Source organism: Neopsephotus bourkii, unplaced genomic scaffold, assembly GCF_033783945.1.
Source record: "Neopsephotus bourkii isolate Nb327-2 ecotype Australia unplaced genomic scaffold, CSIRO-AGI_Nbou_v1 NB_940, whole genome shotgun sequence".
Classification (NCBI taxonomy): Eukaryota; Metazoa; Chordata; class Aves; order Psittaciformes; family Psittacidae; genus Neopsephotus; species Neopsephotus bourkii.
In genome coordinates, this window is record NW_026901434.1 from 2911899 (window position 1) to 3054455 (window position 142557).

The 142557-nt window shown below is 43.1% G+C and overlaps 6 protein-coding genes and 1 long non-coding RNA gene across 11 annotated transcripts in view; 3 read left to right on the top strand and 4 right to left on the bottom strand.

Annotated features, from left to right (window-relative positions):
- The window catches only part of TMEM114 (transmembrane protein 114), a 15451-nt gene extending 10921 nt beyond the window's left edge, over positions 1 to 4530 (bottom strand). For all 4 annotated transcript variants that reach the window (XM_061358293.1, XM_061358295.1, XM_061358292.1 and 1 more), the window contains exons 1-2: positions 4280 to 4530; positions 3268 to 3348 (exon numbers count right to left, since the gene is read on the bottom strand). In XM_061358293.1, coding sequence (XP_061214277.1) covers positions 3268 to 3348; positions 4280 to 4463 — 265 coding nt within the window. In that variant the 5' untranslated portion in view covers positions 4464 to 4530. The remainder of the gene's footprint in view (positions 1 to 3267; positions 3349 to 4279) is intronic.
- An 11303-nt stretch (positions 4531 to 15833) lies between these two features.
- Positions 15834 to 29383, top strand: METTL22 (methyltransferase 22, Kin17 lysine). The gene is made up of 10 exons (XM_061358284.1): positions 15834 to 17259; positions 19772 to 20122; positions 20506 to 20546; positions 20632 to 20776; positions 21247 to 21318; positions 21854 to 21907; positions 23074 to 23154; positions 24690 to 24792; positions 25586 to 25754; positions 27273 to 29383. Exons 1-10 carry the CDS (start codon positions 17133 to 17135, stop codon positions 27306 to 27308), a joined length of 1179 nt encoding a protein of 392 aa, XP_061214268.1. The 5' UTR covers positions 15834 to 17132; the 3' UTR covers positions 27309 to 29383.
- Positions 29384 to 35130: 5747 nt separating this feature from the next.
- Positions 35131 to 89689, top strand: ABAT (4-aminobutyrate aminotransferase). Its single transcript, XM_061358289.1, has 16 exons — positions 35131 to 35238; positions 59345 to 59468; positions 66568 to 66665; positions 67385 to 67414; positions 67945 to 68062; positions 75758 to 75807; positions 79496 to 79576; positions 79790 to 79882; positions 80268 to 80330; positions 81495 to 81558; positions 82239 to 82387; positions 83247 to 83384; positions 84656 to 84823; positions 85550 to 85696; positions 86212 to 86323; positions 87520 to 89689. The coding sequence occupies exons 2-16, from the start codon at positions 59399 to 59401 to the stop codon at positions 87639 to 87641; spliced, it is 1503 nt and encodes a 500-aa protein (XP_061214273.1). The 5' UTR covers positions 35131 to 35238; positions 59345 to 59398; the 3' UTR covers positions 87642 to 89689.
- A 1545-nt stretch (positions 89690 to 91234) lies between these two features.
- TMEM186 (transmembrane protein 186) lies at positions 91235 to 92950 on the bottom strand. Of its 2 annotated transcripts, none has more exons than XM_061358291.1 (2): positions 92524 to 92597; positions 91235 to 92123 (listed from the first exon to the last, which is right to left on the bottom strand). In XM_061358291.1, exon 2 carries the CDS (start codon positions 92100 to 92102, stop codon positions 91386 to 91388), a length of 717 nt encoding a protein of 238 aa, XP_061214275.1. In that variant the 5' UTR covers positions 92103 to 92123; positions 92524 to 92597; the 3' UTR covers positions 91235 to 91385. The 2 variants fall into 2 exon arrangements, with proteins under 2 accessions (XP_061214275.1, XP_061214274.1); XM_061358290.1 differs by lacking the exon at positions 92524 to 92597 and adding an exon at positions 92909 to 92950 and having other exon boundaries at positions 91245 to 92123.
- Positions 92951 to 93001: 51 nt separating this feature from the next.
- PMM2 (phosphomannomutase 2) lies at positions 93002 to 100140 on the top strand. Its single transcript, XM_061358297.1, has 8 exons — positions 93002 to 93085; positions 93363 to 93474; positions 94541 to 94617; positions 95451 to 95542; positions 95728 to 95827; positions 96821 to 96896; positions 98068 to 98183; positions 99981 to 100140. The coding sequence occupies exons 1-8, from the start codon at positions 93017 to 93019 to the stop codon at positions 100083 to 100085; spliced, it is 747 nt and encodes a 248-aa protein (XP_061214281.1). The 5' UTR covers positions 93002 to 93016; the 3' UTR covers positions 100086 to 100140.
- Positions 96789 to 98069, bottom strand: LOC133214891 (uncharacterized). The gene is made up of 2 exons (XR_009726258.1): positions 97679 to 98069; positions 96789 to 97361 (listed from the first exon to the last, which is right to left on the bottom strand). It is a non-coding gene; the product is annotated as an uncharacterized LOC133214891 (long non-coding RNA).
- A 3293-nt stretch (positions 100141 to 103433) lies between the features above and the next one.
- CARHSP1 (calcium regulated heat stable protein 1) lies at positions 103434 to 118255 on the bottom strand. Its single transcript, XM_061358296.1, has 3 exons — positions 118063 to 118255; positions 115144 to 115266; positions 103434 to 103752 (listed from the first exon to the last, which is right to left on the bottom strand). The coding sequence occupies exons 1-3, from the start codon at positions 118233 to 118235 to the stop codon at positions 103590 to 103592; spliced, it is 459 nt and encodes a 152-aa protein (XP_061214280.1). The 5' UTR covers positions 118236 to 118255; the 3' UTR covers positions 103434 to 103589.
- Between the last annotated feature and the right edge of the window lie 24302 nt (positions 118256 to 142557).

Sequence of the window (142557 nt, forward strand, 5' to 3'; positions counted from 1 at the left end):
TGCTTGTCTCTCGTGGCTGTCACAGGAGGATGAATAGCAAGACAAGATATGTGGGGTGTCTTTGACAACAGATTTCAGTTTTAAAGGTGATTTTCAGAGGACTATCTTTAATCCTAGTACTTTAATACTAGCTATTTAATCCCCAAGAGACCTTAGTAACTGTCTAAATGGTGAAAAGTGACACTTTTATTTGAATACTGTATGGGACAGAGTAAAATGTACATCTCTAGAGAAAAAAAGATTTTTTTTAATGTAGAATTTTGAGAAGAGCTGGTGGTAAGCAGCCAGGTAGTGTATTGTGATGATGTAAACAAATTTTAACCATGCCATCATGTGATCTTTAGTAGGAAAATACTTTTTATGCTCTGGGTTTGAGGGTACACACCATATGTTCAGATGGAGGGAGTGGTAAAGAAAGAAATACAAGCTTAAAGTACAGGAGAAGGCACGTGTTTAATCCATTAGGGAAACTGCTGAGTAGTACTCTTGTGATGTGAAAAATACATTGCACTCTCAGGCTTAACAAGACCTAGGTTGATTGCCTGAGTAATACTGCTGGCAGCACAAAACTTTCACTTGTACGCCTTTCTTTTCTTTAGCTTGCCAGTAGCTCTACTTGAAGTCCGCAATAAACCTAAAAGGAATCTGCTGGGGATGAATAGGAGAGAGATTGGAAATGTGGAGGGAGAGAATGTGAAGGCTTTTCATTCTCTAATGAAAGGTTTGTCTTCTGGCACTGACTACCACTTCTGTTTCCACTTAGACCCAGCTCTTTGCACTCAGATACAGACTTTCTCCCATCTTTTTGGCACTTTCGTCTAATTAAGACATGCCAGGAAGAGTATGGGAACTCTGAAGAATGGGGGACAGGATTCTCAATGTGTTACTTACGCACCTGTGTTAGGAGGCAACCCTTCTAAATCTTTTTAGGAATAATCAGCAAGAAGCATGATTAATGGTGCCAGAGCTCCTGAAATTCAGCCTGCCAATTTAACAGTGAGAAATATGTGTGTACAGGTAGACAGAATGAGATTCATTCCACATGAATATGCCTCATAGACACCTGCACAGGCACACACAGAGAAAAAAAGTAATTTTTTAAAGTAATCGATTAAAGCTGTGCAATTAGCCAGTTTGCCCCATACAGCAACACATGAACAAATTACTGTAAGTACACTGAAATCCACAATTCCAGAATTGTCCTCTAAAGTTCTAGTTAAAATGCGTTGTAGAGGAAGATGAAGGTTTGCCCTGATCTGCCTAAATACAATTCAGTGAGCACAGTCAGAAATTAGTTAAGAAAAAAGTGTAAGGCTGAAGTAGAAGCAATATCTCAGTACTTAACAAACTTAGATGTCACTTAGAAAGATCAGGATTCTCTAGAAGTACTGTCATGGCACTTGCTATTAATTAACAAACTTAGATGTCACTTAGAAAGATCAGGATTCTCTAGAAGTACTGTCATGGCACTTGCTATCTTCAGCTCCTATTGCTATGAGTCTGTAGCCTCACCACACTGAAACTGCATTGAGGCTGAGCATCCAAGTATCAAGAAGTTCACTCTGTAGGGCATTCAAATCAAATCTGTAAGTTCTTTCAGTGAAAGTATCTCTGATTTCTCATCATTTTTAGGCAGACTATGCCTACTTATAGTAAAATCTGGAAGTGTCTTTGCAGACCTGAAGTCTTTTGCCAGAAACCTAAAAATAGTACTTGATGTAAAAGCAAGAGATAAACAAATTCTCTGAGGCTCTGAAGAGTCTGTAAACATAGCTATGAATCCAATTTTTACTCACATTCACTATTTTCTTGCATTTCATGAGTACCAAAGAGCTGTCCTTTGTTTCCAACCCAACATAATTTTCGTAACCAGAAAAGCTCTGTACAGTCTTTGCTTTTGTTTTTGCAGAATTCAGCTTTCATTGAAGAGCCGTAATCTAAAATCTCCTCCCCTGAGGAAAATTACAGATATGAACAGAACTTTTTAAATGCTAATAATTTTATCCTGAATTTTAAGACTATCTCCAACAGAACAGCTGAGGTGCCCACACTTAAAACATGATCAGTCTTGCTGCTTCCAATTAACATTAAACCCTCAAAGACTTAAGTGATCCAGCAGACAATCATTTTCAGTGATCCTCACAGTTTTCAGCAACATGAAGCAGCTAAGGCCCTCTGTCTTAAGCAAGGAAGATTAAAGAAATGGCACCTTTCAATTTGAAAGCACGGAGAGACAATCTGCTCTTGAGCCTTGAACCTGTTGATGTGCTTGTACCCCTGTGAAGTAGCCCACTGGGATCTTACTCCTACTTTAACTTTCCAGTTACTGTTGCAGCACGGCTACATTAACATCAGTACCTCACTGGCTTACTTTGTTACACGTACTGTCCTTCTACCTCTATCTTCAGAAGCTATTCCAAGAGACTAAAGGCGCTCTAAGCCTCTCTGAAGGATTGCTCAGTGAAATGGCTGGCTTTGAGGGAAAGAGTACCATTTTAAGACACAGAACAAATGCATATATTCTGCTTGCAAGTGGAAAACAGGCAGAGTCAGCGAGGAGAGTGAAGTAAGCAAAAAGTAAAAAGAGTGCAAGTGCATATAGAAGCATGTATGAGCAAAGCATTGTGCAGAATATGAGGCAAAGAACGCAAATCATCTTTTTGGAGAAGCCTAGAAATATTTGTAAATCTTTAGTTTGGACTTTGTGAAAACATTCTGACATTGACAAATGAATCTAGACAAAAGGGAGTAAATACCAACCAATGCAGTTAGAAACTTAATGTTTTTGAACACAATGTTCTTCCAAGCCTTTGAACACTGCTTTTAGTCATCGATTTCTTTCCTTAAAATTCCCACATACCTTAAATTTTTTTCAGTGTAAGGAATCCCACTGAAAGGGTAGGTAAGTGACAGTCTGAAAGATTTGTTCAAATGTGTGCTTAAGCATTTTCAGTGATCAAACTCTTTTGGGGGGATTTTGAACATTTTTGCCTTTTAGTTATGGCAATTTTGCACCTTCCTGAGCCATTCCGACAGAAACATCTTGCTCCTGGGGAAGAATATAGGCTGAACTTGACACCAACTAAATGGTTATTTTAACAGTAACACCATTTAAATACCACATGCAGCGGCAGATATTGTACAGAAGCATAAGGAAAACACTACCTCAAAGAACTGCTTCTCTGAATCAGAAATGGGACCCTGTAATGGGCCAAGGAGGGAGGGAAGGGTGAATGGAAATGTAGAATTAATATAGAAGTTACTCACATAAAAGCTGTCTGTGTGAATCAGTGATGTTTGCATTCTCATGCCAGAAAGGGTTTATCAAAGGATAACATTCGTTCCTCACTAACAGAGAAGGGGAAAAAACAATGAGAAAAATTAATGCTATAATATCTCATTGCAATATTTCCTCTATCTTTTGTGTGTATATATTTGCTCCACAGTAATAGAGAAGGAAAAAAACAATGAGAAAAAAATTACACTTTATCTTCTTGCAATGTATGGAGTTTCTGCACATACATATACTTCATATAAAATTATCTGTTCTAAAAACAGTCATTCCTAGGTAGGGAAGGGAAGGAGAGGATTTTCAGCACTCAGCACTGGCCAACTTCTGCCCCCATGGGGCCTGACACTGAAGTCAAGATGGAAAATCTGCTCATTTCAGTGGGGCTAAGGGTACAGCAAAGGGAAGAAGTCCTTTAACCGGCACGTTCTCCTCTTCTCTGCTGCAAATAACATCCTTTCTTGCCCATGATGAACCTCACTTCTTGTTTTCAATGGAGGAATCAAACCCCAAAGAATATGCCTGGCATACAAATTAAACTAAATGGGGAAAATCCTGTCCTGTCCACATAGGGCTAATAGAGCTATCATTAAAGTCCAGAGCACTGAAACACCAAGCAAGACCAAATGCAGTACAATCACTTGGTGAACCTGGTAAATCTTCAGTCACTCACCTTTAGTTAGCACAGGATTAAGTTAATTTAATTACATGATTTGCAGACATACAACTAATATTATTTACTCTCATATAATTTATATTCGTAGTACTTATTTATATAAACTATATATTGTTTACTATTATTTAAATTAATATTCTCTATGTTGTTATTTACTTTTTTGATGGCTTTCACCCAGAGCTTTTGCCCCTTAACCCCCCCTCCCCCGAGCAAGACACAAAAGACCTCTCTTCCCTTCTAAATGGTTAACGCTTGTTAAGTAAGTTTGGATTAAAAGTTAATGCAACGCGGGGCGCCCCGCGCCGCTCACTCACCGCGGCAGGTCCGCCACAGGCCCGAGTGGGAGCTCAGGGCGTCCGTGCCGTTGCGGGAAGTCTCCAGCTTGGAGGCATCGATGATGTACCAGAAGTCGGTCGCGATGGCCACCACGAGGAAGACGAAGCTTGACGCTCCCACCAGGGCCACGAGGAGGGACAGGCGGCCCAAGCTCAGCTTCATGCTGCAGCCTCACCGGCACCGGCCGCCCGCGCCGCCACGGCGGGTCCCGCCGCCCGCCCAGCCCAGCCCCGCCCCGCCATCGCCCGTCGCTGCTCGCCTGTCGCCGGGCGGAGCGGTGACCCCGCAATGACCCGGCTTCAGCCCCGGCTCCGCATCGCGACCGAGTCGAGACCGTACCCTGCTCCCGACCCGTCCCGGCCCCGGCCGCCAGCCCCGGCCGCTGGCCCGGCTCTGTCCCCGCAGGTGTGCGAAGGAATGTGTGTGGGAACGGAGGGGGGGGGGGGGGGGGAGCACGGACAGGGCAGCCCTAGACGAGAAGGCTCCTAGAGATACCTGATAGGACACACGGGGAGGGCGCTATCCCAACAGCTCGTGCAGCTTTGGAACTCTTGGATGGTCTCACCTCAGAAGCTTCCTTATTCCAAACACAGCCGTCCCTGAGGAGAGCAGGGTGCAGAAGCCAAGGTCTGCGGAGCAGTAACGATGCTGCTGTTCTTGCAGCCTGTTGTCTGCATTTAGAAGAGATTTCCTCTGTTCTTTGCCTTCCAGATGCCGACCTCAAAGGACAGATCTAATCTGAAAGGTGGTGCGAGGCAGTCGTGGCAATTGCTGCCTGAAGCAGCGATGTCTGTACCCTGCCCGAGATCATTTTCCTGTCAGAGTCACCACTGATGGAGGGAAGGATACAAGCAGTGTTACCCTCTTCCAAAAACTTCAGAAGGAAGGAAGGTAGTTTCCAATGACACATGCATGGTCCCCTAAGCCACATTTCACCTAGACTCTTGTTTATCTTCAGCCCACTGAAATCTGTTGGATAACAAGGTAATTTGCAGAAGCACAACCTTGTCTTTAAATCTGCAGAGCATTTACTATGGAGTTTTACTGCGTCACTTTGCTGGCATGAAGATACAGTGCAGGTAGGGTCAATAGGGCGTCCTGTTTTCTTACTTGTAATTCACTTCAGCCCTTCCAGAGAATTGCTAACTCCTAGTCATTAAAAAAAAAAACAACCCATTCTCGTTTATTTTCTAGCATGGACACAGGGCAGGATGTGTGACATCATTACCCATCCATGGCAACAAGCTATTGTGAACCAGTAGGGTTTCAGCAGTAGGATCAGTTAAAAGGAAAATATTCTTTGAGAGTGCATTTACTTAAACACAGTAATCATCAGCACTACAGGCTACATTTTGTTCTGCAAAAGGTACTTTCACTGGGATTATAATAGTCTTTCAATTCAGGAATACATTGTTAAGCAGCTATAGCATTACTCTGAGCTTTTGCCATCTCTTGCCTACATCTCCAAGCTGTATTTGTGATATATGAACGTGCCTATGTACTTCTCCAAAATAAGCAGCTGTTAGCTTGTTGTAATTGCACAGGTTGGGTAATAGAAGCTGTATGAGGTTTATGAAGCAAGGTGAAATGTTTTGTCACACTAACTGATGCAGTAAGAAAAAATAAACAAGCTTTGAGGTACATGAGTCTTAACTGGGACGCCAAGCTTCTCTTTTTTCCAGCTGTATTTGCAGTTACCTGGAAGTTTTATGTAGCCCCACAAACACCATGTATTAGGCAGGTGATTTATCAGCTGTATTATAAATCTAAACTGGAGGCATTCTTATGTCTAAACCATCATGCCACTGCAATGATCAGCCATTGTCACCTCTGAGTTAGAATCAAAAGAAAGCAAAGGGTGTAAAATTGCAGGAACAGGGTCCAAGCTGTTATCAGGCATTGTACGAAATGCTTACCAGTGATCATCTGTGTCCTGGAGAGTTCTTGCTCTAATCTTGGGGCCTGCAAACTCTGCAAGCGTGTTTATTTTATTATTAAATACTATTAAATAGTTTGATTTAGCCATCAAGATGTAGAAAGGTCCTTATAGAATCTGTCTAGACTAGCTTTACAGTAAACAAACATTAGATCCTGATAACACCTGTTCCTTTTGTGACCAGGATGTGATGATAGAAAAGTTTATGTCAAGAATAAATCAATGCTACATGCAGGTTTAATTTCCACATGAGCATAATCTATTTAGGCACTCATGCTGAGGAAAAATAAATTTATACAAAGTCATAAAACTAAAAAAGTAGAGTTCATCAAAACATCTTTATGTATTCATTAGGGAAGGTTTGTAATGAAAGGGAAAAATCAGTACTACAGATCAGCTTTTCCAGCGATTTAATTTCAAGTTTACTGAGGTCTCTAAATAGAGCACAAGACTCTGATGGTTAAAATAGAATTTTCAGCATAAAAGATTCAAAGTTTTAATTTAGACTTAACTTTGTGGAGAAGGAGTAATTCACACTGTATGGACACCCTCGGTGTCGGTTAGATCTGCTAACATCAATCTGCTGCTCAGAATACCATAGGTAATTCAGAAAATGCTCCCAAAATTGCAGTGAATTATTAGTCTATAGAGTGTGATGCAGCAAAATTAGCAGTCTTACAGCTTGAACACAGTAGAACTTGGGTAAGTAACTTCTACACTATCCTTTCTCTTTGCAAGTTTGACATGGGTGCTGAAGGCTTCAGAGTGCATTGCACTATGGAAATCATGAGCATGGCTTCCTGGGACTCCTACTGGGTAGTACGGTTCCTTCTGAGTTGTCCTCAGCCTACACTGTACTGCAGCAGAGGCCACAACCCAGTTATGTACCAGTTATGTACATTAAGTACCAGATTAATCCAGTTGAGATCCTTGAGGTAAAGCTGCTGTGGAAGTACTACACTAATTGTGTTAATACTGGAAAGGAGTTAGTGAAAGCCAGAGAAAGTGATTTGGCACTTTGTGGTCAATCATTCTAAATGGTTTACTGAATGTCAGTGCTCAGAGTAGGAAACAGCATCTCATTAATCGATTAAGAACACACTTGCTACCAGCAAAATATCCACCTTCTCTCTCTTCTTCTGTCTGGATTTATAAGAGCAATTCCTCTCATAGGAATTTATCTTTTCAACCTACATAAACTGTCCATGTAAGTTGAGTAAGCACGTATCCTTTTTAAGACATTCATCAAAACCTTTCTTTTAAAAAAGACTCTTCTCACAAGATGAATTCCTCAGTATTCCCCAATGTTTATTTTATTTCATTTCCCCTGCTCTGTTTATATTTGTGAAAGAGGTGAGTGAGCTACTAAAACTAAATTGTATTTAAAATGAAGACAGGGGGCATTCCCACAATGTTTACCCATACAACCACAGGAAAGTAAAAGCCAGTCATCATAAATGTGCACCAATGGCTGCAATTAATTGCTGACACAGAAATAAGTACTATAAATCAACAAACCTGACATAATTCACAATCTTTCCCTGGAAATACCACAGTTTTTCTCTTGTTCTTTTTCTTCATTGACTGAAGAATTAAACAGAAATGCAGTTTGCCACTCAGCATTCCAGTAAAGCTCATTGGATTCTGAACTTCACTATTCTTTTAAACTATTAAAAGATTACCACAAGAGCTTCACCTGCGGTTCAAAAGAGAAAAGCTGAAATGCAATGTACAATATTATGATTTTTGAAATAACTACCTTTTGGCTGGTTGATCTGAGGTTTGACCATTACTTCTCAGATTAAATCTTTTCATCGTGCAGTTTTACATACTCATTTTTTTGAACACCCACAGCTAGAGAGAACTCAAAGGAGGACTGACTAGTCACAATTTATCTCTGACAAGAGAATACAGGGCGTATATCACCATGTCCTAAGTCTTATTCAGTATTACCTGATCTGCCAAAGAAACCAATGGAGTCTAGACATGCCATGTTGAATTAAGAGGGGAATTAGAGGAGGGACGTGCATGAAGACGCCGGCATAGATTATCACAGCCAACTTTTTTTTATATAAGACTTGCTGTAAATTGTTTTGGTGGAGATCTAGTTGTTGAGGTTATAGTAGGAGGGACATCCCCTTTTGAGCCAGTTGGCTACATTATATTCTGTGACCTTATGGCAACAAATTCTAGCAATTTTATTCTAGCAAATTACAGCAACAGAAAAATTTGTAGTAGCATCTATCATTTCACTTACCATTTACCAGGAAGCATATTCTGTATACACATGCACAGCACCACCCATTTATAAATGTACATAGAATAATAATACCTCTACAGTGATGCCTGCATGGATAATAAAGAATGCATGGTTAGTGTTTGGTTTTCATTTGGATTGTCTATAATGTTTTTCATTATATTAAGTGTAAATGTTTTAGTCCCAGGTTTAGTTCCACAGTGATATGACAGTGGTTTTTCTCCAAGGTCACTCATGAAGGACAATAGCAAGGACACCTAAGAAGGCTCGTTTTTATGAAGTCATTGCTTTATATATTGCTTTATATTTATAAAATATTGCTAGAATGTGCTGTGGGAAAATTAATATAATTATCTGTCTTTCTCATGCAGGAAAGGCAATGACCATTTGTGAAGTATTCAAAGCAGTATTTCTGAATGGCACAAATCAGGTATGTCCTTACCTTTGCAAAGCTGAGGCTCTAATGTTGAACCATGTACAGAGAGGGAAAGTGTTAGGAAGTTAAATGCTTTGTGATGTAGCTGCTTGTCCCATTAGAAATAGATCCCATTACCTGAGGATTTTCTGCAAGCTTTGTAACCATCAGCAAGTGCTGATACGTACAGGAGCACTAGTAAATACTTTGTGCAAGTATTCAACTGAAATACTTAAAACTAGAATGTAAGTTTGTCTTGTATGAATCTGCTGGAGCTGTAGCTCCTGTAATGCTCCGTTCATGGTCATGCCACTAAAAGAAGTTGCAGTTCTATTGAAAAATACTAATCTTTAGACAAAATCTGCTATAATACTGTCAGAAACAAGCTTCCTATGCAGTTGTATCAGACCTTCCTACAGGAGTCACAAAAGCAACACAAATGGCTATTGTAGGCCATCTGCAGTCACTGATCAAAAGCTGCCTCAGAGCACAGCTCAAAACCTTCTTCAAAATTATGCCATGTTAGTTTACATCACAGTGGTTTCCCAAATTAAAAATCCTCTTGATGTTACTATGACATATACATTGGATATAGCAAAGCTCTGGCTTTAGGGCTTTAGGTTTATCTGGAAAAACTATGGTGTGTAATAAGTTACTGTTGCTGCACACAATACACGATTGTGTTTTGGTGCAAAAAAAAAAAAAAAAGAAAAAAAAGAAAAAAAAAAAGAAAAATATGCCAGTAAGTCCTGTACACACCATACTGGATCAACTATGCGTGTTACTGATTTACGGTGTGCCCCTTAGGGTCTAAGCAGTTGCTTTGACTACATGTACCAAAACTTAGTATTTTATTGTCTTCAGAGGGTTTCTTAGGACTGGGGTGAACTGCAAGTCCCAAGTTTTACTGCTTTCACTATGTGAGAATACAGAGCGTGGGAAAGCTTTGATTATCCATGTTTGTACTTGGTCCTACTGTGAACAAAAACTAGACTGAAGAAGAATCTCAAGAGGCTGGTTCAGACAAGCCTTGTAGGCAAAATTTTCCAAATACATTTCTGCTTGAAAGGCAGTACAAAACACTCAATAAAGAGATTAGTCACATCTCAACCTTTTCAGAGTTCTTGTCGAAAGACAGAATAAAAAAACCCACTATTTTTTAATCTAGCTTTTCTTTGAATAGGGAGCCAGTAGCTGTGAAGTATGCAATACAGATAATCCAGTGCTCTTGAACATACAAAGCGTTAGCTCAAGTATATGAAAGAAAAGCTTCTGGATTAGGCACTCTACTTCTAATCCTACCTAATGGCATCTGAAAATGATCTCATCATTGTATTGAATATAAGGTTTCCCAACATTTTCTTCTGGGTTTGATCTCCATCACTTTACAACACCCAAAGATCAGTGCTGTTCTTAGGTGTCACTTTTCTCAGTAATAAGGCCTCCAAGTCACCCACATGGCAATCCCCAGTGATAATGATACAGTATTTTACCATGGGGCATCCCACCTCAATTACTGTATTTAAAAATACCCCAAAATGTTGCCTTAGCCTCACATCCCTCAGATACACAAGAAAGATGTCAGGCAAAAAAGAAATTTGCATTGAAATTGAAGAGCAACATCTGGTCTCGCTTCTCTTCTCTTGAAAGCAGCACACTCTGGAAATTGATTTACAGAGCCCTGTTTGAATTCTGACTTGGCTACATACATAGAAGTGCAAAAATCTCTGAGAAACATAATTTGATTTACTGGAAGTTGCTGTAGGAAACACAAAATAAAAAGGAAGTTTGTGTTACTTAATCTTCGTCAAGCAAGTATTTATGTTGTGTGTCAAGCAGAAAAGGATGTATAGTTAATAAGAATGTATTGAACAGGCAGAATAGATGCAGATGACCTCAAACACTGAATATAAGAGGCTGAAAGGAACAAATATTGATCAGGAACACTAGGGAAAAGAGGGCACAAGAGAAAGGCAGTGCAGAAAAAACAGGGAGGGACTAATCAATTTTTGACTTCTGAAGAAGTATCTGGAAAAAAAGAAGTTTGAGAGAAATTCCCCCTTAGTGTCTCAGCACCCTGCCTTGCAGGATGCATTAACTTTGGCCTCTAAAATCTATCACGAAAAAAAAAAGAAAGAAAAAAGGAGCAAACAGCTTTTAAAATAAATGAATACTGTTAAAATATGGTACTTTCATTATTATGTCTTTTTTATTTTCCATCTTGTCCTCTGAGACTTTCAGATGGTGGTTCTTTTCCTTTTGCCTCGCTGTGCAGTCTGGAAGTGGCCTCTTGCACAGCCTCTTCTAGGCCCCTATGTGAGCCTCCTGATCAGCTCTGACAGCCAGTCAGGCTCTGTTCTCCATCCATACCAAGGCAGGAAGTTCCCTACACGTGTTTTTTCAGTTGACATTGTCCAGCCTATGTGATTCCCAGCTGAGCGCATCCATTTGTTTTCCAAGAGGCTGCAGTTTCCTGCTTCTTCCACAGATCTAGTGGTGCATAATGTAGCAAGGAAAAAGACATGTAGCAATAATGAAACCTTCCTTCAGGGTCATTATTGAGACATTAATTATCCAGGCTTTTTTTTTTTTTAAGATAATAAGGCCCCAGGTGCTCAGTATATGGAAGAGAATTGTAGGAGTCATAGAGAATAGTCATAGAGATCAGAATCCCCAAAACGTGAACAAAGGTTATGTTAAAGCCTGCCTCTGAAACAGATCAGAGAAGAAATGAATGAGTTGATACAAAATTTTGTGATACAAAAACTTTTCATAGCACCAAGGTCAGTGTTGATGCTGAAGTGCTTAGTTTAATAAAAAGTGTCTCACTTCCATTGCACAGTTATGATTTGTTACAGCATAAGTGAAATACTGCTCACTTGAAGCAGATGATAAAGGTGACCTCGTTTGTATGACTTTGCTTCAAGGGAATTACAGGACACTTAACAGTCCTAATACCAGTAGACACGACAGTGGACTGTATTAAGCAACAGAAGAAGTAGCATTTTTGGCTAGCCCAGGTAGCTCAAAAGAGGTTGTCTGCCATGGTATGTACAAGAAAATATGGAGGAGATGCAATGAGAGGCAGGTGAAAAGTACAGGATGGCAGAGGAGCAGGTCTAGTGAGAAACTGTATTGAAATTAAATGACCCCTGATGATAATGTGAACTGCCCATAAGAAACTGCTGTACTATGCAATTATTACTCTGTTTTGAATAGGCCTTAGTTTATCTCTGGCACAGATTCCTTAAGACTCACTCGATGGATGAAACTGGCCCAATTAATCATTTAAAACAAATAGTTAAATCTCTGTAAAGATGTCTGGTATGCGAGGTAAATTAAAGTCTTTACCTTCCTCTTTTTCATATAGTACAGACCTAAGGCTGAGAAATGCCTGAGGCTGATTCACTGCCTCCTTAGGCTGACATGCTTGAGAAAGTAATAGAAATTACTGATGAGTAGAATGGATGGATGAAACTTTCTCTTATTTCTGAAGTATTGATTAACATTAAAGTCTTTGCTAACATTTTAATAGAGCATTTGGTATGGAGCACATAAATATTATAATACTTTTCTGCTGTTCCTCACTGTAATCTAGCATAGAGACACCTATTTAAAAAACTATTGATGATTGCTGCTGAAGAATCAGCATGGCTTTTGTATTTTGTGGATTTGATGTGCTTGGGAGTGAAGGAAGGCTTTTCATTTACCTGAATTTTGCTCCTTTTCACCTGATTAAAGAGAGATATTTTTGGTGCTTACAATCATAGTCACTGGGTTGACATTGCTCTGAGAATCACCTGAGACATTACATACATGTGTGTCTCAGAAAAATTCCTGTGCAAATCAACTTGTGTTGGACATGAGAAGTCATATGGAGTGATGTCAAAGGCATGCAAAGTATGGTTCTGAACAAGCCCATGGAGTAAAATGCTGTAGTAAAAAGTGTGAATGTATCTGATAAACAACCACAAAATAGTTAATGAAAAAGAAATCACTGTGGATTTTAGCTCTGTGCTGCTAATGTTAGTGTTTTGTAATTCAGCTTTCTTGCTGGTGAGGCAGTATGATTGCTAGCTTCCCCTGGGAAGGAGAAATGGATATTCAGGAAATGTGGAGGCAAAAAAGCTGACAGCTGCAGTTGCCCTTTTTAATTATTTTTCAGCTATTCTTCTCGTGTACTTTTCCACTTCAAGCAGTTATTTAGGAATTTTCAACCTGGTGACCAACACTGATGTGCCATACATGCTTCAAGAGCAAAGCAAAATTCTTCATCCATCACCATCCATCATTTAGACCAGCAGTTCTTTTATACAGTGTTGCCTGACATTTCTCCCTGTTGCTTGATGACTTAAGGAACTTGCCCCAAGTACTGTGCATGCCAGCATACCAGCAAACAAGATGAAGTGACAACTAGTTCAGCACATCTCCTTTCAACAGTCCCAGTACAGTAGGATTGGAATGATGACGGATGATACATTCTTTTTCTTCCTGACAGCCTTCAGTTTGTTTTGTTGTTTTATTTTGTTGGTTTTCCTGACCTAATGAAAGCACAGAATGTGATTCTGTCTGGTAGACATACAATGAAAGAAAAGACAAGCAAAGAGTACTGGAAAGATACCATGAGCTGTCAGGAATATGCTACTGCACAGTACAAGATCAAATACGTAGTGGTGTATTGATGCTATTCCTGTCTGCTTAGAATCAGCTCCATTCTCTTATCAATTCCTAAGGAAACAGATTTTCCCCGAGATACCTATTTTTCAGGGTTGTCTGTATAGTTTTCTTCTCTGAGCCTCCTGCAGCAGAGCTGGCATTTTAGAAGGCACTCTAAGGAATTATCCTAGCAATGTCCATTGGGCCATGACAGGATTGGGCAAAAATCACATGGGAAACAACCATTTCTTTAAGTCCTCTAATTCTTCGTGTGATGAGACTAAGGGATACTCTTGGCTACTTTCTGTAAGCCAATCCCTCACATGGCTGTGAGGAACATAGGAAATGTAACTGAGGTGCATCCTAAAGTCTTTCAAAAAGAGGTAGATCTCAAGAATTTTCTGCCGAAGCCCTCTTGCGTGCAGCACAGAAACTGCATCTCCTGGGCTAGGTTAAAGCTACAGCAACTCTTATTATCACCCACGTTATAATAATGTCTGCAGCCACAGTGGCTCCATGGAGACCTTCTGCAGCCACAAGATAGTTTTGCTTTGCCTTATGATTATATGTATGTGAAACAAGGTAGCTGCATTTTTTAGAAAAGAAATGGTAGCAACCCCATTTCTCATATAATGCACCTTTGCGATGAGAAGATTCTGTGCAGTGTCATGACACACCAGGCTTTCTAGCTACCCCTCTAGTAATACTTACCCTACATACCAGTAAGCATCTTGTTTTAAACTGGTAAGATTTTGTGACAAATAAAATCTGCTTTGTCTGCATACTGTTAGCACTTTATAGCAGTGGGGAATAAGCCAGCAGAGAGAATACAGTAATAATTTATGTGGCAGCATATCACCACGGGAAATAAAATAACATTCTGCTCTTGCACAGGAGCCAGATAAAAGGGAAACAAATCTCCAAAGCATTTTTATCAGATGTTCATCCAACAACATTCCCCACAGAAACTCCAATGAGAGATCTGAATGGCTCACCGTGTTTTTCATTTCATTACCACTCAGCATGCCAGACTGGAAAAATAGGGAAAGATTACTTCATTCTGTTCATAATTCTTAGCCTTTATAGAAGGATGCAGATGATGAGAAACAGGCATCTAGAAATACAGACAATGCATCACATTCCAAATGTGTGTTTTTTCCCCGAACGTTAATTCTTTAATTCTTCCTTCTCCACAAGCATTCACTCAAGAAAATAGAAGGATCATCTGTAGCAATTGACATCAGTACCGTATAACAAGTCATTAGCGTGTAAATGCCGCTTTTGAACCGGATCCTTTGGTGAAAGGTATTAACAACTTCGGTAACCCTTGCGGACTTGCAGAGCGTGAACTAGAATACAGGTGGAGTTTGGAGCACGTCCGTGTCTGTGATTTTGCACAGAACTGCGGAACTGAGCAGCCAAAATCCCAGTTTCCCAGATGAGTGAGCCGATATTGCTATTGCTTCATCTACTCTTAACGGTGGTAGTAAAGCTCTGGCGTTGTTTGAGCTAAGGGAAGAAGTGCCCGCTGGTCTGCATGAAGACACTTGGTTTTCCGATTTTAAGCTGTGTGGAGGTTTGGCATGGGATTGCACATAAACGGAGAGAGAGTAAGTAACGCTGAAACCAAGTAATACAAGAACGGCGGTAGGAAACGTGGGTTCAAGCTTTAGGTAACTGCTGTGAAGGCTTTAGCGGCAACACTAAACTTGGTTGCTGGTGTCCCCGTTTACCGACTCCCGAAGTGGCTTTTTCGTAGGGGTTAGTGCTGAGTGACTCGTACATGGAAGAGAGCCCTGGGGACGGCTGCTGAGGAACGGGCAGCGCAGGGCAGGTACCCGCCGCAGACGTGCGGCCCGGGCCCTGCGGTGGCTTCCGCGGGAGGAGCCCCGAGCCTGTCAACACAGGAGAGAGCCCGGCACCAGGCACTGAGCCCGCGGGCCGCGCCGGCCGCCCCTCCTTCCTCCGAGCTCCGCGTCAGCCGCGCGCCGGAAGGAGCCGTCGCCTCCGCAATGGCGGCGGGAGGCGGGCAGTGGCGGCAGGTGCGGCTGCGGGAGAGAGAGGCGGGGTCGCCCCTCGGGGCCGGTGGGAGGGAGCCGCTCGCTCGGCAGCCGGCCCCTTTCCTGCGGGGGCCGCTCCTCCGCCCCGCAGCACGGCCGGGAGGGGCCAGAGGTTGCGGCCTGCCTCCCCGGGGAGCAGGAGCCCGTGCCGTGGCGGCACGGCGTGTGGTGAGGAGGCTGCCTCCGTTGCTCTGCATCAGGCTCGGATGTGTCTTGTGCACAGGTTTCCGCTGGCAAAGGGCAGGTTTGGGGGCTGGGTTAGGTGTTACAAAAGTTAGTAGAACTTCCTACTAAAGTTACGGAGGCAGTCTGTGTAACTTGAAGCATTTTAAGCCAATTTAGGCCTGTTTAAGACTATATAATCTTGCTCAAGCGCAAGCAGATAATAGAAAATCAGCTGAGTCTTCCGAGATACTAATGCCAATACAGGACATGGCATCAATGATTTTTACATAAGGAGTATTAGGGGTGCTCATAGCTGGTTGAGACCTGAGTGACTTTAGCTAAATCATTCGTATAATGCTTGTGTGTGACCTAAGCTTGTCATCACAGTTTTGAAAGACAGATTATGTTTTCAGATCAATGCTTCATCAGCGTTTAAAGTACCCTTCACAAAATGCCAAGTTTTTTAGAGCATAAGGAAATAAATGTCCCCTTTATTCTTTGTTCATAAGAGGTAATTCGTTTGTTTGTGCCTGAGGAGAGGGAGACAATTCAGCCTTGAATATTGGGTAATGAGGATGATTCCTTTTTGTTGTTTTCTGGAAGAATAAAAAGCATCAAAGATGGGAGACATTAAGTGCCCAATTAGTGGAGACATATAAAGTGACCTGAATTTTCTGCCGGAAAAGACTCCTTTCACCATAGGTTAGTTCCTTGAGGGATCTATGATAAACCTGTGGTAGTGTGTTCAGTACTTTTGTCCATCTCTGGGAAAATGCGGAGACTTCTATGAAGGACAAGATCCCTTAGAATGGTGAAGTTGAGCACTCAGGTCTTATGTTCCTTTGAAGACCTTTGACTTAGCACTGTAAGTCTGTGCATTCATGGTAACATCTGGTTTCTTCAAGGGGGTTGTTTTTAAGATAAGCTAATAAGTAGTTCTTCCTAAAATAGGCACTCTCTGTCATGGAGTTATTAGCAATTAGGTGTCTGGTGATCCTTTGGACCATTGTAATAGCATTGGAGCTTTGCAGCTTTATTGGACAGTGTAATCTGATTTTTATCTTCTAAAATATTGCTGGAGCAGTGTTCAGTGTCAGGATGTTACTAAAAGCTGTGTTTGGTTTTAGGTTGAATATCCTGATGCCCAGCTTGCTGTGTTATTGGAGCATGGTGGAGCTTACATGATTACATCGTCCCTGAGGTCTTTTCAGAAACTCTCATGAGGTTATGTTGCTGAGCAAAACTTACTTGATGCCCGGTAACAGAAGAGTATCGAATCACTTTGTGTCACCACTTCATAGGGGACTTTGGGTACTGTAGATGTGCCTCTCACCAGCACATCATGCTGGATGTAACAGAGGAGATGGATAGCCCCACATTTAAAAGTGACACTGTACTTTCTGATGTTCACTTACACTGTCCAAATAAAAGACATCTCATGGTCCGATTGAATGCAGTGGGACAACCAGGTAATGTATGTTTAGACTTCTTATGGAGATTTATTTGAAGTCTGTTCATCTCTTTGTAATGTCTGAATTATCTTTTGAATGATTGGTATTAATAATTACATATTTTATTCCAGTTAGAAGCAGAATTACTTCCTACACAGTCTTTAAGGAGAGGTCTATCTGGGTTCTCACTAAAGTTAAAACTATTAATGTAGAATTTGTAGACAACCCATTTTAAGAAAAGTAATTTTAGGTTACTATCTGAGAAGAAGTATCCAAACTTGCTTGCAGGTTTAATTTTATTTATTTATTTGTTTATTTAGCCATAATCTCAATATAGCATTGTGGGATTTATGTTAAAAAGTTGGCATGTTTCTTGTGTACAAATAAAGTGAGAAGTCATGTTTTAAATAGCATAACTTATTCCTGATCATTTTTATTTTGAACTTAACTTATGAATTTTAATAAAATCTTTATGTAATGATTTACAAACTATTCCAGAGGAACCTAACAGATTTGTTTGGGCTTTGTTTGTTGGTTTTGTTTTTTTTTAAAAAGCAACAAGAAAGCTCAGAATAGCAATGGTTTTAACTGACAATAATGGGAAGAGTCAGGGCTATAGTGGAACTGAACTGGCAAATTCGTCTGACTGTTTGCCCACTTGTAGGTTTCTATAAAGTTGTCAAGAAAGCTGGCCTTGAAGCTGCTGGTAAAATGTTCTGTAGAAAAGCACTGCTCCTGCTGTGACAGAAGTGTTAATTATTTTTTCAAACTCAGTTGTGACATAAAAATAATAACTTTTGCAGCTGCCCTAGTATATGACAATGTAAAAAATGATAAAAGTAGGCTTGACAAGTGGATAATAATTCTGATCCTGATCAGGTCAAAACCAGGGAATGAATGCTGTGGCGTGGCTTCATGCTGTTCGACATTTGTTTGCTGTGATTTTGCTTGATGCAAAGAACCTTTCAATAGAATGAAATGGTCTGGGAAAATCCTTTATTTATTAAGACAAGGATTCAGTTGTAGTATGACAGCTTTTACTCTTAACACTTATGATGGCAATCTACTTCTGTCACTCTATTTGTTTTTAGGGAACCTCGTGGGGATTTGGGCACTGCTGCTTTGGGTCAGTTTTACTTAAACCTTTTGAAATACCATAGAAGATGCAGAGGGTCAGAACGGACTTGGAAAAGAAAAGCATTTCATTCATTGATGGCCTCCTCTAATTTGTTAAATAAAAGTCAGTTTAATCTTGTCATGCAAACAGTAGATGACTTAAAAAATTTCTTATGCTATGATAAGTAGTGAAGATTTTATTAGATCTAGCTGACAGTGGTCTCTAGAGAATAACAACTCTCAGTTTGTAGTAGGCCAGCTTTGTAAATAAACTGGAATAGAACTCCATAAATAGTGGAATTGTTGAAAGCAATTGTGGTAATCACTTTCCCTCTTCCCTTTTGATGTGAATGAGCATAATTCTATGATATTCTTCTTGGAATCCTGCTGGTATTGGCCTTTTTGAGTAGTCATATTCTTGGCTATCTTTTTCTCAAGTCTCAACACATTCTGTGTGATTTTGGAATAACAGTATCCAGCCTAAGATGCTTACAAACACTGCTTTTATACCACAGTTGAATCAAATTCCATGATTCTGTGTTCCATGACTGGCCCATTTAGTCAAGCACATTGTGTAAGCATGGTGTGTAAGCACTGCTGTAGAGCTGACATCCACTGGTGATGTTAGGAAAAATGTCTTCTTCATCTGTTGTATTCAAACAATACAGATTCCTATATTTAAAATTGCAATATCCATTGTAGATAACTTAGAAGTTTTAATAGATGTTCATGTCACTGGATAATGGTTGCAAAACGTTTGCAGTGAATTGGTTTATAGACAACAGTGGCCTCATTACTTTTATCTCAAAGATTAAGTTTCAAGACTCCCCCCCAAAAACACGTGTCTGGCTTTGGCAAGCTGTCTCCTGTGATCTTATTTCTGCCCCCTCATACTCATAATAAGCCAATTTCAAGGCTTGAAGTTACTTGAAATCCTAAATTTAGTAAAAAAAAAAAAAAATCTTTTTGCACTAGAACATGTGTGTTTCTGATAGGATAGGAATTACAACTGAACCAAAAGAAACAAATTCTAACTTATGTTAATTCTTCTTTCAACTTGGTTTGAACTTGTCTGAAAAGAAAACCTGTTGGAGGATGGAAGAAACTGTCCCTTCTGCCAACTGTTAAAATAAGTGTTATTAAATCAGATGAAAGTGTGCATTGTGACTATGTAGATGTTAAGTCAGCCAGTAGACTGTGAAAGTACTTCACTATTTCTACTGTCAGAACTAAATAACTGAAATATTTCTCTGTAGCAAAGTAAACTTTATTTCAAATTATCTGTATATTTTTTTTATAGTGTAGATTTTTAATATGTCAAAGGCAACCAAAATCTAACAGACGTGGAGATTGCACATGGATTCTGTTCTTACCTGATGTTTAACTTCTTTTCTCCCTCTTTGTGTTTTTACAGTATTCCTGTCGTATTTCAAACTCCTTTGGAACATAGAAGATTTGTCATCTGAGAAACATGTGAGAGAAGTTACAGCAGAAAGAGAACTCCAGTACCAGAGTGGAGATAAACTGTGTGACAAGGACAAGAATGAGCTAAAAAAGGAAAGAGAATTTATAAATAGTGAAGGAGTAGAAGCTCTGCTAGATGAGGACGGAGACTTGGAAGTGGTCAGAAGACCTCGAAGTGCCTCTGATTTAGAAGCAGAGGATCTTTTGAGGGATAGAGTATATCCTGTCATTCTGATGAAAGGGAAAGAAGATGCTTTTGAAGATGAAGAAGAATGCACTCGCAGTGATGTTGTTAAAATAGGTAAATAGGCTTACAGTCAAGGAGAAATGGAATAAATATGTTAGCATAAAACAAAAGGAAAATAGGTTTTCTTTAGAACTGGAACAGCAGGTATGAAGTGACAGGCAATAATAAACCAAACTGAATACTGTCATATTGTAAATATTTTTAAAATTTACCATTTGTGTCCAGAAGTGATTTGAGCAACAGTATACCGTGGGAAACTCATGCTGCCTAGTTAGAGTAGGGGTTTGAGCATTGTCTAGCATTATTATATAGAATGAAGAGTGTATAGTTCTGTATTTGAAAGGGAAGCACGACTTGATTCTCAAATTTGCTACTATGGAACTTGATTTGAACAACATTTTAAGGTAATTATTGCTGCTCTACTTTCATTTTCACAGAACATACTATGGCAACTCCCTTAGAAGATGTCGGTAAACAAGTATGTATCCTGCCTTGTAGTATCTTGCTGTTCATGGATTGTGCTGCACAATTTACTCAGTTTTCACTGCTTCTCTTATCCACAGGTCTGGCGTGCAGCCTTTCTTCTTGCTGATTACATTCTGTTTAAACGGGACACGTTCAGGTGTTGCTCAGTGCTAGAGCTTGGAGGTGGCACTGGAATTACAAGCATTATTATGGGAACAGTTGCCAAGAGAGTTTATTGCACAGGTAAGACAGTTTCAGTTAAATATTATTGTGAAAATTCATGAAGCAGTGCTTTCATCTTGGCATTCCCATCCTCATCAGTTCAGTTTTAGTTAATATTTTTTATTAATATATTTAAGGTTGTGTTTTTTATAACAAGAACTTTCCCAACAGGTTGAAAAAGCAGTACTACTATCAAGTGCAAGAGTTTAAAAGCAAGATACACTGCTGTGAACTCAAGATAGTGTGCCTAGGTTAAAACAGGCAGTATAGGGATTTAAATTTTTTCTTCAGGAGTTGCTCAGAGGTAGTACTGAAAGCTAGAAGCAAGAAGGATACTAGTGAAGCAATGATCAGTGGATAGAGTTGCTCTGACTTTCCTTAATCTAGTCAGCTTGAGAAAAACTTAGAAAATATTAGTCTGAAGGGTCAGGGGCATGCACAGCCCATGCAAAATATTCTTCTTTTTTTTGACTATTATCACTTTTTTTCAGACGTTGGTGAAGATCTTCTGGCCATGTGTGAGCAAAATGTTACATTAAACAAACACCTGATGGAGCCAGGAAGTAAGTGCTATGCAGTCAGTGCTTGTGCAGTTGCCTGTGTATGAACTACTTTGGGATTAAACAGCACAGTGACTCATTTAAAAAGGAAGATGCAAAATATCTATATGTAGTTCATAATGGATCTACTTCCTTTTGAGAAAAGCAAAATACTTACTCTTTCTCTGGTCATTATTGAAGGCCAGCTGCGGTTTCTACATAGTGTGAATTTCGCTGAGGTACTTGGGAGGATCACAGATATCTAGGGGTCAAGGGTCACATAAACAGTGTAAATGACGGAAGCCGAGCTCTGGAAAGGACAAGTACTTTGCAGATGAGACGTCTAAAAGAGAACATCGGTTGTCTTTCTGACCCTTAAGTTCATTCTGTTCTGGTATGAGTGGGTAACTGGTTTTGTACAGTAAATTATTTGGTGTTCAACTTTACTTGTCTCATAATAAATCTTTATCTCTTGTTTCAGTAGAGGTTTTGACTCTGCTTTTGCCTAGGTACTGTCTGAATGCCATTTATGACTGATGTGATCTTTCTTCATCCACAGGAGGGGAAGTTAAAGTGAAAGAACTGGACTGGCTGAAAGACGAATTCTGCACTGGTAGGTGGCTGTAATGTGTCCTTTCAGATAGGGTTTGGGGTTGTTTTTTTCCTCTTAGAGCCATCAAGGAAAGTCCTCCAGCACATATGCTCCTGGAAAGCAGCTGAAAGTACACAGCTGTCTTTGAGTGCATCATTGCCATGTGAATGAGTAAGGAAGGGTTTACTGGTAGGTTGAGAATAGACAAGTGGTGGCTGATGTCCACTTAGGTCAAAATCCAGAGGTGCAAACAAGGTGTGTATTTTATTATGGGGATAATGGAATCCAGGCATGATAACATGGACTTGAGTTCAGTAATCCAGATTTTCGTGTGATGGTATTTTGTGACTTGTTACTGCATGAATACAGAACTGTAAAAGGTGGCAGGGAGGGTATGACTTGAAGATGTATAAATGTTCATTCAAATGAAGTGGTGAATGTGTTATATATAAAATATTAGCCAAGGGAATGTATTCTGCTAGTTTTACCAAAAGAAAGGCAACTGACAAGTAAAATGTAAAGTGCTATTAATGATAATAAATCAGATTATTAAAACTGTCTTTCTAGTGATTACAAGGTCAACACAAAATTGTAGCACTATGTTACATGAAGCCTACTTTATAGATTTTTATATCGTCAGATGGATTTGATATAATGCTTTTAAAAAATAGAGCAACTGTTTAAGCAAGTGGAAACATCCTTTAGACATTCAAAAGCCTCTCTTGGACCTCAAAAAATTCTGGTTAATGAAAATATTTGATACTGTCAGTTGAAAAGGTTTGGGGGGTTTTTGGCTTTCAGAGGAAGTGTCTATATTTTACAATGTCTAAATTTTAAAAGCATGATGAAGTAGGAAACTTAATAAAAACTTATACAGATACATTTGTTTTTTTATTTAAAGGAGTATTTCTTTTAATCTAATTAAGTCTGTGCTGTCCTTACAGGGTAATAATTGGTTGTAAATTCTAATGTGAAAAAAGACTTGCTCTTGCCAGTCAGCCTTGCAGAGAAAGCAAAGGACTGCAGGGAAGTTCAAAGAGTGAATAGAAGGAGGGTTTGAGTTACCTTCAGTGGCGTGCACCATTCATGGAGTAGCACATGATCACAGGAGTTAAGTTTTATTTTTCCAGCTGTCAGTCATTTTAGATGTTTAATCGTGTACACCAAAGCTATATTCTTTGTTACAGATCCTGAAGCTCCTTACAGCTGGTCTGAAGAAGAGATTGCTGATCTGCATGACCACTGTACTGTGATAATAGCAGCTGATGGTAGGATAATATAAACTGCAAGCTTTTAAGTCAAAACACTTGAGCATTATGAGTAATAAACATACTTAGTTTGCTTTTAAATCCAGTAGGTCAGATGCTTACCTAATTTGTCAAAGAGTTGCCTTAAGTGTTCCTGCCTGTATTTTTTTTTTTTTTTAAACAGTTGTATTTACATTCTGAATTGGAAATAGGAGAAGAGATGTTGGAAACTATTAGCTTTTGCTTTCCTTTGCTATGGTAATTATTTGTGACTAAATATATTACTCAACATAAGCACAAGCAAGTGATAAAGAGTTTTGTCATGCTACCTTTGTCTTGCATCAGATAGCCTCTGATGAATAGGTGGTTAGACTAATATATTCTGTAATGTGAAAAAGTGTTTCCAGTGCTGCACTTGCCCATGGAGTCTGTGCCTTTGGATATCTCTGTCGTCTTTTTTTTTCTGCTCTTTTTATTGCTGAAGGCAGAGACTGAAAAATGGCAGGCTAGCTTATCTCTATAGGAAAACCACTGTTGTTATGGTATATAAGTAAAGGAGCACTGGTTTTAGTTATGATATTGAAAGATGCTGCACGATTGCTTTCCAAGGAGATAAGGTTATAGTGGTATATTAGTTACTGCCTTTGTTGTAAGAAACAAGGCCCTGTGCATTGTGATATCCTGGGTTGTTTAGCTTTGCAGTGTTTCCAGACTCAGAGAAATCTTGTTAACGTTTAGTAAGCAGTCTGACAAAAGTGATTCCCATTGATGAGAGAAATCTTAAAGTCTGACATAAGTAGTAGCAGTGGATGCTATCAGATTATCAGTTGTAGACATTAAAAATGTGCTTTTGGGTTTAGTTAAAGTAGTGACTTGTTTCATCAGAATAATCGACCGAAGGCTTTGTGCTGGGTTTAGCTGTAATAGTCATTTTTCTCCTTCCTAGTAGCTAGTGCAGTGTTGCATTTTCGACTTTAGTCTGAGAACAATACTGATAACACCAATGTTTTAGTTGTTGCTAAGTAATGTTTACCCCGATGAAGGACTTTTCAGTCTTAAGATTTGCTAGTGAGGAGGGGCACGGGAAGCCAGGAGGAAGCAGAGACAGGACACCTGACCCAAACTAACCAAAGGGGTATTCCATACCACAGCACGTCGTGACCAGTGTATAAACTTGAGGAGTTACCTGGAAGGGCTAGATCACTGCTCAGGTCAGGCTGGGTATCGGTCAGTGGGTGGTGAGCGGTTGTATTCTCTTCCCTTGTTATTTCCCTTATCATTACTATTATTGGTGGTAGCAGCAGTGGTTTGTGTTATACCTTAGTTATTGGACTGTTCTTATCTCAACCCGTGGGAGTTACATTCTTTCGATTCTCCTCCCCATCCCTTCGGGAGCAGGGGGAGGAAGAATGGCAGGAAATGAGGGAGCATCTGCGTGGTTCTGAGTTACCAGCTGGGCTTAAACCACAACAGGCTTGTTGTTGTTTCATACCTGAGACTTAAGTAAATAATACACTTAAACATATGTATTTTATGCTCTTAATCTTTTCTTGCAGTGTTCTATGATGATGACTTGACAGATGCCTTGTTCAGAACGCTGTATAGAATCACACACAACTTGAGAAATTCTTGCACAGTTTACCTAGCCTTAGAAAAGAGGCAAGTATCATGGAGAACTTAAAAAGCACTGAAAACTTTATTTGCTTTCTTTATTTGGAAGAAACATCTGATTTGATTGAAGGTCAACTCCTGATTGTCACTATATTAGTTGATTACAGGCAGTGGTATATGCTCAGGACAGGTATTTGATTTTATACATGCTTAACTTTTAGCAGTTCAGAATTTGATTTCCACAAGAGTTCAGTTTTTGTTGCCCTACCGTTGTCTTGCATGTGACAACCTCTGAGGAAACGAGGATAAATAGGTGGCATTACTGGTGTTTCTGTAATGCCTGACAACATTTGCTGTCTATTTTTGAGGTCACAGAGTGGAATGAAGGGGCTTAGAATTAGGGTGTGTGTTTCCCAGCTTGAGTACCTTTATAACGATTTATATTTTCTTTCAAGAAATTGTTGAATGTTTTGAAGTAGTCCTGTCTTGCAATCCATTCATAAACTAACATGTAAAAAGGCTTGCTTAAATCTGTGGAGATAAGTAAGCAATATCTGTTCTTAAGATATGTTGCCAAGTGTTTGTCCAGGAAGCCAAGCTAATGATTCTCTTGTGGCAGAGTGCCTTAAAATCAATGGAAAAATTCATCCAAGAGTTACTGTATATTGATGCTAACCTAAGTCTTGCCTGCTTTTCAGGAATGGCAAGGGAGTTACTTTTTTTGGCTGTCAAAGTTAGTTAATTACACAGAGAAGACCCACATTTTCCATTACATGAAGTTACATAGCTACTTAAGTTGCCAGTATAGGACAGACATCTTAAACCAATATTCTCTTGCCAGGCTTAACTTCACTTTAAGACATATGGATGTTACATGTGAAGCCTACAGTCATTTTAGAAATACTCTAAATGATTTGGAGAGCCTCCAAGATAGAAAAATTAAATACGTTGTGGAGCCCATTAAGCCTGATTTCTGCCAGTTTCTTGTTTATGAACGAATGGAGCAGTTGGTAAGTGACATTCGTTAAAATAAGGTGATGTGTTGGGCTAGCCATCTCAAGTAAGTTTTCAGGTATTTACTTAACATGAAGTAAGAACAGGTGAATAAACATTACCTTTCCATTTATTTCCAGTTAGCTTTTTGTTGTTTTCCAATTATTCTGGTTTGTGCTTACATAATTATAGTGGATTGATATAACACCCCCTTTTCTATCACCAGCAGCACAGTGGCTTAGATTGCAGTAATTTCCTCACAGATTAAGAAACAGTCTCCATTACTTTTTAAAATACAGTTTCACCATTGACTGGACAATGGGACCAATATCTCTTCTCATTTCATTGTTTGTAGAAGAGCTTTCATTTAATAGTTTTAGTAATTCCTTTTCCAGTTCAGAGTTCAGGAAATAATGTTCTAGTATCTGTGAAGTTACCTGTATTTCAGATCTGTATCTCTAATTCAGAAACATGACAGATACAATATTTGTAGTTATCTGATTACCTCCCAAGCACGTAGGGTTCTCTTTATTTTTTTTCCAATTGTCTGCTCTTAGGAATATTATGGGCAGGCTAGCTAAAACTTGCTAATTTCTAGAACAATACAGTCTAACAGATCTGTTTAAAGAATTTGCAAGTCTTTTACTGGATTGCACATCTCTTACAAGAAACGATGTTCCTGTAGTCGGTATACTATTGCTCAGTCTTCTGCAGTTTATATATGTAGTAAGATTATGGGGGCCACAGTTACTTCATGAGATGGATTTATTTTACTTAATGCTGATACCTTCAGGCATAAAACATGCATGCAAAACTTAAAAGCAAGTTATACAAGTATATAAGTGTAACCTGGATTATACCCAAATCTGTAAACTCATTCCTTAGCCTTTTTGCAGAAGGTTACTTGTCTTTGAAATATATACATATTTAAAATGCCTAAGTTTATTTATCATGAAGTATATTGCCACAATTCAAGATGTCATGGTAAAGAGTATGTGATAGTCTGATTAATGACTGGTATAGCAAAGTGTATGGTAATTTATTTTACTTAATTTATTCAAGTGGTCTGTTTTTCATCTTTGTTGTCCAACAGATTGAGAAAGCGGGGGGGTGGTGAATAAGAGCATTTGTGAGACTGTGATTCCTCACTAAATTGAGTATTTTTTCAATTGTGTTTCTACTAGGATTATCAGAAGCGTTTGTCAACACAGGCTTAGCAAAAGAGCAAGATAATCAGTCACAATACTGCAAAAGGTCATGCAGAACAATGAAATTATTTTAAAACAAATTATTTAATTCAATACTAATCTTTTGTTCTAAAAAATCTTGGTACAAGAGTGAAGAAATAAGTTCTGATGCTCTGTCTCAAAGATAATTTGGTGGTTGTTCTAGAATAATACACATGGACTTGATATCCATCCACAGATGGATATTACCTACAGATGGAAGGTGTGTCTTAAAACTTGTCTTCAAGTGGGCATGTTGAATCTACTGACCTGACAAAATACCTGCATGTATTTTTTCCACTCCTACAGGAATTGTGGAAGATCATTGCTGAACAGCTAACATGACAGAGACATGAGAAACAGAAGATCTTTATCTGAGGATAAAGGTTTTTTGTGATGTTTTGTTAAAAAAGGATTTTCATCCCAAGAAAAGCATTTTCCTGGTGGGACTGTGCTCTCAGAAAGTGCTGTTACACAGATTTGCTTTACTTCAGTAAGTTTGGTGTTTGGCAGTTAGGATATGGTTTCTTTAACATTTCTTTTACAAAACTGTTTGATGCTGATCCTCAAAGTATGTGCTGGATGCTGAACAGTGGCAGTGACACAGTGACTTGCTCTTTGGAATCAATGACATAAGCTTTAGATTCTCACAGAGAGGCACTTAACCTTTTCCGTGTGGCTGATTTGCAGATGTCATGCATTTTCTATTTTAGTTTTCTGAACACAGACACTGCTCTTGGTCTCTTCCAGGTTCCACATTATTTTGTATTTATGGACATTTGTGAAACAGTGGTCTGGGCAAAGACCTGTCTTTCATGGACTTCTCTTCAAGCAATCTCTTTATGAAGCTTAGTCCTTAATTTTCAGTTTGTCCTATCTACATCATTCTAGTTCAGGGCTACTCTGTGAACTGAAAGGACACAAGATGCATTTTGTTTGAGCCTCTAAAAATACTCCACAGAGTTCTTGGAGGTATATTGCTCTGCTGGAACTTTTAAGCTGTTCCCACTCAGGATGAGGGTGGGAAGGTGCCTCGTGAAGTGATACACTACCACTCCTTAAATGTTTGGCATTCTACCCTCAGTGTATATGTGTGAGGCTGGGGAGAAGGTGACCAGCGATGTCTTGCCCATACAAATGGGGCCTTCAGCTTTTGGATTAAAGTACAACATATTGGTCACATCTCTCCTGTGTTATTAATAAAAACAAGATCTGCTTGTACTTTTAATAAATCTTGTGTGTACTGTTATGTTTGTATCACTTGCCATATGTACACTGTCAGGGAAGCTCTTGTGCCAGCTTCTGGATTCTTTAACGTTAGGTGAGGATCAGTGATAAAGCTGTTCTGGCCTGTGACTTGTGACTACTAATGCATACATTGCATTAGAAGCATCTGGCTGACTTCTTGAAAACCTGTTTACATTTGGTTTAGTTCAGTTGGTTTAGGTTATTTCATATACTACTTATATTTATGAAGAGATACTTTCTTCATGTTCTTTGATGAGATAAAAGCTTATTAGGTGATGATGGCCTTTTCCTGTTGAGTATAGTCAAAGTAAAAATTATTGTAGCAGGTAACTGCCTAGGTAGACAGAATTTCTCTCTCGGAACCCTCATTTGAACTTCAAAGATACAAAACTATTTTAATCCAGAGAATCCCAAAATATTGTTCTTTTGTCTATTTTGTAATGTTACTGACTTCAGTAGGTTAACTGAAAACTGGGTTTGAATATAGATGCTTATTTCAGTAGTAATGTTTTGAAGGCTGTAGCAAGAAACTAATTTAAACTGATGTGAAATAGTGTGTGCAGTTAGGGAAGATTTTTACTTGCGCAGGACTTCTGAAAATCTCTGGAATTGTCAATAGAAATTCATCCAGGTAGAGTGATACTGTAGATCTTTTAAATGTAGAATTCAGCCATTTTACCAGAGTTGACTTAAGTTAACGTCTGAAAAATATTTTCATACTTGTATCTTTAGCTGAGTAAACATTGTGGCTGCTTGGGAAGCAAGTTGAAGTAGAATTTCCACCTAAAAGAATAAAGTCAGTCTTTCTGTTGAGGGCAAACAGCTTTGAGGTTTCAGTGACTGAGGCCAAATCACAAATTTGGATATAACCCTTTTCACTGACGATAAGGAATAGCCAAAAGTAGGCAACAGTTCCTGGGTACGACCTTCTCAATTTTGACTTTAATCATACTTTAAATATAGCATAAATGACAGTTGTTTTCAGAACTCATCATGTGAATTTACACCCTTAGCAATTCATTGTTTATTAAGATATCCAAGCGGGGAGTTTAGCACACAGATTATGGTTGCAAATCAAGTTAGTGCCTAAAATGATAATGCCTCAAGCACATTATCTGTGTTTACATAATCAAGAAGGATTTTTTTCCAAATAAAACATGAAGTAAAAGATAGTATGCTCCTTTGGTGATGTTATCAAAATTTGAAAAAGTGTAACAGCTGGAAAAACAGGTACAAGACAGGACTACCAAGAACATACAGAGAAGTCAGGTGATTCAACATCAGGTTAGATGATCTTGGACTTGTGAGCTACTGGGAGTTTGTGTATTTCATTGAAAAAAACCTTAGGAACTCTGCTGGCCTGTTCATATAGGTCTTTCTGGCCACCTCATAGCTAGTAGGGAAAAAAGGGGAATCAGTATTGCCCATTCCTGCAAGCCCTTTATTTCTGTGTAGAAGAAGGAAGAGAAGGTAAGTGCTTTACCTAAAATTAATTAATGTTTTACTCTGCTATGGATCTGAGGTTGGGAGGATTCCATTTGGAAAACTTTCACCTCTGCTAATTTAAGTCATTCTGCACTTCAGAGTGTTTCTGAATGTAGTTGGCATAGTCTGGTTGATTAGCCAGATGGATTGTCTTGGGGAGGGAGGAGCAGCGGAGGTGGAGGGGAACCTGTGGAACTCTCGCAATGCATTTATTTCTGATAAAGGGGAGGAGTGTCACAGTTTTCTTGGGAAGTGTGGTAATGGATGGACATGTGATCTTCCAGGAGGAATCTTGTTTGAAACAACTGATTTTCAGCTTTGTCACTGGTGTATGGTGAAATAACACGTCCTTTCTCAATCCCCACATGCATGGTGAAGATGGCAAGCATCCCTGTCATTTTACCTCCGCTTAAGAGGAATATGAATGACATAACTGTAGATACTGTTCAAGGGAAGAACTTGAACTTTTATGTGACATCGGCATGAGCACTGCAAGCTGATTACATTTCTTTTTAATCTTTGTTGATATGAAACTTGAAGGGCTGCTTTGATGTGAACTTCACAAAAATGAACTTCTGTATGTCATTTTGCAGTAGAAAAGTTAAGATAGTCACTTGATGGGATACATGATGGATATTTATTATCTCTGTGTGTTCTCATGTGTGGGTGGCTATTCATAGACCATAGTTTTAGCTCCATCTGCTGTACGACACTTTGAGTCAAAACATTTTAGTTTGTTGAACATCCTGTTCCATTCTGTTTTAACAATATCACATTTTGGAGTAACAGTTTCGGTTGAATATGGAGTTCTGCATTTCTCACCTAGCCTTGGGTGTACTGGGGATGAAGTAACCGTGGAAGTAATCTTAAAAAAGGTGATGTTTAATTACCTGCCCGTTAATGGTACCTTTACGAGGCTGCCTCCAGCAGTTTGGATTTTCAGGAAACATTCAAGGAAGAAGTGGATGCAACTCTGTGTGTGTGTGCTAGAGACTTCTCATTCATTAGGTCATGACAAATTTGATCTCAAAGTTTTATAGTAGATAAATCCCATGAGTTTGTCTGTTCTTTGACTCTACTGTTCTCATGAACTTGTAGATACACCAGAAGCTCTGGTCCTTTTTTTGTTTTCCCCAGGGGATTAAGGACTTTTTCTCTGGTGGTTGCATTTCTGGGGGGTCCTATTTGTGTCTTTTGTTTTTTCATTCTGGTGGATGTAATCCTGAAACTTGAAGAAATAGTTTTGTGTGGTTTTAGTTTTCTACTCTCTTTCATGTAAAGATCAATAAGCCAATGGACTCACATCTTTTGTTAAGAATCCAATATAATACTTGTCTGTCCCTAGTGGGATCTACAATGTGCTTAAAGTACATTATGAAATGGATTATTTTGCAACAATAAAAGTGGCTAGAGCCAATTTTGGAAAGGCTTAAATGCACTTTACCAGTGACCTTGCAATATTATATGATTTTATAAACATTCATTACACTGTTTCTGAAGCACAGACCCACATCTTGCCAGAGGTCTTATATAGCATAACAGGGAAAAAAATAGCAAAGGAAATTATTGTAATTCTCCTGGTGCTATGCAAGCAAATCATATTCATTCAAAAATAGAAAAGGGAAAAACCATGGATAGAAAATGAGATTCCCTGGAAATGGTGGGAAGTCACCCATAATGGTCCTAGAAAGCAGCACAAGGAATTCATGGAGACCCAGAGGAATTTAGGGTAGAGGTAGATTCCTACAAAACTGAGGGAAATCCTAGAAAGTAGTGTTGGAGTTTCTCCTTGAAAGCCAGGAATTGGAGGGAAGCGTAGTCCTCCAGCCTGGTGATTGTCAGGGAGCAGCAGGAAGGAAAATCCAGGGAACTACTGGAGGGTGGGAATTAGTTCTTGGGAAGTAATTGAAGAACTGGAAAGCAGTAAGGGAAATTCAGGAGTCCAAATGTTTAGATGATCCATACAAGTAAGCTTTATCATCATGTTGGGTTGTTTTTTTTTTCCTTTTATGTCGTTTTATGTAGAGATACTGGCCTGTCAAAAGATGTTATAAGGCTCATGGAGAAATAAATTATTGCAGACAGAATGAGGAAGCAGGTCCTCAGTTTTATTACATCTGTGCTGTTTTCCTATTTCTTGCAGAATGTGTTTTCAGAAGCAGCCTTTTATGTGGTCTGAGTATTGGCTGCCTGTCTTTGAAGAGCCTTAAGAGTCTGAGGCAAGTTCATGGGTTACTGTAATGCAGCTGAAACATAGCTGTGCTGTGTCTGTCCATCTGAACCATGATACTGAAGCATATATATGTTTTTCTTTATGTGGGCTACAGGTGAATGGTATCATTTTGCCTTATGCTTCATTTTTATAAAAGAATAAGCAGCTGCTGTAGAAGCAGTCCTGCTTTCAGTCTTCTGTGCTTATTTTACATTCCAGTTGTACATTTTCCGCTTCTGTGTTGGTTATAGCAATTTTACAATCTGAGCCATATTTATTTTGTGGGTTTTTTTACTCCAAGAAAATCTAATTGCAAGTGTATTTCTCCATTGGATCAATGAGAACTCATCCAACTGACTCCTGTTATCAGAACTTGTACTGGTGATACAAGGCGACCAGTACAGAGAGCAGACCAGCTATTTTGATGGCACTTGGTGTTTGGGTCCACTCTGGGGTTATATGAGACTGTACTCTTAACTCACATAGCAGTGTGTATGGCATTTTAGCAGGCTGATATAAATCAGTTGTGTGACCACAATTCCCTGTGGTCAGATTGCCAGAAGTGTTACGGCCATACTCTGCTGTTGATTTTAAAGGCGGTTGTTAGTGCTGAGTGTTGGGTACAGAAAACTAAAGACTGGTTCTGAAAAGTGCATGCTAAATTCTTGTGTATCTGCCAGTTGTGAAGTGTCAAGGATAGCTGCCTGCCTCATAAACTTGTAGAGATGTTTAAATCTGAAAGTAAATTGAAATTATTTGCTTAATGCATAGCAATGTGTCTTTAAAACGCAGGTCACCTCCTGAAAGTGGTTGTGGTATTTGCAACCTGAAAAATACAGTTGGCAAGGAAGAGCTTTCCTGTAGATAAATCCCAGATGTCAGGGACTGAAAACTTTAAGATCCAAACAAGAAATACAAAATGGGGAAGGAACAGAGTCAGCGAGTAATAATTCTTCTTCCTGCATTCTGAAAGTTGTTTTCATTTATTTGAAGACATTGTCAAAGAGAAACTAATTATCATTACCAAGCCCAAACAGGTTTTAGTCTTGAATGGGACCTGCCATTCCAGCTGCTGGAAAGAAGCTGTTTCTTTTCAGATTCTTCTGCATCCTGCCCCTTGTTCATTTTCCCCTACTCTCTACAGAGAATATTATGCAGTGTTTTCCATAGGACAAAGTATAAATTATTGACTAATGTGCTGACTGTTACCTAGAGAGTTACACCAGACAGAACAGGTAACCACAGGGGGGTGTGTGTAGCTAAAAAAAAAGCAATGGAAGTGATACGTGGATTGACTCCACAACTTGTTAGAGTTGTAAAGTAGGTATGCTTTATTCAGCGCTGAGGTGCATGGGGGTTGCTCCTCCAAAAGCATGCGCACCCTCCTTTGCCATTCAGTTCGTTTATATTACATGTAATGATTCCTAAACATGAGCTTGCTTCATGCCTAATACATATGCAAAACCTATTCCCATCTAGTATTATAATTAGTTTTCTGGCATTCGTCCCATTGGTGCGCCTGCACAGTGCCTCCTGGTGGTAGTCGTTAGGGGGTCGTGAGGATGAAGGCCTGTAGTTCCTCTTCATCACTGCGAGTAACCTCTTGCTTTCACACAGACTCAATAGGGTTTCCGCTCCTATCCAAACCTCAGGTTCGGTACAAGCCAGCTTTATGTATCTTAAAGCAGAAACTTGTCAAGTTAGAAAATTTTGTTACTCTGGGTATCTTCTGTTCTTTTTCTTTCTAAGGATACTATTTGAACAAGAATGTCTTAAATACTAAATTATGAATCTTATCTACTACAATTCTGCCTAGCAGCTGTAACTCCTACAATTCTGCTTCAATATTCTAGCAACTTTGACTCCTACGGTTCTGCTTCACCAAGCACAGTGACTGCTTAAGCAAGCAGGCACAATGTTACCCCTTTATTTCCTGGTATCAGAAGGACACAGAAAGTCTTCAGAGGTTCAAGTCCAGTAGCAAGATTTGAAAATCAGCTACTTCTGCTACCAGGCTGTCTTGTGCTTTGGTGTGGGACATAGGTCCAGAGGCTTGTATTTTCTTATGGACTTCATCCTGCCATGGTGTCACTCCTCCTGACCCTCACTGTGTGTGTGCTATGTGTCTGTGCTGAAAATTGGTGGTTAACACTTCATCTTGAATAATCCTGCCAGCAGCGTGCAGTCAGAGGTGGGAGTACAGTGCGCTGCCTCCGAGGTTTCTTCCAGCAGATGGCATGTGGAGTTTCTTTAACAATACCAGCACCCGAATGAAGTAAGGTAACACACAAACAAACGTGTGTTTACAGATTACTTACCGGAGCCGGTCCCCGGGCTGGCGGAAGAGGAGGTGTGAAGGAACATTCCTGGCTCAGCAAAGGGAGTGCATTCGCTAAGCTCCTGCTTCCTTTGATGAGGGCTATTTTTTTGTAATGGGGTAGTGAAGGCAAATTGTACTCTATAAAAATTCTATTCGAGGGATTTTGTTCTCTGCGGGTTTTTTATACCTAATGATGATTCTGAAAGAACAGGCTCCTTTCAGAACAGGATGCAAGGAAAAGGTGTTTGTTCTAGGTCAGGCATGTAAGTGAAGACTTGGGTTTTAAATTTGGAGTTTGATATCAAGACTGGGTTTCATTTGAATTTCTAATCAGAGTTGAAAGCCCAAATGACTTTTCCTTGTTGCCGTGTTTGCTAAATTCAGTGTGTCCCAAGTGGCTGCAGGTAAACATCAGGAATTACGACAGGTCGGCCGGTCTGTGTGAGCTGCAGTAGTGCAGACCCGGACCGCCATCACGGTTAGCAAACGGACTCCTCTCGGTGCATTCCGGCCTGCAGGGCGGACCGAGCGGAGCAGAGCAGCCTAAGCGGAGGGCTGGCAGCAACCCTTTCAGGAGGACGTTACCTGTGGAAGCCCGGAGCGGGATTTAGGGTTCTCTCCCCCATTTTCCCTGCCAGGTGTGACCGGCGGGCACCCCTGCTCTGACGGACGGCACGGGGGCAGCGGTGCAGGCCGGGTCGATTCCCCAGCGAGGTGTAGATAACGAACAGCCCGCCCGGAGCCCTCCCGCTACATCCCTCCCCGCAGCGCGGTCCCGCCCACCACCTCCCCGCGCTGCCTCCCCATTGGCAGCACTGGGCGCGGGGCTACCGGCGGCGGCGCGGATTGGCTGAGAACGGGGGGTTGGCCGCGGAGCGGCGGCGGGGCCGCGCAGGCAGTGGGCGGTGATCGTGGGGGCTGCGGCGGTGACTGCCCGGTCCGGTCGGGCCCGGTGCAGCCCGGTGCCACGCTGCGCGGCGGCTGGAGGAGACGCAGCCCTGCACCTCCGGGTGAGCGGCGGAACCGTGCGGGACGCTGTCCGCTCGGGGCGGGGGGCCTGGCGGCTGCTTCCCAGCAAGCGGTTCTCTTCATGGCCCCGCGGGGTGGGGGAGGCGGGGGGCTGCCCGCGCCGGCTCCTCTCCGGTACCCTTCCCTCGCCGTATGCCCTCAAGGGCAGCGCTGCGGTGCCCGTCACGCCGGGGCTCCCTGGGCATCCACCGTGCCGCTCTCCTCTTGGATGTCGCTGGGAGGGCGGCTCAGGCGCAGAGATCCACGGGGCTGTCTGCGTTCCGCGGGTACCGGTGCGCTGACATCCGCTGTGGTCCTTGGGTTATCAGACCCGGGCATGGCCCCGGGCCCTGTGGGTGCCAGGCGCGGCGCGGGGCAGTGGTTCCCCATGGATTCGGGGACCTTCCTGAGCAGCGGTGGTGTTGTCACCCGTGAGTTCCGCCGCATGAACAGGCGTGTGCGGTGCTGTGTACACAGCTCTGCAGCCGCGCCGTGTCTGAAGGGATCGAGTCCAGCGGGCGGGTGGGCCCTGTCACAGACTTGCGCAGGGGAAAAGGGAAAAAAAGGGAACGAGAGGGCACAAAACCTAGTAGAAAATACATGCATACCGTGGAGAAAACCCTATTGGCTTTGCAGATAGCTCTCCCCTTCTTAATATGTTGCTGCCAGCTGAGTAATGGTGTTTATGGAGGCCTACTGCAGCGCTTCCAGCTGAGAGTCTCTTCAGTTTCCTGTTCTCCAACTTGTGATGCAAAACCCAGGCTCCTATCTCAGGCTTTGCCGTGAGACCTCTTTGGCTTCACTTCCCTAACCTGCTTTGAAGTAGTGTATGGCTGTTTACCTAGAGCTTTACCTTTGCCTAGCTTGGCTTTTGCCTCTGTGATTCTCCTTCTCTGTTTATAAACTACAGTGAAGGGAGTGATAGGCAAAGAAACTGAAGTCTTGTTTTCCAGGTAATTTTGTAATGAGTAATGAATGTTCAGGCCAACAAAAATTGGATTTTGCCCTGCAGTTCAAAGGCATGGCTCATGGGCATATAGTTTCAGGCAGGGAGTTCAGTAAAGGGTGAAAGTCAGCTGATAAGAAAGGAGGGTAGGAAGCTCTACAGTAAGAAAGTTACTTATTGAATCTTTTATAGTCTGATTATTTTAGTATAAATTGAATTGAGGATATTTTTTACAGCTCTTGTTGCATTGTGGGAGTTTTTTTGTTTTGTTTTTTTTTACTGTAATTGGTCTGTCTATGTACTTGAGTAGTGTGTTGGGCAAATTGTGTCTGGACTAAGTTTGTCTTCTCTTACTGCAGTTACAGTGATTGAAATACTGGATCACAACTTGCAGTACTAAGGCACAGTAAATGTAAAGGGTAATATCTGCATATCATAGGGTTTCTTATCTTCACTGTTCAGAGCACTTCACAATGAGATAAACATCACTGGATGGACTGTACAGATGGGGAAACTGAAGCAGATGCAGGGAAAGAAATCTGTTACTGCAAGTAACCTGCTAGATAGCCTTTTGGACTTGGGGTTAGTGTTCAGGTCTTCTGTGTCTGCAGTCAGCCAGTGCTCTGCCATTACACTGCATTGTACTTCTTGGACAACTTGGAGTGCAAAAGGCTATGATGCATACATCTTCAGACAGTAGAGACCTGCGTCTGTAAGTGTATGGTGTTATTAGACAAGCCAACCACTTATAAAATGCAGGGGAAAAAATTGTAATAGAACTGCTTTCTCCAAAGTTCAGCCCTTTAGTCTTGTGAGGAATAACAGGCGTAGCAGCCTGCTGTGCAGTGAGGTGCCTTGTGCATTCAGATACAGAGTAAACTGAAATAGGTGCTTAAAATGGGATATTTATGCCCAGGAGGAAGTAAGCAAACACAGCATGCAAATAAATGCCAAGCAGATCAGTAGGTGTACTGCTGCCAGCTGTGTTGTCATTGGAAAAGGAAAATGTCCTGATCTGGATTTTCTCAGATACAGAGAGGAATTAGGATGTGCATAGGCTGCATGTATACACATCTAAACTAGTTCACTGGCCAGCAGCTTAGAGGTCTCCATGTGTTCCCTTGCCCTGTTTGATTTGTGTGTTGCTTAACAGGGGAGTTTCAGAACAGTTTGTACAATGCCTTGTATGCCCCACAGCTGGATTCATCAGCAGTCCATCAAAGCTGCTTGTGTGTTGAGGTACAGCTGCACAGATCTCAGCCTGGTCTGGTGTGCTGCCCTCAGAGCTGCAGAGTGTGTCACCTGGTTTGTGCTCTGATCACTGGGCTTGAATTAAAGCAGTTCCAGTTACCTTATGACATACACGTCTACTACTGCTTAGCTTCATACTTACGGTGATGTAACATCAGGGTTCACTGTATTAGGAAGATGTCACAGCTGGTCTAAACCAAATTTGATCTGATTTTTGGCTTCCCAGCTCTGTTTTGCGACTTCATGGATTGAGAGTCCTTTCAAGAACCACTTAAAAAAAATTCTAATTGTTTCAAGCACAAAGATTCCTTTCTTTTCTTATCCAAATGGAAAGAGCTTGTGGAAATGTTTTGGAAAAAAAGGGCTGTTTAGTGGTGGTACATGTGTGTACTGTATGAAAAGTATCGCATTCATGTTGTATCCCTGTTGTTAATATACAGCTCTGTTGTATCTTAAAATATTACTGTATACCCTAAATTTTTAATCAAATGGTGTCTCTTTGAGCTCGAATGAATCTCTTTTGCTTTTGGCTTTGCTTTTGCCAGAAGAAGCAGGGAGAAGAAAATAATACATCTTCATGGGGCAGTTCTCAGATTTCATGTAATACACTTCTCCTCTGCATTGCTTTCAAAGACTGTTTGATTCCTCCTTGTATGTCAATCTGTATGTGCCGTTTTTGTTCAAGGAGGCTTTTCCAGTAGTGCCTCATATTCTTCTACAGTTCTTCATAAGCTCTCAAGAATTTTTCAGGCATAATGGTAAGTCTGAATCAAATGGTGAGGTATCCTACCCCATTTGAAAGAGTAACTAACAGAAAAGAGCTGGATTCCATCAGGAGAGTAGTGAGTGCTGATGTGTAGGAAGCTGTGAAAGTATAGGTACCTAAAGCAAAAATGACACATCAGGAACACTGCAGCTTAAAGACCATGAATACAGCACACAGGTAATTATCAGTGTGGGCCTGTCACCTATGGAAGGATGGATATGCTGTAAGCCTTACATAACAGATGTATCTTTTGGGAGGCTGAAAACTCCCTATTCTTGTTCCAAACTGATCTGCTTTCAAATTCCTTTTCTTCATGAACAGAGTAGGTTACCTTGGGGGTCAGGAACTTAAAGTAGGTAATTCTACCAGCTCTGTGGCTTGAAAGCCATAACATCCCTGTCCCCCTTTGTTCTGAATTTTGTGATTTGTTTCATCAGATCACAGTCCTGTTTCCTGAAATGACAGCTATGGGCCAGGAAAACACAGAAAGTGACATTTTCTTATCCATATGGTGTTTGTGCAAAAATAACAGTATTCTGGGTGTTTTCCAAAGCATGCAAATTCTATAAAACAGAGAATATTGTTGTAAACTGTTTCTGTGGCTCTCAGACTCTTTTCTGATCTGTGGGAGTAGGGGTTTATAATGCGCCCTTGTATTAGATTGTCTTTCCTTTTGCAAAATATTTTATTGTTCATTTTCCATCTCTTAGCCAGATACTAGAAACTCAGCAGAAGAATTGGCTAGAAACTTTGGTTGTGTATTGCAGTTCTTGCTTCTATGAAAGAAGGTTGTCTCTTGCTGTCCAGTGGAGGTGTTTCTGTTTGCAGTGGAGAGAACATTTTCAAAGAGTATGATTTTCTTTTTGATCACTTTTTGCAGCATGGATTTTGTAGATTTGGAGTATTTTTGTGTTTTGTGCATAGCAGCTTGTACAGCTGTAAATTCTGTTGAGGAAATGAATACATGTTCTAGCGCAGGCTGGATATAGTCAATTATTTTACTGCACCAGGCAGCAGCTGATCTCACTATCTGCCTTTGGGAAGGGATACTGCAGTTGATTCTGAAGCTGTACTTTTGAAAGCTGGACACCTGCAGTGTCTAGGACCACAGGACATGAACTTCCTTTTTAAAAGAAATTATTAAGCTGCACTGGTTGATGTGAGAAAGCGAGAGAACCAGGGAACTGAAGTACTGCTTTTAGTACGTGAGTGCTGCCAGCTTAAAGAAGGGCCAGGAATGTGAATTTTATTCAGACTTAGGTGATTCCCCTTTATATTGTCTATTGTAATTATTTCTGTGAATCTCTTTCAGTTTTAATGCAGGAAAAAAATGTTTGTGTAGATGAGTCTTCATACTGTACTACATCAAACTCTTATTCTGATCTCTTGCTGAAAAGGAGAGTGCTATCTAACTTTCTGTGGCAAGGTATAAGGCACTTTGAAGGCAATAAATCTTCAGACTTGGTGAGTTTCCCATTTAGATTTTATGATTTCACTGAAATACAACTTGGCATTGCCAGAGAGTGGAGCTCTCTAGGAAGTGTTTATCTTCTGGGACTCTTGTGAAACTCAGGGAGTGGAGCTCTCTAGGAAGTGTTTATCTTACTGGGACTCTTGTGAAACTCAGAAGTTTACAAATCAAAATGAATTCTGATGGTGTTTCTGGGGGCAGTTTAGAGTAATGCAGCTCGCTAAAGATTTAATGTAAACAGTCAGTATATCTCAAGTGTATTTTGGGTGACAGGATGAAATGCCAAAGTACTGGCTTAGCTGTACAGAGGGTAAAACAACTTTTGAACCTGTCTGCAAGTTTTCTGATTTTGAACACTTAGAAATATTCCTTATTCCAGGTGGAATTTTCCTTGCCATCCCCAAGCAAAGTTCAGTTTTAATTTCACGAGTGAAAATATGTTGCTTTGCAAGTGTTGTACTCATTTATAGTTCTATTTTATGTAGGAATTTTTTTGCAATGTCCTCAAAATGCCCGGAATTTCAAACCTGGCATAACTCAAGTGCTTCCTGGTTTTTGTTTGGTTTGGGGCTTTGGTGGGTTTTAATTTATTTTAATACTTTCCTAGCTAGATGTGGGGCAGAAAATTGGCTGGATATTAGCAAAGGGACTGAGTAGTCACTGAGCAATCCTTACCTGGCACCTGCTAAAACACACAAGTAGAATCCAATTTAGCCTTGGCTTATAGCATATTAATGTTTTGTGCCAATTCCCCCATGATGCTTTTTGCTCCATCAGCTGGGAGATTTGGATTGCAGTTCCCCTGTCAAAGTCTGTTCTCTGTTTCCCACTGGCAGTTCTGCTTTCACAGCTGTATCAGCCATGTTTGTGAGCATGCTGGCATCAGGATCAGATTCCTCATGTTTCCTTCCATCTCTTCTGCCATCTTCGTATCATGAGCACTGGATTTTCCTTCCTGAAGCCTTTTAGACTGCCTGCAGTGTCAGCATGACGTACTCTTATTTCTACTGGTTTGCACACTTAGCTTTCCAGCCCTGGTGTTTCACTGTCTTGGACCTGTCGGCTCTAAAATAAATGCTTTTGACTACAAGACCATTATAGGTCTGTAGGAGGTACAGCAGAACATATGCTGACCTGTTCGCGTGGAAAGGGAAGCTGGAAGGATGGACAGGGTAAGCTGAAAGAAAAAGTGAGGAGAGGAGCTGTCCTGCCAGTGATGTTAATGGGCATCTCAGCCTGGAGTACACAGGTTACTTGTGTGTTGGCTGGGTGGCTAGAAAGCACTGTGATGTATTTATGGGAGTGGAAAAGTATTATCAAAGGGTGTGGATTTCTAGCACAAGGTTTTCTTTCAAGTTGTTTGTTGAGGATGAGGTTAAGTGCTTCTGTTGTTGGTTTTTTTTCTCCCCTTGGTTTCATCACTGGTTTCTCACAGAAGAAAATAGTGAGTGTTGGGAAAAGACATAAATTAGTGATTTCATAATGTCCTATTTTCGACGTTTGGCTCAATTGGAAAGTATCTAGCTTCCATCTATAAGCCTCATACCAGGCAAAGCACAAGGCAGAAAGCTCTTCATTGAATTCTGTGCCCTAGTGTATGATTCATGTTAACTTTCTTGTTACTGTAATCTTGGTATTAAATCATCCCTTCCTCTTCCTCTTTGCTACCCAGCAAATGAACAACCCTGCAGATTTTTTTTCACAAGAAAAGAGATATGATCTCGTGGTCTTCCAGCACTTTTCCTTTCTGAATGAAGTAATGCAAGAATGTGGGTTTGCAGAAGCTACTGAGGAAAACAGAGGAAGAGAGGGGAAAGCAGTTTTCAGAGAAAGGAAAGAATATTCCTCATTTGTATTGCGTCAGGCTCAGTCTTGATTAAGCACTTTGAACATCACTTCAGCATGCCAATTTTGGCTTCCTCTTTTAGCGAAGGATAGTGTGTGTGGAGGTTCTTGGCAGGATCCCTGGATATTAAATACAACTGAAATCAACTTGCATGCTTTAAATTGGTCTGGCAATAATGCAAAAATGTGAATAAGTAATATAAATAATATAAACATTAAGTATTTTAAATAAGCTTAATAAGCTTGGCATAACTTATTAGTGGTCATATTTTTTGTTTGTGTTATGTTTCCTCCAGATCTGTCTGTCAGACTTTCTTCATGTTAGATGCCAAATAATGTGCACCAGCCATCTTGTTCTTCTCTGTCACCTCCTTTTCCACATCTGACATGAATGATACATATGTTGCCAGGTGCTTGCTTGATACCAGTGTTGTGATGTATGAAAAAAAAAAATCACGACATTGGGAGTGGGAGAGAGGGAGCAAGTTTGTATTGAGGCATTTTTAGCAGCTCACTTATATAAATCTGAGGATATAAATGATTGTCTTGGTGGGAATTGGAGAAGATGACAGGTTAAAAAGCTGTTCAGAAACCAGACCAGACTGTTCTGGCGTGACAGAACAGATTTTAGATGTAAGACACTTGCTGGCAGTGGCCTAGAGTGATCCTGGCACACCGTTCTGCAGCCAGGTTGGAGGCTTCTGAGTCCTCTCCCATTCCATCATTTCTGGCAGAGCATGCTGCTGAGTGCACTGACAGTGGTGGACTCTGGGCCAGGCATGAGAGGTGGGTTTTTCCTCTGTGGACCATACTGCCATCCACCTTAGTGTTCTCTCATCCTAGCTCCAGCATAAAGCAAACCTTGTTTTTTGCTCACAGCTATTGCTGCAATGCAGCTTCCTGGAGAGGGAAATAGGATTACACAATCAGAGAGTACTGGTGAAGGTAGGAAAACAGAGGATGAACTTGACTCAGATCATCTCCATGCACCTTGTTTGCAGTCCAGTTCTACCGGCTAATGGAGATCGGGGGTGAAATTCCTCAGTTTGTTCCGTGGTTTATGCAGTGGGCATTGAAAGGGGCCGGTGTAACTGTCGTAATGTGATGCTTCTGCCTTGGCTGCAGTAAAGAGCAGCTGAGGAAAAACATAGGAAGGGCTAGCTTGTGTTTTGAAGAGAGGCAGTAGAGGCAAACAGAGATAATGACAAGCAGCGCATGATGACAAGAGGCTGGATTCATCACTGATCTTTATTTTTCCTTAGTCAAGAAGGTGATTGGAAAGTATCGCTTCTGATGCAACCTGTAAGATTCCTGGTGTTAATTTATACATAAAAATTGGATCATTGCAATGATCATGAATGAGTTCAGAGTTTGTTCTTTGGCTTCTCAGGAGATTTTAGTGTAGTAGGACTTTGTTCCATTAGAATGGTAGGACTGATGAACATGGGTTCAACAGGGAGTCAAGCATGGTGGCCACTCTGGTCTGACCTCTTATTCCTCACACTGTTGTTTCTTTTCATTGGTGCACCTCGTTTTCTCTGAGCTGAGCTTGTGACTACACTGAGTGCTGTGAAGGGTTTGGTGATGTCTATTCTCCAAACTGGAAATCTTTCTGGTGTGGATGGGAGTCTGAGCCATGCAGGTGACAGGAGAGCTAGGTGAAAGTGTAGTTCTTCAGAAAAGAGGCTAAAAAGATGCTACTGCCCTTGCAAAACCAAGGTTGGTTAGGTAATGCTGTAATTAATTTCTGAACACAACACCTGCATAAAGTTGTGGGGTTTTTGCAGAAAATATGCAGGGAAAATCATGTTCCAGAGTGATGTGATTAAAGACAGGAAATAGTTCCTGGGTCCAGTCTCATTGTTCAGAATGGAAAAGAGAGGAGAAAGAGACTGTTACATCTGGTTAAAATCCATATGCAGCCTTGCATAACTGATGTGTGCTCTGGCCAGTAAGCCAGGTTTGCAGCCACATTCCTCTCATCTGTTGTGAAACTTCAGCCTCTGGTTTGGCTGTCAGTTACTGTCACTAGTTAACAGCAAAAAGGGAAACAGGGCAGCTTGAGATAATACTGACACAGTGCTTCTAAAGGCTGACAAAGCACATGATTTAGTAAATTCTATGGAGAAATAGCTGATTACTGGTAAGTTATGCACTGCATCCATTTGATGAACCCTGATTGTATGAAGAAGAAGAAACAGTTGTTTTTTCTGAGTTGTTATGGCAGTGTTCTCCTGGGGGCCTCTTGAGAGGGAGAGGTTAAGTACCACTTAAGGAGGATGGAGGACAGCTCTCTGAAGGGAAGTGCTCCACTGTCCCATTGTGCTAGTGCTGCTTACATTGATGAGGTATCTTTAGAAAGATAAACATTTCCCTGAACAGATTTTTGTTCCATAAATTTGTTTTATTTTATTTTGTTTTGTTTATTTTTTCTTTTGTTTAACCTAACTTCTAGCTCCTTATTCCATACTGACTGTAATTATCCTAGGGTAACTTAGGGTTGCTGCCTAAAATTACACTGGTAATAGACTTATGTTGGTCTCTTTTGGGGATGAGTCATTCCTAGTGTTTATTAGCACCTTTGTGGCAATAGTGTAGTTACAGAGGCAGGCTTGTCTGACAGTGAATAAAGAGGGGTTAGCTGCTGCCCCATGCCACTTGACAGATGCCTTTCTCTGCCCTTGTTGCAGTAATTTTGTGATATTTTTGATAGACGGCAGTCTCCTACATGTCCTGCCGCGCTATGGCTAGTGGTATTGCCAGCTGACTTGTTACTGAACAATTCATAATTGCAGCCTGTATCTGCAAGATGTCTCCTTGCAGCGCCCATGGGTGATCCTCATGGGATATTGTGGAAATGCAGGACATCCAGTGGCTCTCTTGGTTGGTGGAAATGAGTAGAGCCGGCACAGAGCTGCCCGCACAGTTGGTGTGGGAGGTGAGGTGTGCAGCACCCAAATCCTTAAAAATTATTTGTTTTCCATTCCTGCTTTTAGCTTACCTGTAATTCTGGTCCAATGGGCCTTCTCCGTCATGAAATGGAAATAGTGGGTATCTTCTGTGATTCCAGAAGCAACTGACATAATATCTTGGTTTGTGTCCCCACTCCCAATTTGTACAGCCTCTCTGAGCATCACAAGAGTTCATTCAACAATTTCTTGATCCCAGGCCCCTCTTTGACCCCATAAGCAGGATCAATTACTGATAGTGATTTGCACGGTACTAGCAACCTTCCCAAAACTGTCCAGTGCTTTTTAACTACCTAGATGTGATGTACAGAATCTTCTCGTTCATGTGATTCGTAGCTTGTATGTACCAGACTGAATATGCAGCGCTCAGTCTATTATGTGGGTGTCAGTGTTATTGTGAGAGAAGTGGGTGCAGAGTAGATGCACCTCAGCAAGACTTTACTCACGAGTTTAGCCGTTAGCTTACTTAGTAAGGTCTAATTTACCTCCTCCAGTTTGTGTCCAGGTATTTAGTGCTTGTGTGGAATGTTTTCATGCAGCAGCTCTGTGAGTTTTCTCAGGCAATATAGAAGGAGTAAATAAGCAGAATTTATGCAGTGGCCTTGTGGGGTTTTTTTTCCCTAGTGGGTAACTTTCAGGTGGTGATAACCTTCAGTGAGCCTTCCAGTTACCAGTTCTTCTACCTTGCTTTTAATTCAGCAGAGTGATTCGGCTCGTTCACAGCTATGGTTTTGTGAATGGGCCTAGTGAAGTAAAAGGGACCACTTGAGAAATATGTGTCTTGCTGAATCAGATTGGCACTAGTTTCTTTGTCCATCTGGAGCCCAAAAATAATTTTCAAAACATACTAGGGAATTTAACCACAGAGTCTGTTAATTAACACTGCATACATATGCATGTTCCCTGAACTGTTCTGAAAACTGCCCCAACTGCTATTCTTTTTAGCTTGTTACCTGATTAAACAGGCAATAATGGGACTTTTGAATAGTAGATATTCATAGTAATTGTGGTTAATTCCTATATTCCTTTCCACCTCTTCCTTACGAATGTGAAGTTGTCATGTTTAATGGGAATTAAAGTAATTGGCATCTGAAAACCAGAGGTGGGTGATCCCACTCTCCCTGTGTCAGTGTAGCTTAACACCAGTTACTGATATGTGAGTAAGGCAGGCGCAGTTCAGGTGTGTTCCCTGAATGTCAGTGGTACTGATTGCTATGAATTCCAGTCTGTTCATGAAACTTTTTACTTCTTTCAAAAGGCTAAGCAATCCCACTCTTTTATTTTCTGTTTTGCTCTTTGTGATAATCCTCGTTGTCCAAATAAGAGTCTTATCCTTCTGCCTGCAAGTTATTTGCTCAGATTTGATAATTAACTTGAGGGTCAGCATTTATGTAGCCTTACTTTATATTTTCTTCCAACTGCATTAAAAGATATTTTATGTATTTTGAAGTGAACCTACTAATTGCTGTTACTGTTCACAGTACCTAGAAGTTGATTTGAGACACCAGTGAGTGCTTTATTCCTTCTCTGAACATGGCAAGCCCTTAAGAGGGGTGTTGCTTTTTCTCTTCATGCAAGTTTGGGGTCCTGAGACCCTGCTTTTTAGTCTTGTAGCAACTTTGATATTTGAAGCAGGACTAGGACTTGGTGCTGACGTGTCTTGCTCTCTGCTTTGTGATACTGTCCTGGTTTAAGCCCAGCCAGTAACCGAGAACCATGCAGCCGCTCACTCACTCCCCGCCTTCTTCCTCCCCTTGCTTCCGGAGGAATGGGGAGGAGAATGGAAAGAGTGTAACTCCCATGGGTTGAGATAAGAACAGTCCAGTAACTAAGGTATAACACAAACCACTGCTGCTACCACCAATAATAGTAATGATAAGGGAAATAACAAGGGAAGAGAATACAACCGCTCACCACCCACTGACCGATACCCAGCCTGACCTGAGCAGCTATCTGGGCCTTCTGGGTAACTTCCCCCAGTTTCTGTACTGGGCATGATGTGCTGTGGTATGGAATACCTCTTTGGCTAGTTTGGATCAGGTGTCCTGTCTCTGCTTCCTCTCAGCTTCCCGTGCCTCTCCTCACTGGCAGAGCACAAGACTGAAAAAGGCCTTGATCGAAGTGGTGGTGGGGTTGCTCTTTATGTGCGAGAGCAGCTACAATGCGTTGAGTTCTGTCCGGGGACAGATGATGAGTGAGTTGAGAGTCTGTGGGTGAGAATTAAGGGGCAGGCTGGCAGGGGGTCTGCTGTGGGGGTCTGTTACAGGCTACTGGATCAGGGTGAGGAAGTTGACAAGGCCTTCTATAGGCAGCTGAGAGCGGCCTCACAGTCACAGGCCGTGGTCGTCGTGGGGGATTTTAACTTCCCTGATGTTTGCTGGAAGGACTACTCGGCAACCCAGCCGCAGTCCAGGAGGTTCCTCCAGTGATGATAACCAGAAGATGATAACTTCCTCATGCAAATGGTGGACGAGCCAACCAGGAGAGGTGCGCTGCTGGATCTCATCCTCACTAACAAGGAGGGTCTGGTTGAAGGAGTGAAGGTTGAGGGCTCCCTTGGTTGCAGCGACCACGAGATGGTGGAATTCAGGATCTTGTGTGGTAGGACCAGTAGAATAGCAAGTAGAATCGCAACCCTGGACTTTAGCAGGGCAAACTTTGGCCTCTTCAAGCAATTGCTAGGGGAAATCCCATGGGCTAGGCTGCTTGAAGTAAAGGGGCCCAAGATAGTTGGTTGACGTTCAAGGACTGCTTTTTCCGAGCTCAAGATCAGAGCATCCCGACACGTAGGAAGTCAAGGAAGAGGGTCAGGAGACCTGCCTGGCTAAATAGGGAATTGCTGGGTATGCTCAAGTGGAAGAGGAGAGTTTACAGGTCATGGAAGGAAGGGCTGGCCACTTGGGAAGAATATAAGGCTGCTGCTAGAGGATGTAGGAAAGCTGCTAGGATGACTAAGGCCTCCTTGGAATTAAAGCTGGCGAGAGGGGTCAAGGACAGCAGAAAGAGCTTTTTCAAATACATGGCAGATAAAACTAACACCAGAGGCAATGTAGGCCCCCTGATGAACGGGACGGGTGCCCTGGTGACAGAAGATACAGAGATGGCAGAGTTACTGAATGCCGCCTTTGTCTCTGTCTACTCTGCCGGAGGCAGTCCTGAAGAGCCCTGTACCGCTGAGACCTCAGATGAAGACAGGTCAACAGAGCGGTTTGCCTTAGTCGATGAGGAATGGGTTAGAGACCAGTTGAGCAATCTGGACATCCATAAATCCATGGGTCCAGATGGGATGCACCCGCGGGTGCTGAGGGAACTGGCTGAGGTCATTGCTAGACCGCTCTCCATCATCTTTACCAAGTCTTGGGAAACGGGAGAGGTGCCTGAGGACTGGAGGAAAGCAAATGTCACTCCTGTCTTCAAAAAGGGCAAGAAGGAGGACCCAGGTAACTATAGACCAGTCAGCCTCACCTCTATTCCTGGGAAAGTGATGGAACACCTTACCCTTGGTGCCATCTTAAGGCATATCAAGGATAAGAGGGTTATGAGGGGCAGTCAACATGGCTTCACCAAGGGGAAGTCATGCTTGACCAATCTCGTAGCCTTTTATGAGGAAATAACACGGTGGATGGATGATGGCAGAGCGGTGGATGTGGTCTGCCTTGACTTCAGCAAAGCGTTTGACACGGTCTCCCACAGCATCCTCGCAGCTAAATTGAGGAAGTGTGGTCTGGATGATCGGGTAGTGAGGTGGACTGTGAACTGGCTGAAGGAGAGAAGCCAGAGAGTTGTAGTCTATGGGGCGGAGTCTAGTTGGAGGCCTGTATCTAGTGGAGTGCCTCAAGGGTCGGTACTGGGACCAGTATTATTTAATATATTCATCAATGATTTAGATGAGGGAATTGAGTGTACTGTCAGCAAGTTTGCTGATGACACTAAGCTGGGAGGGGTGGCCGACACGCCAGAAGGCTGTGCTGCCATCCAGCGAGACCTGGACAGGCTGGAGAGTTGGGCGGGGAATAACTTGATGAAATATAACAAGGGAAAGTGTAGAGTCCTGCATCTGGGCAGGAACAACCCCAGGTTCCAGTATAGGTTGGGGAACGACCTGTTAGAGAGCAGTGTAGGGGAGAGGGACCTGGGGGTCCTGGTGGACGACAGGGTGACCATGAGCCGACACTGTGCCCCTGTGGCCAAGAAGGCCAATGGCATCCTGGGGTGTATTAGAAGGGGGGTGGTTAGTAGGTCGAGAGAGGTCCTCCTTCCCCTCTACTCTGCCCTGGTGAGACCTCATCTGGAATATTGTGTCCAGTTCTGGGCCCCTCAGTTTAAGAAGGGCAGGGACCTGCTGGAGAGAGTCCAGCGCAGGGCAACTAAGATGATTAAGGGAGTGGAGCATCTCCCTTATGAGGAAAGACTGAGGGAGCTGGGTCTCTATAGTTTGGAGAAGAGGAGACTGAGGGGTGACCTTATTAGTGTATATAAATATATAAAGGGGGAGTGTCACGAGGATGGAGCCAGGCTCTTCTCAGTGGCAAACAATGATAGGACAAGGGGCAATGGGTACAAACTGGAACACAAGAGGTTCCACTTAAACTTGAGAAGAAACTTCTTCTCAGTGAGGGTGACAGAACACTGGAACAGGCTGCCCAGGGAGGTTGTGGAATCTCCTTCTCTGGAGACATTCAAAACCCGCCTGGACACGTTCCTGTGTAACCTTATCTAGGTGTTCCTGCTCCGGCAGGGGGATTGGACTAGGTCATCTTTTGAGGTCCCTTCCAATCTCTAACATACTGTGTGATACTGTGTGAAGTAAGCATTACTGAGCAACAGCTGAAAGCATTGGTGTTATCAGCGCTGTTCCCAGGCTGAAAGTCAAAACCACAGCACCACACCAGCTACTAAGGAGGAGAAAAATGACTGCTACAGCTGCACCCAGGACATGTGTTTGTGACATTTTGCATGTGTATGTGACATTTAGTATTGTGGCATCTTGTCTCTACCGTAGAGTATCTGTGGATACTGAATTTTTCTCAAGAACTCTGTCTTACTTGAAATGCTTGGTTTGGCCTAACAAATTGTTAGGAAAGCAGATGCTTTCTAGAGTGGAAGGCAGGGATTAAGGGTGGCTATAGAGTTGCTTCTGGAGGAATTTGCCATAATTTGCAGTGAAATCCAACAGCTAATAACATGGTTAAACCTAAACTAGGCATTGTTACCAATGTCCTCTTGAGTAAATCAAATGCAAGTCATTGGTTTCTTGTTACAGTTCACAGTTTTTGTGAACTGCACATTTTCAGTATATCTTAAATGTTTTGCAGTTGCAGTTATAGTTGGAGAGAGACTGCAGAGTGTGTTTAGTCTACCCGAACGACTCTCTGCCCCTCGTCATTCCTGTATTAACACAGTGATGATCACAATATCCATCCCAACTGAATAAATATTGCTGCTGTTGTGGCACTGAGAGAAGGTGGAAGAAGGAAGTGTGGTGCTGTGGTAGCAGCACAAACTGGAGTCACTCAAATGCCAAGGACCTTAGCTGCTTCCTAACAGCACTGCATCTTTTGTCTTTGTTGCTTGCTTCTGATATCTGTCCTTCCCTCTGTCGACTTAGACCCTTCCTTACACCTCACTGTGCTTGTGCTGAAAAAAGGCAGCCCAAGTCTTGGGTTTGTTCAGGTTGCCTAAGGACCAGGCTGCTCCCTTGTCTTCCTCTTTGCAGCATATTGGATGAAGGTGCTTCAGTTGCAGCCCCTCTGGCAGGCTTCAAACCCTGTGCTTAGGAAAGCATCCTGCCAAAACATTGCATCCCACAGCTGGAGCCTACAGAAGATAGATGTAAGGCAGGCCCTACAGCTAGGATGCAGCTGTGCAAGTTGGGGGGCATGGAGCATCTCCTCCTCTGCTCAGATGGTTTTAATGCCCTGATTACCGAAGTGGGTAAGTCACCCCTTCGCCTGTAATAATTACAGATTTCCTCTCTGATTTTTCACTCATCGGTTGCCACAGCAACCATGCAGTGGCTGGGCTGGAATGCTGTCACAGGGATTTAAATCTGAAGCGGCTCAGCCTTTTGCTGCGCTCTGGCGCATCTTCCCTCCTGCCCCCAGCACCATGGCAACCTGGTAATGGCATCCCGGGCCTGAAGGGATGTGCTCTGTGCATGCCTGCGCCTCTGTTCCTGTCTGGAGCAGTGTGCAGTGGGAGGTGGCACTGGGATTTGTGCTGCCTGTGCTTGTGCATGACCTGAAGGAGCTGAGACAAGCCAAGGTTATTCTGTGGCAATTGTGTGCCAAGGTGTCACCCTTGGGATATTTGCAAACCAGAGTAAAATGAAGGGTTTTAGGAATAAAACCTGTTCTTCAGCTTCCTCAGTTCTTGAAAACTGAGAGGCTGTTCCTTACATGAATGCAGCCTGGCTCTGCAGCTCAGTTTTCAGAGCCCTGCTGAGAAGGTATTCAGGTGAACTCAGACTCCCAGGGGCCCAAGGTGATGGGCTACACCCACATGCCAGAGGTACTGGAGTGTCATCGAGCGGAGCCAGATGATCTCAGTTTGAGGCAAGTTGGGTATTGCTCCCCACTGGGTTTGGTGGAGCACAGGGTATGGATTGCAGGAGCTGGTTTCATTAACCTTCATTAACTGGGGCATTCCCCCAGCGAAGCTGCACGGTCACAGCTTGGTGTTTCCTCTGCGTGATGCCTGTCTTTGCTGCTAGCAGTCGTGGGTGGCTGCTGGAGGGAGCTGATAGCAATGGCATTTCTCATGGACACAGCCAGCAGCAGCCTACCCTGAGGTGAAGGAGAGAGCCGCGTTTTCCACCTGCGAGCTGGCTGGGGAGTTTGCATCCAAGTCCAGTAAGTGTCTTTACCTTGTGCCTGTGTGCGGTAGGGGTTAGCACAGACCCCAGCTGAGCTTTCTGTGCCGCGGGGAATGTGTGTCTCTGTGTTTGTTCAGCCAGGTGTGATGCTGACACGTCCCTGTCACGGATACATGCTGTTAGCTGTTCCCTGGGATTTTTGCTAGACCCCTTGTAAAAGGAGTCTCCTGCATGTGTTTGCCTTGTATATCCTCAGCTGAAGTGGGGGTCACCTTGAGAAGCCAGCACGCTCGCTCCTGTTTGTTTCCCTCGCTTTGGTGCAGGCTGCCTCCAAGTGAGCTCTTTTATGAGTTCAGGAAGCAGAAATAATTTGTGCTTTTACAGTGCATTTTATTTGATGCTGTTTATCTAATTTCATGACCTCTGAGGAGGCAGTGGTAGGATGCTGAGGAACAAAATCTGACAAGGAATGTAACTGAATTTCCTTCGATGAAGCTCAACTTGAGGGTATTTTGCAATACTTCAGTTTTTCCAGAACTACAGAAAGCTTGTGGAGTAACTACTCTGAAAAGCAGGGCTGTGTCTTAATATAAGGTACTTAACCCTCTGAGAGCTGGACTGTTTTGGTGTGGGAAATGTGTGGAAATTAACAGTCATGGTTTGGATATGTTGTTTCCATTTGCATTTAAAATAATGGATTCAAAATGTGCAGGCTTGAAGAGAGGTTCTTATGTGTAGCTCACTAGTTAAGTTTCCTGAAATACCAAAGTGCAATTCTTTTCAGTGGGAACGATTAAGGAATGACTAAAAAAAAAATTAGTATGTTTTCATCTAACATTGTTTGTGCTTGGTTTTTACTAACGTTTATGTACAGGTATGCTACTTGCATAGTTTGGATCTGGAACTTGCCCAGTCTCTAACAGATGACTTTTCTGACCCCATTGTTTCTTTTCCTGTGAGAATGTATTTCTCTCAGGGAAGGTGTAGGCACATCTCATCCCAGCTTACCTGTTGCAGTGAGTTCTTAAAGCAAAATTGTGCTGCTGAAAAGTTCAGTGAGTCACCTGAATCCTAGTGTGCCATAATCATGACATTCCCACCTGTTCTTATTCACTGGATCATGGACCAGAAGTCTTTGCTTGGTCCGGTATTTGTTGGAGAGAAGGAAAACGGAGACAAGGACAGAATTTTTTGTTGTTTTGTGGGTGGTGGTTTTTTTGTGGTTTTTTTGTTTTTTTTTAAGAAAACAAACCCATATATATTCATACCCAGCCACCAAACCCTGCTTAGGGGACATCTGAGGAAGATAAACTGGATGCATGAGTGTAATGACACTTCTGCCTGTAAATGAGTTATAAAACTTGGTGGAAGGATTGAAGGTTTCTGTTCTAGCTTTGCTGTGGGTTCAGCTCTGACCTGATGGTTGGTCTCACCTAGGCAGTTGTTGCCATGCCAGGATGGATACTGTGCTGTACTTCCAAGGTACAGACAGGAGGGTTTTGTTTTGCATGTTGCATCTTGCTCTGGGCTTTTGCAGCAGTGTTCTGATCAGCCTGACTTGAATGCCAGCTGAATGTGAGTGAGAGAAGGTAGCTGTGAAAAATGCCAGTTTATTAGGGAAGACTTAATACAGTTGTGTGCAATACTTACTGTTTTGTCAAGGCTTGAGTGACAAAACCAGTCTCCCCATTTCTGTCCTCTGAACAGTAGTGGGAGTGTTTGAGCCTGTCGGTATCAATAAGTAAATAAGCAACCATGAATAACAGACACTTGGGCTTCACTTGTAACTATGACGACTGTGTCCTTGACAACTTAAGTACAATCACGGAGGTTCCAGTTACACCCTGTTCTACACAAAGCCGTTAAGGTTATTAGAGGCATAAACAGTAAAAGCAGTTATCAACTTGTGAAGTGTTTACTGGTAAAACCCATTTTGGTGGTAGATACATGCATCCATTTGCAGATTGCTGTCGCTTGTTTTGGTGTCAGTGTTGCTTGGTAGAAAGTGCCTTGGTGAGCTCCCAGGACAAGCTCACCATTCTTTGATGAGGGTCACTCTTTGTGCTGACTTTTTTGGCTGCTGCCTGTGAAATTGCCCTAAATAAGTGTTGAGCTTCACTTAGGGGTCTCTTTGATGTGTCAGTTTACCCACAGACCCAAGCTGACCTTGTCCTCAGCTTGTCTCTGTAGTGATCCTGGTATGTGGCCTTGATGTTGTGGAGTGGTTATTAACCACCTTTGCTTTTTTGGTATGAGACTGGTTTTGGTTAACTAAGCTGGGTGAGGAGCAGCTTGTTTTTCTTTCCTGTGCCACCTTTATGAGGGTGGTGGTAGGTACTGTTCTTTCTGAAATCAGGGGTTCGGCTCTGTTTTGAGCTGGGTTTATATAGATGCTGGATGGAAAATCTAATGTCAGCCTTATATGAATGCTAGATGTAAATTTGCTTGCAACTAACTCTTAACAGGACCATTTCATTTCCATGGTCCTTAATCTACCTGTTACTAGAAATTCTTGGTACTACTCTAGCAAACTTCTCTTGCAAATGCTGTTGTAAGCTAATTAAAATATTTTTCAGAACTGTACCTTTGAGGAAAAAAAAACCCGTTGAAGTAAAAGGACCTGTTGCATCTCATTGTGTGCACTCAGGCTTTCATAACTACATAGTTTATATTGAACTCTTAACTCTGCCTCTGGGACCAAGTGAAATGCAGTTCAATACATCAATATGCTGGCAGGCTTCTTTATTTACTTTGTTGTTTACTACATTTAAGTGGCTAAAGTAGTAAGTCAGGATTTCTGATGTCACCCTGCCCTCTGTCAATAAAACTGGTGAAGTCATTCAGTTTTCTTCTCTATTGATCTCTTGCCTGTGGACATTCCCTGTCTCCCCAGAGGAGGGTGGAGCAGTACTCGGTGATGGCTGTGCATTTTTGAACAATGACTGCTCTATACATTGAATCTTTTTACATAGATACTGCGATGACTTTAGGTTGCCCCATTCTTCCTCAGATACAGACTAGGAAAGGATGTGCTTATGTTTAATGGATGACAGACTCAATTGTCTTCCATCACACCCATACTTACATTTCTTTGAAACTCCAGACTCTGAAATCATCTTGAGCTGGTTTTAGAAGTAAAATGCTTGAGCTGCATCACCTAAGTCATGAAAGATGCTTGTTCATGAACCAGGAGACTTTCCCCCCTTTAACAAACAGATTTTTATTATTCTTTTAAGACAGGACCTTTCAACTCTCTGCTTTGTGAACCCCAGACACGGAATGTTATCTGCCACAAGTTGATGAAGATAATAAAAAAAAAAAAAAAAGAAACAAGGGATTTTGGGGAGTTTATGGGGTGCAGAATGTAGGACCAGTTAAGATACTTCCTTTTGAAAGCCTTTATATATTTCTTCTCTTTCAGAACTGCTTATCTCATCTCTCATTTACCATGCAACAGTCACTGCCTATGTGATGGGGTCTGTGGCTCCCTCTGCGTGGTGCCCATATCCTGGCCACATTATCCAAACTCTTTCCAAAAGTTTGCCTCAGATTCCAGTCTGATTCTCTTCCAGAAAAGCTGTTTGAAGGGCCCTGAAGTACAGGTATGGGAGCATTGTGGGGGTTAGAAAAGGAGAAACGAGTTTATGGAAGATAAACAACACAAAAAACCTGAGCCACTAACACTTTATCATGCTGTGGGTCTTTGTAACAACAGTAGTTGGACTCACTATCCTGTGAAGCCAAGGAAATTAACTATTAATTCCAAAGAGAATCAGCTTTGCAGTGTTTTCTCACTTCCAGCATGGCTACTTGAGTACTGACAAGCTTTTCAACATTGTTCTTTTGTTTAAGTCACAGGAACCTTAGCTAAGTTGTTATCTCCATTTGCAGTTTCTTTCACTGTTAAAAAACAGATGCAGAAAGTGCAGCATGAAATCATGCTGAGCGTCTGCAGCCATCTGCGGGATGGATGGCAAAGCTTGAGGACCTGGGGCTGCTTCCCCTGTGGCCCCCAGCACACCCTGCACAGCTCCTAAAGAGAATGAGCTGCTTTCACATCGAGATGGGTCCAAGCAAGCAGGACTAAAGGTAGTTTAAGGTGTTTTGAATTTCACAGTAATTAAATGTAGCATGATGATACCCTCACTGCTTTGCACCATAGAAAAGTCAAGTGAAGGAAAACAGGAAAAAAGGTATGAATTTGCCTTTACCTCTCTTCTCCCCAAATACATATTGTAAAGACTTGTGGAGTGTGCAGTTCCTGCTGCTGTTCCTAAACCACTTAATTGTTCCCGGTTAAATGGGTTTTTAGCAGCCAAGGGACAGATTAATCTGCCCCCATGAATTTAAAACAGGCTTCTGTGTCTTTGGCATGAGTTGCAAGGAGGAGATGCAAATCTGCAGTGCTGACTTGTTTTGCTGGTCTGTGTTTCACAACTCTTATCCTGCTTTCTTTCAGAGGCATGTTTTTGCAAGCTGCAGTCTGAAACACAGCCGTCATGCTGCATTAGCTTTTCTGCGAGCAAGCCAGAATGTTATATGAACTCCTAGTTTGGCTGTTTTCGCTCTTGTATCTTGATCAAGGTTAGGGGTCCCTCTCTAAATATATTTTATTTCTCCAGGAGGTCCCCCTAAGAAATATAATCTTGTTAGCTCAAAACCAACCCATCTTTCTGTGTCCGCAGTAGCCAATGCTAGTGCTGCTGAATGGCTCCTAGTAACAAATTCTGCCTATCAGAAATAATCACTCAGTACAGATTTTTAAGAGCTGCTGTTAAAAAATATAATCCCTCCAGTTTTGCAGTGTGCATTTTAAAACTCCTCAAATCCTCGTGCTTCATGTGCTCAGCAAACTGTGCTGAGCTTCCTCTTGGAAAATCAGTTTTCTTACTGAAAGAACATGTCTGCGACTTAAACTATTTGCCGATGCACGTGTTTATGTAATGCAAAATTCCATACACAAGTCTATGCAAAAGTATCTGCAAAATTAATGTCCTGAACATTCAGAAAAGCTGGTTTTGGCAATGGCCTTCACCAACTTAGATTGTTGCCATTAGAGGAAAAGTATTTAGAGAAGACCTTTATGAATCTTTTTCTGGAAGAGCCTCACTTGTCTAAGGTAGCTAGCATTTCATCACAGATCTCATCTAAACGCTGTTCATCACATCCCCTTTCCAGTCTGGAACTGGGGGATGCATTTTGCCCGGATTTTAAATCAGCAAGCAGCAGAGGCGATGCAGCATGGCTTTGCTCCTGGTTTGATGCATGCCAGAGAACTGATTTCTGCTGGCTTGCAATCTGTGCCACTGCTGCTTGCAGTGCTACAGCAAGCTGGGCTGGTGGGAATAGATCAAGAGGTGGATTATGGAGGCACAATTCAATTGGTTATTATGATAACCAAGTAGCACATGCTTAGAGACATAGCAGTTGCATCAGCTGATCTCCTTTGAGAACTCGTGTACATAATGGAGATGGAAAAGAAGCTTGATTTTAGTATAAATCACGTGATATTGCATGATTTATTCTGACTGTGGTAAGACTTTTTATATAACAACTGTCAAGGAAAATTAGGGCTAAGCTACTTTATTTTTAAACCTCTTGTAATAATTTTTTCTATGAGTTTTTCAGAAAGCCAGTACCATTTCCAAATATATTTTTTGCCTTTTATTTTTATTATTATTTTATTTTTGTTATTATTTTAACAATTAAAGAATTTAAGATAAGCAGTGAATATAAATCTAAAATAATGTTCTGGAAGAAGAGAGGTAAGAGTGGTTCACCTAGGGGAGGAAGAGTAGGGACTGCTGAAGGGAGACCTGGACTCTGGTGGGTACAACCATGTGATGTGACTGGATGGTATGTGTGACTTGTATGAGAACATCTTATCACTGCGGGGAAGGTGGATTAGTCAGTTGGTACCAAACCACCCATGGGAGATGACTGAGGGGTTTAGAACAATGAAGCAAATCTTGGTGGGGTGTTTTAGCCTTCTGATTGCACAAGTACAAACCAGATAAATAATCCTGAGCAGGGGACATCAGTCAAGGTAGTTAATCATTGTGAGAGGTGCTGCTGGGCTGATTCACCCTTTTAACAGTGTTTTTCCACAGCAGGAGTCTCACTGACTTAGACCTGCACTTGTTTTTTGCTAGAGAATAGTCATGAGAAGAAATTTATGGTATTGGGGCATTTGTATACTGATCATGCAAAAGTTAGCACAATAAAGAAAAGAGCCAAGAGTGAAAAAATGCTGAATGAATGAATGAATCTTGTCTTATAAATGAAGCTACTATTTTTTGAAAAAAAAAACCAAAAACCCAAAAAACTAGTTCCCTGTACACTTCTGACCCAAAACTTAACAAAGCTCATCCAGCTTTTCCAACATGCTCTCAAACATTGTGCAAGTGTTTGCTCACCGTGGCAGATTTCAAAATACCTTGGATTTTAAATTGAGCTCAGAGCAAACCAAGTGAAACCAAATGCTGTGTTAACTGTCTGGGAAGCCACAGGGGAATTTCTTTGTACCTGAGTATTAACAGGTCTATGCATTTGTAGATCTTCACAGGCAAGGAGGTTTTTGTTTTCCCAGTTTTGAAAAAGCTCAAGTGTGAAGGAAAACAAATGGTATTTTGGTTAAAGACAATACAGTAACTAAGTTTCTGATATATTACTGTTGGGTAAAAGGTGGTACTTACTGTGGTAGCAATAGATCAACTGCTTCCTTGCATTTAGTCATGATGCTGCATATTTTATTGATGGCATTGATGTAAGCAGTAAGGTATCATCTCTTTCTACTGGAAGCTCAGCTCTGTTCTTGGAGCATATTTGTTAAATACAGTTCTTTCCAGGAGCCTTACAGGTAATAGCCACATTTCATTTGGCCTTGGCCAGTTGCCGCTGATGGCCTACACCTTCTGAGGGTAGAGGGACGGACATCCAGTGAGATGAAAAATGCCAGCTCAGTCTTTGTACAGGCAAAGAAGACATCTAGTGCCCTACATACATGGGGTACCAAAGCTTCTAAGTGTAAAGTTTTAATTTAACCTGTATTCTAGGTAATAATTCAATGACCTGTTTTATCTATTTATGACTTCCAGCCAGGCTTTCTTCAGAGGTGGTCCAGAGTGAAAAAGGAGTCATACTACTATTCATGGTACTTGACTTTACAAAGTCATTTATATTTAAATAGCTGAGGCAGAATCACAAAACAGCTGAGGTTGGAAGGGACCTCTGGAGCCCATCTGGTCCAGCCTTCTGCTTGGGCAGCATCACCTAAAGCAGGCTGCTCAGGACTATGTCCAGTTGGGTTTTGTATATCTCCAAGCATGGTGACTCCATCCCCTCTCTGGGTGACCTGTCTGGGGTTTTTCTATGTTTAGATGGAGCTTGCTGTGTTTTGGTTTGTGCCCATTTCCTCTTGTACAGTCACTGAACACCCCTGAGAGGACTCTGGGTCCTATTTTACTCCCTCCTTTCAGGTATTTATTACACACTGATGGGATGCAACCTGAGCCTTCTTCAGGCTGAACAATCCCAGCTCTCACAGGCTCTTCATAGAGATGTGGTTAATTGGTAGAACCTGTTATTTCAGGGGATTTACTTTCTTTTATTTCCTAATGCTTGCCCTGCTGTTTGGTTCGTTTAGGTTATTTTGTATGAGATTTTTCTCATAAACTTTGGTTGAATGGAAGTAACAGATTGGCTTGAGAGACTGACTGGAAACATTGTTTTTAAAAGTTCAATATAGTCAGCATACATAAAGTAGAAAAGAAGAGCAAGGGGAAACAGGTAATGATCTTTACCCCTGGTCCCCGCTAAAGCTGGGAGATACAGATTTAGCCTAGAAGTCATTTGCTTCAACAAGACCTAGCACCAGACTTGGGGCTCAGTGCTGAGACTGCTCTGAACATTTGCATTAATCTATCAAAGCATGCTGTCAGTTTCTTTGGATTGAAATTAGTGAAAGGGGAAATTGAAATGAATGGCACAGGAATAGCGGCTGCATCTGTAGGGACACGAATAAGTGTTCGCTTTTCTTTTTTTCAGAGCATCAGCCAGAAAAAAAATCTCTCAAGACTTGGTCTTCATAGTAAAGAAAATATGGCGTCAATGTTGCTGAGTAGACAGCTGACCTGCTGCGTGCAGCAAAACTCCAGATTGCTTGTATTTGGTAAGTGGGTTTTTTTTACTATATTGGTTTGTATTTGGTAAGTACTCATTCATGCTAGTAGACAAAATTCCAGTTTGAACATTGCTGAGATTAGTCTGGTGATGTTGAGTCTTTAAGAATATGATGTTCTGCATCTTGGATAGTGATGCAGCTGTAAGCCAGAAGTGGCCCATAGAAGTGCTGTGGCGTTGTTGGTTTTTTTCAATGGTTATTCTGCAAGCAAAACTCAGTTCATAACTTACACTGTAAACATGTTAACTGAAACAAAGCCCTTCAGCCCTTGGAACTCTTCTCTTACTTTCTGATGCTCCATGGTGCAGAGCTAAAACGATCATCCATCAGAATCAGCTGGTTCTTGTCTTTGTGCTGTGTAGTGTGACCCTGCCCATCTTCCCTTGTGAGAGGGTTTGTGTGACTAATGTGAAGAAGAGGTGGCCCTCACTGAGGATGAGTACTTGTGTCTGGAGCTAGCTCTAGTGTGAAATAAAAACCTACCACGTGGCATCAAACTACTGTCTCGTAAGTGTATGACAGCAAGTTTTTGCGTGGCTCGGGCTTGTAATTTAGCCTGTGTATGTGTATATTAAACCTGCAATCTTTATGAAATAGATATGAAAACTAAATTCTGTTGGCTTTTTTGGACAAAGCAGTGTAGAATCTGAGGTCTGGCTACCATCCATTTCATGTGCTGTTACACTGAATACAGTATGGCTGAATGGCTTTTTTTGTGACTGAGTAAATATTAATGCTTGTTCTCTCCTCCAGCCTTCTTCCAGTGCCATTGTGCTCCTTCTGTCACTGCCAGGCAAACAGAAAACCCTTCCATTTGCTCAAAAACTTAAACATGATTGATTTCCTTTTAAATAATACACTTTGGGGAGCAACTGACCTTTGGCTAAAGAACACAAAGCCTGGTCTGATAACTATTGGAAAAGTATTAGGTCAGTGTTTCAGTACAGAATGTGTTTCTATTTATGGGGGTGACGCCACTCATTGTGCTGTGCAAGAGTGGGGATAGTTTGGTCGATAGTGGACTATGGAAAGTGCTTGCAGCAACCAGGCCTTTGTTAGTTGTCAGTCCTTTGAGCTAATTTGTTATCTCAGTATCATTACTGCTTCTGGTCCCTCCCCGTGTCTCTCACACTTCCATGCTGCTTGCCAACCACAAGACAGATATATTGCAGCTATGCAAGATATGTGAAGTCACTGGGGGGCAGATGCAGCAACTCATTCTTCCTTTCTCACTATTGCAGTGGGGGGGTGTAGTTCTGCAATGAGAAAGGAAAGTACCTCCAGGCTCCGTTAATGCATCCTTGCTTTCAGGAAACTTGTAAATGGAAAAGTCTGCTAAAATTTTGAATAGAAGAATAGAGGGCCTCGGCTGCAGTGTATATCACAGACATGTGGCCTTTGGGACTGACTGCTCTGTGTTGTGTCCAGACATTAGAGAAGATGGACCAAGAGGAGAAGCCTTCACCAGAAGGATCTGTATCCTGGCAGTTTTTTAGCCTGCAACGTTCCTGGCTGACGTAATAGGCAGGAGGCTCTGATTCGTGTAGCAAAAATTGGAGTTCGGGGCCATTCTTGTAGTGAGCCCCAGCTAAGGGTGCTGCGCTGCTGGTCTCTGCTGGTTTTTGGGGAAATGCTGAGACTGATATCCAGGAGCTCTCTGCTCCAGGGTGCTTTCCTCTGAGGTATTTTTGAGCACTCAAGTTCAGAGCTTTGAAGACTGAAAGAGAGACTTGTACATTACTCCCACAAAAAACCCTGCGGTGCCATTTGGTTTGCTGATTTATTTTCTGTGGGTACTGAAATGACAGGGTTTGCAAAGAGGGATGGAGGTGGAGAGGAGGAGAGAATACATTGCCTCTTGGTAGAAGTCTTTATGTCTGTGGGCTGTCATGTTTCAGTTGTGTGTGTGCATTAAGCGCAATAATCCAGTTCAGCTTGAATCTGATAAATTGATTTACAGAAAGAGATTTTTTTTGCCTTTGATTATTTCTGATTTTTAAAGCAAATGTGGGAATTAGCATTGTGCTGGCCCTGAGGCTGAAATAAACCGGTTACTGACAAAAAAAGGGGGCAAGTGGAAGGGAAGGAAGTTGGCAAGTTTGCCTTCAGTTGTAAAACAGGTGGAAACAAAGGTAAACTCTAGTTGTACATGAGGGATATGTTATATTAAGATAGATTTCAAGCCTTCAGTCTTATATGGAACATGAGCAAGAGATAAGCATTTATTTGGAGAATCTTCTTTACTTAGCCATTGCTTGTAGTGTTCTCATTATTAACACTGCTGGTCTGTGGCAAGCTAACTAGAAAGGGAAAATGTAAATCAGTTAAGTTGATCAAATGCAACAGCTAGGCAAAAATATGACAGTACTATTCCCCAAACCCGCAAAATTGTGAAGCCTGTGAGTATGTGGAGTCCTTATTCCTTTATAAGCCTTAGTCGCATATGGTTTTATTTTCCTTAGGTATTTGATCTATACTTGATAGTTTGGCCTCAAAGGTAAAGATCACTGGAATTTGAAGGGTGGCAGAAGAACGCCTGTAGGCTGAGTAGCTGCATGATCTTTTCTAACAAAGACTCCTGTGTACTGCTGTCAGTACAGTAACAGCTAGGCAAGCGTTGGGAGACAAAACAGCGTGCCTCCGTGTTACACTTTACCTGAACTGAGTTCTACTGTTGCTGTCAGCTCACTGTGCTGCAAGGTGAACACAACAGTCTGAATGTAAATACTTACCCTGCTTTGTGCCAGCTCTGGTTTTATCAGTCACGCCACTGTAATAGGAAAAGCTGTTCCATTCCATGCTTTGGAGGCAGGTGAAGATTCAGTTGTTTGTTAGCTGGTAGGGTAGTACATAACTACTTGGGCAGGCTGCGACTCCAGAGATCTACATTCAGTTTCCTACTGATTACCCTAAGGGGTTGAATTGGTCTCTCAGTCTCGAATCATAAAGCATGCCAAAAGGTCAGTCTTCTGCCTTAAGTTAGCATCATTTTGCATTACTGCATGCCTGTGCCCTTCTAGGGTGCTGTTCCTAAAGGCTCCCAGCAGTGTAGCTTCTGCAGCCTCCCTTACCATGAAAACTTTTTTCTAACATTTAGCCTGAGTTTCAAAACGGGAAAAAAATTTGCCCTGCCCTCAAAGGACCTGGAAGCTGGAATGTGGTTTCTGCAGTAGCCTTTTATATATTTGCAACCTATTACCTTTCCCAAGACTTCGTCTTTCTCAGCTTGTCTAAGTACTGTCTCAGTCTCTCACCCTCCCTGATGAGGAGCGGGAATATTCTTAATCTTTCTTATGGGAGCTTCCACTTCTGTACAGCCTCTTGGGTACTGGATTTTTTTCTTTGTCTCTGGAGAATCCTCTTCCAATAAAATCTCCAGTGTGGGAGTACTGAAACACAGACAATCTCATAAGGAAGAGCTTCTGATCATACAGCGAAGCACTCTGTAAATAGCAGTCTCAGTTTTCACAATATTATGCAATAGTGATGTTCGTTTTCCCAAACATCTCTAGCTAGCCTGGCCTTTTGCCATTCTGTCTCAAGATCTGTTTGTAACAGATTCTACTTGCAACACCTAAAAGAGGACTTGGGGGAAATCACAGTCCTCCTACTTTTGGCTGTCAGGGCCTCCACACTAGAAATTCTGTCTGGAAGGTGGTTTGATAGACATCATGGAGTGTAAATTGAAGGCATGCCAGGGAGATTGCTGTTCTGCACTTGCATAGGGCAGCCATTCTATGGCACATGTAATGTGCCTCTTTGGGGACTGGAGAGCTTTCACTCCATGCTCTATCACAGTAAAACACATTTAGAGATCTGCTCTGCCAGCACTTGCTTTCACCTGTCTTCTTGCCTTTTTTATCTTGCATTAGATCCTTCTCTCAATTACACTGATGCAATTTCATTGCTTCCACTGGAGTTTCTCCCAGGCAATCCCCAGTTGCTGTACACTCAGGATTTGTTACAGGAGTGTTATTTGTGGTCAAACATATCAGAGGTTTAAGCACTTTCTTTCTAACCCTGTGCTGAACCTGACTGTTGTTATCAGAGATCACTGCTTAGCACATAGCCCTGCTAACAGTAGTGCTCTTTGTGACTACCAACATCATAAGATGCTAGGAGGGTGTACTTACAGCAATTATGTTCCTATAGCAATGTGGTGCTTTGTTAAAAATTGTGTGGTGAGACACCTGGTGAGTGATGAGGGTAGCATAGAAACGAGAAGTAGGAAAACGAGCTTTTCTGTCTGCCAGCAAATCATTACATCCTCTTAGATGAAAAGGAAGGATGTGATTATTTGCTGATGTTATGCAAGTGTTTAGGAAGATGATGTGTGTTGCACAGAGCTTTGAGAAGTCTGCAAGATGCAAGGAAAATAGCATTTAACTTATTGTACCCACTCTCTTTAAATGAGATGGCTAGAAAACTCTGCAAATCACTCAGCTGATATGCTCTCTGATGATTGGGTTCATTAATAGTACATACTTTGGGGGTTTGACTTTTGCCATAATATGAAAAAACAGCTTTGTTTACCAGGGAAAAGAAGATGCTGTTCTCAGTCGTATTAGTTAAATGTAATTTAAGAGCTTTCCTATTGCTGCTTCAGATGGACTCTGCTATAGCCCATTACCTCTACACACTTTTAGGGTGAGAGTTGAGGTCATGTCGTTTGGTCCTGCTCTTCAGTTAAGCTCGTACAACACAAGAATCTTTTCCTGTTGCAGATTGATCATAGACCCTCAGTAGAAAGTCACTGAATTGACTTGGTCCATTAGGTCAAGAGCGTATCTTTAAACATCTAGGTACTGATTTACATACAAGTTATAGTGTAATATGTACTTAAGTGTATTAACATAAAATTATGTTGTTTAAAAAATAATGATCTGTGAGGATGTTTAGGCCAGTAATACATTTCTGTTGAGCTTCCATCTTTTCTTTTGAAGAAAAACCCTTTATTTTAAACTAATGAAGTCAGACACCCATCAGACTGAAAGTACCTTGCTTGGACATACTGAGAATCTGTTTTTGTGTGTCTCATCTCTGCTGTCTTTTGGAGAGGCAAAGTGCAGTGTTCAAGCCAAGACCTGACATGCAAACATCTAAACTCATCTAAGTATGAAACTGGGAGTAGCCTGAGTTATGGGATGACTCCAGGGGTCTCTCGCAGGATCAGTTGATATAAAAAGTTAAACAGGAATAACTTGGGCTCAGTTGTGAAGTACAGTGAGTACCTTCAAGAGAGAAATGCCAGCTGAGCAGAGCACACTGCAGTTTACTAGGGGACAGAACACTACAGTGAGTGATCCAATTTACTTGCATTTACTTGTCTCACTAGGGGAATGCAATACTGACACTTGGTGTGAGGGGAAGCAAGAGAGATGGTCTCTGGGTTGAAATCCTCCTTCAAGCAAAACAAAGCAGGTATTGATGTGGCCAGCGGTCACACAGTGTCCGGAAAAGCCTTGGCAGGAGAGTGAGCCACCTCCCAGAGCTGTGCTGTGTGCGCTGGGCCTCGGGGGAGAGAAAAGGACACACAAGGAGAAATATTTATCACTGCTTTGCTGTGATCTCCATCAGGGAGGAGCAGAGTGCACAAAAGGCTTAGTTTGGTCTCTTTTCCCCTTTTAGACTTCATGGTGTGTCTACTAAATCTGCATCTTTATTGGCTATGAATTGTGTGACTTTTGATCTTTTATATGCAGTTGCTTTTTTTCCAGTGGAGCAGTTGTCATGTGGTCTCCAATTTACATGAACGCTAAACAGAATGGCACCAAAATGGTGTTGCTGTAATGAAATCTATTAATAGCTTTGCAGAGAGGCACTGACGCATCTCAGATATAAGGGCTTAGAATTAAAGCTGAGAATAATCATCTTTGCAGGCAAAGTTTTCCCAAAATGAGCAGTGAGTTTAAGTGCTCAGTTAGAGAGGATCCCAAAGGGCTGTAATTTTTTAGATAGTTTCTCAAAATCAAGCTTGACTGAGACATCTTAGCGTGGGCTGACAAACTGAGGCAAGCCATTTGGGCTATGCAAACATTTGGGCTATCTAAACTGCACCAATTTAAAAATGCCTATCACAGACTAAAGTTATGCCCTTATATTTCAAGTATTATTCTGGTCCAAGTGTAATTCCCCTAAATTAAGCATATGAAGGTTAATTTGTTGTTGACATTGTCCTGGGTAGAGGTTTGCAAGTGCTCCCTGACAAAAATGCAATTGCAAGAGCTCTTGAGTCTACTTCCTTTGTTGCAAATGTACAATTCCCATATTATCCTGTACTCCCTTTAATAGAATATGTACATATTTGGAATATATGCTCACCAGAACTGTCTCTGTCATATGAAGCATGCTGAAACCCTGGATTTTGAAAGTTACTTCAGAAATGGAAGCAGAGCCTGTTACTGATGAAGCACAGGGGATTTTTGCCTTTTTGTTTCATTAAGATGTCAAGTTTATTATGATTCCCCAATTACACATGTGGATAAAGAACAGCAAGGTCAGAGGCAGGATAAGAGGAAAAACTGTCACAATTTCTGACCCAGATTTCAGAGCTGTACTGCAAGATGCTGCATTCATGTGAAATTTTGAATTTATTTTAAACATAGCCATTTACCTTTCTGAGACAAATCTTTCCCAGATGGTTTTCTTTGAGCTATTGCAGAACATTGCAAGGGTTTTTACTTTTGGACTCCAGCAGGCTTTTTGGTTATTACTGAATGAATTATAAGTGAATGAAGCCAACTCTGCACAGGAGTGGGGAATTTATGGCAGAGGTGTAATGGACAGACTCAGCAACAGAGATAGAAAGAGATGTGCTCTAAGTGCCCCTCTCCTTCACAGCAGGATTTGTCTTATGTTTCTCTAGAGTTGCCTTGTCAATTCACTTGGGTTTTTTATTTATTTTAAAGCCAGCTCCCTTGTATTAGTTTTATTTTAACACTTGTCAAAGATACTCAGTTCCCTTCATACAGTACAATGTAGAGTCTCATCTGTCAAGTGTTCTCAGTCTGGTAAGGTATGGATATTTATTCTGAGAGGAGAGCACAGAAAATACAGTCTGTACTCAGGTTTTCATTATTTCTTACAGGACATAGATATATCAGTCAAGCTGCAGCTAAAATTGATGTGGATTTTGATTATGATGGACCTCTAATGAAGACAGAAGTTCCTGGACCACGATCTAGAGTAAGTTACCAAAGCACAGTAGATTGGATTTTGTGGGGTTTGGTTTTCCTTTTTTCTTTTTTCTTTAGCTGTGTTTAACTTGTTAGAAAACAAATTTAATTCCAACCCTTAAATCTGATATGAATAAACATCAATTCACAACAGTCTATGGCCACTTTTATGAAGATGCTGAGAGGGAAAAGCTCATGAATGAAATGCCCTCTCTCTGAGAGAGAGATCTGAATCTCAACTGCCAGCTTCCCATATGAAGTAATTGAAAGCAAAAGAGCATCAGTTTGATGAAACATCTCATGAGGCTTGGTCACCTGTGCTGCTGCTAAAACAGAAACTCAGCTGGCTTTATATGATATGAAATAATGTTTTGGTTTTGAAGTGAAGAAAGAGTTCCAATTTGTAGGACTCTGGCTTCTCTTATTTTCTGATTTCTCTCTTGTTTTCAGTTGATCAGTATAGAAGAGGCAGCTTTCCCTTTGGGGATATTTACAATTAAACTGTGTTTGCAGCCCCTGTAGCTTTGCATGCCACAGTTCATAGTTTTGATTGTAATATTTGCAAGATGCACTGTGGAAGTCCATGTGGCAAGTAGAGTTGCTAGGTAAGCACACAGGACTGCAAGCTTTGCATATGGTTGATGTGATTTTAAAAAAGAAGCATACGTTCTACTTCAGTATATGGTAATTACATACTTGAGACTCTTTTGTTTGCTTGTTTTTTTACAGGAATTAATGAAGCAGCTGAGTGGCATTCAGGTAACTTGTCAAGTTTTCTGAGTGTTGGAGGTATTAATACTGTGATTTTGGAACTTGTTTTGAAATCCTGTTGTGTATGTTTAATTCCATACCCAAAAAAAAAGGTAAAACACTTGTCTCTGAGTTTCCACACTGAATGAATGGACATCTGAATAAAATCTTTTTTAGTATATTTTGGATACTGCAGTTATTTAAACACTATACATGCCTTTTAAATTGGTATGAAGTGGCCAATAAAAATACAGGTACATATGGGCCTGATCTTAAAAGTATGTCAATATGTGCATATTGCCTTGCCAAGATGAGCAGTTCCTTAAAGCCTGTGCTTTATTTCTGTAGAACTGCATACTTGCCCTTTTAACAGTCCCTCTTTATAAAAAGAGCTCTACAGTTAATTCCTATGCAATTAATATAATGTGCCTTTGCATCTTATTGTTAGATATGATCAGATTTTGCTGTAGAGCCATTAGTTGAACCTACCTATACACTGCTGCATTTTAAAGCATTAATTGTTTGTTTTCTCCTTTCAGAATGCAGATGCAGTACACTTTTTTTGCAACTATGAAGAGAGCCGAGGGAACTACCTCGTAGATGTAGATGGCAATCGCATGCTGGATCTCTACTCTCAGATTTCATCCATCCCAATAGGTAGGAGGCAGTTGTACCAAAGCTTCTTGCTTTGTCCTCAAGTTGTCATTTTCTTATCTATCTCGGCCACCAGGGAAGACAGTTGGATAGAAAAACAAATCAGACATAAGGTATGCCTTGTTGCAGTAAGGGTACATACACCTCAATGCTGTGTATTATGTGTGGTGTTTTTGAACAGCTGAAGAAACTACAAATGAATACTGACAACTCATTGGAAGTACATAGTGGTATGTGGAAGTTGCTCTAGTATTAATCTTAACTTGAATATATTTGCAAGTTCCATGGTTTAAGTGGTCTTTGTTTGCTTGGATTTGTTACTTTATGATTCTGTAACAGTACGTTACTGTTTTAAACGTTAACAAACATGACTTGAACATTTTAACAATAAATTATATGCTTTAGTTAACACTTCTGTCTCAAAAGAACTGAAAAAGGGAGTTTTCCATACAGACTCCAATAGGATGAGAAAAGACCAAGCACTGAACTGTGGTGCTGAGTGGAAGCAAAGGCAGGCCAGCCGGGCTGAGGAACCAAGCAATGGGATGTGTCAACTACTTGGGAAAGTCAGATGATTTTATGTTTTCATGAAGCATTTCAAGAAGGAAAAGCATCAAGGCAGAGATGTAGGCTCCAAGTGCAAGGAATACAAGTTTCAGTAGGTGTTCGGTTTGTTCCTTGTCCATGGTTCCTATCAGTTGCTTAAAAATACATTTCTGCAAAAGCAAAAAGAGCAGGAGTGCTGGGGTAATTTAAAAGGTATATGTTGTGCTATGTATAGAAACTGTGATGACTCAAAACCATCCCTACAGGCCTCCCTTATTTGGAAACAGAATTTAGTGCTGTCCAGGTCATTACCAAAATTCTGTTACCGAAGACCTTGTGGGTCCTATGGCAGTGATTTTGTAGTTATCCCAGTCTGCTTTGCAGACAGTATTGTTGCTCTCATGTAGCACCTCAGTAAATGTGTAATTGTTCCAGAGCTCTTAAATTTTTGCAGCTTATTTTCATTAACAGAAGTTCTAGATAATTTTTATCTTTTAGCTAGATGCTGCACTGAGTTAACTTTGTCACTGCTAATGTAGAAACAGGAATGACACACAAGAAGCACAATGCTTGTGTGCCAATGCTCATCTAGCTTGAGTTGGATTGGACAGTAGAGGCCTAGGAAAGGAAGTGCATTTAGTGTTCAAGACCTCCCGTTCTTCACACAAGAAATGCGGATTTGAGAAACTAGTGCATGGCGATGCAGTTGAAGGAAAGTAATAGAAGAGCCGACAAGGAGAGGTGCCATGCTTGACCTCGTGCTCACCAACAGGGCAGGGCTCGTTGGAAATGTGACACTCGGGGCAGCCTTGGATGCAGCGATCACGAGATGGTTGAATTCGAGATCCTCAGGACAGGGAGAAGAGTGTGCAGCAAGCTCACTGCCCTGGACTTCAAGAGAGCAGACTTTGGCCTCTTCAGGAACCTGCTTAGTAAGGTTCCATGGGATATAGCCCTAGAGGGCAGGGCGGGGCAGGACTGGTGGTTGATATTCAAGGATCACCTGCTACAGCCTTAAGAGTGTTGCATCCCAACTAGAAGGAAGTGCAGCAGGAGGGCCAGGAGACCTCCTTGGACGGATAAGGAGCTGCTGAGGAAAATTCAAATCTAAAAAAAGGCTTATAAAAGGTGGAAGCAAGGACAGACAGCCTGGGAAGAATACAGGAATGTTGTCCAGGAAGCTATGGACTAGGTTAGGAAAGCTAAGGCCCAGTTAGAATTAAACTTGGCTAGGGATGTTAAGGATAACAGGAAGGGATTCTATAGGTACGTAGTGAATAAAAAAATAGACTAGGGACAACGTAGGCCCCTTCTGGAAGCTCTCGGGAGAACTGGCTACAAAGGATTTGGAGAAGGCTGAGGTTCTGAATGACTTCTTTGCCTCGGTCTTCACTGGCAAAGGCTCTGACCACACCACCCAAGTCTTGGAAGGCAGACACAGGGACTGAGAATGAAGACCTTGGGCCCACTGTAGGAGAGAATCTGGTTCAAGACCATCTTAAAATCCTGAACGTACACAAGTCCATTGGACCTGATGAAATCCATCCATGGGTCTTGAAGGAGCTGACAAATGAAGTTGCTAAGCCACTGGCCATCGTATTTCAAAAATCATGGCAGTCAGGTGAAGTTTCCAACAACTGGAAAAAGGGAAATATAACCCCCATTTTCAAGAAGCGGAAAATGGATGACTCAGGGAATTACAGACCAGTCAGTCTCACCTCTGTGCCTGGCAAAATCTTGGAGCAGGTTCTCCTGGAAGGCATGCTAAGGCACATGAAAATCAACAAGGTGCTCGGTGACAGCCAGCATGGCTTCACTAAGGGGAAATCCTGCCTGACCAATTTGATGGCCTTCTCTGATGGGGCTACGGAACAGATGGACAGGGGAAGAGCAGTTGATGTCATCTACCTGGACTTGTGTAAAGCATTTGACACTGTCCCATACTACATCCTTGTCTCTAAATTGGAGAGACATCAATTTGATGAATGGACCACTTGGTGGATAAAAAACTGGCTGAATGGCTACACGCAAAGAGTTGTGGTCAATGGCTCAATGTCTGGCTGGAGACCAGTAACGAGTGGTGTCCCTCAGGGATCGGTGTTGGGACCGGTCTTGTTTAACATCTTTGTCGCTGACAAAGTGGGATTGAGTGCACCCTCAGCAAGTTTGCCGATGACACCAAGCTGTGTGGTTCTCTTGATACGCTGGAGGGAAGGAATGCCATCCAGAGGGACCTTGACACGCTTGTGAGGTGGGCTGATGCCAACCTCATGAAGTTTAACCATGCCAAGTGGAAGGTCCTGCACCTGGGTCGGAGCAATCCCAGGCACAGCTACAGGTTGGACAGAGAAAAGATTCAGAGCATCCCTGCAGAGAAGGACTTGGGGGTGCTGGTCGATGAGAAAATGAACATGAGCCAGCAGTGTGAGCTTGCAGCCCAGAAAGCCAACGGTATCCTGGGCTGCATCAAGAGGAGCGTGACCAGCAGGTCGAAGGAGGTGATCCTGCCCCTTTACTCTGCTCTCGTGAGACCTCACTTGGAGTACTGTGTGCAGTTCTGGTGTCCTCAACATAAAAAGGACGTGGAGCTGTTGGAGCAAGTGCAGAGGAGGCCATGAGGATGATCAGGGGACTGGAGCACCTCCCATATGAAGACAGGCTGAGAAACTTGGGGCTGTTCAGCCTGGAGAAGGCTGCATGGAGACCTCATAGCAGCCTTCCAGTATCTGAAGGGGGCCTGTATGGATGCTGGGGAGGGACTCTTCACTAGGGACTGTAGTGATAGGGCAAAGAGTAATGGGTTAAAACTTAAACAGGGGAAGTTTAGATTGGATATAAGGAAGAAATTATTTACTGTTAGGGTGGTGAGGCACTGGAATGGGTTGCCCAGGGAAGTTGTGAATGCTCCATCCCTGGCAGTGTTCAAGGCCAGGTTGGACGAAGCCTTGGGTGAGATGGTTTAGTGTGAGGTGTCCCTGCCCATGGCAGGGGGGTTGGAACTGGATGATCGTAAGGTCCTTTCCAACCCCATTATATGATTCTATGATTCTATGAATGCCAGTGCATACTCCAAAAGAATGAAATGAAGGTTGTTCATGTACTGCACTGAGCCTTTCTGACTTTCTAATGCGTGAAGGTGCAAGCACACCTCTTTTAATACAGTTTTTGTGTATAAAACGTTTAAGTTTTAGGTGGAAATACTTTCTTAACAGGCAGAAATGGGCAGGGGCTTCTGCAGTTTACTTTTTCTGATTGATTGAAACTGGTGACATAAATATAAGTCTCCAGTACCTATAACTGATAAGCCATCTATATTAGCTAGGCCGTCTAGTTCCTCCCTCATCTGTGGCAATTTGCTTGTGAGAATAAGCTGTGGTTTTTTTGTCCTAGAGGACATGTTCCTCAGTCACAAGGGAACTATAGTGCAGTTCTTCATATAGCTTCTCAGATAATGGCTGTGATACCCTTTGTAGCAACAAAGGGTAAATGGAAACGGAATATTTACAGGCTGACCTAAATCTAATTGACCATACAGCATTCATTTGGTTTTTTTTAAGTTGCACTGAATGACAAGACTGACTGTCTGAAGCTGCAGAGGTTACTAATAACATCCCTCTTGGTGACAGCATCAGGTTCTAGACTGGGACACCAAAACAAGATCACAATGTGCTTGCGAGTCATCTGTGCTTATCTCTCTGCAAGTAAATTCAATAAAACCTTTTATGAATCTGTCAAGATGCCCTGAGATTTAATAATGGTCTGCCACCTAGAATATATTTATCAGCAGAGCTTCAGAGATAATAAGTGCCTGGGTGGTGAGATAAGAATTAAAGTATAAAAAACCTCCAGGCAAGATGTTCTGGGCTGTTTCTTGCTGAAAACCAAAAACTAAACCAATTTTTTATCATGGTTTTTGGGAAGCTGTGGCACAATATGCTCCTTTAAACCTGTATCTAGTCTGTCCGGAGTTAGAAACACCATGGAGCTAAATACAAGAGGAGATTCTATGAGCATGTGTACTAGCAACCATCCTGAAATGTTAAATGAAACATGGGTTTCAGTGCTGGGAAGGCCTGTTTTGTTTGGGGTGATGCAGAGGTGTAGTTGGATACTATTGACAGCAGCCTGCTGCTTGGATCAAATGGATTCTTCGGGCTTTCTCCATCTCATTGTTTTAGCAGCCTCCAGTTTTTTTCCTCTTGCAAAGAGGCACATTCATGAGCCTGAGGACATGTACTTTCCTGTCACATTGATCTAGACACACAGCAAGAGTGATGAAGCAGGTGTCCTCTCAAGAGCCAGCCTTGTCACTTCTGGAAGGAGTGTATGTGAGAGTGGATTCCTAAAGCTACAAACCCTCACATTGGTTATGGCAGCGAAGCATGCTACTGTTTGACATCTCAGCCTAGAGCTTCCTGAATTTGTCTGCCACAGTTGTGTAATAGTTATTGAACCACTTAGTTTTTCCTGGTGTTACTTTATGTCTATTAACCCATGTACCAGCTCAGCATCTTTCAGAAACAGCCGGGCTCTAAGGATTCTCTCTTTTTTTCCTGGGGCCTGTGTGGGGATGCACCAGCTGAATAGGGAACGTTAGGGGGGCCACTGGGCCTGAAGTGAAGAGAATGGGAAACACACCTTGTGTGGGTGGGAAGGGTAAGTTATGGGTAATAGAAGCCTTGAATTTGTGTTACTTAAGAGAAGATGCAAACATCTCTGCATTCTTCATGCATCTTGACAGCAGCAGCAGTGTTACATGTCGTTACCAGCAATAGCAGAGTTAATGGTTAAGCTCCTAAGCAGTGGTAGCTATTTATAACAAAGTTCTGTGAGTTTAGTTTGGAGACTTCTAAAATACCAGGTATACTCTCAAAGGTGCTCTCAGCAGTAGCACAGCTACAGTTCACAGTGACACAGCTTTCAGCCCAGCAACAGCTCTTCCCATGACAGCAGGTGCAATGCAGATTTAGTTGTCTGTGTCACAAATAACTGCTTGGATTCTCTTGATAATAATTTCAACAGATTCTTTGCAGCATGACATGCAGCTAAAACAATCTGGGTATTTCCTTGTTTTGAACTAAAATACTCAAAACAGAATTTATAATTGATTTGTTAATGCAGTAGCCTAAAGCTCCATTGCTCAGCCAGGATAATCAGGGCTGTTGTCATTCAGCTGCACTGGCTTGATAAGCTTTTGCGATAAAATTAGAGCGGGCTGACTTCTTGAGCAGTAGGGAAGATGAAGTTTCCAACTGTTTCTACAAGGCTATATAAAAGATGATGTTAATCTCTGGATTTGGCACTTCATGCATTAGAAATCAGGCTTCAAATGAAATTTTGTGGGCTTCTTTTTTGGGTTTTTATTTAGATCAGATAGGTTGGTTTACTGGTAAGCAAGCAAGTCGCACGGTTGAACATCAATCTCTCTTGTGTTAGATCCAAAGCATCCTTAGTATCTTGCTGTTTCTGGGTAAAAAGGACACACAGTTGCATCTTTCCCAAGTAACACTTTGTCAAAGTAAGGAAAACTGGAAGGAACAAAAAACTGGTCATGAAAGACAGTGAAAAGAGCAGAATCTGCTGCTTTAATACAAGACAGCAGTTTGTCAAACAGGGTTTTTTTATGGTGATGCACAGCTGAGGTATATGGATTTATGAGAAACAAAGATTTTCAGGCAGGTGTCTTGGAATGATGGATGGGTTGTGGCAGGTTAGATTTGGGTGTTTATCACAGCCCACGAGGTCCAAGTGCATGGCTGTCTGTGTAGAAAGCCTCTTCCTTCTTGTGGGACTGTTAATGATCACACATGAACATCTGCAGTGTGCCTGGCTGGAATGCACATCTTCAGGAGTGCAGATAAATGCCAGCGCATGAATACCTGCCAGTCTGGACAACATGGAGGCACATCTCAAACCCAGTTTTGGCAGCACTCTGCACGTGGCGTGGAGGTAGCAGTGTAGAGGGTGGTGTGGTGAACGCTGCCCAACTGTGACTGATGTCAAGGAGTGCTGTAAAGCCACTGGCAAAGTTCTGCTGGAGTCCCAGGGCTTGTCCCTGCTGGGTCTGCCATAGCATGTGCTCTTCAGAAACCAACAGCCAGCTCTGAGAACAGCATGGCTGTGCTAGTAAGGTTACCCTGCACTGCCTGGCTGGAGCTGCTGAAGGACAAAAAGCCCTTGCTGATGTTTTCTTAGCACACTGTAATGCAGTGAAATTACAATTGCTAAGTGAGCTTTCTTTGGGAAAACAGTAAGTGTGGATTTATGCATGTCTGTTTTGTATGGTCAGCTGCCTAATACTGAGGAATGGCATGGAAGAAACAGGGGGAATGTTGATTTTGCCATGAAGAAAAATCCAGTCAGTTAAAAAGCACATTGTGGGGAGGGAGGGGGGAAGCTCTGTCACTGTGTTGGGAATAATCAGCCTGATACTCAAGGATGATAAAGACTGCTATGAAGGCATAGCTCCAGCTACTGAAATGGACAGAGCTGCAGAACTTCCCTCCACGGTGTTGGGTGGTCACTGCATGGTGAAAGCCACACAAGTCTAGCAGATCAGGATTGTGGTGAGTGAGAATAGCAAGCAGCCTGCTTCAGGGAGGAGAGACTGGAGACACTTCTATGCCAGAGCTAAATGGTGACCTACAGAAACAACAGCTTGTGGGCTTCATTGGCAGAATGCAAAGCTGCTGTTAACTGAGGAAGGGGAGAGGTTCACATGTTGCACTGTACAGAAACCGAGTACGTGTGGGAAACATAGAAAGGAGAGCGAGCAAGTGGTTAATAGTGTCAGTTCTTCAGTAATTAGGTAGGAACTGTAATGCTTCAATTAGGCCTTGTCAGGCAAAAGATCCGTATCATATTCATTTATTTTTGTGTTCAGTTTTTAACTTTCAGTACTTACGTAAGTTTTACTGTTTCCTGACACTAAATTTGTACCAAAGTTCCAGATAATGTATTTTGTAAAAATGTATTTGAAGCTAAAATACATTGACTTCAAAAGAAGTTCTATTACTATTAGCTAAAACATACACAAGTTACATAGAAGCAGTCAAGCATTAAGTTAAGGTTATTGTCTAGGTTACTCTTCACATTAGTTTATTGAAACCAGATGGAAATAACTATTTTATTTCTTTGTTCTTTTTTTATTAGGTTACAGCCATCCGTCTCTGATAAAGCTTCTGCAGCAGCCACAGAACTTGGTAAGTGGATTAAAACATGAAGTACTTGAAGGCATCCCCTCTTCCTTGTGGTGGACATTCTGACTTTTCTCTTAAACTGATAATGCTTAATGACTCAATTTAAAGTACGATGGGATCTGCTGCCTCCAAAGGAACTGCCTCCAAAGCCCAGAGCGAATAGTGCAGCCAGGACCCCTCTGTCCCACATATGAGATCAAAGCTTTTGTTGGTCCCCTATTCCGATTTCTGAAACCAGCCCAAATCCACCAGGAGGGCAGCGCTAAACCCCATCAGTCTGCACCTCCCTGCGCAGTTTGTGTATCCAGCAGGCTTTAGCCTGGGCATTGCCTGGGCAGGGTGTCATCTTCACCTAGATCAGGTCACTCCGAACCACATCCAGCCTGGCCTTGAATGTCTCCAGGGATGGCGCATCCACCACCTTGCTGGGCAACCTGTGCCAGTATTGTACCGCCCTTGTTGTAAAGAAGTTCTTCCTCGTGTCCAGCCTGAATCTCCCCTCTTTTAGTTTAAACCCATTTACCCCTCGTCCTATTGCAACAGGACTTGGTAAAAAGTCTCTCCCCATCTTTCTTATAGCCCCGTTTTAAGAACGGAAAAGCTGCAATAAAGTGTCCCCAGAGTCTTGTCTTCTCCAGGCTGAACAACCCCAACTCTCTCAGTCATTCCTCATAGCAGAGGTGCTCCATCACTGATCATTTCTGTGGCCTCCTCTGGACCCTCTCCAACAGCTCCATGTTTTTCCTGTACTGAGGACTCCAGAGCTGAGCACAGAGCTCCAGGTGGGGTCTCACCAGAGCAGAGCGGCAGAATCACCTCCCTTGACCTGGTGGCAATGCTCCTTTGAATGCAGCCCAAGATACAATTGACCTTCAGGGCTGCAAGTACACGCTGCTAGGTCATAGAATCACAGAATAGTTAGGGTTGGAAAGGACCTTAAGATCATCCAGTTCCAACACCCCTGCCATGGGCAGGGACACCTCGCACTAAAGCGTATCACCCAAGGCCTCGGCCAACCTGGCCTTGAACACTGCCAGGGATGGAGCAGTCTTTCATCCACCAGTACCCCCAGGTCGTTCTCCTCAGGCCTACTCTCAATGCCTTTATTCCCCAGCTTGTATTGATACCAAGGGTTGCCCTGACCCTGGTGCAGGACCCTGCACTTGTCCCTGTTGAACCTTATCAGGTTTGCATGGACCCACCTGTTGAGCCTGTCCAAGTCCCTCTGGATGGCTTCCTGTCCCTCAGGCATGTCAGCTGCAGTATTCAGCTTGGCATCACCTGCATACTTGCTGACGGCACACTCACTCCCACTCTGTTGTTGATGAAGATATTAAAGAGTACTGGTCCCAGTATGGACCCCTGAAGGACATCACTTGTCACTCTTGTCCATCCAGACACTGAACCATTGACCACTATCTTCTGGATGCGACCATCCAGCCAATTCCTCATCCACTGAACAGTCCACCCATCAAATCCATATCTCTCCAATTTAGAGAGAAGAATGTTGTGGGGGACCATGTCAAAGACTTTACAGAAGTCCATATGGACAACATCCGTAGCCCTTTCTTTGTCCAATGAAGTAGTAACTCCATAATAGAAGGCCACCAGGAGGTCAGGCAGGACTTGCCCTTGGGGAAGCTGTGCTGGCAAACCCACTGCAGACAGGAGTGTGTGCCGGGCTCTGCCTGCAGATAAAGCACCAGCTTTATTGTGAAAGTACTTATTTTGAGCAGTACACACTGAGGGAGGGCCCTTGATTAATGTTCATGATGGGATCATTGCTTTCTTATTTGATTGGTTGTAATGCTCCACGTACCCTCTCTGTAGCCAGGTATAGAGAACAGAATGTGCATCTGTTCATCTGGGACTCCAGCAGCTTGATGTCAATGTTCTCTTCTTGTCAGTGCTGAGCATCTCATTAGCAACAAAAGAAAAACACAACTTTCTGCTCAGTGGCAAATGTTGTCAATTGACTGTGACAGCCCATAATCAAATTCACAACAAATTTGTGGCCTCTTATCTGACTTGAGATGAAAATTTACTTCTAAGCTGAGACAAAAAGTCAAGTAAGATTTCTCGTACACACTAAACAAAAGCTTTGTGTTAATCTGTCAGTAACATCCTTGCTCAGGTTGTGGGGTTTTTTTAAGCTTGAGCCTGTTGAAATCATGTTTTGGAAGTGAGACACTTGTTCAAGTTACGAAGTCCTAGCTCACACTCTGTTACATCTCATGTGATCTTTGTTTTCCCCTAAGAATTCTGATGAAGTGTTCTTGCAGGCACAATGACCACTCATGCCCCTTGCTGTGGTCTACACATCTGAATAAATGAGTACAAATTGAGGAGAAAGATTAAAAGATGCTCATAAATGTGCAAGCTTTAAGTTTCAGTTGCAGTGAAAATACAGATGTTTTTGGCAGATGCAGTGTGTCCCCTCTGGAGACCCATAAAGATATAAGTCATCGAAGCTCAGCCTTTAATTTCAACAATGACTTGTTACAACAAGAAGAGTAACAAAAATAACGGCAAATAATGCAGCTTTGCAGGTGGCAAACTTATTGAGCTTGTCTTTTCCTGAGCAAGTTTAATTTAAAATACGAAGTAGCACATTGTGACTCAAATAAGGTTAGCTACAAAACTAAGAGCAATGATGAGTCAGTTTTAATCCATGACACTTAATTTACATTAATTGCATAAACACGACATTCATCTCTGTTAGTGGACTGGGGAGACTGAGGGTGTTCCAGAACTGCCTGTGTGGGCCAGTGGCTCAGCATTCCCACCATACCTTCTGACACCAGAAGTACCTTCCTCAAAGGTGTGAGTCAGACTAGGTTGTTCAGGGCTTTATCTGGATCCTGCAGACTGCAAGGAGGGAGGGTGTACAGCCTCTTGAGGCAACCCGTTCCATGGCTTCACTGTTGGTGACAAAGCTTTTCTATGTACCCAGATCTGCACCTCTGTCTGGATATATCACAGTCAATTTTCTGGAGTGTGATTAAAGGCATGATGTTGAGTACTGGAGTAATAACATATGGGGGGTTCTCACCATCTCTGTGCTGCACTGCCCATTACTGTACATGCCTGAGGAGTCTGGAAGGGAGACAGCATGCCAATGAGCACAGATTTTTGTCAAGAATCTGGTTTTTTGTAGTGTTGTGTTGCTGATCCTTGCATGTGTTATCTTTCTCAGATGTAGCCCCTATCCTTTAAGTTCACTTTGCCTTGTTGCCCTGATTCCCATTGTAATAGTATCTGGAGGATGTTTGTAACAACAGTGTTGTGCAATGGTCTGTCTTGAGGCTCAATAAGGAAGAAAATGCTGCTATGCTAATTGTATTTAGATTTACCTATACAAACTGAAGGCAAGTAATTAAGATTTTGAAGTGTATTCCCTGTGTATAAGGAAAAATGAGACTGAGCAACTAAAATGGCAATATTGCAGAGATGTCAGTATCGGTTTGTGTGCCCCTTCTCTAAGGAGTCCTGCAAGAATGAAGTATTAAGAGTGAGGCAGAAAAACATTTTCTAAGACATGAGTATTGTCCTCTGGTTTTAAAACCCCTTCTGCCACAATACAAATTTCTGGCTAAGTATTTGTAATGAGAATAAAATGTAACTGCCTTGGTATCAACACGATCCTTTTTATGTGATAGTAAAACCTAACAATTTGTCTTTGTCTTTCTAGAGCACTTTTGTCAACAGACCTGCCCTAGGGATTTTGCCTCCAGAGAACTTTGCAGAAAGACTGAAGGAATCTTTGTTATCAGTAAGTTTGAGATAGCAGTGATGAGTTACCATGTTCTGTGCTTTTGGGCAGGGGCAAATCAAAGGATGTTATGGACTTTGATAGGGAATTGTCTTTCCTCATCCTAGTCTCCCATTATACTGAAGCTGATGATGGTAATGACTGAGCAGTGTTATCATCACTATGTGATATTATGTGTAATATTTTAGAGTAATTTTCTGTCTTCATTGACAGGTGGCTCCTAAGGGCCTGTCACAGGTGATCACCATGGCTTGTGGATCCTGCTCTAATGAAAATGCCTTTAAAGCAATATTTCTGTGGTACAGAGTGAGTAAAGTATTAAGATAATTTTTGTAGCCTTCAATGTAAAATAAGTATAATGAAAAAATTCATTATCAGAACTGTTACTGTAAACCAGAGTAAGGCTTGGAGGTTGTCTTGTTTGTGGTGTTAATTATGTTCAACCTAGTATAAAATCTTTATTTAAAAGTCTTCATCTGAGCTTTCACTTTGTATTGATACAGCTTTAGAAATTACAAAGAAAAGGAAATAAAGAACATGCAGATTGCAGTCACTATCTAGGAGCCACTGTGAGTGTGTTCATTGGCTCTAATTTGGCATACCAGCATTACTAATTTGTGGTTCAGCTACAACTGCTTTGGTTACAGCTACAGAAAAACTATCATCAGGTTCTTTGGGATTTTTTTTGCAGAACAAGGAGAGGGGCCATAACAATGTCACAAAGGAGGAACTGGAATCCTGTGTAATTAACCAGGTAGTGTTTGCTCTTTTGCACACCTCAGGTACCATTGGCTTGGATTTATAAGGGAAGATTGAGAAGAAAAATCAGCTTTATTTTTTAAGTGGAATCTCGGGCTTGTAAATATGGGAAATGGTGAAATATAAACTGCTCCCAACAAATATCAAGACCCGCTGCTTGTATTCTTGCATCCTTCTCAGTTGTAAATCTTGGGAAGTTCTCTCTTTTTTCATGGCATTGTAGAATCATGTAGACTCAATGAGGTTGGAAAAGACCTTTAAGATCAGAAGTCCAACCATTACCCCAGCACTGCCAAGGCCACCACTAAACCATGTCACTAAGGGCCTCGTCCATGCGGTTTGTGAACACGCACAGGGATGGTGATTCCACCACTGCCCTGGGCAGCCTGTTCCAATGCCTGACCACCCCCCTGGTGAAGATGTTCTTTCCTAATATCCAACCTAAACATCGCCTGAGGAGCATACATGATAGATGGATGGTGATTTGGCTCTTGCCAATCACAAATTTGAACGTGCAACAACAGCAGAAGACAGTATTTGCTGTCTTTGAGATAAATGTGTTAGAAATAACCTGCTGGTCCCAGTATGATCTATGGCACTTCTGTAGTTACAAGCATTCAATGCATTCACATGGGATTAGGGAGCTCATTTGGCTTTAAAAATGAGGAGGGTTCTTCTAGAGTTTTGTTGGGCTTTGTTTGTTTGTCTTCAGAATTAGGAAGTTCTTGATGCTGCTCACAGCTTGGTCAGACAGATGGCTGTCCAGTATAAATAACATGGCACATCATGACCTGAAGGAGCAGGAATTTTATAAGATAGCATAGGACATGTAAAACTAATGATCACTTGTGGTGATCACCATCCCCGAGCATCCCATACACATGCTCACAGTTTGCACAAAAAGGGCCAATCCGACTGAATGTTCAGCCTTTGTGTAACCTCATGTGTGAAGAGTTACTATGATACAGTGTAAGCTGCCAAGTATTCATTAGTATTAATGATGTATTTGAGGAGGCTGGGCAGTTATTAGGGGATGACAAATGTGATGTTTAAATGGGTGACTAATGCTGCCTGGTGCCTCCACTGGGAGTGCTGAGGGAGGCAGCAACGCTGACGTGTGTCCATGTCCCTGACTGCTGCCTCTCTGATCTTCCTCCAGCCCCCCGGCTGCCCTGACTATGCCATGCTCTCCTTCATGGGTAGCTTCCACGGGAGGACACTGGGTAAGACAAGCACGGGCACAGCTCCTCCTCCTCCCTTTGCCTCCTCTCACTGCTGCACTGTCATCTCACCGTGATTCCCGAGAAGTGTTTTATTGTCCTTAGTCTCCTGTTTTCCATTAGAGAGATGCAGACTTGCTGAAGAACCTTGCAAGCCACACTAGTACTGAAACAGAGTGTTTGAGTGGCAGTGGGAATTAATGTTATATATATAATAATTATTTTCAGAAGGTCTCTTATGTTCATTCTGAATCTGATGTTTCCTACCTATACTAGTAAAAAAGTAACTCCTGGGTAAAATCACCACAACATGCACACAATCACTAATTTTTGCCATGTTATATTGGCTCGATCCCTGTTGTAAACACATTACCCGTTCTGAGCTTTGCAAGCAGTTGTATTTGGTCAGGTGAAACTCATCTCATCTAAGCACCCTGTTCACACTGACAGAGGTTCTCCTGTTCTTTGGCAACCATGCATGTGGAAACTGACACTTAAAAGCTGGAGCAATTCACTAAGCTTAGCTAAACCAAATTGCCCAGTATTTCAGAAACTAAAGTAAAACCAGAGCAATTAGAGAATTCTACAGTCCTGGTGTGAGGCAGTTTTTCATCTCTGGGTAGCATTTTTCCTGTATTGTTCCTAGACAGGTATTACTTCAATTTTTGTTTTTCTGGGTTTAGGTTGCTTAGCTACAACTCACTCTAAAGCAATTCACAAATTGGACATTCCATCGCTGGACTGGCCTATTGCTCCATTTCCAAGGCTAAAGTATCCTCTGGAAGACTTTGTGAAAGAGAATCAACAGGAAGAAGCCCGTTGTTTAGAGGAGGTAAAAAAAATCCCTGGCAGCTTTCTAGTTGCTTTTTTTTTTTTTTTAAATCATGAATAGTGTTAGTAGGATTAGCTGGTTTTCACTAGAAGAATGTTTTCAGGGGTTGGAGCAGCATGTGATTGAAGCAGCATTCACTGTTGTTTACGGTCCGAAGTTTGTCCCTGCCTTTCAGAGGAACAGCTAAGCTTACTGTGAGTTGGAGGTCTACATGAACCCTACCAAAGTGAAATACCACATGCAGGAGAAGTTCCTTGTATCACAGTGAACCTGTCTGCCAGATCTTGCAAAGGGGGACTCACAACGAGCGAGCACAGTGTGTATAATCCTCTGCAAAGAGAACCTGGAACAGTGTTTTCAGGTTTTTCAGCTTTTCTGTGGTAGCCTTCTGGCATCAAGTTGTGGTCTTACCTATGGCTGCAGGGAGGGAGTGGGCAGGGATTTTGTGCCTTCTCTAGCCCCAGAGAGAAGAAAGGTGGCCAGAACAGCGTTTAAGGAGGAAAACTGTCTCCAGGTACCAGAACCATGTGATTGCCTGTTGGGCTTACTGGGAGCCAGGATCTGCCACTTCCAAGGGATCTCTTTTGAGGTGCTGGTGGGGAGCAAGGCATGGTGTGCCCTGTGACTGGAACTGAAATAGGGCACAGTTTGGAGCACCACATAAACTACTACAGAGAAGCTGTGGTGTGCTGGAGGCACGTTTTTCTTATGCAAACGTGCCAAACCTCAGGGTTCCTAACACCTTTATAGCCAGGAATGCCTCTGAAATGTTGAAGTTGTGTTGCTGAGACTTAACCTTTCTAGCAGGAAATGTACAAATTCCTGAAAAGCGAATGTACCATAAATGTTTGATTTACAGGTGGAAGACCTGATTGTAAAGTACAGGAAAAAGAAGAAGATTGTGGCCGGAATCATTGTAGAACCAATACAGTCAGAGGGTGGTGACAATCATGCTTCTGATGACTTCTTCAGAAAGCTACGGGATATTGCCAGAAAGGTAATCAAATACTTCACTGTTCACTCAGTGGTAGCTAAACATGCAAATACTTCTTGGTGTCTCCAGAGGCCCTCTCCCCTACCTCAGGCAACCTGCGAACCTCCAGGCTTCCTCACAGCAGTTGGGGTAGTTATGTTTGTGTATTCAGATACAGGCAGTCCCTTATCAGCACAGCACATTCTTTTCCATTGGATGCACACCTAGTGCTTTCTTCTAATGTCTGAGAGAGAAATTGCTCTGATTCGTTAACTGTGGATTTCACAGTAATGTTCTCTGAATTATAATGGAAATTTGTTGAGGGGATTCAAACAATTTCAGAAGAGGCAGGTTTGGAAAAGGATGATTTTTTTATTGACAGACTTGTTTTTAATTGAAAAAAAAAGATGTTGCAGTAAAACAATGCAGATGTCTTGATACTTGGAAAGTGAAGTAACTTAGAAGTGATGATATTCAGTAAGACCGACTCAGTGCTTTTTTCACCCTCAAAACATTTGTGTGCTTACAGAAAGGGGTATAGGTAATGTTTAGGAAATTCTGTTCTGCCACGAGAAAAAGCAGCTTTTCCCATAGTTAACAATTACTCATGCTGGAGTGATAGAATAAATGAGGTGAAGTGAAAAGGTTTGCCTTGTCTAAAACAAGATGCTGCCAAAAGTATTAACCTATTGTTTTTCATTACCATATCATGACATAGCTTGATCTCCCTATCTGAAAGTTGCAGCAGAATGGTACTTCACATAAGCATGTTGCTGGCTAAAATAGGCAGCTCTTTCAGCAGACACATCTGAAAAGGCAGATCTTCCAGGATCAGGTTAGACCCTGGGCTGAATGGATCAGGCTGCTGATACTGCCCTTATGCACAAATGCCTGACTCAGATTGGAAGCAGAGAATTCTTATTTAAAACAAACAAACCTCCTATAAATTATATTCTACTTCCCTCAGGGCTTTGAAAATGCCACCCAGGTTCTTCCCAGATGTTTTCAGGTCTCCTCTAGAAAATGTTCAAGGCTGTATAAAACCATGTACTTTGTGAATTTAGGTAGAAAATATGTTTCTCGTGCCGTTCAGAGACAGACAGCTGAATTTTTAATAGTGAAATCTAGTGCAGGGAGTGGTGTTGGGATGAGGGGTGAGGAAGGGAGATTTGGAGCTGTGAAGGGAGAGGCAGGAGGGATGTTGTAACTGGCTTTTATTTATCTGTTCACTAAGGGAGGCATTTTTTGTTTGGAAAGGAGGGCTCATTCCCTGCTCTTTACATCTGTCTCTACAGCATGGCTGTGCCTTCTTGGTGGATGAGGTGCAGACAGGATGTGGCTGCACAGGAAAATTCTGGGCGCATGAACACTGGGGCCTGGATGACCCAGCCGATGTGGTATCCTTCAGTAAGAAGATGATGACAGGAGGGTTTTTCTACAAAGAGGAGTTCAGGCCGAATGCTGTAAGATTTGTCAATGGGACTTGAACTTCATGCTAGCTGGAGACCCATTCACAAGTAACTGTAGTGGCCATGGAATAGACAAGCTTTCCTTCAGTAACACAGGTTCAGCTGGATGGAGCTGCTATTTCATAGACACTTGCTTTGTGTTTGTATACAAGTTGTTGTGTCTTCGCTTTTATTCCAGTTGCTGTCAGTCACAAAGGTCATAAAGCTGGTGGGAAGGAGAGAACTGGATTTAGCCTAATGAACTACCCTTCAGTACAAAATCCAACCACAAACTGTAGGGCAACTTGTTATCTTCAGAGCTTGTATGCAAGCATTTTGAATTCTGTCAGTGACATTTCTTCTTTGCATTAATGGCCCTTTAGATGCAATAAATGAAAAAAAGAAAAAAAAAAAAAGGGCGGGTGGGAGAACATAAAGCTTGAATGTAAAACCTCTATAGAGGATGCTGATTTCCCTGTCATCTGTAGCCATGTTTCAGTGAAATATTAGAGCAGCAAGACAGAATGACCTGAATTTGTAGCATAAAGTAGCTGCCCTTTGTTTCTGCTCAGCAGGGCAGCTGTATTGTGCTTTTACAACAAAAAAAGGGGGCTGGTGAGATGAATGCACGATTTTTCATACACCAGATGTTTGCATTACCAGTTTGACAGCTTGCATTTCTTTATTGTAGTGATTTACCTGTTAATATGTTTCACAACTCTCTTTCTACTCTTTCCCAAGCCCTATCGGATTTTTAATACCTGGCTTGGAGACCCATCCAAGAACCTTTTGCTTGCTGAAGTCATCAAGGTTATTAAAAAAGAAGACCTCCTAAACAACGCAACCCATGCAGGGAAAGCACTACTGACCGGGCTGCTGGATTTACAGGTAAACACCTGGAAGTATTAGAGATAAGAAGTTGAAACTTGCTCATTAGGTAGGACCTGACCTCATGGACTTCAAACTCTTGGACTGAGGAACTCCAGCTTCAACTCTGGAGCCCCACGTGAGAAGGAAAATCAAGACAGGCATGTAAGGGTAGGCTCACAGATGCTTGCCTCCCAGAAGGCATTTTGCACAGGATAAACCCACATACTGTCTCTGCTGTCTCCACAACTCAAGGCATAGCAGGCAGGAGAACACAAAATACTCTAACCTTCGTCCTTTGGAGGGCCACAATATAACTGGTACTACCCAAAAAAGGTTACTCTTGTAAGGGAGGAGGATGGGGAAAGAGCGAGCTTGCGGGTTGGGTGGGACATTGAACCTCTGCAATAGCTCTGCTCCACCGTAGCATCAGAGGCAGCAGGTTTCCATAGGAGGATGCTGGCAGAGCAGAGTTTGCCACCAGGTCCCCTCCGTGGCAGCAGCTGCCCTCCCAACTTCCTCGCCTTTCTTTGCAGGCTCGTTACCCCCATCTTATCAGCAGAGTGAGAGGAAGAGGAACATTTTGTTCATTTGACACTCCAGATGATGCAACTAGAAACAAGTTAATTACAATAGCCAGAAACAAAGGTAAGAACGCTGTGTGTGGATTAGCTTCAAGTGACAAGCAGTAGTGTATGTAATGTTTTAAATTTTGCTTTTTGCTATGGGGTATGTGTACTACAATTATGAACAAAACTGTATTTAACTTTTCTGGAAATACTTACATTTTCTAGAAACATCAGACCAGTCTGCTCCATGGTGTGTGTTTACCTTTCTGTGTATGTCTAACATTGCTGAAGAGCTCCATCTAGGGCAAGAGTTTTTGCGACATCCCTTTCATATTCCTTTGCAGTGACCCTAGGTGCACCCAGGCACACATTACTTCTAGACACAGATCAGGAAAATGGGAAGAAAGCTAATGTAAGTGTCACTCAGGAGAAAGGGAGGAAAAGATAGGAATTTTATGGAATACCCAAGAGTGAAATACAATGTGCTGCCTAAAATGGGCACAGATCTACAACTACATCCCTCTTTTACAGAGCTCATGACCAGCTGTAGAAAAGCCCAGGTATCTGAAGCCCAATGTGCCCATTGAATTTAACTGTGTGGGGGCCCTGGGTTTGCTGCTGTCAGTTTTTGCTGTTACTCGTATCTCTTGAAGCGGGCACGATGCATCTAAACTATTGTGAAAGCACAATTTTAAAGACTGATATTTTTTTTATTCTTGGAAACGAAGCCAGCAGGGAGAGAAGGCGAGTGGTTTGTTTCATGGTAACCAAGGCTCTGACTAAAGGCAAGGCAAGCTCAGCTCTGTGCCATGGAGTTTTCAAAGAATTTAATTGATTCTGGGGTAAAAACAATACCATGCACTTTAAGTACTGCAGGAAGTTGTTTGCCAGCACTGAGCTATTTTAATATTTTGTCATTAAAAATGAAGTAGCTTGCAATTTTGTTTAGAAGAAACCTATTGTGTCACTTTGTGGCACTGCGGTACTTAACCGGTACAGCATGGCAGCTTTGAAGGCTCAGATGCTGTTGGAGGTCTTTCCACTGCTGTTTAGATTAGTCCCAACATTCCAGGTGTTTTAGCTACAGGCACCCACTGTGTTCTAAGTTGCTGTGCAGCTTGAGGCCCTTTTGAACCCCTGACTGCGTGCTGTATTGCTGTGTGGTTAGCAGTGATCTGGGGAGTTCTCCCAGCCCCTGCAGTGAGATGAACCTCGTTTTCTGGCTATTTGGCAAGGATGGAAATGACTAGAGGACCTGTTCTACGCTTGATTTAGGTGTTGTGCTGGGAGGCTGTGGCGACAGATCAATTCGTTTCCGTCCAACGCTGATCTTCAAGGATCACCACGCACACCTCTTCCTGAACATTTTCAGTGACATCTTAGCAAACTTCAAGTAAAAGCAGTTCCCTCGCACTGAACGCTGACTATGAAATTAGTTTGCATTAATTCATGTCTTCTCTACTTACGAGATAAGTGTAAAGTCATAAACTAAGGTTTGTGTTCTGTCTGTAATCCTGCCCAAGGCAAGCTGCTCCATGCAAATTCAACCCAGGCAGAGCATTGGTACTGGGCACCAGCAGGTACATGCAGCTATCCCGCACTGTGCGTTCGTAGATGCTGTGGCCCTCCATCTTCTGGCTTGGGTCATACTAATTGCAGAGTCCTCTCTACATTCATGGTCCTGACTATTTGATAGTCTGAATATGACCTGGTACAGTCTGTTTGCACACGTAATCCTGGCACATTTACTCTTGTATCCAGAAGCAGCCACAAGCCTGCCATACAGAAAGTGCCATTCTCTAATGGTAGCTGGAATAAACCCAGTGTTTCAAGGAAAGCTCTGCTTTCCCACACTGCCAAACACACTGTTTTACAGTTTTATGCCCCTGAACTCCTGTCATACCAACTGGATCAGGACACCATCAACTACTCTCTGCCCAACTTTCAGCCTGCACACACACCACTTCAGAGGCACTAATGCACTCAGCCACATGTGCAGTGCTGTACATGCAACTCAAGTACTCATGCTTCTTCCCTTGTCCTGGATTTTAAAACTTTTGACTTCTCTTACAATCAGACTTGTGCAGAGAAGACTACACCTCGAAGTATCTCATTTGAGAAAGCTTAGAGAATTGTGTGAAGCACATTATTACCACCTCTCAGCAACCCAGAATGAATTGCTGCCATTTACCCCAAACCACACAACAGGCATTCATTTATCTCTTACACATTCTACACAAATACTTGAGGCATTTTGGAAAACTACTAAGCAGAATTGCTTGATCTTGCCAGTTACCTGATGTGGGAGCCACTACAGTGAAGGCCTAGTCCTAACTGCACATCTGTAATACAGAGTACTTCTGTGTTTGTTCTAACAGTTTATTCTGTCATTGATACTTAAAGAGATCTTCTAGAAGGCCACAGATCAAAAAGTGTCAACAGTTTGTCAATACATTTCTCCTCAGAATTGTTTTAGATGTCTCTTTACTATGTGCTCTTTGTTGTTTGCTTAAGGCTGACCTGAACTAGGTCTAGTGCCTTTTTTACCCCCTTTTCTTGGCTAGCAAATATCTGCATTTTGCTTAATAAGTTTAACTTTATGTTGTGCGCCAAAAAACAGGGACCACAGTGGATTTTAAAGCTGCCCTATTATGATCTGACCACAATTTTTAAGAACATAATGAGACAGAGCATTAAAATGTCTACGTTTAATACAGTTACCAAAATATGAGAGGTTTCTTACCTGCTTTGAGAAGTATTAATTGTGGTTTTCCTGTTTTATTTCTTGAGTGCTGGTAATGGGAAACCCCAGTACACTCACTTCTGCTAGCCTAAAAACAATGGTATTTCTGTAGACCTCTGCAGAAACAGGAATCCTGCTACCAGCTGGTCAGAACCTGAGCAGGTTTTTGAACAGAGGTTGTAGAAATCTGGGGGGAAGGACTTGTAAACTGGTGTTCAGCACAACCTCATTGTCATTGCTGTCCTTGTTAAGTGTATTATCAACAAGATGAAAGTCAAACTGAGAACTGTATTTGACAGCATTTTGGGAATTAGTTTGTTTAACATATCAGTGCAGTAGTTTTAGTAAATGTCTCTAGCAAGTCTTGTACTTTTACAGAAGCAGGGGTCCAGTAATTTGAAGTCTTACCACATCTTCACTTTTATTATGAATACTCTAGGTGTTTTTATAATTTTTACTGACACTCAGTAACTGTATAATTGTGTACATGTTGATGAAATCATGTTAGAGAATAACTTAGGAAGCACTGCAGCTGAAGCATATAAAGTTACTATTGTTTACAGCATCCTGTGGACAGTGCCAAATAGACGTTGAGACGAATACTTAACTACACTTCATCGTGTAACTAGTAACTGTACACAGATTGGTAACAAATGACATCTCGTGTAATCAGTATTCTTAAATAAAATATTTATAATGGAACTTCTGCAGGCTTTTCATTTTACACCTAGTACCTTCCTAAACTGAAGCGCTGGTGCATATTAAATATATTCTAATGAAGATAAGCCTTCAAAAAACATGATGGCTGCTTACAGTTTGCTGTATTTTGCTGCAGTGGTGTTTTAGCCATGGAACCACTTCTCCTTTTGCTGTTGCTTTACCATACAGTGTCAGCCAAAATTTAAAACAATGGAGTTCCCATTAGGAAAAGTTCAACACAAATCAATAGTAAATCAGGGTTAGCCCACGCAGTGACATGGCATTTTTACTTACCTGCATCTGCTGACCCACCAAGAGATGCAAATTTCAATATGCATGAGGAAGTCACAGGGAAAAGAACACTCCAAATGTCTCTGTGGGTGAGGGCTGGCTTATTTGCTGTGAATTAACAGCTAGAAGAGCAGTGTAAGGAGCTCAGCTAGTAAGCAGATGTGACTTTACATCCTGCTCCTCATTTCTATGGTTTTGGTTTTGCAAAAGGAGGAATCATGCCAACAACTATGGAATTAGACCACTGACGCAGTGTACTGTGTCACAGACACAGGTACTCAGCCCTGCAAGCACAATGGAATACAAAGCATATAAAAATATAAAGCATATAAAAATAACAGCCTTAATTCAACACTGCTTTCAGATGTCATACTTTTTTTTGTTTCCTTTCAAGTAAACTCAGACTGGGGGAATAGGGAGTGGAAAGGGTATTTGGCAAAGGAGCTTTTGATGTTAAAATATGCCCAAATGGGTAAACACATCAAGGCTATATAGTAACCTTCAAGAAGACAGCTTTGTTCATAGTACAAGGTAATTTTGGTAACATTTACTGAAGTTTTTGCAGCTCTTGTTACAGCACTGATTAAATGTTAGTCACAAAACAAACACAAACATGAGTATGTGCAAAGCAGGTCGGTCCAAATTTTCAGATGATCATGAGGATCCAAAGTGAATAAAGGCTCTCAGGCTGTCCTTGTAATCCACAGCATCACAGTTTACAGTTTAGGTATGTTTTCCCTTGGTTTCTATGCGCAGCCCCTGAAATACCATCCCAGTCAGTACCTTATCCTTACACCTGAACTGTCCATGTGTCTTGCAACATGTTTTGCCCCATTATGTTCATGTCCTGGAAGACCCTGCCAAGGGACCCCATACGCTGCATCCAGCACTGTATGTTGCTCCTCCCAGTCATCCCAATTTCATTAATGCATGAGGATGTAGCTTGCTGACATCCAGCATTGTCGTATGTATGTACATATGAGTTTTAATTTCAAGAGGCTTCCCAGACAAACTGAAATGTGCTGAAAGAAACAATTAATTGAGGCTGTCCTGGCAGCACTTCACAAGAGTTTTCCCTGTTTCAGAACCATCTGATGCCAGCAGGAACAGCTGGGGTCAGTAGCAGTAATTAATACAGCGTCCCACTGCACCTTCCAAGTAGGGCACTTTGAACTGCTGGTGACAGTGCACCAGGCAGGTCACTATCTGACATGGAAGAGACACTGATCATACCTTAAGCTACAAAGCCACGATTGCTCTTTAGCACTGCTACTTTATACACCAAGTGCACTTACCAGCCAGCTTTGCATAGGAAAATGACAGATGTCACTTTGGTAGTTAAAACTTCACAGAAGAATAAGCACAATGAACATGCAACAAGGAAAATCACTGGAAATCAGCTGCTGTATCACTCAGGTTCTCCAAATATTTGAATAAACTTCTGTCTGTCTACAATCTGGCCAAACCTAAGTGTAAAGTATAAAACGTCTGTACTGTTATAGCGTTTGAACTGGAGAAGTAGCTCCCCTTTGCTATCTCCAACTTCATCCAGAGGTATCACTGTCTCTAGGGGACAGTAAATGTCATTCCGTCTTCCCCAAAACGTCAAGTGGGCCACTTTAACCGTACGGCCAGTTTCACTTAAGTACATTAATCCAATAATTCGTCTGAAAAAGTAGCTCATACCATACAGCACTGCACCAGCAAAGAATGCGATGCCAGCTGTATACAAGAAGATACCCTGAGAAACCTGGTCTTGCAGGTAGAGGTAGCAGACAGGCGGCAGCATGAGCAGGGTGGTGCCGGTCTGCAGCAGCTTCAGTCGGGACACCATCCGGCAGTACTTGATCCCTGGGAACCTGTACACCAACTTGAACTCTTCTGCTTTCCCATCTGCTGCCTTTTGCCTGACCATAGCAGTGGGGGCCAAGTGGCACAGACAGGCAGACGGCTCTCTCTGTCTCCCGGGATAATTATTAACGCTGTTAATGTGCTGGTTTTGTGACTGCAAACGCACCCATGCACCACACAACCAGGGCAGGTGCACATCCTCTTTCTTCCGTGACTTTGTCCAGAGCTCCTTTTGTAGACATCTCCCAAAAGCTGGTGCCATGCAGGTCTTCATCCTAATTCTGCAGAGCCTAGCCTATAAGGAAACATTCCCACAGGTCATCATTTGAGCTGTCTTTAGGACCAAACCCCCCTTCGGTTCAGAACCTGCTCCTCAGGCACCCAAGGACAGCAAGCAGCAGCCCCAGCTGACTGTAACCTTGTAGTTACAACCAGCGTTATGTTAGGAAGCTGGTATTCATGCCTGCAGCTGAGGAGGGAAAACACTTCTGGGAACATAGCTGATAACCAGAGCAAGCTTCCTGAACACAGGCTCACGGCATCTCTGCCTGTGTCTTTGAGCAACACCCAAGCAAAAGCCCCAGCACCACAGGCTGCCTCTAAGCAAAGAGGGTAAGAGAACGTGGGGCTGCTAGCCAGGGGTGTGTTAAACAATCACTTCAATGACAATTTTAAGGCAACAGGGAAGTGTTAACCACAATGGAGCAGAGCAAGCGCCGCGCCGCAAGAGGGCCCTGAGGAACACGAGGAACGTGCGGAACAACACAAAGGCAAGAAAGGGAGCTCCCCCGCTGCCCTCACGCTCGCACACGCCCGACACCGTTCCTGCAAGGACGCGAAACCACGCGGACAGCAACGGGCACGGCCACGGGCACGGCCCCGGCCCGAGGGCACCGCTCTAGAGCCGGCCTGCACCTCGAGGGCGGGAGGCCGCCGGCAGACACCGCGGCTCCACTCCTCACTGAGGCGGCCCGGACCCGTTGCGGGCGCCTCACAGGCGGCACCGCTCGCCCCGCGCCCGGGAAAGGGAAGGAGAAAAGGAAAGGGAAGGGGAAAGGGTTAACGGAGCACCCCGCTCACCATTGCCATTACTCCAGCATCCCACATGCGCCTGCGCCACAGCGTCCACGGGCGGAGCGTGTCCCCGCTTCCCGTCGTGCCCCGCGTCTGGCGGGCCAGGCCGGGGTTATGGCGGCGGCGGAGCCGTCCGTGCTGTGCCTGTTCGACGTGGATGGCACCCTCACCGCGCCGAGACAGGCGAGTGCTCCGCGCCGGGGCCGGGAGGGGCGCGCTGGGGCGGGCACACCAGGCAGACCGCTCCCGGCGGGCACGGGCCGCTCCTCAGGGCTGCCAGCCCCGAGGGAACACAGCGTTCTGCATCCTCTCCCCGCAGTGCTGGGTGTGCTAACCACCGTTTAAGGCGAAACACCGTACCCTTTTTAAAGATCCGCACGGCGCGGCTGGTTTAATCGTTGTTGCGAACGGGAGGTGCCACGGTGAGGGCGCTGACAGCTGGTTTTGTCTTGGCACTTAGAAAATCACGGCGGAGATGGCGGCGTTCCTGCAGGAGCTGCGGCGGAGGGTGAAGGTCGGAGTGGTGGGAGGCTCTGACTTCGAGAAGATCAAGGAACAGCTCGGGGATGACGGTGAGGACAGCGGCGGCGGCCCGGGCGCGGGAGGCTGCGGCTGAGCATAGTTAACCCTGTCCATGGTCCCGCCGCGCTGCTAGCGCTGCCTGGCTTGGCTGTGTCACACTGGGGCTTTGAAGGGCCGCTTACAGGCGTTTAGAGAGCGCAGGCTGTGACTGCGTCCGCAGGTACCTCGGTATCTTGTTCAAGGGTTGTTACTAACAGTGACATCCTGACTCGGTGACAGTACCGTGGGAGGGCGTTTGACCACCGTGGGATTCCGTACAGAACAGGTACAGGTGCAGGGTGCTCAGCTGTGGAGCGCTTCCCTGAGAATCTGGGTTTGTTAACTGCAGGGTGCTGATGCAGAGATGGACTCTCAGCTTCAGACCTTTGAGAGGCATTTCATTTTCTGTATATAAGGCTGCCTTTAATGGTCTTTATTTAACTGATGACACAAATATGCCTTTGGTAATGCCCAAGTAATGCAGAATTTGTTTGACTTACAAGTGCTCTCCAGTAACCCATATCCTCATAGAATCATCAGACTCAGAATGGTTTGGGTTGGAAGGGACCTTAAAGCTCATCCAGTTCCAACCCCCTGCCATGGGCAGGAACACCTTCCACTAGACCAGATTGTGCCAAGCCCTGTCCAACCTGGCCTTGCACCATAGTAAGACCCTCACAAGTCTCACATCTGCTGCAAATTAGTAACCCTGAGAAAGGAAACCTCAGAGGGTAGTACTTGACGTGCTCTCTAGCCAGGCTGTGTGCCAGGCTTCTGTAAAGTTTGAGGTGTTAAGTCACTTCCTTATCATATGATGCAAAGAGGCATATTTGCAGGAGAGGAAGAGCCTTTAAGCAAACCCACAGGCTTCATGTGATTTGAAGTGTGTGCTAATCGTGGAGTGAAATGAGAGTGACTTTGATCTCGTGTTCAGTGTTACGTTGCTGAGTCTTTCATTCTGTATGATATAATGTTTGCTGGATTTTAACCTATTTAATACAATTTAACCTATTTAATACAATTCAGCATTAGACATACAGTGGAAGTGAGAAGTTACTGTCTTTTGTTTGGTTGTAGTGGTTGAAAAATTTGACTACGTTTTTCCAGAAAATGGCCTTGTAGCCTACAAAGATGGGAAATTCTTGTGCAAGCAGGTAAGGGAACTTGCCAGTGACACGGAAGAGACATTTTCTAAACAAAACTTTGCTTTGTGGCTACACTGCAGTCCCTTATAATCATCCTTCTAACTAAGGCCAGCGTGGCTGCTGTTCTCATGTGTCGTCTCTGTAACACATCACAGAATCACAGAATGGTTTGAGTTGGAAGGGACCTTAAAGCTCATCCAGTTTCCAGTTCCACCCCCCTGCCACGGGCAGGGACACCTTCCACTAGACCAGATTGCTCCAAGCCCTGTCCAACCTGGCCTTGAGCACTGCCAGGGATGGGGCAGCCACAGCTGCTCTGGGCACCCTGTGCTAGCGACTCAGTACCCTCACAGGAAGAACTTCTGCCTAAGAGCTCATCTCAATCTCCCCTCTGTCAGTTTAAAGCCATTCCCCCTTGTCCTGTCCTTACAGATCCTTGTCAAAAGCCCTTTCCAGGTTCCTTGTAGCCCCTTTAGGCTACAAAAAAAGGCTCTCAAGTCTCCCTGGAGCCTTCTCCAGGCTGAGCAAGCCCAGGTCTCTCAGCCTGTCTCCAGAGCAGAGGTGCTCCAGCTTTCTGGTCATCTGGCTTTCATTTGGCACTCTGATTCATGTAATGACAGTCTGCACCTCCAGCTTTATTCGTATTGATTGGTTTAAAAAAGGGAGATAAAGAGGAAAATGAGAGCCTTCAGTTAGCACCATGTGTGAATCAACTGAGAGCTACTTACTGAAGGCATGTTCCTTTGTGGTATTAACTGTGCCCGATTATACAGTATCTGTGTTTTCCACGTGACTTGTTAGAATCTCTCATTCTGGACCTTGACTGGTGTTTTATCTGTTAGAGCATTCAGGGGTACCTGGGTGAGGACATACTTCAGGATCTGATCAACTACTGCCTGAGTTACATTGCAAAGATTAAACTGCCAAAGAAAAGGTATGTGTGTACACACACCAGTGTCACCATGTTCTGTGTGCTGTAGTGTTGAACATCCATGTGTAAAGCAGGCTGCTCGGCAAAAAACTAACGATCCTGTTGATTTTGGAATTAAATTTCATTGTAATACTCGGTATTTCGACCAATTTTTCATCTGTTTTCTGTCTCAACCAATTCTTTTTCAGGGGCACTTTTATTGAGTTCCGAAATGGGATGTTAAATGTGTCCCCCATTGGAAGAAGCTGCAGCCAGGAAGAACGAGTTGAGTTCTATGAACTTGATAAAGTGAGTTACAACTCTTGAAAACTATCCAGCTCTTCTGAAGAGGTAGTTATGGCCAGGTTATGAGATTTAAAAAGCTTTTATACTTTGTGCCTTTCTAATTTTTCTTTTCATTTTAACCCTTTCCATGTGGTTTAACCAACTTCCTCCGGTCAGATTTCAGGAAATCAACAATACTTTCTTTGTTGCACTAGCAAACAGTGATTACTTGCAGAAGGGATGGGTTTGGCTGAACCTATATCCAGAGTACCAAACATCCTACTTCTGCAGGACGCTCCTGAAAAACCCTCTGAGAGATAAAACCATACTTACGTGGAGCGCTCTTCAGGATACCAACCTACATCCATGCAAATCAATGAAACTATTCCGTTTCTTGTCAACTCTTTAAAACCTGTTAAAGCAGAATTTAAAATCTGAGGCCAAACTCTTCACCATTTATTTTCCTTTGCACACAGCTAAATGAATTTGAGCTGTGGTATCAGAGTTCTGTTCCCTGCTACACTGTCACAACTGTTTCGGACCCAGGACAAAAAGTGAGGTTCAGACCCTCAAAAGAAGACTTTGCCTGAGTCTCAGTTAATGAATGCTGAAAGATACCCAAGCCCAAAGCATTCTGAAAACATCCATATACTCCCATTTTGCAGCATCAGAAGATTAGTACCAGGTTTGAGACTTCCTATGCCCCAGTCTCCCCATGTGTAAAACTGAATTTTACCACGAGTTAAAGCATACTTCCTTGGCATTCTCAGATTTTCAGCTAGAAAAGTAAATAACATGGCATCTAAATGAAGTTTTGCTCTCATTTTTGACAGGCTGGTAACCAATTAAAGTGGAAATATTCTCAGTGTGCTTTCAGTGATAATAAAATGTGGCTCTAGCACACCAGTCCTGATTACCCAGACCTCTGGATGTTTTTGGGGTGGTTTTTTGGGTCATCTTTTTATTGATGAATTAATACAGATGCTTGGTTTTGTTGTGCATTTGTTTTTTTAACAGAAGGAACATATAAGAGAGAAATTTGTAGCTGATTTACGAAGAGAATTTGCAGGAAAAGGCCTCACATTTTCTATAGGTATCATATTAAAAAAATGTCATTTAAAATGTCATTTAATTTAAATGTCACTTAGTATATGTCATAGCCATAAGAGGGTATGACTTCTCTTCTGTATGACAGATCTCTCTCTGGAGGTGGCTGCAGGCACTGCATGCAAGACTAAGCCTCTTTTTCCTCTTAGGCTTTCATGTGGTACATTGTAATTGAAATCCATCAACAGAGATAACGTCATTGCTTGTCATCAGTTCATTGTCTTTTATTGTCAGTTGGGTGACTGATTCTGCTCATTTTGAAGCAGGTTACATGCTTCTGATTAGTCAGAGTTGTTTCTGCATATCAATTTTGATCAGAAATGTTCTATCAGTACTGTTCCAGTAGCCCTTGGTTCTTTAGCCCTGTAGCTTTGTGTGAGAAAGGAAAGAGATTCCAAAAGCAAGTGCAGTCTTAAAGCGATATAATGGAGAATTACTTTTCCATGTGTTTCTTTTTTTCCCTCCCTTTCCCCCAGTATATTACCACATTCTTGCCATTTATTATTTTTCAGAATTATAAAAAAGTATGGTTGCTGTTAGTGCTGTGGTATGGAAACAATGAGGCAGAAATGAACTGCAGTATGGTTCTCCTAAAGCATGTTGTAAATAATCTTTTGACACCTGCTTCAACTGGAAATGATGCTTTTATGCATGGGTAAAGCCCAAGGATTTGGAACTGAAGCATTTGTTGTTCTGTCAGGCTGTGTTAAAAAAGCTGATTTTCTCCTTTTTCTATTCTGAAGCTTTAGCAAGTCTTTTGCACAAGACCTTATGGCTGTACATAGACCAATCGCTGTATTCAGTCATGTAGTTTCTTCCTAAAGTTAAAAAGATTAAATGTAATTTTTAAATAAAGGTTCAGTTTTGGGAGCCATGAGTGCTTGGGAACATGCTAAGACTTTCATTATTTGGTTAATGGGTAAGTAATAATCTGTAAATCACAACTAATAACTGATACCCTATGGAACACTTGCTGTAAGACTTAACTCCAGGGTCTTATCTCTGACTTCTGCAGAGCTCCCTCTACCAAAAATCTCACCCAGTTTAGGTTTTCTCACTTACTCTTCCCTCAGGAATATGTTCTTATAGTAAAACATTAACAAAACAAACAAATTATAACAACACATTAACAACAGCTTGGTTCATGTCTGTCCTAGGAGGCCAGATAAGCTTCGATGTGTTCCCAGATGGCTGGGATAAGCGGTACTGCTTAGGAATCGTTGCCAGTGATGGATACAAGACCATTTATTTCTTCGGAGACAAGACTATGCCAGTGAGTGTACTGTTTTGTGCGTGTATTTCAGAGCTTTTCTTTTAAAGAAAACCCACGAGCACTGTGGGTTGTAACCAACTGACAGGAATTGAAGTCAGAATATAAACATATGTCTGTGTTTACCTCGTTGTGGGTTACTGGTCAGCGCAGTGCTGGGACACAGCTGTGTCACTTCTGTTTCCTGAAGTGAACACCATGTTCTTGACAGACTTTATAATAGAGTTTGGTTTTAAATTGAACTTCTATAATTCTGTTAAAAACCTAGGTGACATGACTGTGTAAAACATTACTAAGTTTGGTTATTGTAGATTGATGGTTCTTGTTGACTGGTGTTTATTAAACATTGATTTTTCCATTGAATTTAATACTATTCCTTTGCTAACCACTCTGTCTCCACATTGAGGAGCTGAAATTACACATAACCCCTGTCCCTAGGCACTGGGCTGAGCTAAACACCTCTGCAGGGCAAGTTAGAGGCTTTTCTAAACGGTGAACAGAGACCTGTCTAGAGCCAGTGAGTGCAACGGCAAGCACAAGGGTGAAATGCAAGTTGTCTGAGCATGGCTGAGGGATGGTGTCAGGCTAAGATTTAGCAGAAAAGGCTTAGTTTTATAGGAACTTACAATTTCTGTAATTTACAAAGAACGTTATAGCTTTATAAACATAAAAGGCCAAATCTTACAAGAAGCTTTAAAGGGTTTTTCCCCCCTTGAAATGAGCTGGAAAATTAATCACCTGTCCCTCTGGCATAGAACTATGGACAGTTGGTTTTAAACCCCTGGAAGAGGCAGTGCAGCATTTAAAGAGTTTGGAAGTAGCCAGAGCTGATGCTGCCTCACTGGGAAGCCATGTGGCAAGCAATTTACAAATTATTAGGAGACTGCTTCTTGTGATGCATGAAACTGCAGCTTTCACGGGGCCCTGCTCATGCAGGTGCCTCTGGCTTTGCTCCCTGCACCAGCTGTGAAAGGACTGTTAATGCATCCCCTGATCTGAAACCAGTTATAAATGTCACATCAGACCAGTAGTCACAAGGCCAAAAGATTACTGCAATAGCAAGAGTTCAAGTCTTAACAATGATGTATAACTAAAAGGAAAGAAGACCAAGTTGGAAGGAAGAGAATAATGCAAAAGAAGTTACAAATACCATGTGCTGGTATAGTGTCCTGTAACAAGCTTTACACCCTGGTGTTAACAAGTGAACAATCTCTAAAAGTCAATTACACAAAACTATAAACAGAGGTAAAGTTCTACTCTTCCTTTACCAGTGCTAATGTGCAGGGCAGGAAGCTCTCATGCAAGTGTGTGGTATTCAGCTGAAGGTTTGGCAGAGCTGTGCTATAGACACATCATGCAAAAATCTCACACTGGAGATTTGCAGGTTTTTAGCTTTCTGGAAGACTATCTCAGACGTGACAGTGTTAGCAAAGAAAGGTTTTGGTTGGAAGGGACCTTAAAGCTTGTCCAGTTCCAACTCTCTGCTACAGGCAGGGACACCTTCCACTAGACCGGGTTGCTCCAAGCCCTGTCCAACCTGGCCTTGAACACTGCCAGGGATGGGGCAGCCACAGCTTCTCTGGGCACCCTGTGCCAGTGCCTCAGCACCCTCACAGGGAAGTTTTTCCCAGCATCTAATCTAGTTCTCCAGTCTGTCAGTTTAGAGCCATTCCCCCTTGTAAAAAGCCCCTTCTTTCCATAGTTTCCTTTGTGTGTCCCCTTTCCCCCCCAAGTCTGTGACTGTACATTAAGTTAAATAGAATTAAATCCTCTTCTCCCTTTTTCCTCATCTGTTTTCAGGGAGGGAATGACTATGAAATTTACACAGACTCCAGAACAGAAGGCCACAGCGTCACATCCCCACAGGATACAAGAAGAATCTGTGAAGAGCTCTTTTTTAAATAAGACTTTTAGGATTCACACTGATAAAATGGTTAAGACACGCTAATAACTTAAATCTGTCTTCCTGATGTTTTTTTGTAATTGGTCATGAATAGCAAGTGCTTTGCAGGTCAGTCATGACTGAAGGGAAGTACGTTGTTGCTCAGTGGTAGAATACAGCAGAGCTCATTGAGTACCATCCTATCCCTGTGCCCATTCACAAAGGTACTGTTTTCTTGTTGATTGTGGGTTTTGGGCTGGGTTTTAAGACATCAGTAAACTTAGCTAACTAATCACATTGGGCGGGGGGGAATTATCTGATTTATAATCTCAAAATTAGCCTGCAAGGCTTTTATTAAGCTGCTATTTAAAAGATGAATGTTTTAGAGTTGGCTGGCGTTTTTTTAAATGCTACCTTTTGCTATAAAATCCTGAATTACGTGGCAGATGTGATTTTTTTGTTTAAAACTGGCAGATGAGTAAAAGAGAGGTGTTCTTTCTCTCTGGGGCTAGGAAGACAGAACTGCGTGGTTGGAACGTGCATCAGTTCTACCACCACTGGAACAGCTGTCACTGTCACACTGCTGTCACTGATTACAATTCCTGATAGGACATTAAGAGCAGGTGAGATTTTAGTACTAAGGACAGTGATGTAAACTGTTAAATTTCAAGTTGAAGCATGACAATCTGTAACTGTTAATACTACTTGTCACATCTGGCATTAGGAAAGCAATCTTGTTTAAAGCAGTTTCATTTAGTAAAGGAGAATAAAAATCTCATAACGAAAAATTACTATTTCAATTTGTCATTGTGGCAAAAAAAATACGTAAAGCAGACGTGTTGTGTGCTGGCTGTCTGCACAGAAAAATGATTGACTTGAATCTGTCAAAGTTTATTTGATCCTTATGCAGTAAGAAAGGGGAGAACACCATCTTTATGTACAAACTATAATCCCCAGAGGGCTTACAGAACAGGTGGGGGAGCTGCGTTGCCCTTCTGCATGGGAACTGTCTGTCTTCAAACACCGTTTTCATGTGCCTACTTCCAGAGTAACTGAGTCTCAGCTATTTCCATGGGAGCAGACTTCAGGCCAGAACCACCTGTAGGGCCCAGAGGCTCTGTAAAGGTGGCCAGATTTTAGCAGCTGCTGCTTTGTATGATTGCGCTTGGGAAGTATCTGATGGCTTGGTTATGCTGCTGCATGGTTGTGTCCTGTAGTTGTAGAATGTTACCTATGCAAAATACCCTGTGCAGGAACAAACACAGATTTGTTCTCAGCCTCAAATACCATCACCTGTGTGCACATACCTGCACATTTGAATGGTAAAAGCTTGCTAGTGGGTCTTGCAGAGCCATTGCCAATAGCTGAGGTTTATCGTTTGTCTCTCAGGCCAGCAGATGAGAAGCAAACATTGTGTCTCCAAGGGGAGAAAAAAAAAAACCCAGAAAGCAAAGTGCAGCAATCCACCATGTCTCATCCCTTGCCTCCATCTCGCCTTCCCTACTGTGAGTTCAAAAAAGCAGGGCAGGCCCAAGCTGGGGTCCTGTCCCCTGAAGCCTGGATAAAGCTGCTGCACCATTGTGGAACACTGGTGGCTCTGTCCTGGGAGACCCTTCTGAAGTGTTCTGGCCTGCCTTCCTCCCACACGTCCCCATTCAAATGACCAGGCTGTGCTATAGCTCCTTGTTCCCCCCTACTCTGTGTTAGTATAAATAATAGCTAATATTAAATACTATACAATGGAAATAAATGTATTTCCAGAAGCAGTTGTATATATCATACACTAATCAATTAAGCAGCTGGAAAAGTTGCTAAGATAACTCCCTAATTGTTCTGGTAATGCCAGTCAGTTGATACTACAATGCTTTTTAAAACATTTCAAACTATCATCTTACAGGAGTGCCTATGCAGCAATTGTGTTCTCTAGCACTACCTCAGGACACCTACACAGAGAGCAGACTGAAGACATACATTAAAGCATTACAATGGTCACATTTATTGTAAAGGAAGCAGCCCATGTTACTCCAACAAGCTGAACAGTGTTAAATCCACCCCTACTAAGTCTTATGGTTAATAAAAACCCACGAGAACCCCCAAACCCTACTGCAGGTGGGTTGTTATTTCACACTACAGTGTAATGCAGGTACAGCCACAGTAGAACCACCATCACAGTAGTTACTAACCTCCAGACACCTGGAGATGTCTCCAGGCACCTTAAATTTCTTAAGACATTTCATGACAGCAAGTGGCTGCTAAGTGGCAGCTGGAGTTACCCTGTCACACAACTAACAGGAGAGTGTGATGCCATCTTTTCTATTTCTTTATTTGCAAAGTCAATAAAAATCCACTGTTAGGAACATAACAGAGAAATGCTTCATTTGGAAAATAAAAGATGTGGAAGGCGAACAGGGACAGACCTAAGTTGCATTACAACTACATGAAATCTTGCAGGCAGAGAAGAGTCAGGGCAAGGGTGACCATATCACATCCTACCAAGCTGCTGCATGGAGCAGCTGCAGAATCTGCTTCACCCAGGCACATGCAGCTGAGCCTGTTCAGGAACTCACACAGCGGTTTACACACCTGCACCTAAACAGCATACACTGTGATACTGAACAGCATACAACTTGCTTTCCAGAGGTATGGTTACTCTGCCTGCCCAGAGCAATGCTGCGGCAGACATTCAACTATATGCCATCAAGAAGGTAATCTTTAGCTTTGTCTAAATACAGACACAGAGGCTGTGAAGCACCCACTACTTTACAGTTTTCTACCACTTACCTTGAAGCGAAATTTTCAGATTTAGGATTGATTTCTTTTTTGTAGGATTTTTTAATACTGGCCTATAAAATCTGTTGCTAATCAACCATCAAGGCACCTAAATCGATTCACAAATAATCCAGGCTTTAAAACCACAATATTCCACTCATATGCAGGCATGCCATTTGCAAAGGGAGCACCTGAAGGGAACCCATCCGGGGCCATGGGAGTATAACCACCAGATGGAAGATTCCCACCCTGCTGTAGCTGCTCTTTTGTGAGCTTCCTTCCATAAGGCTAAGCAGTGGCAGCAGTGAACACCTCACCTAAGCCAAGGTGTGCAGGCACTGTCCCAAGCCTTACAGAAGAGCAGCTCAAGGGAACACAGTGCTCACACACCTCTAGGGCCTCAGAGTGGTGCCTTTGCCGTGGCCAAAGCTCTCCTTCAAACCTCTCCTGGAGTCCCCTGGGCATTTCCTGGCACCACCTCACAAGATAAAAGAGAAACCCCAAGCTTCCCCTCCTCCACCAAGCACACACCAGCTCTCTTTAAAATACAGTTTTGTAAACACATTGCTCTAAATTTTGTTTCCATTAGCGTTTGGATTGCCTTTTGTTTTGTTTTTCAGCTGTAACACCACTAATGGTGGCCTGCTTCTGCTTTATTGACAAGGCAGTATTTCCCCCTGCACAACACACAAGGTATTCTTAGCACAGGTCCACTGCAGCCAGGTGTTGAGCAGCGACCGTGCTCCCCCTGGGGCACCTCAGGAGCTGACGACGTGCCCGGACCAGGTCTCGTGCTTGGTTCCAGGAGCCAAGTGGGTGATCACCACCTCCACTGCCTGCAGCTTCTCGTTCTTCGGGGGGATGGTGCACATCTTATAGGTGACCTCATCGCCTGCCACGGGAACATACTCGCCTTCGATGCTGTGGAGGGGAAGCTTCAGTTAATCATAAATCACATCAATGCTCTTTTGCAGCTTAAATTTCTTATCATGATTATCTTTTATGTCAATTATTATCAAGATTATTTCAGGAGGTCTTATAGAGCCCACCTTCCACCAAAGCCTGAGGCTGATTTTTGTCGCCTCGCAGCAAAATCCTATGAAAACGCTATGAACACCACCACACACAAACAACTCCCCACTTAGTATGGCTTAAAAACGAGCCTTGGAAAGCGCTGCGGGGAACCCTTCAGCCGCCTCTCCCTCGCCAGCAGCACTAGAGGGCAGGGCTGACACTGTCTGCCGCTCCATTTGAGGCTTGTGCTTTTAAACTAGAGAAGTTGGTGTGGGTTTTATTTTATTCTCTCGCATAAGCTTTTGAAGTTGGTTTGCCTGGGGTCCCCCCCTTTGCGTTGTTTCATGGTACAGACGGACTGCACCATGCCAAGCATTACTGTACCTTCAGGTTACACCACCACACAGTTTGTCTGGAGGATGAAAACAAAACTGGGTTTTTTCACAGCAAGTAATGTTGAAAGGAGCTCGGTGACACACTGCACCACAGGAACTGCCCCTGCACTCCGGAGGATTTCCAGCGGTCGCTCACTCCTACCCAGCCTCTTCCAGCATGAGGACATGGGATGCTGGAGGACTCACACCTGCGTTCCTTACTGTGAGTCCTTACTGGAGAGACAGGGGGAAATACAAGCGTACTGACAAGACACAACTGCCAAGGGTAACATCCTGCCTCCCTTCCACCCCTGCAGTCAAGATCAGAGCTTTGTAATAAAGCTCCCAGCATGTGCCAATGAAGGCAGACAGGCAGAGATGCCTTCCAACTCTCCTCTTACAACGTAGGCTCTGGATTGCTTGTTGTTTTCAGCAGCATTTGTATATGTGAACAGATAAACACTAATTGTAAATTATACTGGGTGCCCAACTGGTCTGACTTGCTCGTGTACCCCCTGTCACACTGGGAGCCAGATATGGGGTCAGGGCACAAGAAGAAAGCAAGTCTTCTAGGTCAGAAATGGGACAGACGCTGCTGGGTGTGTTACCTGCCTTCACTGGGAGCATACCCACACCACCAGGAATTTTACCCCACAACTGTTTCTGGGATCTAAAGACTACACCAGTGCCCTTAAATCTACTCTTGCCTTATGACCCATTCTTGTTACAGCTTTTCCATTGCAGGAAGACTGGCAGGACTGGTAGGAGATAACTATACTGGCCCCCACTGCCTGTATTAATTTCACATCAGATTTTGCTTCTCCCTGCTGTCTGCAAAACTTCTTCAGCTCCATCTCCTGCCCTGCCTCTCCAACACCCTTCTCCCTTTAAGGGCTGCCTCTGTTTCTGCTCCCCTCTGACCTGTGCATCTCCTGTGCACTGCTGCTCCGGGAGCTGGTGCATCAGGCTGTGGCGGAGCAGAAGCAGCCTGTGTGTACTCAGGGATGAGACAGGGTAAGCAGACATGCACAAGGGAAGCAAAAACTGACCCATAAAGCATAAATTCTCCCATGGGAAATTTGGAAGAACAGTTACTGTTTCTGCTGTATCTAAATATGGACCTAAAACCTGTTATGAGAAGTTAAAGGCATTCCCAAGGCTTGCAATACATGTCCTTCAGACTTGATTTCCCTGGGCTAAACCCCCTTACTCCAGAGCTGTGTGTGACTGCAGGAATCAGACCCAACAGGGCATGTCCTAAGCTGAACTCTTCAGAGCAGTGCCTGGGAAAGTGGCACTAAATTGAAGGCAGAAGAAAACCCAAGATGCTCAAGCCTCCTTCACCAGACCTGACAGCCCTTTCTTCCCCACGCAGGCTGACACTGCTGACCTTTACTTACTCCCAAAGTCTCCAGGCCAAGCTGTCAGCTCAGCCCTGTATCACACTGGACAGGCTGTGTTGAAGCTCCCACATCTAGTCTCTTGCTGCAGCTGTCTTCTTTAATTATTGCCTTCGTTATACCCCACTTTCCCCATTTCTAACAGGTTTAAGATTTCTTCAGGTGTGGAGGGGTTGCACACCCAGTACTTACTGTCAGACGTTAGCTTATCTTTTCTTACTGCCAAAGGAATCTGCCACCAAATTCTTTGCAGTCTGCCTCAACTTTAAACAGAGGATTTCAAGCAAGGATGAAAGATGCTACCTGTGCTCAGAGCCTGACAAGCAGACATGAAGCCCCAAGAAGAGACACAGGAGAAGGTCAAACCACGAGTGAAAGTAGGAACGCCATTAAAAAATGACACCATCTTTCCCACTTGAATCTCTTCAAAGATCCCTGGTTGCCAAAAGAATTGTTGTTACTGAGGTAAAATCACTTTACCATGAGCAGTAACTTGCACAAGAACCCATGTAGGATGTCAGTCCCATCTGAGCAAGATAGCATCTTTCAGTGGAAGGCAGTACAGCACAGGCATTTTACCTGTACAGAGAAACATGGCACTAGCAAAACAGTGAGCAGAAACATTTCCCAGCTCAGATGTAATGAAGGTAGACAACATGAGCTGAAGTGGAAAGTCTACACGGAGTCAAGTGCGGCTGAGCCACTGGAACATGCTGTAATGAAACATGTTTCTTCCTGCAGCTTTGAACACAGGGGCCAGCTATGGACAGTGTTTCAGGGACAACAGGCAAAGCAGTTACATGGGCCTGGAACTAGAGAAGCATCTCCTCTGGGTATTACAGCCACCCATTTCACAGCCCCAAGCACTGCCTTTGATTGCTGCACAGGGGATGCACATGCACAGCAGGTAGTGAGCTGAGAGCCACCGCTTTGCAAGCATCCCATGAAATGGATGCCCTGCCCAGGAAGGGATCTGGTGTTTGGTTGGAAAGGTTTTTTAATGAACAGGAACCTTACTTGTTCTTTAAAAGCTCCTGTAAAACAGGATGAGAAGCAGTTAGCAAAATAAATACCCAAAATCTGTAAAAGGTATCAGCAGGTCTGGTTAATGTAGAAAGAAAGTGGATTCTCACTGTTTCCTGAGGCACCAAACACGTGCCAATACACAAAGGCAGGGCTTTAAGCTTCTTGAAAAAAACAGAGATAAATTAGGTATCACTTAAATCTTCAAAGTCCAGTGAGGAAGAAATACAGCTTGAGTGCTAAAACAGACAGGTGTTCTGTTGGGGTCAGTATGAATATATACCAGGATGGGTTCTGGTAAGAGGGGTTATAGGTGTACTGGTAACCAAAATGGTCCTGTGTTTCCAAGAAAGTAAGAACAAGCGAATCAATACACACACAGAAATGGGATGCCTAACACCTGACAGGCTGCAGTGAGGGAAAGCAGAAGGAAAGGGACCAGGCCGGACTGGATGACGCACTCTCAGCTATAAGTGAAAGCTGCTGCATCCCTCAGCTCTTATTATGTGACTGCTTGGGTACTGTCTACAGCCCCTGGTCTGCACAGGAGAAAATAAAGCAAACATTTGCTTACATGAATTTCTGAAGCTTGAATCATGAGGTTAATTACTCCCATTCCTTCTAAACAGCTCGCATCAGCCTCCAAATCTGCACAGCATTACCCAGGAAGGTAAACTTTTCTCCATGAGGAAACACTGCTTACAGGACCAAGCATTACACTGGCAGCATCAAGATACTTTCCCGGCTTTTTCCTTATCGAAGCTGACACTACAGGAGGCTGAAGCTTGTAATAAAACCTGATTCAACCCCAACACAGCTTATTCTCATCCGCTAATTTGTCTTTTTTCTTCTTAAGTTTGTAAAGGTGACTTTACCCCATCAAGACCAGGCCTGTCCTTACACAGCACAAAAAAGGCTGTGGCCACAAAAAGCTCAGATTTCATTTCATGCATTTGGTCTTTAAACTTTCCTCCCACAGATCAAATATTCTTTTGTTTCCTTCAGCTTTCTGATTATCAGTTATTCTTCGTAGCTACTGAACACAAGATTCTTAACTGACTGCCCCCAGTGCATGTGAAAAGTGAGAGGACAAAGGTCTTAATTTGCAGCCTGAGTAAACCTGTTTGTGAATGGTGCTCCCAGCACGGAGTTTGCCCACCAAGTGCTGCTTCTGGGATAGAGGTAGACTGACTCCAGCATTGTTATCACTACCCAAGGCTTAGGACCAGGAACAAGCATCATCCAGATTGTGCAGTACTTCTGGTGGTGTCAAGAAAGAACAATACAATAGCACTGAAAGGTGATGAGGGTGTATGGCACTGGAGGCAGAGCCCTACACAAAGAAGATCCTCCATCAGGAAGCAATTGCCTTAAGCCTGGGAGGGGAATGAACTGGAAAAGATCAGAGAAAGTAAACAGAGATCTTGGAACAGATTCAACCTACAGCAGCCACTCACTATATAAGATACCTGGATAATTTGGTAGAGGAAGTTAAGCATGGACATTTTTGATGTTATAAATTAAATATTTTTTTAGATGTTTGTTTTGGGTTTTTTTACTTTTACCCTAGCTACATATTAAATTTTGACCTACAAGATGAAGTTTTTCACTGCTATTTAAGAGATTCATATGCATCTTCTGTTCAAAATAATGGATATTTATGTAAACAGGAACTTTAAGATACTTCAACAAATTAAGCTAAAAATAGGAAATGCTTTCCTGATGTTAGTGTCAGAGTGAGACACAATACAGCGAGGTTTAGATTATCCAGCAACTCCCATTTCCCATCTCCGTGCCAGTGTGGTATGGGGGAGCTTTTTATCATGCACTATTTTTAGGGAACTGGGAGGTTATTAGGAAATTACCTAAATAAGGAATGTTCTAGTTCTTCCTTCTCACAGCTGCTATTCATATTCCAGGGCTCTAGTTAAACCTCTTGGGACAAAGACTAAATCACATGGAAACATTTTTGAACAAGAGTTTGCAGTGAATTCAGAGCTTTGCTGGTCAACGAGCCTGCTGTGGATCAGACCATGCAGCTGGGTCTGCATGGATCCCATGGATCAATGGGCTGTATTATCTTGTGGGCTTCTTAAAGCTAATTTAACATACTGCCCAGGAAACCCACAGTTCTATTAAACAGCAGGACATGACAGAATAATGAACTATTAATCCTGAATGCAGTGCTGGGGTAATCTGGCAGGTCCAGCACGCATCAGCAAAGCCAGGCCATGACCTTATCAAGCCAGCCATCAGGCAAAGCAGAACCAGGGCTGCCTCTCACCCACCAGTCACACTCATAATGGGGACAGACAAGTGTAAAGAGGTCCAAATACTGAAGAAACACAGCTGTTAACATTCAAGGTCTCTGCCATGTGATTGCCTGCAGTCTTTGTGCTGCTGCAGAGATCTTCCCAGATCTCCTGCAAGGGCAGGAGCTGCGCTTCCCTCCCAGCACAGGGCATGCATCATCCTGTTGGTCAGCTCTGCTGAGATCTCTAGATGTGTCTTCTGAATCCATGTTCATGGATATTTATGGCTTTATAAGTACTTTCAGCAGCTAGCTCAGCACACCACACACTACGAGGAAGAAACTGGTGATCACAAGAGGCAGAGCATTCCTCAGATGCCTACATGGACTCAGAGGTACAGAAAACGCTTGTTCCTGCAAGCACCCAACTCTGATCCTGTCACAATAATACCTGCTTTTGCATCTGGAAACCAAAGCCCAGGACAGTTATGTTCTATGCTCACTAATCATGAGGAACCTCCATCCTCAGGTGGCCACAGTCTCCTTGAACGCCCCCTGCCTGGCTTGCAGGTAGAGCGTAACTCTTGGCTTTGACTTATTACAGTTTGAATGATTTAGGTGGAGATCCTGGGAAGGTTTTGCTACAACAACAACCACAGCAAGCTGGACTTCCTGCAAGCACCAGTGCAATGGGAGTTTCTTGAGCCACCAGCAGGTGTGGGAAACCCCTATGAAAAGGTTATCCTTGTTCTATTCATTTCCACTAAGCATAATTCCCCACGATCACAACACAAAAGCAACGCACAGCAAACTCCAGATCTCTCCAGGGACCCAAAGGCACTGCATGCCAGTGTCCCAGCTGAAGTATAATGCCAAATCTCCAAAGCCATCATTAAGCATGGGATTGGGAATCCAGCCTGAAGGCCTCTGCAATGCAGCATTTTCCCCTTTGGAGCCAAGTACTGCAGAAAACCCGCAAGCCCTGCATGTGGTTTTTCTGTTCCATTAGATAAGCTGCTTTTGCAAAATAAAATCTTTAAAAACCAAGGGTGTGGTCATCCATTTGTCACTGCTCTCTGGTGCACTACCTCCTTGCCTTGCCCTTGCAGGCACACAGGCTTCAGGCCAAGCCCCAGCCAAGTGCAAAAGCCTGGAGAGTAAAGGAATATCCATTATGTGCCCACTCCCAAATACACTGGGAAGGCATAAGAATGGGATTCCTATGCAGTGCTCTAAAATGCATCATTTGATCGGCCCTACAGGCACTCGCACACCACCTCAACTCACCCACCTTAGCCTGTGCCCTCAGGACCCTGCTTGGAAGGCAGCTGATGTGAGCCTGTACAGGCAGCACAAGACAGGACCTCCACAGCCAGCACTGCAGGGGTTATCGGTCTGCTCTCTGGAAATATCCCATGTCCACAGGAAGAGTGGCAAGAGAGTGAAACTGAAGCCTCCAGAGCAATCAGTTTCAGCAACAACCAACCTGGCTTCTATTTGCAAGAGCTGACTCGGTCCCACTATGGAATGGTAGCAGAGGAGGTCAGATATCCAGGAGGATACAGGTCTCAGCACTGATGCTACAATAACACCATCAGATAGGTGACAGTGGCTTGCAACACGGGCTGCTAGAAATGAAAACATTAACAGCTCATGTCACTGCTAAAAGTGTCATAAAGGGCTTTTTAAAATTTTCACTCCAGGCACATGAATTTGTCTTTGCTTCCAGCATTCCAGAGACATTATTGGGAATCACCATCTCAGCAACACCTCCATCCCCTTGCTTGCTTTTACATCACTACTAGCAAGCACATTACATTTTCTGCTCTGGAAAAGGGTGAAGGATGAAACAGAGAACAACAAAATCTCACCACTCTCAAGCTGTGACATTTTCCTAGTACAGTTGTTGATACCAACTTGAGAACTGTTTCCAGTCAACACAAGGGACCAGGACTCACTGTGTGTGCAATGCAGGGAGCAGCAGCGAGCCCATGCCTGGTGCCAGGCTGTGCATCTCCAGGCCAGAACACACGAGCTGGCTCTTACCTGTCCACCAGATCACACCACTCAGTAAAACAGACAAAGCCACAGAGACAAAACACACCTTTAAAACCTTCATTTCCAGCTGGCATTTCTTATGCTTATCTATCCACTTCAAAGTAATGCAGCTTTGCTGCAGGTTCCACAAGCCTACAGGTCCACATCCAGCTTAAAGGCTTGCACAGGTACCGAAATTGAAAGTTTTGTGGATGCCAAGTGAAGAAGCTTTTGAAAGACATGTTTGACCTTATTTTTAGACCACTGCTCACTTACAGAAATGGAAATGCCATGCTAAGTTTTATTATCTTACAAAACTAAATGCAAACTTACAGGAAAAAAACATCCCATTTTATGGAAAATGTTTTCATTGAAGAGTAACCTTATGTCTCCCACAAAGCACAGAGAAGAAAAATATAAACATAAAGTTTTATGTTTAAAATCATATTAATCTGCAAAATAGGTCCTACAAGATAATCTGCACATGGTCCTGATGCTCGAAACCTTCACTAATCATCACAGCTCAGTGCTGAACACAGAGGAACTTGCTGAATCCGAGCCGGCAAATCATTATATCCATGTTCCTGAAATCCTAGCTTTCAGGAAGAACTAATTTAGGAGAAACAACCCTCTTTCACCTCACAAATAGATGCCTACACCACACAGAGAGAGAACAGACTGATGTCTGTCTCACATCCACGTTTAACTGAGTAATATAGGCAGAAAAGAGTTATGTGATAAACATAAGCAGTATCTCAAAACTCACACTGTGAAAACTAGAGGCATTGAAGTCCCCAGAGCCACAGTGATGGTTACAGAATGCTGCTGCAATAAGCAACTCCCATTAATAAAGAGCAATGTTTCTAATTCATGTGAAATAAACTGAAATGGAAGGCATTATTAAGTCATCTTTCCAGTGCTGCCTTGCATCAGAATTAAGATAGTGATACCCCATCACCCTCTAGCACTAAAAGCTGTTTCCAACAATTCCAATACAATCAGAGTAATTAAAGAACACAATGTTCTGAAACCTTCAGTACTTCAATAATAGCACCTTTTACTAACAGGTTGAGGCACAAACATCAGCTATTTTTGAATCTGAGTTCTCAAATGGTACCTGAATAAGAAACATTTTAAAAAGTGCTCAGTCCTGATTCAGTAGAAAAGAAGTCCTGTTGGCTTCAGAAGGGCAGAACTGTGCCTATAGAGTTGCGCAAAGCACATCCTTCAGTCCTACAAAATTCATATGGACTCTCACCAAAGTGTTTCTGAAAGAGCAAGAAAAATGGTCTTTGAATGCACAAATGATAGGTTTAAAGAAGAAAGGCATCATTTACCCACTGCGGAGACAGAAGCAGTGAAGTGCCATACCGAAAGCAAGGGGAGATGTCAGTTAAACATCGGAAACTACTAAGATGATGACAGGAAGAGACTGCCCAGAGAGGCAGTGGATACCCAGAACTCAAACTGTTAAGAGTGGGCTGGATAAAGCATCTGCCAAAGGCATGGTTGCATTCCAGCAGCAGATGGGGTAGAAGAAGTCCCCTCCAATCTTCTCATCTACAGTTAACTTGTGAGATCTGCTGTACTGGAGAAAGCCTGGGAGCACTGCAGCATGGTGTATGGAAACAGCTCCTCACCGGTGTGAGCATAAGGTTGAAATGAAGCCACTTTATTGTACCATAGGTTGTACCTGTGTAGGCCAGAGCCCATCACCTCCTGCTCATGCAGCGACTCTCCTCCTCATCCTTTATCTGCTCCAGCTTTCCCATGCAGGGGCAGCCTGAGGGCACAGGTGGGAGAGGGTGAGAGCAAGCAGAGAACTTGATGTGATTCAGCAAAATAAACATGCTGAAATTACATCAAGAAAAAAAAAAAACAAACAACAAAACAACAACCAACTAGCTGTGGTTGCCCAGGAACTTTTACAACCTTGGTGACTCATTCAATAGTGTCTTGGGATAGATGGGGTGAGTGAAAGAAAAGGGAACAGCAGCACACCCCAGTCAGGGCACAATTGCTCAAGTCTAGCCTACTGATGGCTCACAGTCAGCGCCATTTGAAAGCTCAAGATCAATACACCAACTAGCAGAGCCCATAAGAAGGGACTCCTGTGAAAGGGGGTCTCTTAGACCACCAAAAATCACAGCAGACAAAAAAAAAAATAGTAACTTTCCTAATGTCATACAGGGTATCACCATAGGAGACAATGGGAGTCTTACATAGCCAAAGATCACTGGAGTGTGATTCACTAAGAATTCTAGCTGGTTGGAGGGGGATTGAGGGTAGAAGCAGTTGGTATATTCAGAATCAAGTACCAGGGTTTGAGCCCAGAGAGAAAGATGTGTTGGGCCACAGGACAGGAACTGGAGAACACCTGAGTAATTGGGCATGCCCCTTTGTTTGTCTATATAAAACGTGAAGCAGTGTATCTCTAGGGTTTTAAAAGGGCTAATTTCACATGACTGAAGAGAATTTTACCCAACTAATTGGAAGAGAAAATGGGGGGGGAGGGGAACAGGACTGAAAATAGACAGTTCTTTAAAAAGAATTCATTAGAAGGCTGAAAATTCATGTTCCCATGAGCGGTCTGTTTTAACTAAGCCCTTGCTGATCAGTAACTGTATAGGTCAGACTAGGTGTTCACAGTTAAATTTTTAATTGTGGCATAAGAAATGTTACTTTTACGTTAGTCAGGAAATCAGAAGTTGTGCATTTGTATTAGATGCAAGAAAAAGAAGATACTGAATAACATTTCCTTGGGTTGTAACTCATGAGTAGGGCTACTCAGCCCATTTGCACCTATGAGTCCTAAAAAGCTTTGGCTAGCCAGAGCCCATCGCGCAGCAACATTTTGGAAAGCTGGAAGAAGGCCAGGGTGCTCCAAGGCCACATGCTACGCACACAAGCAGGAAAGATAGCTGGGGTAATGTGAACAACTTTGGTAAGGCTTTTGTTGACTTATCACTGGATAACCACTCCAAACAACAAATAAGGATTATACAGCTTCAACACTGTAAACAACAGATAAGACTAAAAACTGGCCACAGAACTCAGAGAGGTTATTGGAGAATAAACACTGAGTAATCTTACTACATGCCCTCAAAGACCAGTTTCAACCGCAATGCTGGTCAACATCTCAATCTAGAAACAAATACAAATTTGCATATTAAACCCTGTAGATCAGGCAAGCATTAAATAACAGATAGTGCAGTTGCAGCGCATGATCTTGATCCCTTGGTCCAGCACAGCCTGTTTCAGTGAGAGCTGCTGCAGTACAACTAAACAGGGACTTGGACATCTAAGAACAAGGAAACAACTGCTTGTGTTGTTTTTGTGTGCAAACACAACTGCTGGGGGTGCCAGCCCATATCTGGGGCTGCACCAAACTCTGACACTGCAAAGGATGCCAAGGTCAGAACTGATAAACAACTCAGCTAAAGACTAGGGACAAGAGGGCTAATGTGATTATGGGACAAAAAGAGAAACAGAGCAGGAGTCTGGAGGAGATTTCATCTCCCTACATTGGAAGTATGTGTACAATGTATTGGTTTAAAATGATATTTAAGTTCTACAGCACACTGAGAAAAGAGACTGGAAGGTGTTTCAGACTGGAAAAAAAGAGTTCTCAGTGAGGGACTTGAAAAGCTTCATCTGTTTAGCTTACCAAGAGGTAGATTCAGAGGTGACGGCTCTCAGTGTGCTCAAGGCAAAACAGTGGAGGTTCTAATGAACCCTTTAACAGAGAAAGCTTTAGCTATAAACTGCTGAAAACTGAAACTAGATAAATTCAAGGAAGTAATGAAGTATGACTTTTCTCAGAAGCTAAGGTAATTAACCTTCAGTTTAATAACACTACAAGCAGTGCAAAGTAGAAGTACTGAGTTTTCAGTGTTATAAATCTTTAAATTAAAACTGGATACTGCATAGATTATTTGCTTTAGGTAAATGCAAGTTTCTGGGCCTGAGTAAACCTACACAGCTTATTCCAAGAGATCTGACAGGATCATCTTCCAGTTTTTAACTCAACAGATTTATAGTAATACAGGAAAAGAACAGCATAATCTATCGCTGCCAGTAACATCTGTGTAACTCCTGTTTGCTGAGGTAAAAGTGACAGGTTATAAACCATTCTTGTATCTGAAACACCAAAAGCATTCAGTAATTGAAGCAAACCAAAGCTGCAGCCTTTTCAGCCACCCAGACAGCTTACTCAGAGATGTGTACAAAGATGTCGGGCCCTCCATCTGCAGGGGTAATAAATCCATGGCCTTTGGAACGACAGAAGCATTTACAGACACCTTTGTAGATAGGACCCTCTGATGCTCGCACGGTTCTGTGGAAGAAAGCACAAAAAGAGTGGTTCATTGCTGAGATTGAATGCGACATGTTCTGGGGGTGTAAGCCAGAACCTGCTAGGCAATTGGGCACAATGGTCCAAATACTCTCTGTGGGTACACTCCTCTGTAGCAACTGCTTATGATTTAGTTCCATACATTGCCCATGTTTTGCCTGTAGCTTTTTTAAGGGAGATAAAGATGATGTTTGCTAGCATTATAATCCATCAGCTGCCATCTTGAATCCATCTGCTCTATCACCCTGCCAAATTTTCCTCTGAACCCTATGCTAAATATAAGCATCTTACACCTTTCGTGAGTTTAGGAGTATCGGTATGTGCTTAGTATAGAGAGAATGCAGTGCACAACAACATAATGTGTACACATGTCACGTATAAACACATACACACACCCCTTCTGCATACATGTCTATTGTTACCCTGCCAGACTAGGATTCAGAAGTCAGCATTTCACCTCCAAATGACTCCATCAGGCTATAAAGCATAGCTGGTATGCAAAACACCAAGATCAAGATTGATCTTCTCCACTGGCATGGGGCCTGTATTTTAAAATGACTTGCTACCAATCAAGAAAAACAACTTGCATGACCCATCCTGAGAACTGTGTGATTAAATACTTCTCTCCATCAAACACACTGAGTTATATCTCAGAGATGCAATCTCAAATACTTTCATTAATAAAGCCAACTGTTTTAGGCTTCTTATAGGGTTTACACAACAGAATTAATAGATCAAGACCTCCTTATGCCATGAATACCCAGCAGGTTAGAAGAAGACCTTAGTGGGATTCTTCAAACTCAGTAAGTGATTGTGTTGCCATCTGGTTACATGCATCATGGCAATTTTGACATCACTTCTCAAATGTTTAAAGTTTACTGAAGTCTAAATAAAGTCATTAAATAATGTGGCAACAGCTCTGTGCCTTAAGTCAAACTAGCACTAAAGAAATACAGTTGAAAGTGCCAAAGAAAGAAGTCTCCATTACATTAAATCATTTCATTTACATCTCTGTAAAGCTGCACCTGACCCCACAAGTGCTTGTTACACAGAAAAGCACTCACTGCCCTAAATAAACCATTAAAGTTCAATTGCCGCTTTCAAGGAGATAAAGTACAGTGAAGAAAAAGGCCCCACACTTGCAATGAACCCAAATTAAATAATCCCACTGAATAAGCAGCCACTGCCTGTCACATTCATCTTTTCAATACAACTATAGGGACAGAGCTCAGTTAGAGCTCCTCCTGTATAAAGATAACACTAAAAAAGCAAGAGTAAAATTATAGTTATTTTGATTTTCAAAGCAAACAAATGCAGCAAGATTTCCTACAGTTAATTAACGATTAAAGAACTGTGGAAGTCAAATAAACAATTATTTCGTTTGTAGGACTCAAACTAGGATTAACAGCTGAGAAGAATTACAGAGTTCATTATTAACATGGCACTGAGGCAATCTAGTTTGGAACTGCTTTTCAAGGGCAATCACAATTACAAAGCCAGTTATGTTCCTTTTAGCAATGTATTTCCATTACAAAGTTTAGGGCATTTGAAGGCTTCTGTAACTGACAACACATACATTTTTCTTCTGCTGCTGCTGCTGTTCCTTTTTGCCTCATTTTGAATACAGAAGCCATAATACAAAGCATCATCAAGACTGATGCTATTTAAATCTGCAAAGATAACTCTTGAAGAAAAGATCTGGGTAACACTGCAAGAAGCAAAAAGGAAAAAGCACGCCAACTACATTAAGGGACACAAAATAAGCTAGCTGAGGGTTTGGGGTGTTACTTCCACAGTGTCTCACTCAGGCCTCCCTTACACAGAAGTAACTGCAAGACTGTGCAACAGACTGATGACAGCTTCATAATCTACTGTCACACCCTGAGTCAAAGGCCACTGAAATTAAGAAAGAAGCCCACGTTGCCTTCTGCAGGTCAGCACCTCACTAGGAAGCCCATCACAGGCACTGAGACTTTTTTGCAATGGCCAATCCTTGCAACATCATCTCCTACTGCTGTGCTATGGAGGAGTCCCCTTCAGGCAGGAGGCTCCCAGCAGTCTGCACAGCACCACCTGGGCCACAGGAAAGCTCAGGGAAAGCCAACTTTGCTGTAGGATCCCTACCTCAAATAACTACAAATATCAACAAACCTCATTTTATAGAAAAACTCATAATTTCAGAGAATCAGAGACCAGGGTTCATACCTTGAAAGCCAACATATTCATTTACAGGTCTACTTGAGCAATCTTAAGATATATGAAAGCTGAATAGGAAAAGGAAACAAGCCCTTTGAAAAGTGAGAGGGTCATGGAGCATCCCTAAAATGGAACCTGGCTGACAGTGACATAGGTGTCAAAACTGAAAGAACTAAAACCTCCAGCAAGGTCCGGTCCAGTAAGAAGAGAGGTCACGTCAAAACACGAGATGGAGCTGATGAAGAAACACCAACAGGAACTGGTCCCAAGAGCCACAACCCAGTGCCTGAGGCAAAACAAAGCTTCAGACAAGAAACTCTGCTTTGAAAAATCCCAATGTATTTTCCCTTCCCTGCAAAACTCTGATCTTAAGAGTGGGAAAGACTTTGAGCATCATTTACACAAACAGACCATTGAAAAACTACAGGCAATTTGGACTAAAAGTCTAGCAGCACCAGAATTTCTTAGAGAATAGGAAAATGCCAAAGCATCTTCCAGACAGAACCACTCCCACCACCACCACCCCTTCACCTGGGTACTTGCTTGGTGTGTGTTTATCAAGTGCAGGTTTCCCATACTCACGCTGAGAAGGTCCTGGTCCGTCGGGTGGGTAGCGGGCTGGGAATGAGGTACCCTCTCATGGGCGATGGGGAGCGGTCTCTTGCCCTGCGGGTTTCAGGCAGATGGAGAGAACCGGGTGAGGGTGGAGAGGTGGGGGACTGCTGCGAGGCAGATGAAGTGGGCTCAGAAGACATTCCTGATGCCTGAGAAGAGCCTAGAGAGAAGAAGAGATCTGACTTAGCCCAAAATGGGAATTGTCATAAAAGTCACAAATTCTTCAGCCGATGATTTTGTAAGAATGACTCATTTCCTGCAGACGTACACATGGACACAGTTGCATCAAAAGCTCCTGCTCTCCATCGAGTTCATTTTTTATTAAGTTTGTTTATTTTTCAATCCCACATCTTTAAGCTGTACTAGGAAGCTGCAATGAAAACTGATTATTCAACAACTAACGTTTATTTGCTTACTCCGGCCTTACTCACACGCAATGGCTCCTGAAACAGAGCTCAAGCCCACCCTAGTACCAGTGTGCCCCATGCCCATGTAGCTCCCAGGCAGATAGGTTTGACCACTGACAGCACAGAGGAGCTTCCCGCAGCTGTACATCAGCACACTTTACAAGAAAGACTGAAAGAAGAAACACTGAAATAAAAGCTGCACCTTCACTGCTGGAGGTTATTTTTGCAGTGCCATCACCAATGCTAACTTCATTGCTGCTGCTCAGCTATTAGCACAGCTCTGTCAGAGCTCGTAACACCTTCAGCTTGACTGCAAGGAGAAAAAACATAGAAGTGGTTCCTTAATTCACTTCAGACTGAGTCTAACAGTTAATTTACTCTGCTAAGGACAGGAAAACAGACAAAGCAGGGAGGTAGTGGCTGATCACAAGAAGGTGACCCCTCCAGCCTGGAGTGATCTGGCAGAACAATCAGTCCCCTTCTGTAGGCCTGTGTCTGCTGCAACTGTCCAACAACTAGGAAGCCAGTAGACCCATTTGCATTCAGACCCCCACAGCCCAAGTCAGATTTGCTCCTACTCATGTCCTACAGAAGAGGAGGGAGGAGGTCCCTTTCTCAGCACACCAACAGCAATATGCATTCCATCACACAAGCACAACTGAAAGAACCCATGGCTGGTAAGAAGCAACAGCACTTCTACACACACAGAAATGTATGGCTTTCAGGGGCAGCAGCGACAGAAACAAGAAAAACTGGTCAGCACTGCTCTGTTTTCACTCTGCAAGTCCCTGTCCATACTGGAAGAGGAATAAGCTGTACAAAAATAAACAATAACCCATCACAATCTCACAAAAATCTAAAGTTACCTGGATACCTGGATGAATTAGCAAAAAGCACTGTGATCTGGGTCAAGAAAGTGTTCTGAAGGCAAGTAAAGTTGACTTTAAGACCAATAGTTTCATTGAACTGAAATTTCTAATCTCCATTACGCACCCTCCTTTTGACACCCACACTCCCCAGCACATGAATTATGGAGCGGATCCTTCACATGACAGTTGAGAAATGCAGCCTTCTTGTCAATGACAAATTCTCATTATTTCTTCTTGAAACCAAGGACTAAAATTAAAGAGGCCTCTTAAGAATGAAATCACCAGGGAACAAAGGCTTTTGTGTTTAATTGCTCAGGGTACTGAGAAAGTAGAAACAGATAGTCATGTTCTCTCGTGTACCAGCTTGAGCTTTCCACACTGCTCTCAAGAGCAACAACTAAGCTGGAAAGAAAGCCACAGCTTTATGGATGGCATTTCAAATACAGATGGCATTTGCCTATCACAAGCTGATGCCCTGCCCAACACCATGACAAAGTTCAGCTCAGACCGAGATGGTAACACAAAAGGGACAGGATTTCCCAAACTTCCTGTCCCTCCAAAGAGGCCCTGCTGTGCTGGCTGGTACTGAGGAAGTCTCCTCAGATTTCACAAGACCTCTCCTTTGCGTGCATTTCTTTCAAGGAATGCATGTTTGACATGGCAGGACTATAACTACTGAGTCAAATAGCAAATAAAACTTCATTCTGGGAACTCAGCACATATGGTCTGGCCTTAGCATTAGTGAAAACACAGCTTTCAGAATCACACACTTTCTCTCCTAATTTAAATATAAACCAGCTTGTCAGGTGACAAACAAAATGCAGAGCTTTCCACCCATCCACAGCAATACAGCAGAGCCAGACACAAAGTACTGCCCATTCCCTTCCTCAAACAAGGGTAGAGAAGCAGGAGAATTTTCTCCCTTTACAGCACAGACAACAAAAATACTTACAAATAAAGGTGTCTAAATGGAGTTGGATGTGTGCTACTGTACCTTATTGTTCCCATTTGTTATTTTTGTGCCCTCTGCTCAGTAAACAAAGTAAAACACTGATGTAGAACATTCAGTGCCATTTCACTGTACAAATACCCATTTTGTTCTCTGCCCATGGCCAAAGTAGATGAATGGCCTTGACTCTCATAGTCTATTACCAAGTCCTAAATTGTGATGAGAGCTCAGTAAGAGCTGATATGCAAATGCAAGCAGCTGGAAGCCGCCAGGAGCAGCTATGCTCAACTTCACGCCCACTGCAGCAAGTGAATACGGCTCAGAAGAGGAGGGGATGAAACGAGCAGCAGTAGGAAGCCTATGGCTACACCACAGCTCAGCAGCAGTCTGTGCTGGCATGTGTGTTGTGCCACTGCACGTGCAAATGCGCCAGCACATCCGTTTGCCTCTTGGGTTTCTCTGACTATCGTGAAAATGGGACACACTGAAAAGGACTGCACACTGAATGTCCAAGTTTCCCTGTGTGCACTGCATATGGTGAGATGATAGCAGCTCCTGTCACCTGCGAACCTCCGCTCAGCAGGCTCAGTGCAGAAGATCACTTCATCTGAGCCTTTTCAAAGACAAAGGTGGAGTTTGGCTATTTCAGTTTGTTCTGGTGTGGCCACTGTCTTGACGTTGCTCATACAGGGATTAACTCATTTCCTATAGAGAATAACTCATTGCCATTGGCAGCACTCTTAAAGGAGCAGACACACTATCCCACTTGTACACACAGCTGGAGGCATTCAGAGGCTGCGCAGTGTTTATACACGAAGCCTACAGCAAACACTCAAACTGAAACCTCACGTCTCAGCCTTCCTCTTTTCACAAGCTTTGCCTTCCAAATGCAGTTACTGGCAGTCTTCAAAGACTGCTTTTCACATGTTATCCTGGGTTCTGGATTGACTCTCTGCACATCAAGACTCAGCTCTGGGATGCATGCAGACTGCTGCCAACAGCCCTTCCTCAGCAGCCAGCAATACCTTCCTTTCCTCATGACCAGCTGAACAAACCCACTTTCTTACATCTCAAGCCCACCAGCTCCCACCCTGTTCCCAGCCACCACCTTCTACTTGCCTATGGCAAGGAAGGTATCACACGAACCCCAGGCTCTGCTAAGACAGCTCCCCAAGAGCATCATGCTTGCTGTGTTTTGTGAAGGCAGCCAGGACTTCACAGCAGGAAATTATAGCTACAAAAGCCCAGCAGAACGCAATTCCAGCTACAACAAAGACAAGGAACAGTGCAGACAGCATATTTCTTCTGCTTGAGCCAGCAAATTATTTGCCTTCAAGGTATTTCAGATTGAAGGCAACATGATGCAAGGTATATTCAGGCTCTTTAGGAAACTCCAACCACGTGCCACATGACCCTTAAATCTGCCCATATTTCAACATACATCATTTATTTTTCACCAGTGTCGAGGTTTTGTGTGTGTATATATATAGATATAATTTTTTTTTTAGACTGTAGGTATGCACCAAACTAAAATATAAACAAATCATAGAACCATTAGAGAAAAAAAAAAATCAACTGATTTAACATTTCAAAGCAAATATATATATTTTTACCATACTTCTTTTTCAGAACAACTGGGCACTCTGCACACAGAAAGACCCCAAAATGTCACCTTGAACAGGTGACCTACAAAGCACAGAATGCAATACATGCAGAAGAAATCTCTGAAATTCTTAGAAAACATACTACTCAAAAAGATCCACAGAAGTAATTCAAGTTGGGGGTCTATAGGTGCCACCATCAGTTCTCTCTATATTGACATATTATTTTTCTATTCTTTAAGTCTATTCTTTATTCTATACCTTTAAAAATACCCTAAAATTAGCAGTTTGGGGGAAGTTATCAATTCTGACCAGCACAACACTACCATGGAAATGAGGTCTCACTTTATTTAAACGGAATGCCTGGAAAGAAGTCAAACCAGACACAGCAGCACAACAGACTCCAGGAAATCCCTCCATCTACGAATGGTTTCCTTTTCACAGAGACACTACAACCCCTCCAGCGAGCAAGCACAGAGCTCAGCCCCAGCAAATGTTGCTCAGCATGCTTCAGTGCTCTGGCACAGAGGAAAAGCTCTTCCCAGCCTCCTCACCTGGAAACAACGCTGTCAGCAGGAGCTGCTTTCAGAAGGTAGCACAAGTGCCTCTGAAGAGGACAGCATTGGCCACACATACGTGGAAAACAAGGCCCTTTCCTCGAAGGGAGAGCCACATTCTGTATCCCGAGAGCAGCCGCGCTCAGCTGACTTTTCCTTGAAGTTAGCTCTTTCATTTCAGCCTCAAAAGGGAATACAGACATCTGAAAATGTATTTGTTTTCTGGACTTCCTTTGGATTTAGAAAACGTCAAGAACTCAAACTTTTAAATCACTTGCTTTCAAAATGTCCTGGTTTCCAAATTTATTCTAGGCACCTGCATTTCTCTCCTTCTCTAAGGAAGCTGTGCAGATAAATCCCTGTGCTTTGCCTGCTCTTCTGCTGGCAGCTACAAGATCGCAGTAAGGTTAAGAACATGGCTCAATGGCACACAGTGAGCATGAGAGCCTGATTCTGCTCCAAAGTGCCCTTTCCCAACAGTATGCCTCTTGCTCTTATCTACTGAAGGACTGAAAGCACTGTGACCCTCTGCTCTCTGCACCCCTTGTCTTGATGAAGGAGAGGAACTGGGGGGTGCTTGACTCCAACTATGCCCCCAGTTATTCTAAAGCAGCTCCCATCTCCCTGGCACCTTTCCAAGGCACCTGAGCACCCACGGACTGCGAGCACCAGGCCACGGTACTGCTCTCACCTTCAGCTTCTGTCCAAAGCACATTCTGGTACTCAGACCTCAGTGTACACAAGGATCCCAGCACCACAGAGCATCACAGCACTCCTACGTCACAAAGGTCATCACTTACAGAACACATGCAATTACAAAAGAGCTGGTTCAAAAAGCTTCCCCTTCCAGCTGAGTCTGCATGACTAACTTTCCACAATTAACACTGGTATTTCGATTAACACAGAAACTCAGAGGAGTTGCAACATGCATGTGACGTGTCCACACAAAGGATTACAGTATAAACATGATGCTTTTGAGGCTGCAGAGGAGTGCCCCCATTCTGTAGTGATTTGGCAGTTAATGGGGACTAGGACACTGCCCAACTGTCCCCCATGTCCAGTAAAAACCTAATTATGAGGTCAGCAAAACACTACAAGGAAAATTCCTATTGCTCCTCTGTGCATTCAAGTTAGTTTGGATTAAGACAGGGTTGAGTTTAAGCAGCAACAGCTATTTCCAAGCAGTCTCAGCAGTGAACACCTTCTCCAGAACACTACAGCTGCCTTTCTGCTCCTCTAGTGAGGAGTTTGCTATGCCTGAATCAATGTTGCCTGAGCAGCACACACCAGCCCTGCACAGCAGAGACCAGAGAAAAGGGGTGAGAGGGGAACCAAGTCATCAGCAGCCTCTATAGTGTCTTGGTAAAGATGAAGACTTCTTACAGTCCTGTGTTTTCCACTAGTCGTGTAAGTTTAAGATGAACTTAAACTGCATTTAAGTTAAGGAACAGAATGGATAGTTAGGTTGGGTAAAAGTTTGATTGGTTTATGGTTATACTGAAGGATATATGTTGATACCCTGTGGCTCATTCTACCAAAAAAATAGAAGAGACTCCCTCACTGGAAATCCAGTATCTGCAGTGACTGACTGATGCTGCATAAACTTCTTGCTCCCAATTGTCCAGAACAGAGTTAGCCGGGGCCTCCACTTGAAGGCAAACACAGGAGGCCATCACCAGCTATAATGTGTCAACTGCCAGGGTGACATCACTCATCACTAGATTTGCCTAAAGGGAGAGCTTGCACAATGATACGAAGGGGGACATATTTCATCCTACATCTTGCCAAGAAGTATTTCAGTGGGAGCAGAACACAGGAGCACCCAGCTGGGAGGTCACCTCCTCAGACAATACTGAGAAGGGCACAGAGCTGCCCTGAGACCAGCCGCCTCCCCTCACACTCTCTCACAGCACAAGTCCAAGACATCAGCCTGCTTACAAAATCTCACTTATCTATTTTTATTTATAGAACAGATTAAAAGAGATGGAAAACTCTCCCCAGCTCATGGCAAGCCTGGACAAGCAATGACAGGCCCCAGGCAAGCACCCTCCTATGGGAGTTCTTATCCAGCAAAGATAAAGATGAAGAAGGTTACGGTAATGATTACTGCATGCTAATCAAACACAAGTATTGCTTGGTGACTTAAGTTTCTGTGCACATATATTACTGGCTAATGTCATCAAGTATTTAAATGACCATCACTTGCAGTGCTGTTCACTCTGCTTTGGTTATCTCTAGTACAAACCAAAACATCCACAACAGGGCAGGGAGAACAGGAAAAGGGGGGATTCTCATGAGCACTGCACAAGCTGCCCCATCCCTGGCAGTGCTCAAGGCCAGGTTGGACAGGGCCTGGAACAACCTACTCTAGTGGAAGATGTCCCTGCCCATGGCAGCGGATTGGAATTATATGAGCTTTAAGATCCCTTCCAACCTAGACCATCCTGTGATACTATCATAATTCTAAAGGGTTTGCATTCATCTTTATTTCCCTGCTCATGCAAATCCACAGGTTCCAGAGCACCACACCTGAAGCCTGGGACAGGGACCTGCACATCAGCCCCTGCACCCACCACCTGCACCTCAGCAGGAGGCAGCAGCCTCTCACCAGCCACACATGGTGGGAACAGTTAGGAGCTGTTACCCTCTTCCATGTGCTGCTGGGGCAGCTAACAGCCCAGACCAGCACCAGGACAGAGGCAGAGCTGCAGGGAAGTCAAGAATTATCACTCCTGGCCCACATGATGATGATGATGCTGAGCCGGCGCAAGCCTGGGGTGTGACACCAGGCCTCTTGCCCTGCTATCAGTCTCCAACTGGTTTCTGCATGAACTGCCAGCCTACAAACTCAGTTGCTTCTGTAGCAGCACTGTGATGCTATGTCACAGAACACCCCAGATGCTTGCAAAAATCGCTCCAGCAACACTGGTGCTGCCAGTACCAGGAGCAGAAGCACATATGGCAACTCCCAGAGTCCTGCTCCCAGCACATTTTTCCTGAAGCCAAGTCTACCACATGTTACCTCCAGTAACCAGCGTTGGTTTTCCTATTTAGTCTTCACATGTCCCAGATGGGCTATAATAAAGGGACAGTAGTAACAGTGTGACATGTCCCTGGCCATAGCAGGGGGCTTGGAACTAGATGATCTTAAGGTCTTTTCCAACCCAAACCATTCTATGATTCTATGACAGAGAAGCATGAAGGGAGATCACAGAAGTACTTTTGCAGCAAAATGAGGGAACATCAGCATGCCTTTACTCCATCTGATGCTGGCAAGCCAGTGGTGGCTGCCTAGGTCAGAGTGAAGTACAAGGTAAATAAATACATATTGGTGTTTTGGATGTACAATTTAAATTTTGGATGTACAATTTAAATAAATCCCAAACTACAGGTTGTATGGTGGTATTTAATAACCTCCAGTAATTTTTTTTCAGACCTCTTCTGAGCTCATACAATCTTTTAACACCTACAGTATTCTATAAGCAAGGAGTTCCACAGCTTAGAGGTCATGTGAAAAAACAAATGAATCTCCTTTTAGTGGACAGCATTTTTATAGAGAAATTAAGAAAAGGCAGTGAGATCAAAAGTCAAAGCATAGGAAATTGGGAAGGGAAGGAAAGGAAAGGGAATGGCATAATATCCAAGGGACCAAACAGAAAGGAAGCATTTGCTCAGAGGAGCACACAGGGAAGGGTGCAGACTTATTCGTAAATCAAACCTTTTATTTTTCAACAGAAGACACATAAATGGGATAGAGGGCAAGAGGAGCTACAAGCATCTTCCTGGTGTTCAGCACACCACCACCCCCTTTTTAAGTTTGTAAGTACAACAGTAACACCTTATACTACTCCAGACTCCTGCTCCCTTCATCTCACCTCCATCAGCCAAGGCTGGGAACTCTGTTCTTTCACAGCAGAGGTAACATTTAATACATCTTATCCTATTCCTGCTACACAGGCCCAACCACAGCAAGCTCACATATTTCCCAGATGAAGTACATTTGTACGACTGGACAGAGACCAATCTGTCTCTTCCAGTGGCTGCTCTTGAGCTCTGCAACGCAACTCTTCCTTCAGTGCTTATGCAGGTCTGAAGCTCTCCCCCTGCCATTACTTCCATGCTGGCACATTCCATGTGAATTTATTCCAGGATTTATTGCCTTTTGGCAGAAAATATATCAAAACATGAGAAATAGCTCATGTCTTGTGTCTAAGCATCTTAGGGCTCATCTACAAGGCAAATGGGCTTATATAGTGTGACACTATTATGAAGAATAGCTCTACATATGTAAATCCCTAGGCACTTCTGAGAAGTTCCTTTCTCAGCCTTCTCTCACATCTCAAAACTTCAGCCAGGACTATGGAGATACTTGTTCATGAACAGCTTTGAGCCTTTTAAGAATATTGAAATGCCCTAAAATATTTATGTGGCTCAAGTGTTATTCAGAACAATTGGTTCACTGTGTTTCCTCCCTAATCAACATTTTGAATAGGGGAAAACAGTTCATATTACAGATATCTATAACCATGGAAATCTGAGGCATACAACTATTGACAAAGGAAAAAATAACCCTCTGAGGACTTTTAATTTGGCAGCATTACAGCAAGATGCAGATGTCAAGGTACAGCATCAGAAGCCCCTCACAAATAACTTGATCCTCAGACCAGTACTAGGAGGCACCCACTGAACCACCTCCTTTTTACCAGGCCTGGCTCTATTTTCTGGTTATCCCACTGCACTGGCCATCTCCCAGCATCACCACCTGACACCTGCTATGCATATTCTTATTTTAAAGCATCCTAGTTAATAACCTGAATATATTCCAATTAGATCTTTCAGAAATCAATTAAACAAAAGGTTTGTGATTGAGATATCATTAGGAAGCTGCAGCAATTTCAATTAACGTCCGACAGATATACAATTTACTGAAACACTATATTGCACCCCAATGAACAGTTAGTGACTGCCTTCATCACTCCAACAAAGACAGCTTGATGAAACACAGTTTGTGCTAATTGACAGAGCACTCAGAGGTACAGAAATGCACATTCCATTAAAATAAAACAAAAGGGAATACTTTTTACACATACACACACACTTAAAGACAGGAGATGGGATGACACCTAAATTTTAATGAAGAAAGTTCATAAATATGTTTATAGAAACACTGGCCCATTTAGCAACTGCATTTCTGTCTTGCCACTTCTCTCCACCGTATTTCTGAACTCAATTTACAGTATATCTCACCATGCTGGAATCAGCCTTGTGCTTGTGACCCTGAGACTCCTGTCAGCATCCTCCTTCCCCTGGCTCTGACATGGAGATAACAACCTAGTTTGCAGTAGCATGGTGAGGACCAGCTGTGTCCGTACCTCTGCATACAAAGCCCTGACTGAGCCACAGAGGTTCATCAGGCTGCCAATAGCCAGCCCTGGTTCCCTGCTTCAATCCAGAGTCTGTCTCACTCCCATCTGGATCATACTGCTAGAGAGGAACAGACTTCTTGCAGAGCAGCTTAACAGAGGGAGGTAATGCTCCCTTGCTTTCCCTGCCAGCCAGCGACTGTGCCTTCATGTCCCAATTGCAGCAAGGCTTCATTACTGCTAAGCCCATCACAGCACCTGCCCATCCTGGGGCCAATGTCCATGTCCTGCATCAGCAAGCGGGACACAGCAGACCCACTGCCAAGGTGCCTGCTTGTGACCAGAAAAATCCGCCCTGCAATCAACTCCGTTCTGCTTAGGGTAAAGAGGAGACTGAGGCAAAGGAACTTCACACTCTGCAGCCATGAACACCGCTCAGAAGCAGAAGTCATACTTGTGTTCCACTGAGAGACAAGTGCTTCGTAACACTATAAAATGTATGGTTAGTTCCCAACTCTCAAGCTGCAATTGTCTGAATTTGTTTGGCTGAAGTCTATAGGACAAGCACTATATAGAACAGATCTGTGCAGTGTGTGTTTTTCTTACATAACCTATTTGCCAAACAGAACACAGAAGCCAACACACACAACCAAACTACCTGCAAACCAGAGAGGTTTGCCCTGTTACCTTACGTCTCCTGAGCTCAGTCTTGGCAGCACAACTATCCCCACTGTGACCTACTGCACCGACAAACAGGTAGTCCCCATATGGTGCAATCAAATCTGTGATTGCATGAACAGTAATGCAGCCAAAGCTCACACCCACAGGTCACAGCCTCCACAGCTGCTTCAGGGACAACAGCCACCTCAGTAAACACCCTGAACTCTTTGGAAACCACACACCATACAAATCCTCCATCAGATCCTCTTGGATGGCAGTTTGGAAAACATCACTGATAATATGCTTTAAAAGACTTCAAGGCAAGAGTCTCAAAAAGCCTTACAATACCAATAGTCCAGCAAGTAGGCAATGCATTGTCGTCAACCAACTAATGAGAAAACTGACCCACAGAGTTTGATAACTTTCCCCAATTACCGTGTGTGCACAAACCAGTCTGTCTTGCTCAGCACACCCACTCTCTGCATTGACAGCCAGTTAAACGGCAAAAGGAGTCATATTGTGTTTTACTGCCTGCAAAACCACAGCGCCAGCACAGGCACGTGTGTGAGGCTGGATTTCATGCCGATTTACACGTCAACAAAACTATTTAGCATGCTGTGGTTGCAAGAGCCAGGGCTCCAGTGATGTGCTGGAAGTGTACTGAATAGAGTAGAGCTGTCCAGAATCACAGATCTGTTGCTGTTGTTTATGTCTACTGTGATAATGCTCCCAAGCCAACACAGACCAAAGCGAGGGAACAGGCAACACAGCTTTTCAGGAAAGGCAAAAATCAACCGCTGTAGTTGAAAAAAGGCAGATGAATCTTGAAGCATGCATGTTCTTCAGGTATAAAACTAAAACTTGATATAGAAGCACACGCTGAATAGAATATTGCATCATATTACAATAGTCACTACCTTAAGCACCTGTACCTACTTCAGGGCATGTAGTGATAAGACAAGGGGGAACTGTTTTAAATTGACAGAGGAGAGATTGAGCTGAGCTCTTAGGCAGAAGTTCTTCCCTGTGAGGGTGCTGAGGCGCTGGCACAGGGTGCCCAGAGAAGCTGTGGCTGCCCCATCCCTGGCAGTGCTCAAGGCCAGGCTGGATGGGGCCTTGGAGCAGTCTGGTCCAATGGAAGGCGTCCCCGCCTGAGACAGGGGGTTGGAACTGGATGAACTTTAAGGTCCCTTCCAACCCAAACCAGTCTGTGATACTATCATAATTCTAAAGGTTTTGCATTCAGCTTCATGCTTACCCTGCTCATGCAAATCCACAGGTTACATAGTACCATGCTCTGCAAACAGGAGGAACAGGCCACAGCAGCAGAGCAAACACCGCACACAGCAAAGGCAGTGATTGCTGTTATGAAAGAGTATTTTGATTCAGTTTACCAGGTTGGTCACATGCTAACAGTTACAAGACCTTAAGAAGTGACCATTTTCCAGATTTGCTCACTGGGAGCTGACAGCAGCCTCCCATGTACATGCAGCCGCACACCAGCAGCACAGCAGGCTAACCAGACCTGCTAGCTAGCGCCAGGGATCCTGTACCAAGGTTGGTGGAAGGAAACAAGAGGGTGCAGGCGAGCAGGGGATACTGACAGCCAGTAGGCAGTCTTGACAGCCATGGGTGAAACTCAAGAACAAATGGGCTTCTGCCTGGCACACACACAGACACAGGGCATGGGGCAAGCTGCCCAGCAGGGAACAAGCTCTGCACACACACCACAGGAAATACCAAGGATGGAGATGCATCTTCAAGGCGCCTTCTCACACAAGGCTCCCTGGTGATGATGGCGATCTCCAAGATGCACAGCACAACACCCTAGCTTCCAATCTGGGATGCACAGGCTCTCCTGCCATAATCAAGCAGGAGTCACACTTGCAGCCAGGAGGAAAGGGCTACTGGGTACTCCATCCTATAGCAGCCCCATGTACACAGCACTAGGAGCAGTCCTTCCCACAGTGGTTTGATGCAACTCACAAAGGGCCTGCACAGGAGTGACATGAAGCAGGAACAGACCCACAACCAAGAGAGATTCAAGACCAGTGAGAAAATGAAGAATGCTTTTTTTACCTAGACTGGTATTTTGCATGAAACCTGGTGCTACATATATCCAAGAAACTTCAGGTAAGCTTGCATGTCTGCCTGCCTTGGAGCAGGCCGTAATTCCAGAACAAGTCTTGTCACAGCACTGGGAAACCAAGTGCACGCATGTCTGGTGGGGTCACCCTGGTCTTGGTGGCCAGGAAATGCCAGGCTGCATGGCTCCACATCAGTGGGGCACCAGAGACGGAGCACATCCTCAGGATCCGTGCCAGGGAAGGGGTGGCACTGCAGCCCAGCCTCACTAAAATATTTAAAACCAGATTTGATTAGGGTCCTAATTATAGCAGCCTAGAGAGTGTCCAGCAAAAACAGTAAATGAAGCTGCCAAAAAGCAAAGTATTTTTCTCCCCACCAGGTTGTCATAAATGCCAAGTCAGCTCTGCACTAGTTTTGCTCCTTATTTTATTGCTCTGGGAGGGGTTTCAGTAGACATCTGTCTACATGAAGAGCCTGAATGATGGAAAGGTGGGAAAGGTCAGCATGTGAAAATCTGAAAGTGCAGGCAACAGCGTGGTGACACCGTGACCACTGTGCCAGCACTGCCTGTGCAGCAGCTTGGCCAGATTCAACCTGGCCTGACTCCAGCAGGGACATGCTTTCCTGAAGTCCCTGCTGTGGGTAAAAGACACTGCAGTGCACCACCTCACATCCCCGGGAGAGAGACCTTTCCTGCCTAAAGCTGGCACTGGGGAAAAGAAAAAATAAAATAAAATAAATAATAAAAAAAAGAAATAGTGCATCAGACAACAGTGGAGCTGCACAGATATAGATAAAGGCACATTTTCTCCTCTAGAAACCTGTGTTCTAAACATCGGTGAGAATTTTTAGGACACTGCCAGAGCTCCTGGGATAGGCAAAGGCAGCCTTTCTACATGGAAACAAACCTCATGTTTATTCAGAAACTGAGACTCATGCAAGATCACTTTTCAGACATTCTTACTGTAACAGCACAAAGCAGAAAGTGAATACAAATACTCACTCTATTTACCCTTTCCCCTAGCACTAAAATGAAAAACCTACCGTGTGAAACACTTTAAGATCTCCTCCTGCCAGCCTCCATCACAAAGAGGCTCTATGAAAAGGCTATCACCACATTTCATAATCCCCATTGCTAGATTTTCTCCAAATACTGCAGGAAGTAAGTCACAACCTACATAGCTAAGTAAATCCTGCCTTTTCTGGCTGCTGCCAGCAGAACTCTTGGTCTGGACATGCCACTGCACAGGCAGGCACTGCCTTGCTGAGCTGGGTGAAAAAACCCACATTTATTTACACCTCAGTAACAGGTGTAAATTTTGTAAACAGGAAATTCTTTTCCTTTGCTTTCTGGCAGCTTCATTTACCCTCTTAGGTAATTGTCAGTTAAGCTGCAGTCATGACTGTGGTTTACTTTAATCAAGTAACTGATTGGCCAGCCTTCTGAAATCATATGATGAAGACAAAGCCACCAAACGACAGACACTGAGAAGCAGGAGCTCATAAAACAACACAGTCCATATCTCTAGAGTGCCTTGGTCAACCTGTCTGGCTGTGCAATGTAAACAAACCAAACACTAAACGAGTTCTAACACAGAAAGAAAATTCCTCCCCAGCTGGCCAAGCAAGATGAAACATCCATTCAGCATCAGATGTTGAGCTGCCTACAAACCTCCTTACTCCTCACCCCAACAATTGACAGCATAAATTCCCCTTTAGTAGCAGAGGTTCACACTCCAATTCTCAGGAACATTAGTATTTTGCTACTGTTGGCCATCCAAAAGCTGCAGTTGCAGCAGGCAGCTTGCCCCCCCCATGGGACAAATACACTGCTTCAGATGGGACATGGAACACACCACACATGGCTGAGCACAACAGAGACCCACTGCTCCAGGTTCCTACAGCACCATGTGGGAGCGCTTGCCACACTCTACTGGTGTCTCACAGCTGCAGCTCCATCCAGCCTGGCTTCCCCCCCACAGCTTTGCAGAAGTCCCCATGGTGTTAGCTCACAAGCTCCTACTTAGGGTGGCACCAGTGCATACTTTGTTTTCCTTCTTAGGATCAGCTTTAGCTCGTAGCACTCCACCACTGCCAAAGTCATACACTGCTCACGAGGCATGGCAAAGGAGCAGTGTGGTTTAATATTCAAGTGAAATTACCAGGTCAAGGTTCTCTGTTTTCCTTTGTCCCACACAAAGCAGTCTGTGATCAGATCAGGCACAGAGCCATGGGCACAAGGAACAACACTGGCACACACAGCTCACTTGCTTTTTCCAGAAACCCGTAATGGAGCCCTTCCCTGCAGTGCTGGTGGAAGTGGAAAACCACCCAGGAATTAAACTGCAGGTTATTTTGTTTCCTCAGTGCCTGTATCCCTCCTGTCTGATCACCTTTCAACAGGAGGCTGCAGTGCAACCCTCAGTTCCCCTCCCAGGCCCTGTTGCTACGTGAGATATGTGGCCACAGCATGCTGCACACAATCCTTGCACAAACAGCAAGGACCCAAAGACCAAATTCACATCTGCTTGAAACACTAATGTTTAACCATCTGTCCAGACCTTCACCTTATCTCCACCTCCTCCCTGAAGAAATGCATAATTCAAGGCAAGTGCTAGGTTAGCCCAAGGAGCCCAACACTCACCATGATCCAAATTGCACTAATAAAGCAACAAGCTCCTGATCCAAGTGTCATTACCCCCAAGATACTCAATCATTATTTAAAAAGGATTTCTTGGTTTACTTGATTATTTATCTACATTTAAAACTGACCCAATAAAAAAAAAAAAAGCAGCTGTGCAACAGCCTCAAACCAACAGCAGATAAAGCACCAGCAAGCCTCTGTGATCGGTCAGTGAGATTGTAGCACCACAGTCACACAAATGAAACCTGATTTAACTGAAGTGGAAGGGACGTTTCCAGGCTGTTGAAGCCCTGTCATTAGCACAAGGTCAAGCTCCCAGGGCTGAACCCACGCCCCATTTACCTCTAAGCCCTACAGCCAAGCCTGAGAAGATGCGCTTTGACTCACATGGTATTTCACAGATTCCCTGGGGGAGAGCAAGCAACAAAAGCACCACTTTAATGTACTCCAAGTGCCCCAAATGTGACAGAAATGAATGCCAAGTGTGTTTCTGCACCATAAAGAGACAAAGCGTCAGTTCAGTTCCTCTCCCAGATGCACCCCACAACTGCCACTAAGGTGGGGATGGTGCTTGAGGTGCAACCTCATGACAGAGGGGTCCTTGTCTCTGCATCTTCTGTTCCTTAAGGTCTTTTGTTCTTGGTAAGCAGCTGAAGGGTAAAAAAGCAAAGTCTTCCTCCAAAGTGATCTCACTCGCGCCTGTTTACAAAACCCAAGAAGCAGCTGTTTATTCTCAGAAAGGGGAACCTGTGCAGGAGGCAATGCTGTAACAGGGAGAGTTCAATACCATGTAGGCAGCACTGTTTTGTTAGCAGCACAGACACCACTCACTGCCTCGTTCAGGGCTCTTCCAGATAACTGGGATTGTATCGTATGAGCTACATCCACAGACACGTCAGGAAAAAGAACAGGCACAAAGAAAAATCCTGAAAGCACTACCTCGCTAGCAGAGGTCAGCTCGGGGGAACAACACCGCAGAACTGAGAGCAGAGTGCAGCAACGTTCATCCGCTTCCTGAGGCTCGGAGTTACCCCCTGCAGCCCCCAGAGACCATCCAGACAGGCAGCGGGGAGCGGAAGCGAGCAGAGATCAGGGCGGGAGGCAGAGGAAACGCAGATCACCGAGCTGTCCGGAGCTGCCTCCGACGTGAGGAAAAGGCAGTATTAGACTGAGATAGAAGAAAGCAAAACAACCGCTTCTGCCTTCCCCCAAGAGAAAAGAGAGCGGTTAGTGAGATGAATGCTTTCTACCTGTTATTTTACCTGAACTATGCCAGAAGTGACACATTATGCAAACCCAAACCACCACTCTCATGGCTCGCTCCTCTAGTGTTCCTTTTTGCTTCCCCACATCAACTTGTTGCAAAATGCAGGATTTGAGCTTTGTTTAAAAAAAAAAAACAACAAAAAAAACCTGTTGTGCAGGGAAAAACAAAAACAAATAAACAAAAAACACACAAAAAAACCCCCAAACATGTAATTTCATTCCCCAAAAGGGAATGAACCTCCTCAAAGGTTGCCACCTGTGCTGTGCAGAGTGCTGTTCCCAGCCCTGATGCCTGCAAAGGGATGTGATCCCCACTCACACTGGCTCACTCCCCTCCCCTACTCCAAGGTCGAAGTTGATTTTCAAATTCAATTCCTCTCCTTAGCCTTCATCACAAACCTTCCAGATGAGAAGCAAATTAGCCATCAACTCTCGCTACCAACATCCAGAATATTAATGACTTGAGCATCTACATTCTCGTTACATTTTGCTAATGATCATCCTCAGCAGCCTTCTCCCAAGTTTCAAGCAGTTACGATAAAACCCTGCCAAGTCAACCCCATGGGCAGTGATCCAAAAATGGCCCCTGATAGAAACTTGAGACAAAAATAGATGAAATCAGTAACAGCTTTCGCCCTGAAGCCACCCTAGCCACAAACACCAGGACTCAGCTGCTGTGCCATGGTCCACTCAGGGTGAAATGGAAGTAGGAGGAGGATTTCTTCACTTCTGCCACTGCCAGGCTCAGCACCAAGAACAACCTTGGCCATTGTTTGCTGGTCATATCACCTGGAAATAACCTCCCACACTGCACTGCATCCAAAGAACCACATTTCATGTAGTGTTAATACCAAAACAGTCTAGCAGGTTGCTGTAAGGGAGCTTTACCAGCAGTAGATACATTCATGGTGTGGTTAATTCTTAAAGTATACATAAAGACTAGATTCACCAAAAGTATACCACTACCCAAAAAAACAACAGTCTTAAGAGATGACAGATCAATGTTACATGGCTACTTTCAGATTACTTGTATGCAAGTATTTCTGTGCTTACAAGAATGAGAATAAAGGAGTGGATGATGCTGGTAAAAGTATTTACACCACGGGCAAACCTCAGTGCAAGCTCAGAGCAGCAGAGAAGGTAGCTGTAGCCAGCAGCAGGTACACAGGGCACAGCGGCAGTACAGGCACATCATGATGCACACGGAGCTGTGGGATGAGCTTCAGTCTCAGCTCTGCTCCTGCAAAGAGCCACTCACAAACAACATGCTTTCTCTCCTTTTAGACCCTCACACAGCTTGTGAAAATAAACCCATTGCCAGACAACAGTCACATCTTTTTACGCTTTCTTTGGCACATGACACTTTTTTCTGTAAAAACATAAAGGATTCATACATGCATACTTAAAAAAAATAGACATATCCTTACTACATGTTAGTTAAGTCTCTCTAGATTTAACAAGATACTAAGCTGCATTTGTGAAAGCACAAGCCCTCTGCAGCGGCATTCATGGGACTTGCTATCTTCCATTGATAATGAAGGGAAGGAAACAAGTATCTTTGCCAAACATCACAAGGTCAAGAACAGCAGTCAAAAAACCCTTCTCAACCTCACAAAACATAATGATCAGGAGGCTGACGTCAAAGCAGCCTCACAATTTTCATAGACTCTCCAAGAAACCAAATCTAGCACCACAGAAGGGTTAGCAAACATTTCTCAGAAGTAGCCCTGCAGTTCCAGCAACAACAGTGTCAGAAGAGAACTTCAGATCCTCTCCCTAAAAACTGAATTCAGAGGCACAGATCCAAAAATCAAGCTGAGAGGCTTCTCTACAAAGACGAGTGACACGCATACACATGAGCTTGCAAGAAGAACATGAAATAAAGGCTATTTTCCCCACTTCTAATAAATACAGGTGCAAACTGTTCACGCCACAAGAACAGTCCCTGAAAGCAACCAGCGCTGTTAGACCTTTCGATTCCTAGTGGGAAACAACTCTTCCTTAGCACGCTTTGTCTTTTGCGTGATTTATAAAATTAGCAATTCTGAGCGTAACAACGACACATCCCCGGTCCTGAGTGCAAAAAAAGGCACAAATAACTGTTTAAATAAAACAAACAAACAAACAAACAACAGTAAGAGGAAGAGCAGAAAGGGAAGCAGGCAGACAAGCCCTACTACCTGAAATCAATCCAGGGACAGGGAGCCGGCGAGCAGAGCCCTCCGCACCTCCACCAGCCGCACCCCACCCGGCTCCCTCCACGGCGACGCGTTCAGCGTGAGAGGGACTGCCCGTGCTGGGCTGGGCTGGCCCCGCCGCCGCTGAACGCCTCCTCCCGCTCCCCCCGGACAGGCCTGAGCCGCTCACCTGGTGCGGGCTGGCTGCTGCGCCCCACGACGGGCCGGGTTCGCAGGCGGTGCTACTGGTGTCGCCGAGCGCCCCGCGCTATAAACAGGGTGGGCCGGGCCCGCTCCGCTCCGCCCCGCCCCGCTCCGCCCCGCCCCGGGGCCAGCACAGCCCCGGCTCGGGCAGTGGAGCCGCGGAAGAGCCCCGTGCTCGGACTGACCCCGTCTGTCACAGTAGCGAGGTGGCAATGGAGTTGGAGTGGGGTGATGCAGCCAGAGAGCTCAGTAAAACCAGTTGAAGTTAAAGGGATAATCCTGGTGTGCTTTCTCGAGCTTTGCAATGAGGAAGGCTGAGGAGCTGAGCTATGGTGCACACTGATGCGGAAGCACACCCGTGCGCTCCGCGGTAGCAGCAGCATCGCTCGCATGTGCTTGCCATCGCCTGCAGGAAAGAGAGCTGCCACAGCAGAGCCTGAAGTGGAAGCTGCAGCAAAACATGGGGCAGGACAGGGACCAGGACAAGCTCTCAGGTAGTTGCACGGACTTTAATAGGAACACAAGAATCACTGGAAGATGTTATGACCAAGAGAGCTGCCTTCACCCAGCACCCAGTCACCGGAAAGGAATGATTTCATCTGTGCACAATTGTCTCAGCTGATAATAAACCACAGGTTTTCACTGTTTTCTTTTTCCTTTTGTGTGTGTGTGGTGTCTTTTTTTTTTTTTTTTTTTTTTTAAGATAGCTTCAGCGCTGAATTCTTTCTGATTCTTTTCTACTTTTAGGTACCAGGAAAAGTACGTCCTTATGTTATTACAAACTTAAGATGTAGAGGAGATAGCAGTATACACTGTTGTAGCCAAACCACTACACAGATTTTTGCAGGCTTTTTTCCACAAGGAATAGTCCTATAACGTACAGTGGTTGACCTGAGGCAGGGGAGCTAGGAAAGATGGCACCATACAAAGTAACCAGCTTCCTGTGTCAACCACAGGGTCATCGTCTTCCAAAGTATCTTACCTGCCCGCTTCTGTTCTGCACAAGATCTCACCCCTTTGTAGAATACATAGGAATGGGACTGGCGAGTGCTCTTGCTTAAAACACTAATTTTATTCCTGGAAATCTTTTCTCTTCTGCTTTGTATGGCAATACAAATGGTGGAGGATGATGAAGGGGAAGCACTACATAAGCAAGCACTGTCCAGAGCCATCTCCCCAGTCTCAGGGTCTGGGATTACAGCTGTGCTTTCCTCAGAAGTTCAGCACTTGTGAGTCACCCCTCCCTCCCTCCTCTACCCAAAGAAAAGTGCACAGCCTACAGTAGATACTTGACAACATATATGTTCATGTTCATGGGGTTGGTTTTCAATACCAGACTGTGGGCTTTGGGGTCCCTCCATGTGAGTGTGCGTGTGTCCAGCTATCACAGTTAGGGAATGTGATTTTGCCTGCTGCTTTTTCACCAGCTGCAGGAGATGAGGTTCCAGCTTCCCACTAAACTCCAAGCTGTCTCCCTCCCCTTCTCCTTCTGCTTAGTACAATTACTAACGCCAGGTTAACCATCTTCAGCAGATGTGCCTACCTTGTTCTCTCCATCCCTGGTGTGGGGTGGCCAGCAGCAGGGCGGCATTGGCTCCTTCCTGGGATGCAGGCAGAGCTGAGAAATCTCTGCAAGGCCACTGCTGCTGGGCTGGGCCAGCAAGGGGCACCTCATGGGCAGGAGGTGGTCCAGAGCTGCCAGGTTCTCCTGCCTCTCTCCTTTCTGCTGGCTGGTCCTCTGCTTCCTCAGACACAGCTCTGGACTGTGACAGGGGCTGTGCTCTCTCCCCGGCAGACCTGACAGGGAAAAAGCAGGTTTCTTGATAGCATAGCATCATTATACCACTTTTCATTCATTTAACGTATTCAAAGTGCAATTACTTACACAATTTGAGTCAAGAAAATGAGTGTGTAGGGGGGGAAAATGTATCAGCTAATGTGATTCATTAGTAATGGTGGGTGATATACATCCCTGCACAGCAGCAAGGATAAGATGGCTTCAACAGCTATTAAATAATTAGATAGGTGCTGGAATAGGGTGAACTCTGTCCAGCTCTATTAGAAAGGCATGAACTAGTCTAGGACAGCTCCACACAGCACAGAAACAACCCCGATATCCAATTCTGGCTTCTGCACTGTTTTGGGTTTTTTTAACTATTTAACCTGAAAGATATGGGTGGCACAAGCACAAAGAGTGTAGGCTGGGTATGAATGAACTGTGCCTGGAAATTAGAAACAGGCTTTTAAGGATTGGAACAATCAGACTGTAGCAGAGAATAATGGGAGGAAAAATACCCTTAACTCCTTGAATATGTGGCATATTAAATATGCTTCAGTCCAGAGTGCTCCATTGCCATTTATGTTCCCATGGGTCCAGTTGCAATGCAGACTGGAAACTGAGCAATGCCACACCAGTGTGCTAAACCGAAAGCCTGTGAACTGCTTTTCATGTAAAGCTGTTTACAACAGGATACAGTCATTCTGGTTTATAATTATTTTTTTTTTATACCAGGTATCTGTCAAGTTATTGTGTGCTCTCACTATCTTAATCATCTGTAACTTTGAATCATGCTTCAGCTGAGTTCTATTCAGTTTGCAAAGTGTAGGAATTGAGGACAACTTCACTGTTCTCAGATAAATCATTGCAGCAAAACCAGGGTTGGAAATCATCATAAAGAAACAAATCTCTCTCTGTGGCCAGGGGTTAGACTTCAGTTAATGCTAATTAATGCTTCCTTTTCTTATTCTAAAACAGGTCCAGGTTCTTCCTCCCATTAGTTGCATGCAGGTGAAATTTAGTTGTCTTTATTAGGAAGGAAGGGACTTCATACCAGTGCAGGAGTCATCAGTGAACAGCTTGATAGGAGGCACAATCCACCTAGTCACTGCAGATAATTTTTTCTCTTGGCTAGCATGTCTTCAGGTTCCACTTTTTCTAAAGAAAGATAAGGAGCAGAGGAATCTTTTTATGCATAAAATCAGGCAGAACGTACACAGCTACCAAATATTTTAGGGTCAGTCAGGTTGCCTGCTCATTACTACTGAGGCAGTCACCTAATAGCTCTCAAACCTGTTCTTTCAGATGTCTTGTCTTCACAGTCAAAAGGATGCAGTTTTTTACCTGAGGAAAAATAATGTGTATGGATTGTGCTGAAGTACAAACACAGAAAAGATGAGCTTTTCAGCAAGGTAAGCTTCAGGGAAATTGTGGTGGCTTAAGACCAGTATGTCTTGTCTTCTCTGTGTTTTTACTTCACATGCAACAGGTGCCTTTAAAGTAACCCAAACCCTATTCTAGTAGGAAACAAGGCCTTACAGAAGAACTGTTTACTGTTTACTGTGCTATTTGCTTTTTATTTTGTAAATACTGACTAGCTGTCAGAAATAAAATATTCTCCTCTGCTCTCTCTTCAGTTAGCACCTTCTTTCCCTTACTCCTGTTTGTATTTACTCTCAATCACTAACACAAGTTGTCTCACTGGCCACTCTGCTTGCCAGCTGCTCTGTGGAGGCTCACATCCTCAAGCTGCCTCCGCCTCTGCCCTCCCTGAAAGCTTCTCCTTATACTTTCAGTTGATGCCCCAGCAGACTCAGCCCTGCATTCATAATCAGGCCTGTTTGCTATGATCTTGCAATAAGAAGTCAAGAAGACAGCTTGATCTCTGTTCTTTACAGGGATCAACACTTGAGCTTATGCTAGGTTGTACATAATACATGCTGGAGGGTCAGGCCAGGGACTGATGGGCAAAGGCATTAAAATCTGAATACATGATTCACCATCTCAGCTGAAGTTTTCTTTCTGATGTACAGTGTGTTAAGGTGAACTTAATCTACAAAAGCAACGGAGGGCAAACACTTGAACACTCTAATAGTGGTTATCCTCTGAGTATACATATGACAGCATGTCACTAGAGACACTACCACACTGTGCATCACTAGTATATGCCACTGTGTTAGGAAACTACTTTTTGAAACACAAAGTATAGAAGTAGCTGCTCAACAAACATATCACTGTGGTCTTGATACAGATTTCCAGTTTTAAATGGGTACAGAGATCAAACTGACTCACATTTTACTAGTTCTGACAGATGTCATGATCAAAAGATGGCTGCTAGTTAACCAGTCAGGTCTTTGACAAACGTATCAGTCTTTGACAAAATATCATGTTGTATTATCTGCATTTATTTAAACACATTTGTTTTACCACACACTGGATAATATTCATAATTCACAATGATGAATAATCATAGAATCATAGAATAGTTAGGGTTGGAAAGGACCTTAAGATCATCTAGTTCCAACCACCCTGCCATGGGCAGGGACACCTCACACTAAACCATGCCACCCAAGGCTTCTTCCAACCTGGCCTTGAACACTGCCAGGGATGGAACATTCACAACCTCCCTGGGCAACCCATTCCAGTGCCTCACCACCCTAACAGGAAAGAATTTCCTCCTTATATCCAATCTAAACTTCCCCTGTTTAAGTTTTAACCCATTACCCTTTGCCCTGTCACTACAGTCCCTAATGAAGAGTCCACCCCCAGCATCCCTATAGGCCCCCTTCAGATACTGGAAGGCTGCTATGAGGTCTCCACGCAGCCTTCTCTTCTCCAGGCTGAACAGCCCCAACTTTCTCAGCCTGTCTTCATATGGGAGGTGCTCCAGTCCCCTGATCATCCTCGCGGGCCTCCTCTGGACTTGTTCCAACTGTTCCATGTCCTTTTTATGTTGAGGACACCAGAACTGCACACAGTACTCCAAGTGAGGTCTCACGAGAGCAGAGTAGAGGGGCAGGATCACCTCTGTTGACCTGCTGGTCGCACTCCTTTTGATGCAGCCTAGGATACAGTTGGCTTTCTGGGCTGCGAGCATGATTCCTAATGATGACATGCTGATAGATAATTACAGGAAAAAAAAAAAACCAAAAAACAACCCAGACAAAATGGAAGCTGTGTTCTGTCCAAATGAACACACAGCAAAAGCTTCATCGTGAAAAAGAACCTATGAAAACATCCTACCACACAAGCAGGTTGGGTTGTTTTATGACTTGCCTCGAGAGATGGCAACTGCCCAGAGCAAAACCACAATGAAGAAGTGTGTAGACAGAGCATCACTTGAATGTGTGGCAGCTGCAGCTGGTAGAAGGTGAAACACAAAGGCTGGTGATTTTTATAGGCAGCTCATGGTAAGATGTTTATTTCCTCATGATCTGGCCATCTTCAGAATATGCATCATTCTCTTCCCACTTTGTCTATTCTGTTTAAATCCCCAGTGGCACACAGAGCTCATGTTAGTGCTTGAAACTGACATCCTGCAAAGTTCTCTGTTCATTATCGGTTGATTGTTTGTGATAGCTGTGATTAAACTGCTACAAATATATTTACATCCCTAGTAGTGAGATTACTACCTCTTTTGGAAAAAGACTGGCTCTTACTAGCAGTATGAATTGACTGAACAGACAGATTCTTCTGAATGCTTGTGAATACACATCCTGCTCAGCAAGAAAAAACTGTCAACAACTGGATTCTTAAGGACTAGATAAAAATCCCCATGGTGCTAGAACTACTAAGTGAAAGAACACAGAGATGAAAAAGAATATGATGAGTACAAGGCTGCAATGTCCAAGCATCTAGAAGATTCTCTGTACTTCTGTATCTGGAAGTTTTGTAACAGAA

Excerpts from the sequence above, each read along its gene's own strand:
- METTL22 (XM_061358284.1), top strand. The coding sequence starts at position 17,133 with ATGCTGGATGTAACAGAGGAGATGGATAGCCCCACATTTAAAAGTGAC. Across the intron at positions 20,777-21,246 it reads CAAGAGAGTTTATTGCACAG|ACGTTGGTGAAGATCTTCTG; the intron begins GTAAGACAGTTT and ends ACTTTTTTTCAG. Across the intron at positions 21,908-23,073 it reads GAAAGACGAATTCTGCACTG|ATCCTGAAGCTCCTTACAGC; the intron begins GTAGGTGGCTGT and ends TCTTTGTTACAG.
- ABAT (XM_061358289.1), top strand. The coding sequence starts at position 59,399 with ATGGCGTCAATGTTGCTGAGTAGACAGCTGACCTGCTGCGTGCAGCAA. Across the intron at positions 66,666-67,384 it reads TTCCTGGACCACGATCTAGA|GAATTAATGAAGCAGCTGAG; the intron begins GTAAGTTACCAA and ends GTTTTTTTACAG. Across the intron at positions 85,697-86,211 it reads CCGGGCTGCTGGATTTACAG|GCTCGTTACCCCCATCTTAT; the intron begins GTAAACACCTGG and ends CTTTCTTTGCAG.
- TMEM186 (XM_061358290.1), bottom strand. The coding sequence starts at position 92,935 with ATGTGGGATGCTGGAGTAATGGCAATG. Across the intron at positions 92,124-92,908 it reads ATGCTGGAGTAATGGCAATG|GCTAGGCTCTGCAGAATTAG; the intron begins GTGAGCGGGGTG and ends GTTTCCTTATAG.
- PMM2 (XM_061358297.1), top strand. The coding sequence starts at position 93,017 with ATGGCGGCGGCGGAGCCGTCCGTGCTGTGCCTGTTCGACGTGGATGGC. Across the intron at positions 93,475-94,540 it reads GGAACAGCTCGGGGATGACG|TGGTTGAAAAATTTGACTAC; the intron begins GTGAGGACAGCG and ends GTTTGGTTGTAG. Across the intron at positions 95,828-96,820 it reads AGTTCTATGAACTTGATAAA|AAGGAACATATAAGAGAGAA; the intron begins GTGAGTTACAAC and ends TTTTTTTAACAG.
- CARHSP1 (XM_061358296.1), bottom strand. The coding sequence starts at position 118,235 with ATGTCTTCTGAGCCCACTTCATCTGCCTCGCAGCAGTCCCCCACCTCT. Across the intron at positions 115,267-118,062 it reads CGGACCAGGACCTTCTCAGC|AACCGTGCGAGCATCAGAGG; the intron begins GTGAGTATGGGA and ends TTTCTTCCACAG. Across the intron at positions 103,753-115,143 it reads ATCTTTGTACACATCTCTGA|CATCGAAGGCGAGTATGTTC; the intron begins GTAAGCTGTCTG and ends TCCCCTCCACAG.